Genomic DNA, 144179 nt, shown 5'->3' on the forward strand with positions numbered 1-144179 from the left:
GACTTCACTTCTCCTGTTTTTAACAAGCATAATTTCAACACAGTCCTTGAATCATATCAACTTGATCTTTTTGTTTAGACTAATTCACTTATTCTGTCTCTCTTTCATACCTTTTCCAGTCAACATTTGCTATTATAGGTTATTGTACCAGGGGAACATGTGTGGGTCAAATGTGACCCTTACTCATATTTGATAGTCCCTAACTAATGTGAATAGTCACATTAATTTCAGTGGAACTTCACATGGAGTACCCTTCCTAAACACAAGAGTATCCCCGTTTGGCTCTCAATGATACTTACAACAGTAGTCGGGTCTCAACAGTCTCCACTCAAAGTCCAGTGGGCCCACTGTAGAATGACAAGACCCGGAAACTCTCGTTGGGCCACTGGTCTGACATTTGAAACATTAAAAGCATTTGACAACTAGTACATGTTAGAGTGCACTGTGGTGAGGTTTGCAAAAGAGCAACTTCCAGCTGAGGTAAGCCTACCAAAGTTCTTACTGGCTCAGCCATTAAGTTCCCTTTTTCATTTACCTGGAGAAGCTGCTACTTATGGTATTACAAGAGCTGGGTGAATAATGGATTTTTTCAGTTTGCTGGCAATTAAAAAAAAATAAAAAAAGTTTTGTTTAGTGTTGACCTGAAAATGAAATTTTACATTTTTGGTGAATCAAAAAGATGATATTTCAAGTTGGGTAGAATTAAACATTTCATTCAACTGATGATTTTTTTGTTTCAATTTTAGGCATTTTAATTAAAGCAAAGGACTAAACTCTTTAAACACCTGGAGGAGGAGAGGCAGTGCCACCCTCCTTATAACTTTTAGCTCAGTGGGAGGGCATTCAGTTGGGACATTGTAGATGAGGTTCAATTCCCCACTCTGCCTGATGTGGAGAAGGGATTTGCACTTGGGTCTCCTACATTGTAGAAAAGTACCCTAATCACTGGGGACTGGGATTTTCTGGTGATGGGGAAGGGGAAGCTCTCAGTCTCTCCTGTTGAAGCTGTTACACTTTGTATAAATAATTAAACAGTCATTGGAGCATGAACTTGAGCCTGGGTATCCCACAATGTAGGTGAGTGCCCTAACTACCAGGCCATACAATCATTCATACTCTCTTTCCCTGGCTCAGTGACTATACATTATGGGAGATATGATTGAGGTCTATAAAATCATGACTAGTGTAGAGAAAGTAGATAAGGAAATATTGTTTATTCTCATAACACAAGAACTAGGGAGTCACCAAATGAAATTAATAGGTAGCAGGTTTAAAACAAATAAAAGGAAGTATTCCTTCACACAACGCACAGTCAACCTGTGGAACTCCTTGCCAGAGGATGTTTTGAAGGCCAAGACCATAACAGGATTCAAAAAAGAACTAGATAAATTAATAGAGGATAGGTCCATCAATGGCTATTAGCCAGGATGGGCAGGAATGGTGACCCTAGCCTCTGTTTGCCAGAAGCTGGGAATGAGCGACAGGGGATGGATCACTTGATGATTACACTGCTCTACAGCCAAAATGCTTCTGAAATAAATGTAGTCAAACTTTACTAATTCTGGGTCACTGAGAACGAAAATGATGCTTAAAATTGTTGATTGGCTCTAGTTTTCAAGATATGCTATTGGGTCAGTATATACGACCCTTGACTTGGGAATGGCGGAGGATAAGTGAGTTATAAAGGGAAGGGATCTCAATTTAAACCAGAAATGACTAAAATACATCTTTGACTGGATCTATGAATAAATCTATGACTGGGTTTGGACAGTACTTGCTTTTTAGGCAAAACAATGAATGATGCAATCTGAAGCTGGTATTGCATCATACATGATATGAATTGCATCATGTTATTCCTAGAAGTCATGGATGATGCAATCATAACGAAGCTTACATCACTCTGCTGAACAAATTGCCCTATATCAGCTCTAGAAATCATACAGTGTCATGCTCTCTTATTTGTCAGTGTTTGATTTTGCAAAGGGACACATTTCTGTTTAGCCAAAGTGAGCAGAGATGCCTCGTACTTGTGTGAACAGGGCAGATAACTTCTGCTATGTTTGTGGTGAAGTGACTTTTGCATCACAAAAGCGCAGTATAACCACTATGGTTAAGAAAGCCTATCACCTTTATTTTGGCTGCAAAATTGGAGATCAGGACAAGAGGTGGGCCCCACACATATGCTGCAACACTTGTGCAACAAATCTTCACCAGTGGTTGAACAGGAAAAGGAAATATATGTCTTTTGCAGTGCCAATGATTTGGAGAGAGCCAACAGATCATAGCAGCAATTGTTACTTCTGCATGGTGCCTCCAGTTGGGAAAGGTGTGTCAAAGAAGAAAAAGTGGACTGTGCATTATCCAAACATTCCATCAGCTATACGCCCAGTACCCCACGGAAAAGGACTGCCGGTTCCTGATGCACCAGAATCATTTTCACTTGAGTCAGACGAGGAAGAGGATGAAACTTCTGGTTCCTGAACCATCAATGTCACAGGACCCACATTTTCTCCCATCCTCCTCCTCTGAACCACACCTCATAACACAAGGTGAACTGAATGACCTTGTCAGGGATTTGGAACTACCCAAGAGTAAGGCAGAGCTGTTGGGCTCCAGACTACAGCAGTAGAATCTCCTGGCAGGTGATGTTAGGGTTTCCATGTTCCGTGACCATCAAAAGGATCTTGTCCCATTCTTCTTCATGGAAAGTGATCTTGTAGCCTACAACAACATCGATGGTGTGATGGCAGCCCTCAACATCGTTCATGATCCAGATGAGTGGACACTGTTCATTGATTAATCGAAGACGAGTCTTAAAGCTGTTTTACTGCATAATGGCAATGTTTTGCCATCAATTCCAGTTGGTCATGCAGTCCATATGAAGGAAACCTATGACAACATGAAACAACTTTTGAGGTGCATAAACTATGACGAACATCAGTGGCAGATTTTTGGCGATTTGAAGGTTATTGCTCTCTTGCTTGGTTTGCAGACTGGATACACGAAGTACTGCTGTTTTCTCTGCGAAAGGGATAGTCGTGCAAGAGATTCCCACTACATCAAGAAAGATTGGCCACTCCGACAGTCATTGGAGCCTGGAGGAAAAGTGTTCAGCATCCACCATTTGCTGAATCAAGGAAGATTTTGTTATCAGCCTTACACATCAAGCTGGGTCTGATGAAGAACTTTGTCAAGGCCATTGACAAAACACAAGCAGCTTTCAAGTACCTCCGTGGAAAATTTCCAAGGTTAAGTCAAGCTAAGATAAAGGAAGGTGTCTTTGTTGGTCTTCAGATTCGTGAACTTCTTCGAGATGATGCATTTGACTCTGCATTGTGTGGCAAGGAAAAGACGGCATGGAAAGCCTTCCAGTTAGTGGCAATAAATTTTCTCGGAAACAACAAGGCAGACAACTACAGGTTGTTGGTGGAAAACCTCCTCAAGGCATACAAAAGCCTTGGTTGCAACATGTCACTAAAGATACATTTTTTGCACTCTCATCTAGATTTTTTCCCACTGAACTGCGGAGCAGTGAGCGACGAGCACGGCGAGCGATTTCACCAGGACATTGCAACAATGGAGAAACGCTATCCTAGGGCAAATGGAGCCCATCAATGCTTGCAGACTATTGCTGGACAGTGACCAGAGATGCTCCATTTAATGAATACAAGAGACAAGCCAAGAAGCGCCGAGTAAACACTGAATAGGACTAAACTATGTACAGAATAGTTTTTTGCCTTTTGTTTCATAATAAATTTTATTTATATAACCCTTTTGCTGATTTTTAAAGTGTTACATAAACAGGACAGGTGAAATAAATATTATCATGTAAAGCAACCATAAACACATGAAAAGACCTAGGTTTACAATTTATGATTAAAACTCTACTATCTACACAATATACATAGACATAAAATGTAAAAACTTAAATATCTTAGAAACAGTAGCCAATCAGTTGTTTTAATTGTCATATTTGAATTCAGCACATCAAAATACATAATAAATAGCACATTTTATCTCTAAAGCAGACGACTTCTCAAAAATTGTAGACCAGTGAACTTGTTCTCTTCATTCCCTTTGAGGCACCTGGCACTGGCCACTGTTGGAAGACAGGATATTGGGCTACATGGACCTTTGGTCTGATCCAGTAGGGCCATTCTTAGGTTCTTATGAATGACAATGAACTGCCACTGTGAATGACAATGAATAGCCATTAAGCCAGGGACAGAGGGGTAAATACAAGTGCAGTGAAATTCCCATTGTGGTCTCCCACCTGTGATTTTGTGCATACAGGAAATCCACCCACTGTATGGATGGATCTGGTAATCACAGGTAACCTACTCTGCATATTTTCTCATAAATAATAGATACAACAGCTATGAGGAAATTGTACAGGGCTACATTACAACAATCACCATACAGGGACTTCTAAGTTGTGGGTTGTTGAACTGACACTCTGATGATAATGTTTTTAAATGAGATATTGTGGTCTAGAATTCAAAATAATTTGGCTAGGTAATCAAAAATTGATATACCTCTTGCTGGTAGCCCACTCATGGAATGCAGAAATGCTGTGATATTTTTGTGAGGAAGAAGATACATCTCTACAATGATCAGTAGCTAAGTTGATAAATAGGCATTGATATGGCAATGGTAGTTGTATATATTGCAGTGGGGCCAATGGCAGAAGTGTTGTTGTCACCAATGTCCTAGTCTGGGGGAAAGGTACAGGTTGCTCTGGCTGAGCAACAATCAAGGAAATAGTGTAGACCCGATGGTCATGGCCTTCTGAGTCACCTGACAGCTCTAAAACACAGCAGTCAGGCAGGGATGATAGGCTAAGTGGGATTAAAGACATCCCCTTCCCCAGGTCAATCATAAGCATGGAGTGGGGACAGTGAAGCCTTACCACAAACACTAACTACCTCAGCAACTTATTTATGTAGGACAGGCTGGCTGAGCTCTCCCAGCCTCATTATCTTCTTGTCTCCTCCACAAAGACTGCACTTTGGGGGGTTATTGCAGCCCCAGCTGTCTCTGTGATCCCCTGCATGGGTGAAACAGAGGAGCAGGATCTAGAAACATGACCAGAAAGGTGCAATTCAAAGAAACTCCCATAGCACACTATGATAGACTAGAACTCTGTGAAGGGGCATATATGGTACCCTCTGATATTTTCCTCGATTTGTAGTAATTTTAATTGCTGCTAGACCCACATGCCAGCTGACCATAGAAAAGTCAAAAGGAACATTTTCTTGTTTTGGTGTTCTTGAGGAAATAGTAACTGGCAATGGGCCATAGTTTGCAGATCTAAATTCCAAGTTTTTTAGTTACAGCATGATTTCAAGCATATTACTTCTAGCATCCACTACTCACAAGGGAATAGTCTGGTACAGACAGCAGTACAGATTGCTAAGAGAATTCTAAAATAGAAAGAACCTATATCAGCTTTGTTGAGCTATCGGGCAACCTCTATGTTTGTTCAATAAATAAACCCAGCTCAGTTGCTTATGGGTTGACAGGTCAGAAAAACACTGTCCTGCTTAAAGGATGGGAGGCTCATGGGTTCCAAATATAAGAGTTCTTGGGCTTTCATTAACTGTTGGAATGAAGCCCAAAAGTTTACATAAGCTTAAACCAGGTGAACTACTCCAGATAAAACTGGATGAGGAAACATATTAGCTATCATCAGGTGATGTTACTGGATACAGCTGAACCCTGAAGTATGACATGGGTGAGACTGATAAAGGTACTTGGTGCAGAAGAAACTGGTGGCTAGATTCAAACCCAGTGACACATGTGACCATAGAAGCAAGGGTGCTTACAACATGAGTGAAGAGAGAGAATCCTAAGCCTAATTAATAGCAGTCTACATTCTGGGGATTTCATAATCTAAAACCCTCCACAAGACTAGAAGATGACAAGATCTGGATGAATAGTCAGTTGCTCATTTGGATCTGTAATTTGTTGTTAAATATTAATTCTTGTTAAATATGGTTTATACATGCAAGCGAAGAGGGAATAGGGAAGAAAATATATAGATATTCTGCTGTTTCTTTAAATCACTAGCAGGAAACCAGGTAGGAGGGGACAGGAAAGGTTCTAAGCAGAAGTTCTACAATGAAGCAATGAGACAGGCAGAGAGAGACAGAAACTTTAGTCATAATACTACTTTTCTTATTCTAATAATGTTCCATGTTCAGTGTTAGAAGCAAATGATTCTTTCTATGAGTTCTTATCATTGTTACATGACTGTTTCACTCTTTGCAGGATGTTACATGTATTGGTACCAACTAATATTTTACCCTCAAGGTCAGATTCTGCCTCCCTTATTTACTATGAGTAATACCTTGCTCCAAGAGGAGTCTAATTGATTCCAACCTAACTATATGAAACGACATAAAATACTAGTCAGTATGAGTAAGGGTAGCAAAACCTGGCCCTATGAAGTTTGTAAAGAAAAAGATTCTGGCTTTGTTAATTTATAGTGACAGTTCAACTCAGTTGTAGATAAATAAAAATGTAATCAGGAGACATCTTAAAATAAAATATTACTCAATATTTGAAAAACAAATTAGAAACAGCAAGTTTGGTGAAAGTAAATATCATAAATCAAAAAACAGTGAATGAATAAGAACCTTCCTCTGAGTCTGCATGTTGAAAAAGAAGCATCATTAAAAATCATCAGGATGTATATTGGTGCAGGGCAGAGGCTACAGTTCATCAGAAAACTGCAATGCTTTTGCGAGGGGAACTGCTGTTGTTTATAGTAATCCAGGAGGGAATAAAGTCTTTTTTAGTAATTTTTGCTAAATTTTGAATGTGTATTTATTTTCAGTTCTATATTTACCTAATTAAAATGTAGTTCATTGGTGGGAGGTCAGATGGGACTCATATAAATACTGATCAAGAAAACAATATCCTTTTTAGGAAGCATTTTTTGGAAAAATCCAGTTGGGGTCAGAATCTTTTCAAAGCATCATGTCAGTTTCCTAAACTCTTTTACTTGTTACTAGTCAGATTGTCAATAAACCTGTAGCATATCTACCGAAAGGGTTTTCTGTCTTTATTTTATTTTTTTAAGTATAAGAAATATCTTGCAAGAGCTAAGAATGCTATCCCTAATGGATTTATAGATTGCAGGTTAATGACACATTATGCAATGTGTAACATACAGTAGTGTTTACCCAAAGCATTTATCCTGCCAATTTTTTTAAATCCTCTTCCTTTCGCATACTACAGACAACTTCTTATTCAGTATAATGGCAGCTTGAGCCTTAGTCTCTGGAGAATATCTGGAAGACATTTTAGCGTCTAATTCTTCAAGTACCTCATTAGGGTGATGAAAAGCACATGATGAAGGGGCAGTGCCATGTTCGAAGAGCTAGGGGTTCCTGTTGTCTTGAATTATTAACTAGTCATATTCAGTGGCCTGCTACTGTCTGGCTGCCTACAGCAGGTGGTACCCCACTGCCTTTCACTTGGAAAGCATCTGCTTGCTCTGAGCCTCCCCAGAGCTTGCTACAGTCATTTGTTCGATTTAAGACAGACACTGTCATTATTCTGTGCAGCACTTCACAGAAATATTTCCTACTAAATGCTTGAACCATCTAAGCAGCACCAGGCAGGCTTCAGGCTTCATTAATAATGCATCCATGCTTATCAATAGATTTAGACAACTACTATTTAGAAGCTTCTTCAGAAGGAGTGGTTTTTTTCACACCAGTTAGCTTCATTCTGTCAGTTCCTTGATGTAGACATTACATCCAACTGAGTTCTGAAAGCCAGAGGTGCTAAAATTGTATTTGAGCTGCTCCCTTGCTTTGGAGCACTGTTTGACTGATGTAACTCCTAAGATTATCCCCTCTGTTGCACTCTTCTTTTGTATTTCTTTTTAATTTAGACTATAAAGGAAATTTGCAGTTATCTTGCCTGAAAGTTCATTGCAGCATTGGCTTTACATTCCCAACAATTTAAGCTTCCACCAGCATCTCCCTGGACTCAATTAATTAATAAGATAGAAAATAAAATAATAATTCATAAATATATTTGCACAGTAGTGGCCATCCCCCTTACCACCAAAGCACTCAGGGAGTAAGTTACTGTGTTGCAAAATAAAACCAGAGTACATAGAAAAATAACAAAATGCTGCCCAGTTCAAATACAAACAAATGAAGGGTCCAAATTAATATAGGGATAGAAAAGGAAAGTGATAAATATATTGCCAACAACTGTCATTTAAAAAAAACCACTCTGGAATATACATGTTCTGGTTATAGAGCAAGCTGCGTTTAGACCCCCTTTAGTCTCTCAAAAGTGTACACCCCTCTGGTGACTGGTTTTGTGATCTTCACACCTCTCTGGGTGGAACTACACAGTCCTACCTCAGTTAGACTGGGCCTCTACTCTCCAGCTCCCTGTTTCTCAGCAGTGTTAACCCCACATGCCCAACTGCATTTGGCACTTGTAAACCCTTTTCTTCCAGGAGCCTGTGACCAGAGAGCTGGTTAAAGTGATTCAAAAAGAAGCTTCTTCAAAACAAAGCATTATTTATTTACTCAAAGGTACATAGCATGCAGAGCAAAGGGATAAAACAATAAAGGCCTACACACATGGGTATTACCTACCCCATAATTTTTTCTTGAAAGCTTTTGTAAGATCCCTTCAGACAAGTTGCCAGTTTGCCACCATTTCTGGGTTGGGAGAATCAGTCTGCTTACTGCCGTTTCTGTCTCTATCTACTCTGCTCTAGCTGCTGCTGACAACCCACTCAACCTTCTTCCCCACATCCGTTTCTAGGCCTGGGATGGTTTTGTATCCCCTTGATCTTAGGCTTAGGTCTGGGAAGGGTAAACCTTGCTATGCTGGTTGGAGCCAGGCAGGTATATTCCCCAATTCATAGCCCTCTCCATTGTTCCCATAATGAGCCTGAAGTACCTCCCATTGTTTTATTTCCTCTTTTCCCCCCTTAACCAACTGCCTTTGATTTAACTCTATGCAATCAGGCAGGATTATATCAAATCATTAAACAGAGATGCATATGATATACATAAGAAATAATGTACACAACTCCCTCATTCTCTACAATGTAGACGCTTTCATTTTTTATTCCAAATATAGGGAGGGATAAAATGTAATGGAATTCAGGGGAAAATACAAATTAAGGGCCTAGTGCTGCTCCCAATAACTTTTATGATGCATGATCAGCTCTTAAAATAACTGGATCATATTTCTTTACTGTACTTGGGGCACAATCCAATTCTTATTAAAGTCAATGAGAGTCTTTCCATTGATTTCAGTGGCAAATGTTTAGGCATGTGAGGACTGGAGAACTATATTGCCAGTTGAGCCTTGAACTAATGGATAAGGGCTTGAGCTGGCATCCACTGAAGTCATTGGCAAATTCTCATTGTCCTCAGTGGGGCAAGATATGGGCCTAATGAAAGGAACAATAGTCAAGTCAGTTTTGTTAGCGTAAGCACTGCAAGTGAGCCTGAGGCACAGATGAAGCTGCTGCTGTGCATACAGTAGAGGTTTCCTTTTCAAATATCTGCCAAGAGCAGTACATGCAGCACAACTGTGCAATGCCCCAAGGACAGAATTATAACATGGGAAACAAAGACATTGTTTTTTTTTAAAAGAGAGAATATTTTATCCCAATTGTTATATGTAAATATCAGATCTACTGTGGAAAAGGCAGGAACTTATTTCAACCATGACTTATCAGGTTCCTCTAAATTTAGTTGTATAAAAAATTAAACTTTTCATGATCAAAGTTTTTAAAGTGAATTTAGCACTCATGAAAGTTGATAGATTGACAGCCTTGAAGAAGTCTGATAGCCTGAATTTACCTACAGAACAAGTCCAGAACAGGAATGGGAGTACATGCTTTCCCACCACACCCTATCAATATACTTTAACCTTGTTCTGGAAGGGCGACTCTTGGAGTGAAAAGGGAGTTCAGGAGCTTTACTGAGACTGCAAACAAGGTTCTGCTATGTGCCAGTAGTAACAGTAGTTGTGATTTGGACACTCATGCATCAGCAACTTCAGCATGGCCACTAACTCATTAACAATGTTTTAAAAATTGTGATTTTATCATGACTGTTTGGAAAGGTGTGTGTGTTGGGGGAGGGGGGTCTTCTGTTCTTGCTGGGGAGAGGAAGGAAATGTGAGATGTTCAAAAGCCAGCAGTTAAAACAGGTAAAAACGTATAACTGACCACATGGACACTATTTACCCATAGGTTATATAAATGACCTTTTACAAAACACTTTCAAGTTATAACTGTTTCTGTTTTGGTGACATCAGAATCTACAAGAGCAAATCATAGCTCTGTAATTCAAAAGCATGGGGAGGATAGCAACTACTGTGGGACCATCACCGTGAAAAAAAATGGTTAATATTTGTAATGTATATTGCTATAAAATGCTAGGCGTTATTTAACAATAATTAATTAGGAATGGGTTAGTTTGAAGGAGAGTTGTGCAGGTGCCAGAAGTCAAAGCACTTGTGTTCACTTGTCCCACGGGAAGAAATCCCCCCTACTACAATTACCTCTATTCATTGGAGCTAAAATTCATCTGTGGTGTGAAGGACAAGCTCAAGACCATCCACATCATTTAAGCCTACCACTAGGGATATGCAGGGTGTTTAGGTAGAAAGGCTACACAGCAGAGAAAGTCTCAGCTCTGGTATTACGCCAGTGTGGATGGGCAAGGAAGTGAATATGGGATCCCCTTATCCACTTCGTCCTTATCTTCATGGCACTCCATGGCCTAAGTCCAGGATGTCTTAGGGTATGTCTTCACTGGAGCTGGGAGTGACGCTCCCAGCCCAGATAGACAGACTCCCACTATTGGGGCTTGAGCTAGTGCACTAAAAATAGCAGTATAGACACTGCAGCTTGGGCTGGATCCCAGACTCTCAAACTTAGGAGGTCAGGTGGGCTTGAGAGCCTGACTCCAGCCCAAGCAGCAAAGTCTACACTGTTATTTTTAGCCTGCTAGCTTGAACCCTGCTAGTACAGGTCTGTCTAAGCAGGCTTGGAGGCTTACTCCCAGTTGCAGTGTTGACATACCCTAAAAGACAGACACTCTAAAGTTCCAGGATGAAGACTTTGGTCAGCAGATGTGCTCCTCTGGCACAGTGGAACTCTCAACAATAAAAGTTAACTTTGTGCAGGAGACAGAACTTTCTCTGGGGGCGGTCTGAGACTGTGGCATTCCTCCAGAAACTAAGAACCATCACAACCCTCACAACTTTCCACGCCAAGCACAAGGCACATTTCTTTGACCTCGTTTTCTCAACAGAAACCGAAAGCAACATATATATATATATAGAAATGTGATATCAGTTTTATAGGTAGGTAGGTAGATTTCAAAACCAAAAAACCTACCAAAACAAGACAGGATTAGAGAACAAACAATATGTGACAGATGTGTAGTCAGATTACTTAATGAACTACTGAAAGGTACTCACATACTACAGTGTTGTTAAGTACATTATAAGAACCTATATAGAATAGAAGAGAAGAAAAGAGAAGTGCAGGAACAGTGGCCATGGGGCAGTGCTATAGCTCCATGCCTTGGCCCTGCGTTGGGGAATTTCACCTCCCCAGCCCATCCACACTTCTCTGGTATATAGCCCGATTACACTTTTGCTCTGGGTAAAGTGATTTCACCCTGAGGCAGTTCTGCTTTTTCTTCTTTCCTTCAAATGAGGATTACATCTAATATCTCTTGCTCTCTTGTTTCTTGCGCAGTTAAGAAAAAAGAATCCAATAAAATAAAACTATTTTAATAATTTTTAAAGAGGTTTTAAATGATATACACTTTATCAAGGTCGATGAAAAGGATACCAGTGTCAGAGGGCAACAGGTTGCTAATAAATACAATAGTTGAGGAAAGTACTATTCTTGTCATGGAAAATATGTATTCTGAGAGAAATAATACTTGTATAATTCATTTTTGAAAGCTATGGAGACTTCTTGGATGAGGAATGTAGTTATTAAAGGTAAAAGTACACAATATGTTGTAATGAAATGTTTGTGCTACATGCTTCATTAAATGGTTTGTGAGCCATTTGGGAAATTCCATTTCTCCCCCACCAAGAAACAATGTTTATACATGGTAGTATCACTAGAGGGAGCGCATAGAGCAATACTGGAAAAGAAAACATATAGTCTTGGTGACTTTAAGCCTAGAAGTGAAAACACAGCTCAAAACAAATACATTTAAGACTAACTGCTGGGATAGCAGGTTTTAGTTATTCTTTTAGTACAAGAAGTGGGGTTCACAGGATTTGTTGATTTTGTACCTGAGCAGTTAGTACTATAAAAAATAAGTTAAAATAAGAACTTTCAAGTGCCTTCTGAATGACAGGATTGTAAAACACTGACAGTTTTGTATACATCTATGTCCATTGGGAAAAAAATTGCTGTCACATGAGACGCTGAAAAGCTTAAAAATTCAGAGGGCACAGCAGGGAGTCTTCCAGAAGAATTCAAAGAACTGATAGGTGTTTGGATATGTTGATTATTTGATCTACAATATTTAAAGAGAGAAAATACAGAATTTAAAAACAAAAAACAAAACAAAACAAAATTTCACATGAACTCCAAAAGGACTATGGGCATGGGACCTAAAAGAAATATGACATATTCATGAACATTCATCAGTGCATCATTTGGATAACACATTCTGCCTTTATATTAGGGCAATATCTTGAAATAGTATCATTTACTGTGCATGCTTTACAGTTTAAGTTCACTATAATCCATTCTCTGTGTCAGATGTTCAGTCCACTGCAAAAGCTACATTGAAGACAAAAGAACTGATTCATATCACCCCCACTCCCAAAATAAAACAAGCTAGAAAGCTGTTAAAGTATTTCATCTTCTAAAAAAGAATTTACGAGCATGCTGAAGGTTATAGACCCAACAGTGTGTACATATAAAGAAAGCTGAAGCAGTGATAGCACTGCAGAAAATTACAGAAATAATGCTTTATATGAATCGCAGGAAACCTTTGTTTATCACATACTGTAGCCTATTAACTCTAATGTTTTTTCCTATAACTAGAATTTCAATTAGCTGATTTGAATATTGTAGTATAAAATAAAGATTAAAGTTTTTAAATGAATTCTTTTATTTTTATTGTCATAGAATTTTATTAGTTTTCTTAATGTAATTACAATAATAAATAATTATCTAGGGCCAAATCCTCATTCCTTCTCAAGTTTTACTCAGTCCTTACTCAAGTAAACTTTCACCAAAGTCAGTGGAAATTTGCTTAAGTAATGTCTGAGAGTGACTGCGGGTACAATTGTGTCCATGGGACACACATTCATAGGGGATGTGCATCTCTGTTGTTTGGTTGTGGGGGGGATGGGGGAGTCCACATGCATCCACAGCAACCTATCCTCTCTCCCTCCTCCCAGCAGATGGCATTCTGCGGGTCTGGGGATCCAAACATTGGGAGGACAACTAGTGGGTGGCTGGAAGGAATAGGTAATGCCAGATCAGGGCTGAGGGGGAATGTACATCCTCCTCCTCCGATGCAGAGATCAGGATGAGAAGATAACACAGCCCCAGGTCGTGGGGTTCCTGAGGCGATCATCAACTTTAGAACCCCTGGCAGTGAAGTTCCTTGAAGTCAAACTTCCAGGGAGCAAGTGTCCGGCAGGGGCACATTAAAGGCAAATTCCCCCAAGATCTATAGTGATCTGCATCTCTGAGGAGCTGGTCTGTCAGCCTGTTTCTCAGAGGTTGCAGGGGGAAAATTCAACGACACTTCTCCCCTTTCCTCCCCTTTTCAATGGAATGACTGGCAATAAATCTCCATTAGGAAACCCTCACAGATATTTCCCCCACTTCAGCACCCTTCTCTTTTAGCATGCATAGCTGTATCATACTTTCTGGTACAACATTTGCTACCAGCAAAGACAATTGAGTATCAAGGTCATTATTGGGCCCTGCTCCTGCTCCCAGACATGGCAAGAGGAATTTTGTGATTGGCTGTCATGGTAGTGGGATTGGGCTCTTTATTGCTAATTTTACATGCCCATGTTATGTACAGTAAATAATGTGCTTTATTAAATCTAATAAATGCAGAGCAGTGTGAATTTCAGAAGTGATACATTTTACTAGGAACTGATAGTGATCTCTTGGGTGCATATAAACCAAGCAGCATTTGGAAAATATCTGTTTTCCTTTTCCTTTAGCTCCTTTGAAATGGCAGCTGGAAGTTTTAGATGTGCAACGTTATTAATGGTCTATAACATTTTTCTGAGTCAAGAGGTCAACTATAAAAGGGATTTTCCCCAGTATAATATATTAATCCCACCCCCACATTCAGAATGTTGTCTGAATCTAATATTCCCAAAATCTGAAAGCAGACTATGTATATGCATATTAAGCAGACCAAGGTCCTGATTCTGCAATGAGATGCACATAGATCCTTGTCTTCATGTGGAAGTGTACTGATGTTAGTGCAGATCTGCAGTGGTTCAGGTTCTGCTTGAATGCATATCATTGCTGGATGAAGGCCAGAGAGTCTATATTTTAAAAGATCTGACAGTCCTTAAGGTTCTTATAATGCTCACCACCTTCACTTTTCGTGTATATTTTCCTTCCCTCGGGCTAAGATGCATATCTCAGTCTTCGTATGGTTTCTGAAAGGGCATAGCATGGTTATTTCATTAGTAAAGAGTACCTCTGCTGAACATACATGCTGAAACAGGGAAATGTTCCAAGATAAATAAAGGCTCACAGATTGTGCCTTAGAGGTAGATTAAACAAAGTCCTTAAGAAGATCTTGAACCAGTGTTCAGAGGTGTTTAATGCTGTAGCCCACATACGCAATCAATAGACCACCTCATGACAGGGAAACCATGGGAGATGCTGAAAGCTATTGAACACTGTGAGTTGTCAGTGTGGATCAGGACACAGCTACTTAGCAAAAGGGTTTCCATAATTACCATGCGTAAGGGGAAATCAGTTTTTAATAGTCCTCAGACACACACCTTTCCCTGTGGGATGGGGGTGATTTACAGTTAGTGGAATGGACTATAATAATAAGCAATAATAATTCAAAGCTAAAATAAAAATATTGTAGCTTTAAATATAATCATAATATAGTAAATATATAACTATATTACATAAAATAATACCTTAAAAGAATATTAAGGTTGTGAAGACAAACATTCAGAAGTTGGGAAATAAGGCTTAAGGGTGACCATGCAATCTTAATTCAGCCTCCTTGCATGTATGCATTATGAGAGAGTCTTTAATTACATAATCACAATATTTTTCCACAGGACCCCTGCATCATTCAATGAATGGGTAATTATTCAATATTTCTTTTTACCCTCCTCATTCATTGTGTGGCTTGCTGCACTTACAGAAAACATTCAGAAACTGGCACCCTTTTCTATACTTTTTGCAGATGATGGAGTGCTCATGGAGGAGAGCAAAGAAGAAGTAGAAGATGATTTAGAGCAGGGGAAGGCAAACTTTTTGGCTCGAGGGCCACATCTGGGTATGAAAATTGTATGGCGGGCCATGAATGCTCATGAAATTGGGGGTTGGGGTGTGGGGGGTGAGGGTTCCGACTGGAGGTGCAGGCTCTGGGGTAGGGCCAATAATGAGGAGTTCAGGGTGCGGGGGGGGCTCTGGGCTGGGACAGGGGGTTGGGATGCAGGGGGGTGAGAGCTCCGGCTAGGGTGCGGGCTCTGGGGTGGGGCACAGGAGGGGGCAGAGGGGCAGGCTCTGGGCGGCGCTTACCTCAAACAGCTCCCGGAAGCAGCGGCATGTCCCCCATCTAGCTCCTACACAAAGGGGCAGCCAGGCAGCTCTGCGTGCTGCCCTGTCCATTGGCGCCGCCCCTGCAGCTCTCATTGGCCTCAGTTCCAGGCCAATGGGGGCTGCAGGGTTGGGGCGGGGGCAGTGTGCGGAGCCCCCTGGTTGCCCCTATGCATAGGAGCCAGAGGGGGACATGCCGCTGCTTCTGGGAGCCACGTGGAGCCATGGCATGCGCAGAGTGGGGCAAGCCCTCGACCCCACTCCCTGGCTGGAGTACTGGAGCAGGGCAAACCACGGAGCGGCAAATTTTTTGCTTGGGACAGCAAAAAACCTAGAGCCGACCCTGATAATATCCCATGACCTCTGACTGAGTTACTGAAGTCTTCAAATCTTGATTTGAAGACTTCAAGTTACAAAGAATCCACTATTTCCTCTAGTAGTTCAAATCAGTAAGTGACCTGTCCCCCACACTGTAGAGGAAGGTGAAAGCTCCCCAGGGTCTCTGCCAATCTGACCTGGTGGAAAATTCCTTCCCGATCCCAAATGTGGTGATCAGTTAGACCCTGAGCATGTGAACGACACCCACCAACCACACACATGGGAAATAATTCTCTGTAGTAACTTAGGCCTTGGCTACACTTACCCGGTAGTTCGGCGGCGAGCGATCGAACTTCTGGGTTCAACTTATCGCGTCTAGTCTGGACGCGATAAGTCGAACCCGGAAGTGCTCGCCGTCGACTGCGGTACTCCAGCTCGGCGAGAGGAGTACCGCGGAGTCGACGGGGGAGCCTGCCTGCCGAGTGTGGACCAAGGTAAGTTCGAACTAAGGTACTTCGAACTTCAGCTACGTTATTCACGTAGCTGAAGTTGCGTACCTTAGTTCGAATTAGGGGGGTAGTGTAGACCTGGCCTTAGAGTCTTCTAGTGTCCCATCTCCAGCCATTGGAGAGATTTGCCAACACCAGTCATGGATGGGCCACATGACACTGTAGGCAATCTCATCATACCATCCCTTCATCAAGCTCAGTCTTGAATCAAGTTAGGTTTTTTTGCCCCCACTGCTCCTCTGGGAAGGAGATTCCAGAACTTCAGTCTTCCGATGGTGAGAAACCTTCATCTAATTTAAAATCTAAACATATTGATGGCCAGTTTGTATCAATTTGTTCTTGTGCCAACATTGGCCCTTAACTTAAATAATTTTTCTCCCTCCCTTGTGTTTTTCCCTCTGATTCATAGAGAGCAATCATATCTCCCTTCAGCCTTTGTTTTGTTAGGCTAAATAAGCCAAGCTCCTTAAGTCTCCTCTCAAAACACAGGTACTCCATTCCTCTGATAATCCTCATAGGCATTCTCTGTACTTGCTCCAGTTGGAATTTATCTTTTTTTAAACATGGGAGCCCAGAATTGCACACAGTATTGCAGATGAGGTTTCACCAGTGCCTTGTACAATGGTAATAATACTTCCCTAGTTCTACTGGAAATACTGAGCCTGATGCTTCCTAGGATTCCTTGTCTTTTTCATGGCTGCATAAACAACCAATACGTCCTGGCCTTTCTATTCCTCCGTCACTTCCAACTGAGAAGTCCCCAGCTTATAGAAAAATTCTTGCTGTTAGTCCCTGAGTGCATGACCTTACACTTTGCACTATTACATTTCATCCCATTTCCATTACTCCAGTTTTCAAGGTCATCCAAATCACCTTGGATGATATTCTATTCCTCCTTCATGTTGGCCATTTTGTGTCATCAGCACATTTTATTAATACACTCCCACTTTTTATGCTAAGGTCATTAATGAAAACATTAAATAAGATTGGTCCAAGACTGATCCTTGAGGAATTCCCTTTAACCAGTTCCCTACTCATCTTTTGTTTCTCTTATTAACTCCATTGTCTCCTATTTAACTAATAATTTTCTATGGGGAACTGTACCAAATGCTTTATTGAAATCTAGGTAGATTAGATCTGCATTTCCTTTGTCTAGAAAATTGGTTACCTTCCCAAAGAAAGAGATGAGGCTGCACTGGCATGATCACCTTTTGTAAAACCATGTTGTATTTTATCCCAACTACCATTTACCGCTATATCTTTAATTACTCTCTTTCAAATTTGTTTTAAGATCTCACATACAATTGAGGTCAAACTAATGGGCCTATAGTTTCCCAGATCACTCTTTTTTCCTTACTTAAATATAAGGCTGTCCCATCATCATCTGCTGTGGTGCCTCCATCCATCACTGGCGTCTCCTCCTCATCTTCCATCTACTGCTGCTGGGCCTTTCCCCCACCCTGACCAGGTGGCATGGTGTCCATTGGCATGGGTGGTGGGGCCCTCTGCCATTGTGGCAGCCTCCAAGCTGTATGGGAAGGTTGTCTTCTTCCTGCCTCTGGAGGCCACCACCCATCTCAGTGGGGGCCATTTTGTCCCCCTCAAGCCTTTGAGGGACCTGGATGCAAGGGTGGTACTGACCTCCATCCCACCCTTCCTCCCCCACACTGTCCTTCTGCTCCCCTAGTCCACCTTGGAGAAATTGGTCTTTATGATCCACCCTCTCCTGCTGGGCTGTAAGGACCTCACCTTCCATCAAATGCTTTCCTTCTGCCAGCAAGTCACCCCTCAGCTGCCAGCAGCAGTGAATGAATAGGAGCTTAGAAGGATCCTTCATGGTGCCATATCAAAGCTCCCTTTACTGGGTCCACTACTCATCAGGAGAGGCTTGGTGCTTCCTCTGAGGGACTTCATGGCATGTCCAAAGGGACTGTCCCTTGCCCTGGCAAGGAAGGGTGCTGGGTGCCCCCAAGACTCAGGTGGGCATGGACCTGCCATCACAGTTGAGTCTGTGGACCTCTCAGGCCCTGCTGTGCCATGTGATGAGCTGTGCCAGTTCCTGGAGGACTTGCAAGGCTCCAAAAGGAAGATGCAGCTCAGTCTCCAGCAGCTGGAGGATTTGAATCGAGGACCTTGTTGGTGGAGAGAAAAGGACCAAGGGACAATGTTCCTCAGCCTATTAATGGATCTGCAACTTCCATGATTCCTTTGTCACCTGTGGGATTGACCACTAGTTGCTGTTTGGTTCCAAAGGGGTGGGCAGTGTCACCAGTGGCCACAAGACTCCTCAGCACCCCCGGTGAGACCATCACATCTCTGAACATCAGGAGTTGTAGGGTGCAGGTGCCATGTACTCTCCTTCCTTGGTGGGGGAGGGAAGAGAACTCTGATCTTTGTGCATGAGACTCACACTGATCCAGTGTGCGGATAGAGTGTACTTCAGCCACCTCGGTGAGTTCATGGGCAGGGTGGCCACTCTGCTCTCCCAGGACCAATGGACAAAGATGCTGTGGGTTGTTGAGGTTGTGCCTGGTTACATACTGCACTTCCAGGTCTGTGCTGAGGGGGCTGATCCTCACTCTTGTTAACATCTCTGCCTCAATATCGATAGATACAGTTCTATTGGCTGACATCTATCTTCTTTGGCACCTTGGATCCTCGCAAGTGCTTGGTCCTGGGCAGGAACTTTAACACTATACTGGATGAGTGGGACCACATCAGGAGAGAGAACTTCCAGGCCACTGCAGATGTCCTCAGGGAAATCGTTGGCCATCATTCCCCTTGTGGCTGTCTGGAGGGACCACCACCTGGACAATTCTACCACCTTTAGGATATGAGGGGGATACAGGGAATTCTGCAGAGAAACCTATGAATGGTTAAGCTTATGCTGAAGCTTGTTTATTAATATGCCAGTTACTCATAAAGCCAAACCCCTGAAAGGGGTAAGTTTGTAATATACATGCAGTGTATGTACATTCTGTTTGGAGCAGTCTCTAAGTGCTGGGAAATATTTCTTAAATGCAAATTTTTAAATGAGGGACGAAGAAAAAAGAGGGAGCTAAAGATCGAGGGATCTGAAAATAAATGGCATATTTAGGATGAGCATTTTAGATGTGGGCCAGGCAAATCTTTTTTTTTTTTTTTTTTTTTGCTGATTAATTTCCATTTTGGGCTCAGCGAACAAGGAATAAGGTACTGTATGGAGAATTTAGCATCCAGTACTCAAACTCTACTATTGTTTGTTTTTCAAAAGCAAGTTTAAAAGATAACTATTTTGGAAAGCTGTAGAAGTCTAGTTAGAATTGTATCTATTTATTTAGTGGTGGACCTTTCACCAAAACCCCAGATCCCAACATCCCTGAAATTTTGGACCTGGATCTCAGTATTACATCTCAGTCATATCTTCAGTTTAATAAAGTGTGTGCGCTCGTCTATATAAAGTTGTTTACTTGCAGTTGATTATCCTTTTAATTATTTCAGAAGGAATTTGTTTTATATTCGTTGGCTGACTCTATTACAATATTTCTGAAAACTTGTACATGGAATGTGACTGACATTATGTGTTAGTATCCAGTTTGGTTAAGGAATGGGTATCTACAACTCATGCCATGTTTACATACCACAAAAGATCTAGAGATGATTGTGACTGACCCTTTTGGCCCAGAAGCCAAAACACATGAGGTAAGATTGTATTTTGTTCTGTATCATGTATTGAACAGGCTTCCCTGACTAATCAGGAGAAGTTTAAAATAAACCTGAAATCTGACTATGTTCTTCTTCCTTCCCTTCTTTCTGTTACTGTGACATGATGCAACATATTCCTTGCACTTTTCTAGATGGACCTTTTTTCACTGATCATACTCAGAGGCCAGAATCCATAAGGCTCTAAATGGATTCATCGACAGAAAATATGTAAGGCAGCAGAATATAAACCTGTTGGCAACGTGACATCCTAGCATCACTCTTCATTATATAGGCCAAGGTGGACAGAGGAAATTTATCCTGGTAAAACATTAAAAACATCAAGAATAAATTGATTTAAATCACAGCAACATGCAATGAAACTGAATGTCTTTTGAGAGCCCTAGGATGGAAGAAAGATACATCTGGTGAATCACAATTTAGGTATCAGTGAACATGAGCTGCCAAGTTATATATTTATATACAGTCTAGTGTCTAAACTCTATTATAGGAACAGCGCTTACCGTATGTTTCTTTAAAAATGTATCAAGTCCCTGTTAAAAAGCAATAATGCAGACTGAGGTCTATAAAACTACAGAAACTAATTCGATAGTGAACGTGAATTAGTGTTTGAATATTTTTCAGAGTTACCTTTGAAATTGGATATATTACAAAAGCAGAACCTTTTGCACTTCTGTAATTATAAGTGTTAGTGTTTCTAAAAAAAATAATTTTTCTCAGGAGTTCATAATGCAAATCCACATTTGTTAATTGATCTGAAACTTGGTTCGTTGTATAATGTAAATTTTTATCAGTACTGGAGTTCATTTAAATTGGTGCAGCCTACGTCTTTTCAATTAAGAGAGGCAAGAATAAAGAATGGTATCCTGAGGTACGTTTCAATGGCTCTTGCAATCATTTAGCTAAAAAAAGTTCCTTTTCAATTTTTTTTGGGGTGCTTAATCCACATTGCTAAATAATTGCTTTTGATATTTAAAGGTTGTAACAAGGTAGCTGCCCTGTGGGCTGGAGAGTCTGGGCCTAAGCCAACCCTGATTACTGAATGAGGAGGGGTGGGAGGGGGACAATTAGGCAACACACAGTGCAACTTGGATGCTAAAGCCCACTGAGCAGGAGGCGCCTGAGTGATGGTGGTGGAGGGACCCTGACAGTTTGGGACAGAATGTCAGAGCCCTAGTGATGGACTGAGATGGACGGTGATGGAAGAAGAGCCCTGGAGGGTAAGAGAAAATATCAGAGCTAAGTATTGGGTCTGTGAGTTGTTATAAACTGATTCTGGTACTAAACTACTCCTGTCTGGGGTACTGTTAACCAGAGAAAGCCTTTGTGAGTTCTTAAAGCCTCCTGAAGAGAGGGAAAGCAGAAGTTCGGGGAGGGGGGTCTGCAGAGACCCCCTGGGCCAGGAGTCATGCTCAGTAAGCAGCAGTTGTGTTTAAAGATGAACTAAAAAGATCCTGAAAATAAAATGTTCTGAACTGACTTACTCCTGTCCCCACTTAAATAAATGGCAACACTCCCATTGACTTGTTATGCAGCACCAGGATGTAAATACACACACAGAACTAAAGGCAGAATTTATGTCAATGATATATAAACACAATGGTATTTACAGACAGTTCTGTAGGTACTAAGAATGTCATCATCACACTTGCAAGGGAAAGGATGTAAGATTAGGGGGGAAAGTCCAGGTACTCTACGCTAAAGTCCACAATCCCAGCAGCAGGCCCCCAGCAGGCCTGGTTTGTCATTCCTAAAATCCCAGCATTTGAGGTCTGCCTTGTGAGGTGCTCTCATATTTCTCAGATGGAATTACATGTACATTTCTACCTCACTATAAAGCAAGCTCTGAAAATGTTTATTAATAACTTGTTAAATGGTTTGTTTGTGATTGTTTGACATTTTGTTAACCAATCATAATTTATAATGAATTACAAGTAATTGTCATTTAGATTTTTTAAACTGGTAGTTCAGCAATTTTTTCACCGTACAGAAGGAATCGTCCCTGGCCTGTACCACTCTGAATCCAAAGTGTGTGTGGGGGGGACCTAGAGTGCTCTTCTAGGGCTGCATGAAGAGGACAGAAGGGGCTCATGCTCCCCCCAGTTGATCATGTCCTGATTTCATGATGGGCCATCTGGTTAGCAGTCCACTCCACATGTAAGGGTGCCCAGGAGGATTGGAATGTGGGGACCGGCACCAGGCATCCCACTTCTGAAGGGAGAGTACCACTTCATCTCCCCCCTCAGAGCATTCGGGCAAGGGTTGCTAGGAGATGTTAAAAGAGAGTGGACAGACTTATAGTTGTTCTGACCAGGTCATTTCCCTCTGATCACACTGGGATAATTTGATATCTTACTACAGCACATATAGAAATAAACCAACTCTCCACAAGCTGATTAAGATCTCTCTTCATCCACTCCACCCTCAAAAGTAAGCCCGTAAACCAGGAAGTTGTCCCAGTAATTTGTTGGGGAGATCTTAGTGCATGCTGGCATTGGCAATGAATAGCTTGGCTCTTATGCCACTAATCAGTCGCTGATGGCATTTATTTCCTGCAAGGGAAATTCTCAGGCTAAATGGCTTTAAATTATGAGTAGGCAGCATTGTCTCCCAATTTAGTAATTTGGTGTTAGGCCAGGACAATAAAATGTATCCATACAAACTGCCAACGGTTGGTCTGGGGCCCACTCTAGACTTCTCTACTAAGCCTTCTGGCCAGGCCTTGGCAGGCTTTGGCTTGGGCACTGGCCAAACAGAACTACTCTTAACAGGGATCTCCTGACTCCCAATCAGAATAAAGGGCAACCTGTGGTAAGGAGACCAGCAATTGTTGCCTCTTAAGCAAGAACTAGTTTCAGGTTTTTATTTTTTTATTCTTGAATGATTTTATGTATCCCAGAAGTCATGGCTTCCATGCCATTCAGTTCAACTAACGTAAGCATATTCTTTTTACAATGTCTTTCACAAGTGATAGACTTTAGACGCAGAGCTCTTCCGACTGGGGACAAAGGTAAGGTCATGCTGAATGAATGGGACAAAATGGAAATCTTGAGACACTTCTGTTTGGCATTAGGAAACTTTGAATTCAGAGAGGTGGAACAGAGAGAATCAGGCAGGCCAGGGAGATTTCTATTATTTTTTCTTTATTGTTAATCTATCATGTTTTTTAACACCTATGCAGAAGCATTAGGCAACCTGAGAGCATTTAAAGCTGCAGTCAATAAAAATATCACTCAGCAGCACAATGTAAAAAGAAAAGTTCACATCCCATCCAGTAAGTGCAACACAAACCCCCATTTCCACTCCACCCCAAACCTCTTACCTTCAGCTCTTCCCCAAAGTCCTTTTCTTTTAAAAATGATATGGGGACTTATATGAATTAATTCAGCAATGGGAGAGTTGAGCAACAAACCCAGGGGTAAAAGGAAACCTTGCTTGGAGCAGTAATAACAAGTCAATACCTTTTCTTTAAAGAACATTAGAACAAGAGAGCAGGATTTTAGGTTATCATGGGGACATGTCTTTATCGATGCATTAAATCCACATCGAACTGCTCTTAAATTGTTAACATAAGAATCAGAACTTTTGCGGTTCCATGGAACCTTACATCTCTTTGTGGTGTTTTCATCATTGCTACTGCTGTCCTAAAAGCATTTGCCTTGACATTCCCTGCTGCTGGTGCCACCACACACTCTGAGGCAATAGGGCATACTCTGGGCCTTCAGATGCTAAAATGTGAAAAATCAATTCAATCCCCAGAAGACAGAATCATTAGTGCAGAAGGTGACTAAACACTAGCAGTTGTTCTATGGCACCAAAGTCTTGAAAGAGGATTCTACACACACAGAAACAGGAACAAATGGGCTTACTTTGGAATAACATTCTGTACAGCATCTGCTCTGGGGCTCTGTGCCCTCCTGTATATAATGATTATTCTTCATTGGCAAATTAAGAGTTTCCCTCCAAACTTTCATTGGTTAATATGCATGTAACAACACTGTTAATTTGCACTTTGTCTAGCCTATTATTTTCCTGTCTTGACTTCGCTCTAATTTTTATCCCCCTACATATTTATATTCAGCAAAATTAAAGATAATTTAAACTATAGGTTGTTTCATAGTCTTACTGTGACTTGAAAAGTTTGCTAATATATAATTATGAATACATAAACACATATATACATTTTATATATTACCACAGATCTGTACAACTTGGGATCTAATCCTGTAGCACCTACACAAAAATCCCATTGATGTTTATGAGAGCTTTACCTGAGTTAGGACTGCAGTATTTAGGCCCTTATGTGACATCTCAGACTCCTATCTTGCCTTGATTATATGACCTATTGTGATTTCCCATTATATTTATTCACTAATAATAATAATAATAATAATGTATTTATTCAACTTCTAGAGCACTATACACTGGCTCCCTCACCCTCTACAATAATAGGATCAATAAAAAGACTCCTTAAATTATTAAGGCAAACCAACATAACAGTCAGAGAAGTATATCCTTCAATTTACAAATATAAGACAAACAACATAACTAGCGAAATAATGTTCACTTTGATGATGCTGTGATTCTAGGACAACTGTATAAACAGAACGTGAGAATTCATCAGTGTGATATATCTTGGCACTGGCTCTTTTCCTCAATTTATTCTTCCCTGGCTGTCTTTCTCCAAAGAAATATTTTTCCTTTTGGTATTATGCAAACTTGTAGCCAAATGGCTGTGGCTCCTTAAATATTCTCATTGTTTCTGCAAATTTTGTGACAATTCACATTCAGAAACAAATGTGTCACATGGTCATAAATAAATGTATCTGATCCAAATTGTAAAACCACCAAAAATATGGAATTTGGAGTCTAAGGATGTGTATATAGTAAGGGTTTGGATTCACAAATCCTAAGATACCTGGCTCTTCCATTGATTTACTGTACATCAGTACATTTCTTTCTAAAAGATGTGCTGTAGTTCAAACACAAGATGTTGGGCTAGATGCGGAAATCCCTGGGTGAAACTATGGTCTGTGTTATACAGGAGGTCACACTAGATTATTAGAATAGTTCCTTCAGACTTTAACATGTATTTGTATCTTGCAGGGGTGTTATTGGTCCTAACTAATTAACATTTGTAAAGGGTTTTAAGATCCTTGAATAAAAGCTGCTATGTACTGTCAATACTAAGTATTTTATCTATACTTTATACAATGTCATGGCACTGAAATCTAAGGAAAATGTTTATTCTTTCATCATTGTATGTTGTAAATAAATGGTCTGACAACAGTATCTGGATATATCTTGACAGTAAATAAATGTCTTACCTATATTCCAAACTTGCGGGAACCACTATAATGATTTAGAGGAGGGCTTGGTATGCAATGTACAAACTATGTTCAATTGTTAGTCATGAATTGTAGTTACACTACACAATTCAGACCTGTGTTTGTATATTTCCAACTTCATAAAAAAACTTCTCTCATCCTCCCTTTTATAACCTCCTTTATCTTTCTTGCTTGGTTATCTTATCACAGTCTTTTTTTTTTCTTCATCTCTAATCCTTTGTCTCTTTTCTTCAATTCACTTACTACACATTAACCTGCATAGTTGGCTTACAAGTACAGCTGATCTATCCTGGGGGTTTTGCAGTATGTGGTCACCATCAACATATTTTCTACCTGCCTTAATCCTTTATACCACAGTGAGGAAGATATAGCAAATTGGAAGGCTTTTAGTATAAGAAATTGGCAAATCATATTAACAATCTCCAATAGATTAAGAATGTTAAAATGTATACTTTAATCATAGTAATAATTATGTATTTATTGGGGGGAAAGGATGGTCTAGCGGTTAAAGCACAGGAGTGGGAGTTAAGAAATGCAAGCTCTGTGCCTGGTCCTGATACAGGCATCTAGTGTCACCCTGTTCCTCAGTTTACCCACTTGTAAAAAGAGATTAATAATATTGACCTCCTTGGGTGCTGATTAATTCAGTTAATGTTTGTAAAGAGCTTTGAAATCCTCAGTTACAAGGTGCTATAGAAGGGGAAAGTATTATTAGATGTACTATTTTAATACAGACATCTGTGGTCGAATAGCTATCAAACTAGTACGCTGGCAGAAAGAAAAAAAGACAGAGGAGAGGAAATAAGAGGGGTAGAAGACTGGGCTAAAATGGAATGTTCGAGCTTAAGTGTGACCAAGGCCAACAGATTTTTGTTTGTCTGTAGAAATTAAGTCTTCAGAATCTCATATTCACTGCCCATTTGCAGCCTGAATGAACAATTTACACTATCATCTTTGTTGTACACAGTTAAAAACTAAACGTGTTAGTTTTTATGGTGGAGATTCTTGGCTGCTGTAATTCCATGATGTCAGTGATGTAATATCAAGAATGAATTTGGCCTTGTAGGCTTGGAGAGTGCTGATACTGGGTAGTCAGAGGTTCTTCCCATGTAGATATTTCCTAATAATTTGTATTCTGCTTTATAAATCAGTTAAAACAATTAAAAAGAAAAGAGTGACATGTCACTCTATTAACATGTCTGACACCATCATTCATCTATACTGTCCTTTCACTGACAACAACAAAACAAAAGAAAAAGAAAAAAATGACATGGCTGTTGTGGGAATGTCAAAAGTTGGTATTTTTATCGGTCTATAACTTGAAAGCAATCCTTGTCAGAGTGATGATAAAGGTATCATAGAAATGATGCTTTTTATCTGCCTGACACCTGAATCAATAATCCACAAAACAAATCATTATACAGGTATTTCCAAAAATGAGCACCAAAACGAGCCAGTCTGTCTACAAGTTACATTCGTCTTTGACAGAGTAAGTTGTACTGTTTCTGCAGGCACTCACTGCCAAAGCCTCTCTCTCTCTCGGCTGTTATAACATTGACCCCACTTAGAGGGCAGAACTGAAGATGTTGTACAAATAGAAACTCTGAAGTTGGTAGCCTTTCCCAGGGTGTGAGCTGACTTAATGGGCGTCTTTCCTTTCTCTTGGGAGCAACCACTCTCTCCATCACTAGGACAAGTGACCTGTAGGAGAGGCATCCAAGGCTAGAAGCTGTATTTTGTTATAAATGCCAGCTCAGATCATAACATGTTACTGTGACTCATAGTGTTAATGACCAAAGCCTTCGATTTAAGGTGGGGGGGGGGGGTGAACAACAACAACAACAAAGGGAATGTACCAGGCTAAACACAAGCTCCATGAATCTTACACTGTATCTTCCAGGAGTGCACGGCATATTTTATTTTAAAAACTGTTCCTTTTCTTTTCGTACCTTTCAAGGAATTATTAGAGTTTGCATCTAATATTCCTATTTAAATATTTATCAAGCCATTCATTTAATTAACAAATGAGGCTTACCCTATAGTATCAGCATACATTTAAAACATATTAGTGTAAATTATCATTCTTTGCACCAAGGCAGGGCAGCTTTAAACTGCACTGGGGGTTCTCTAGGTATTCTTCAGCTTGCACTTTTTGGGTGGTGTTAACCCACTTCATCTTCCTACTGCAGGCAGAAGCTTGTAATTATTTTGTGTCACCACAAATATCCCCTCCTCTTTGGGCCTTTTGTCTTGGAAACCATGGAATTAATCCTCATGCCTCTGAAGTCCTGGCAGTGGGGAAAGTGGCTCCTGTAAGGACCACTGTGGACCTGGAAAAGGGAAATGGCTCCTCCACTTCAGGTTTCAATGGACCTGAAAGGGGAACTACACAGTCCCGTCCAAAAAAGTGGGGGAGCAAAGGTTGGGGAGGAGGGTGTAATTTTCAGAAGAAATGAGAAAGGCGCAGACATATTAGGAGGGGAGATGCAGAGAGAATTGAGAGGATTAGAAAAGAAAAATTGGGAGGGATGCAATTAGGAGGAAAATAGAGAAGAAGGCAAGAATGAAAGATGGGGAGTGATAATGAAGAATATATTTTGGGATAATTATTGACAAATAAGACATATAGAAAGAAAAACAAAATGAAAAGAAGGTAGAATCAGGAAAGGGAGAAGTGTCCTGAAGGGAAAGTAAAGATAAAAAAGAAGGAAGAGAGAAAAATGGAACAATTAAAATATCATGTTAAGTAAAAAAAAAAAACCCTCCTGATGGTAAATTTTAAAATAAGAAAGAAAACAGTAACGTTTGAGAAAGAAAATACAAGTGGAGTGAAGGAAAAGAGAAAAACAAGAGCTAAGGCAAGTGTTAAATTACAGGAGCTTACTGTACTGACTCCTGTGTATACATATTTTGATATGACTACGGCAGGGGCTCAAACACAATCCCGAAGACCATAAGCAAAACTCCTATTGACCTCAATTTGCATTTTGTGTGAATAAACATTGAGGGATCAGACCCTGTATAAGATACTACAAATTATCTTAACATGTAAATGTATCTGACAGGGAGCAAGGTAAAGATTACCATGTTTAACGTGAACATAATGACTTATTATTTGCTATTCTTGTACATTTAAGATATTTAGTGTTTCTCCTGGTTTACTTGACATTTGACATTTTCAGAAACAATTTACTGTATCTATTTCAAGATACAGATTAAGTTAAACTGGAGTTAAGACTAAGAATATATATGAATAATTTAAGTATAAAAAGATTACAAGGATGATGTAATGATCACCCAAACAAGGAATAGTTATAGAGTTAGTTGGAAAATAGGATTTCCTTCCCCCACAGAAAATTTAAAAATTTCACTTTTGTTGAAATTGTCACCAGAAAATTTTGACTTTTCATTGCAGACATGAAAAAAAAAATGGTTTTCAGCAAAAGTGTTTTTGTAGAAAACTCAAAATATTCTGCAGAACAGACTTTTTTTTGCAGGAAAATTTTGTTTAATTGAAACCCAATTTTCTGTTCAAAAACAGTTTTGATACAATGTTTTCAATAGGCCCTAATTATATGACTCCCTATCCAGGCAGGGGCCACCATTTTAGCTGAGGGTACTATAATAGCACTCCTACTAGGACCAAAATGAGGTGGTAGACATTTTGAGTAGGCATCTCTGCTCAAAGGGGTTGTGGCTTCAGTCCCCTGGAGAATAGGAGAATGAAAGAATGCAGTGTTGTAGACATGTTGGTCCCAGAATAGTAGAGAGACAAGGTAGATGAGGTTATATCTTTCATTGCACCAACTTCTTCTGAAGAACTCTGTGTAAGCTCAAAAGCTTCTCTCTCTCTCTCTTCAACAGAAGTTGGTCCAGTAAAGAGATATAACCTCATCCACCTTGTCTCTCTAATTTTGAAAGAAGGCAGCTTTCCTGCAGCAGAACATTATTTACCAGTTCCTGCTGGAGAAATTTTTATTTATGAAGAAAAGTGGCAGACATTAGGTATCCCAGCCCCATTTCCCAGCTTCGTTGCGAGATTCCTTCCCCTAAGCCCACTCCCAATTTCAGTTTATCAGGGAACCGGACCCTCTATGAAAAGAATATGTGCACTTGACTTCTGCTACAAAAAGGTGCCAGCCATTAGCTTAGCTGCCTTCCCTCTAACCTGAATCAGGGTCCCAGGTAGTTAACAGTTCCCTTCCTATCAGCAGCTGGAAATATCCACTTCCCAATCAGAGAGGGGAACCCCATCATCCCTGAGAAACTCAGGTTCCAAATATGATACTTTGGTGGGTAATTACCAATCCTTCCTATTCCAGATGCTTCATGCATCTTCTGGCATTGGCATCCCATGAAGACCTGGCAGCTCCTCACCAAACTCCCCTGTGCAGCATTTCACACCACTTTAGGGGGAAGGGATAGCTCAGTGGTTTGAGCATTAGTCTCCTAAACCCAGGGTTGTGAGTTCAATCCTTGAGGGGGCCATTTAGGGATCTGGGGCAAAGAAACAAAACCAAAAACTGTCAGGGACAGTACTTAGTCTGGTTAGTGAAGGCAGAGGACTAGATTTGATGACCTTTCAAGGTCCCTTCCAGTTCTATGAGATAGGTATATTTCCATATATTATTCTTTATTATTACAGTCACCCACACACAACTACTTTTGTGACACAAAAGCCTGGAGTTAGATCATCAGGTAACATAAGAATGGCCCTACGGGCTCAGACCAAATGTCCCTCTAGCCCAGTATCCTGTCTTCTGATATTGGTCAGTGCCAGGTGCCCCAGAGAACAAGTAATCATCAAGTGATCCATCCCCTGTTGCTCATTGCTAGCCTCTGGAAAACAGAGGCTAGGGACACCATTCCTGCCCATCCTGGCTAATAGCCATTGATGGATATATCATCCATGAATTTATCTAGTTCTTTTTTTTTTTTTAATAGAGATATCCCATCTCCTAGAACTGGAAGGGACCTTGAAAGGTCATCGAGTCCATCCCCCTGCCTTCACTAGCAGGACCAAGTACTGATTTTTGCCCCAGATCCCCAAGTGGCTCCCTCAAGGATTGAACTCACAACCTTGGGTTTAGCAGGCCAATGCTCAAACCACTGAGCTATCCCTCCCCCCTAAACTGGTGTGAAATGCTGCACAGGGGAGTTTGGTGAGGAGCTGCCAGGTCTTCATGGGATGCCTGTTATGGTCTTGGCCTTCACAGCCAAGAGAGGTAGTATAAATCGTCACAGTTCCAGTGAAACCATGGCAGCTACAGAGATTCACATCATCTGAAGATCTGGCCCTATCTTGCGTATTGATTAAAGGACCCGAAGCCGATTTTCTCCCCTTCACTGACTCTGTGGGGCTTCTCTGCCTCAGCTTCCCAATCACAAAATAGAGATATTAACACCTACCAGCATTCATCTACATCAAGTGTGTTTTAAGGACTAATAAATTAATATTTCTAAACTGGTGTGAAGAGGAATAAAGTTTGTGTAAATCCAAGTATTTGGATGATGATTATTATTATCATTATTATTAATCCTAGCTTTTTCTTCCTCTTCTGAGAAATGTTGGGATATGTCCTGAGTGGACATTGCCTGAACGATAGTTACTTGGTGCGGGAGAATTCTTTGCAAGAGACACCTTTACTTTTTCTTTCTTCTGTGTGTATTTGACGGTTTTGCTTAATCATGTGTCTTGATTCTGGTTTTGTGAAAGACACACCCCTTTTTTGTGTGTGGCACAGGCTTATTGCTCAGGAAACTTCCTTTATATTGCACGTTGTCAGAATGCTCCCCTGCAGTGTTAAATAAGCATGTTTTAATACCCATTTGTACAAGTAGTGAATTTAGTAATGTAGATGGGCCTTAAAGTGTGTGTTTAGGACTTCTATTTGGAGTTTCATATTTTGGTTGTAGCCTCCTTTCTTGTCTTAAACACACTTATTATTGCCTGCTCGGCCCTGGTGACCACTATGTGATTCTCACAAGACCTTAAAAAAGGAATTAGCTTAGAGCAATGGGGCTTAATAATTAAAAATATTTTAGTAACACAACACTTACAGGTTTCAGAGTAGCAGCCGTGTTAGTCTGTATCCGCAAAAAGTCTGTAGTCCACGAAAGCTTATGCTCTAATAAATTTGTTAGTCTCTAAGGTGCCACAAGTACTCCTGTTCTTCTTTTTACAACACTTACACTGCACCATATTCTTCTGAAAGAAAGTATTTTCAAGATTAAAATAAATTTCTACTATAACCCCCAATTCAGAAAAGTACTTAAATACATGCTTAGCGTTAAGTATACATTTACATGCTCTGCTGAATCAGGGCCATAAAAGAGTAACAATATTCAATTTTTTAAAAAAGGTAGTTTGGGCTACATTTATTTAAAAGACTGAAAACTCTCTAAGCAGAAGGATTGAGATTTTGAAGTTCTTAAGCTTCACAGTCCTAGACTGTTTTCAGTAGCTCTCATTAATTGTACTGTCTTCTTTTTTAGGACTTAGACTCAGACTTCTGTACATATTCACAATTGCACAGAATTGCTGAGCTGTAGTTAATAGCTGCTAGGGCAATCAGCCAAGTATCTTATCTAACTCCTTCCTATGCCAGTGATATTAGACTCCTGTTTATTGTGCTTTTATCTGTTTGTCTTTTAAGATAAATGAATTTAAATTATGCTGTTCTCTTTTCCTACTTAGACTTCCTTCATTCTGTTTCCATCCTATATGACTTCCTCCTGGAGCCCATTTTCTTTTCAATGAGAGTGTCATAAATAAAAGTAGATGGGAAAATGGAACACCTCTAGTAAAGCATGTTATGGCTAGAACACTGTAGATGAGAAGGGCTTAGATTTCCCAGCATTAGACGTTATGAATCAAAATTGATCTTTTACATTTTTATTTATTTTAAACAACAAACTTTTTTTAGTTTGCTTTAAAAAAATTACTGGTAAAGTTCTTTGTTTACTTGAACTGTACACTATTAAAGGCACTGCAAAAAAAATCTAGACTAATCATCAGAGTAAGTCTAAACAGACGCATTCATCTGCCATAAACAAGTTTATATACAAGTCTTGGAAATAGTTCCACATGCTGTACAACAGTGCCAAATAATAAACTATTGAAGCACCATAGTTTAGTCCAATTATATTGTCATGAATATAAACTGCTATGTTTAATGGCTCATTCCACTGCTCTCTTAATGTGTGAGAATGGAAATTTCCTACCATTGGATCTACATGGTGCAGTGGATTACTGAACAGACATTCCACTGCTGTAAACTTGGCTTTTCACAATAAGTACGTTTGGCTTCACAACAGAGAAGGAAACAAGGCTGAAGCAAATTCATGTAAAAATTTGAACAGAAATTAATGCAAGATATTTTGAAATATTCATTCAGCTCTGGTAGTCGTATTTACCTTTACTTGCAATGTAATGTCTTTCTTTCATTTTTTTAAATCCAAATGTTAATGAAGGATCGTTGGGTGGAAATCAATTGAAATGTTTATGAGGACAGAAAAGGCAAGATATTGCACATCAACATAGTGGAGAGTTAGAGGGCATAAAGATTCTCTCTCTGTCCATACCTGTTACTTGAAGATATCAAGTGTGTATCTGGAATCAAGCATCACAGTAATTGCTCTTCTCCAGAGTCAGCAGGAACTAAATTCAGCAGTGACATCTGTAGAATATAGAATATGGATCAGACCTTGTTAACTTTGCATTTGACATGAGTGCCATGTTGAAAAAATGCAGGAGCATAAACTCTCCAGATGATAAAGAATGCCATCAACTCTCTTTCCCCAAATAACTCGATGGCATCTCCTTCCAGGCATGATGATGAATCAGTAGCTGCCACAACTGTTTCAGTGAAGAGTTCCAGTATTTCAGTGCTATCCAATAAGAATGGAAGCAAGCAGGCAAAAGGAAGTGACAGGTCTATGCCCAGGACTTCACACTCTTTTTGGGGAAGGAATGTCCACTTTTCTCCCTACTAAGTTACTGGGTTTTGTTTATACTCATTCTTTGTATTAATTTGTTCTTATTCTAAATGATTTCATCCATTTTGTTGTACATGATATCACTATATAAATACTGGTAGTATATACATGTTTACTATCTTATATGGATGTGTTACAGTTCATATAAGAGTAACAAATCTGTACCTTGAAGCAATATATTTGTAATCATTTTATATGTTGTATTATAAGAACTTATCCTCTTAAATTGTCTAATAGATATTTATTATTTTAAGAAGACAGCAACAAGCACCAATTTCCACCAGCAAAAGTTAAAAATTAGACAGATCTTTTTATTTATATATATTAACAACATAAAGTAGAAAATAGTTCTTTTAAGAATTCATTACTACAGTAGTCCAAAGAGCCATCTGCTATGTATCTGAGAAATAAATATAAAATTTCATATTGGTGATGTTTTATTATTTAGTTAAATTTTTATATTGATAGTAAATGACAGTAGTTAAAATAACTAATTATATTTCAATTATAAGAATCCCTCTGCTACGCTTCCCATATGGAATATTGAAAACATTTGTGTTAATTATGCCAAATTTTGAAAAGTAGCATCTATTTTTGTGCAAGGAATGTCCCCTCAACTCTCCTTAAGCTCAATGGGAGATGAGGGCACTTTGAGGTATACAAGGCAGAGACCCAGTAAGTGCAATTGGTTCTAAAAAGCAGACATTCTCAGCTAATGCAACTGTCTTTTGTTCACTTTATCATATGGAAGAAAGGTAAAACTTTGTATTAAACATGCACAAAACATAGAGGATAGTAGTTAGGCTGGTTTATGACCAAACATCTATGCAAACCCACTTCTGGCAATGCATGCTTCATAACTGTGGACACAGTTAGAAGCAAGCAAAGAACTGGTGTTCCAGAAAATGATGTATCCTAGTCAGTACTTGGGAACTGCTCTAGCAAGCATATCTCCAGGAAAGAAGGTTCACCACAGACTTTCCCTTGATTTTAAAGCTTAATATGAAACATTTATATGCACATAGCACCTAGTCAGAAGACGTGGGAAGGCACTATCACATTGGCTGTATTTCTTTCTTAAATAATAGATTTAGGCTCTCCCTTCACCCCCGGAAATGAATTTTGCACTCAGCTCTTTTTGTTCTTTTTTAATTGTCTTGCTGTTCTTAAACTATCTTGAATACTCCTATTAACACCCATCAAATTTTCGTGTGCTGAATGGGGTTCCAATTTTTAGAAAACTGAAATATGTAGTCAGAGCAGGTTAATCTGACCTAATCAGTTCAAGAACCCCTTTTTATAAAGTGTTTGGGTTAGCTGAATACCAATTTACCCCTCACATCTCTCTAACACCCAACTATATGTATAAATGACACACAGACTAACCTGCTATAATTGTAGATATACAATACACAATATCAGCTGAATTATGGACCATAGTTTCCCAAAATCTTTCTGTAGAAGTGAGGAAAAATATTGTGCGACCCTTAAATCACTACTGCAAACTGTTGCCAGTTCTGTAGTAAATTCACTGGTGTCTTATATGGAAGTGTATATATCATACCTACAGTATATCTGTATATAGTTATATAAATCTATAGCTATAATATCTATCTTTGTATGTATTTTTAAATTGACTTGTCTGTGCATATATCCTTGGGTAGTGCATTTTATCAATTTAAATAAATAAATAAATCTCTACACTGAAATAGCAGCACATACCAAGTTTTATGTATATAGCATTGATAAAATGTCCAATCCAAAGGCAAAACTCCCTTTGATTTAAATGGCAACTCAGTTGAGTCCAATATCTATTATTTTATATTCACAAAATTAGTACCACAAATGTAAACTACGTGGAAATTTGATTTTTAAATTTTAATAACTTCATTTTTTTAATGTTTGTTTTACATGTCGGCCTGGATACTTATTCTCCATTCAGACCAAGACCTGGAAAGATTTCAGCTTGGAAAGTATGTCCATTTTTGTTCATGTAAAATCAGTCTTCATATCTTCTTAAAGTAAAAAAAGTTAATTCTTTTAATTCTCACATAACTCAAAAGTAGGTGAACAGATTTTGCTTAGACTTTCCAAAGAAATCCATCACTTGGGCTGGGTTCAAGCAATGAACATTTCTGAAGATATCTTCCACAAAGTTTATAACATTTGAAAGTTCTAATGGAATGCTGAATGCAACCTTACAGTAAGATTAGCCTCCGAAAAGTGACCATAGAAATAGCCTTGTGCAGTTACAGGATTGTTGTACTCTTAATGACAGGCACTGCTAACTCTTAAATCTGGCATTTCTTAAGGGATTGACTTCGCATTCTTACTGTACTTTCAATTTGGGTTTTTTTTGTTTTTGTTTTTGATTTAATCATATATATTTTAATGGGCATTGTGAAAGATGATAACCAATTGGTTAGTTCAATGGTCCTTGACATGTAGTCCATGGAGCCATGTCAGTCTTCAAGAAGCGACACTTCTTGCTAAATGTTGCCCAGTCCTGAGCCATTTTAGGGTTTCTGGAGGCTTTTATGGCCAACTAAACTTTAAATAAATCTTGAGTACCTCTCTGTACAACCTGAAGTGGTCACAGAGGACAAACACAGGAGGAGAGTGCCAGACCTGGAGAGATTTTCCCTCAGGCCCAAAATAAAGGGACACTTGGCAATAATAAATCTCAAGTCCTTCACCAGAGAGAGAAAATGAAGGGATAGTGACAGATAGGAAACAGCTAGCCAGATCACCTTAAAGCAAGTTCATTTTAATTTTGTCTACTTACTACTATATATATATATCCATCCAAGTACTATAGTTGCAGCATAAGAGGATTAGGGTTTGGAAGTGGGGAGGAGCAGTATTTGTGGAAAGGGTCTCTGCTTGAAGAAGTGCTCCATGATATGAAAAAAACTCCTACGGAATCACTAGGCTAGTTGTGGTTAGACTGTACTGTATTCAAGGTTTCAAGTCCAAAGAGCATCACTTTCCTTACAATATTACATTCAAAAGCGTGAGCAGGTGTTATCACAGTTTGCCCTTGATGCAACTTGCAGAGTGGATATAGAGTCTACTCAGATTAAGACACATGTCTTTAGCCTATTTCTTCCTTCTCTTTCAAATTTGTATATGTATGAAATGGCAACAAATATTGCAGTTTTTTGTCTATTTCCTAGTTAACACATTACAGACATTGGGCACCTTTTGGATGCTAAACTTTCTGTATGAGCTGTTGGGGAATCAGCACTCTCGCTAGTGTTCCACCTTTGCCTTTGGAAATCTGTAAGAGTTCTTGCTGATCTGCTGTCAGCTGCCCCAGAAAGAGCCCTCAGTATAATCAGCAAAAATGAAACCAGTAGTCTTAGCCACCATTTTACAAAGAGAAACAAAAAAAGATTTTGTTAAAGACTGGATTCCTTTCCTGGTTAAGCAATCCGAAGTCTGTTCACTGTGATAGTGGGAACCAAAAGGGTTGTACTTCTGAGTTAACCCAGGCCATAAAAATTGGATTTCTAAAAAAAATGGGAAGTTAATTACAAGATTGTTCCCAGCCCTGATTGACTGCACAAGGGGAGAGAGGTTGCAAAGAACCTTCCCACTGTTTTTTACACCCCATACAGAGGCCAGATATGTTAAAAACTTTTATTTGAAAAGCTCTAGTAATCCTATGCTTTGGGCCAGAGAGCTGAAATTTAGCAACGGATGGCCTTTGTGTCAAGAATGTTGCCATCTCTGTGAAAATCCACCCAAATTTGGCCAAGTTATAAGCCATTGAAAATAATCACACTTTGCACATGCCTAATAGACTTCTTAGATTTTAACTGCTGAATTTCTCAAATTCCATCCACCCTGAACATGTTCCAGTGTAGGGTTGAGTAGGACTTTCACTGCAATTGCAGCTCTGGACTGCATCAGGCTGTGCTGACCTCCAGCTGGGCCTGGGCCACATGGAGGATGCTGCTGCTGCTGCTTGATTTGAATGCAGAGGGGATAAGACCTGGACCTTTCATGGATATTGGAGGGCAGGGGGAGTAAACTGGGCAAAGAGCCTGAGGGGAAACTGGGGCTGGCAATTGGGGGACAGAGACTGGAATTGGAAGTTGATTTGGGGAAGACTGGGAACCAGGGGCTGGGGAGGGCAAGGTTTATAGGTTAATAGATTTTAAGGTCAGAAGTAGCCATTAGATCATCTCACCTAACCTTAGCTGAAACTGGCTTGGCAATGATTCTGGGAGGAAAATGGGAGTTGGTGGGGGGGAGGAGGGAAGGCAGGAATGGAAATCAGACAAGAAGCCAGTGGGGGAATCTGGGACTGGTTGGGCAAAGAGACTGGGCCTGGGAACCAGTGCAGCAAGGGGACAAGAAAGTGAAGGGAGAGAAGGCAAATCTGAGGTAGACTGAGGATGCTGGGGGAGAACTGAGACTGGCTGGGCAAAGGGAATGAGACAAAGAGCAGGAGGGAGGAGGAGGAGGAAAGAGACTGGAGACGGACTGCAGGGAGGGAAAGTGGGACTGGGAGGCAGTGGGATGGGAAACATAGGTGGAAAATACAAGAGAGATGGATTGGACAAGGAACCAGGAGTTGGGAAACCGGGAGTAATTGGGCAAGGATACTGTGGCTGCAAATGGAGGAGAGGAAGCCTAGGACTAGGAGTGAGGAGGAGCAGGTTGGAGGGGATGGGGCAGAAGTTGTCAAGTTGTGGGGGGAAGGACAGTAGAATCTGTGACCACTAGAGCACACTCCCATCCAGAGCCTGGAATGAAGTGTCACCATTCCTTTGCTGTCAGCAAATATCCATGAAACTCACTAGCAAAGTGTCTCATCCCCCTCTAATGCTGGTTCACACAGAGGATGACAGCCTGTTATTGCTATCAGTTACAACTCAGTTTGCTTAAGTGGCAGAACTCGGTGTGGTGAATCTAACGATTGCAAACCTGCTGATGAGCCATGTGGGTGTCAATATGATGCCACATGATGGAATTTCTGTTTTCTCAGTTTGCTTTTTTAAAAACCTAGGTTGTGAAAGAGCACATGAGAAAAGGGTACTATCCATTTAAGGGACAGGCTGGGAGCCTGTAACCTGGGGATAATCACCAAGGCCCTGCCGCACCTTTGGGGCTGAGTGATATGAAACAGCAACAGGAAGCAGTGCAGAATGAAGAGAAAGTAGAAGTCAGGCAGGCTTTAGTGAATGGCAGTTGCTCCCTGAGGTATCTGGAGACAAGCCCAATTCAAAGTATAAATTTTGGAGCCCTGAACCTTGGGCCAAACGAAATGGTTGTAATGATTCCTGGACTGAGGAACAGTTAGTGGTAATGCTTACTGAGCTGAAGTTTATTGAAGGAACATGACATTTACTTAATGTATTCTGGCTTCTTCTTGCTCTGGGCTGTTAAACCAGAATTGATTGCTGCTCTGTTTAGGGAAATCACAGTTGGAGCACTCTTGTAGCACCACATTGGTCTGAAAGGGGGTACTCAGGGCTTGTCCACACCTTTACATGAGGAAATTACATAGACACACACACACACACACACACACACACACACACTGCTGTTAGAAGAACATTATTATGTGGAGCTAGTAGTATTGCAGGCAGGGTAGGCTGTGCCTTCCCAAACAGACTAGCATGGCCCCACCCACACTCCACCCCCAGGCCAGGCCTCCTCCTGCGGTTCCCAGTGCTCTGCCTTGGCTGGCCAGCCTACCTCCCACACAGAGTCAGGGCGTCTGGTATTGGGGCCGCACTGCCTGGAGCACTAGGACCAGCCACCTGGAGCACTAGGACCAGCCATCCGGACACCCAGCGCACCGGGGCCAAGAGTGCTGCCACCGAGCGCACCGAGGCTGGAGCCTCGTCCCCTAGCCACCCAGCACTGGGGCCGGGGCTGCGGTGGGGGTGGTCTGGGCTCCTGAGGGGGAGGGAGGGCAGATGGGGGGCAGATAGGGAGGGGCAAGGCCTTGGGCACAAGTGGAGGGGCCAGGGGCTGGCCTCCCGCAACAGCCAAGTCACGGGTTGCCCATGCATCTATACTTAAGTTTGCCAAATGTTTCACTATTACTAAGTTCACCAAGTGAGGCTCTCAGAAGCTAGAAAATGGCAGAATTAAGGTTGCCTGTACAACCTTATTTGACACTCTTCTACATATTGATTATAGTACAGTATTTCATTACACGATCACATAATATCTTTTTCCCATAGGGCCCCTGCCTCATTCAGTGCACAGGATGCATGGGGATGAATCAAGGTTGTGTAATGAGGAAGACAACTGTGGAGCCTCTCCTTTATCTGTTGCAGAAGTTGGAAGGTGTGCATAGTGAATGAGGCAGGAGGTTGCAGCAAGAGAGGGTCTCATGGTTAAGACAACTGAACAGTGCCCTGGATAACTGGATTCTATCCCTGCCTCTGCCACAGAGTTCCTGGGTGATGCTAGAGAAGTCACTTAAACCAAACTTTTCAAAGATGGCCACTACTGGTATGCACCTCATTTTCTGGATTCCCAATGTGAGACACCAGATCTTTTTTACAGAAGTGCTGATCACTCCCAGCTGCAACTGAAATCAATGGGAGCTGTGCTTTGAATGTAACAAAAATGGTAACTACTATGAAAAATCAAGTTCTAAGTGTCTCAATCTGGGCACCCAAAATTAATGGACAGATGACAATTTTGGTCTTAATCTCTCTCTACCTCCTTTCTCTCCCCCCCCCCCCATCTATAAAAAGGGAATAATAACCCCTAATCTGACAAGAGGTGTTGCAAAGATAAATTCACAATGTCTGTGAAGCACTCTGACATTATGTAAGAGCACCATAGAAATGCCTGTGAAGAAATTAATAATTCTGTCTTCATAGCAAGGTTTGAAATGCATGCAGTAAATAAAGCCTATGACCACACATTGAACAGTGAGGATAAAACTAAATATTGAATTGCTGCTCATTAATTAAGCACCATTCATTCTGTGCACTGGATGAGGCAGGGGCCCCATAAGAAAAAAATAGTGTGTGGTAATTAAAGACAGTAACATAACGCATACACACAAGGGGACTGAATCAAGGTTACTTTTGGCACTTTGGAGTGCTTGACTCTGCAACCTTAATGTCTCTCTAACATAGGGTTTTGGTTTTGGTTTTGTTAATAGATATATTGCATCAACTGACACGACATATCAAAGAAGTAATGGACAAAAGTTAAGTAGAAGCATTTCTTTATAGCCACAGATTTCAGGAGCAATAATTTCATATTTAGCTTTATTAACACCCCCATCTAACTTTATCATAAGACTCTTGCATACTTTTCTAGTTAAAATATAGTTCACTGAATACAAAAAAGAATACTCCCTTCTAATTTAAAAAAAGGGGAGAGAAGGTTATTTGTTTGTAGGAACATAACCGACCTATATGTTAGTATAGAGTGTCTGTCAGAGGTTTCTATGAGTTGTACTAACAACGTATAAATAAAGCATTAATTAACATAGTTGTTGGAACTGATTTACCGCCTTTGAAGTCATTATGCTTAACTTAAATGGAAACCAGATCAAAACTACTATGGTTCATTGTATAGATAATGTAAAATCTGAAATCATGGTAACACCTGCTGAATCCAATGTAGGATAGGGATTGCCATGCTCTCACCAATGGACAGAAGCCAGTAATTCCATGATTTACCATTATTCTATCATGAGGATACAAGTATTTGCAGGAATGATGTTATGGTTTTAGAAATGCTTGTTTGAATTATAATCCCCAGAAGACACCAGTCAAAAGTAGCACTTCTGGGAATCTTATTACCACCTCACTAATAATGCACAAGCATATGTGAGTAATTGTCATACACATGGATAGTGTGTATTGTAATGACTGTCTCAATCTGATATTAATTCTCAATTTGATATGCAATTTCCTGTAAACATGTCTTCATGGAAATACTTTTAGTATTAAATAGTAAGAAAAACAGGAATAATCTGAATTTCTCTTTATACAGTATTTGCTTATAAAATGTTAAGGAAATATGTGGCAAAGAACAACACTGACATCTAGTGGGCATATTAAGCATACTTACACATTGGCGAGGATATACAGAACGAGTGTATACAATGTTTACTTTACAGAATGCAGTGATACTGTACAGTGATTTTTCTGATAATAGTTGTCATTAATATTTTGAGGAATCTTGACTTTTTTGACAGGTGATTGCTTAGTCAACTTTTCCATTGGTATGTTTCCCTTCATAGGGGCTTTTTATCCTCAAGGATCTAGAATTTTCATTACAACAAAAACAGAGCAAACCAAATTGTTAGCAAGACTTGAAGAAAATGTCTCTCAGTTGCATGAGTATGCAAGTGTGTGAAAGATGTAGAATGCACACAAAAAACAACAAAAATAAAATTACCACTCTAGCTTTTTTGGTTTCTGAAATGGGGTAAAATCCTGCACTCCTTACTGAAGTTATTGTAAACTGCTCAGCTGTCGACCTTACTCACTGAAACCTCTGACAATGTTAGGTAGTACAGAAATTGGTCCCTGAGAAAAAAAGACAATGTCTCCTTTGCTTTGTTCCCCAGCACAAATCATGTTTCCCTGGATTCCTAGTCTTCCCTAGGACAACAATCAATAAATAAGACATGAGGCAACACATCAAACAACGAGGATAAAAAGAAGTATCAAATAACTACTCATTAAGTGATCATTGTCCATTCTGTTTACTGACTGATGCAGGGATCCGAGAGGAAAAAAATGTGATCATGCTATTAAAGACTATCATAAAGCAAGGGGGCCAAAGTGAGGTTGTAGAGGAAGCCTTTATTCTGTATTTCCTTTGGAGTGCTTGACTTTGCAAGGGCATGTCTATAGTAAGAACATAGGAATGGCCATATTGGGTCAGACCAAAGGTCCATCTAGCCCAGCATCCTGTCTTCTGACACTAGCCAGGTGCCCCTGAGGGAATGAACAGAACACTTAATCATCAAGTGTTCCATCCCATCACCCATTCCCAGCTTCTGGCAAACAGAGTCTAGGGACACCATCCCTGTCCATCCTGGCTAATAGCTGTTGATGGTCCTATCCTCCATTAATTTATCTAATTCTTTTTTGAACCCCGTTATAGTCTTGGTCTTCACAACATTCTCTGGCAAGAAGTTCCACAGGTTGACTGTGCACTGTGTAAAAAAAATACTTCCCTTTGTTTGTTTTAAACCTGCTGCCTATTAATTTCATTTGGTGGCCCCTAGTTCTTGTGTTATGAGAAGGAATAAATAATACTTATTTACTTTCTCCACACCCGTCATGAATTTATAGATCTCTATCATATCGCCCCTTAGTCATCTTTTTTCCAAGCTGAAAAGTCCCAGTCTTATTAATCCCTTCTCATACAGCAGCCTTTCCATACCCCTAATTATTTTTGTTGCCCTTTTCCGAACCTTTTCCAATTCCAATCTATCTTTTTTGAGATGGGATGACTACATCTGCATGCAGTATTCAAGATGTGGGCATACCATGGATTTATATAGAGGCAATATGATATTTTCTCTCTTATTATCTATCCCTTTCTTAATGATTCCCAACATTCTGTTCACTTTTTTGACTGCCGCTGCACATTGAGTGGATGTTTTCAGAGAAATAGCCACAACAACTCGAGATCTCTTTCTTGAGTGGTAACAGCTAATTTATATGTATAGTTGGGATTATGTTTTCCAATATGCATTACTTTGCATTTATCAACATTAAATTTCATCTGCCATTTTGTTGCCGAGTCACCCAGTTTTGAGAGATCCTTTTGTAGCTCTTTGCAGTCTACCTGGGACTTAACTATCTTGAGTAGTTTTGTATTATCTGCACATTTTGCCACCTCACTGTTTACCCCCTTTTCCAGATCATTTATGAATATGCTAAATAGGACTGGTTCTAGTACAGACCCCGGGGGACACCACTATTTACCTCTCTCCATTCTGAAAATTGACCATTTATTCCTCCCCTTTGTTTCCTATCTTTTACCAGTTACCAATCCATGAGAGAACCTTCCCTCTTGTCCTATGACTGCTTACTTTGCTTAAGAACCTTTGTTGAGGGACATTGTAAAAGGTCTTTCTGAAAATCTAAATACACTATATCACTGGATCTGCCTTGTCCACATGCTTGTTGACCCCCTCAAAGAATTCTAATAGATTGGTGAGACGTGATTTCCCTTTACAAAAACCATGTTGACTATTCCCCAACAAATTATGTTCATCTATGTGTCTGACAATTTTGTTCTTTACTATAGTTTCAACCAGTTTTCCTGGTACTGAAGTCAGGTTTACCGGCCTGAAATTGCCAGGTTCACCTTTGGAGCCCCTTTTAAAAATTGGTGTGACAATAGCTATCCTCCAGTCATTTGGTATAGAAGCTGATTTAAATGATAGGTTACAAACTACAATTAGTAGTCATGCAATTTCACATTTGAGTTCCTTCAGAACCCTTGGATGAATACCACCTCGTCCTGGTGACTTATTCCTGTGTAGTCTATCAATTTGTTCCAAAACCTCTTCTAATGACACCTCAATCTGGGACAGTTCTTCAGATTTGTCACCTAAAAAGAATGACTCAAATTCAGGAATCTCCGTCACATCCTCAACCATGAAGACCGAGGCAAAGAATTCATTTAGCTTTTCCTCAATGGCATTATCATCCTTGAATGCTCCTTTAGCATCTCAATCGTCCAGTGGCTCCACTCGTTGTTTAGCAGGCTTCCTGCTTCTGATTTACTTTAAAAAAAATTGCTATTACTTTTTGAGTCTTTGCCTAGCTGTTCTTCAGATTCTTTTTTTGGCCTTCCGAATTATATTTTTACACTTCATTTGCCAGAGTCTATGCTCCTTTCTATTTTCCTCACTAGGATTTAACTTCCACTCTTTAAAGGATGCCTTTTTGCCTCTCACTGCTTCTTTAACTTCATTGTTTAGCCATTGTGGCTCTTTTTTGGTTCTTACTATGTTTTTTAATTTGGGGGATACATTTAAGTTGAGCCTCTATTATGGTGTCTTTAAAAAGTTTTCATGCAGCTTGCAGGAATTTTACTTTTGGTGCTGTAACTTTTAACCTCCTCATTTTTGTGTAGTTCCCCTTTCTGAAATTAAATGCTACAGTGCTGGGCCACTATGGTGTTTTCCCTGCCAGAGGGATGTTAAATTTAATTATATTATGGTCACTATTACCAACCGGTCCAGCTATATTCACCTCTTGGACCTGAGCCTGTGCTCCACTTAGGACTAAATCAAGAATTGCCTCTCCTCTTGTGAGTTCCAGGACTAGCTGCTCCAAGAAGTAGTCATTTAAAGTGTCAAGAAACTTTATCTCTGCATCCCGTCCTGAGGTGACATATACCCAGTCAATATGGGGATAGTTGAAATCCCCCATTATTATTGAGTTTTTTATTTTAATAGCCTCTCTAATCTCCCTGAGCATTTCACAGTCAAGTGGTCAGTAATATATCCCAACTGCTATATTCTTATTATTCGAGCATACAATTACTATCCACAGAGATTCTATGGTACAGTTTGGTTCATTTAAGATTTTTACTTTATGTGAAAGAAAGCATAGAATCAAATATAGTGCCACTCCCCCATCAGCACAAACTGTTCTGTCCTTCCAATATATTTTGCACCCTGGTATTACTATGTCCCATTGATTATCCTCATTCCACCAAGTTTCTGTGATGCCTATTATATCAATATCCTCATTTAATACAAGACATTTAGTTCACCCATCTTATTATATAGACTTCTAGCATTGGTATATAAGCACTTTAAAAACTTGTCACTTTTTAGCCATCTCCCATTATATGATGTAATTGAATGGGACTTTTTTTCATTTGGCTGTTTCTCATCAGATCCTACCTGTATTTTATCTTCCATACTCTCCTGCTTATTAGGACATAGAGAACTCCATTAGTAGATCCTCCCCTAAGGGATGTCTCTGTCCGAACGACATGCTCCTCCGCACCTATCAGCTTTCCACAGGTTTTTCTATCACTGTAATAAATCTACCCCCTCAAGAATTCTTCCATTGACCTAGTAGTGTCTACCTCAGGGGTTAGGCCTGCTTAACTACATCAAAGGGGTGTGAATTTTTCACACTCGAGTGACGTAGGTAGGTCAACCTACATTTTAGGTGCAGCTGTGTAGCACCATGATGTAGACTCTTCCTACATTGACAGAAAGGATTTTTCTGTTGATGTAGTTAATCCACCTCTTCAAGAGGTGGTAGCTAGGTCAATGGACAAATTCTTCCGTTGACATACCACTGCCTGTACCAGGGGTTAGGTTGACCCAACTATGGCACTTGTGACATTAAATTTTTCACAGCCCTGAGCAATGTAGCTAGGTCAATCTAATGTTTAAATATAGACCAGGCCTTAATAACAGTGATGCATTAGGCAATATTAAATAGAGGAAGAGCTAGTAGCACAATCTATCTTTGAAGAAGAATAGGATGCACAATGTGACCAAGTTACCTTTGTTGTAGAAACTGACATGTTGAAGTTTTGAATCTTTTATTATTTTAATTGTGCAAACTTAACCTTTCACTAAATAATTGTTTTATTAAACTGTGGCCCTATTTGCATTACTTTTTTTAAAAAAGTAAGGACTAATACATATACACAGTAAATGCCCCAGAAGAGAGAAATGTTATAGGGAATGGATAAGTGAAATTTCATTCAGTATAATCCATTAATTAGTTAGGGAATCAACTCGTACTGGAGGTATTACATATGGGGACAGACTTTCAAATTTAAACTTATGCAATTGTTTACATACATCTACTTTATAAGTGCAAAAACCTGGTATTTGCTCCCATATCAGGTATTTATGCATTGACATTGTTAATAAGACTTCTCGGTGTTTTTTTTTTACTCCAGAACACAGCCCAGGAGGTCTACAAGGCCTTGCAGTTTTTATGGAGGTATGCAAATGATGAAAGATATGCATTAAGATTTTAGTCAAAATGTAATGATTTGTACATATTTACAAATTATTTGCCCTATTCTAAAAGCTGGGCAAAATATGAAAAGTCAGATAATGTATGAGTAATATTACAAAATTCATTAAATGAACCATCTAATATTTTGACCAGCATAAGCATTTAGACAGAGCTGCTCACAGTGAGCAATGCAACTTTCTGTCTGCAAAACTGCTTTTCTTTACTGTAAAATAACACACATTTCTGATGGATCACCCAGGGGTGAAAGTGAGCCGGTACGGACCAGGGCCAGTACTCCGTACCGGTAAGAACCCGCACCGGCCCATACCCAGCCCACATTAAAGCGCGGCAGCGGCAGTGCTTTAACATTGCTGCCCTTTCCCCCCATCGGTGGCCCTGCTGGTAGGGTCCATACCGGCAGCGCTGCCGACAGGGGAGGCAAAAGGGGCAGGGACATTAAAGCACTGCTTTGCTGCTTTGGTCCTTTGCCGCAGCAGCGCTTTAATGTTGCTACGCTCACCACCACCCCCGTTCGCGGGGCCGCTGACGGGGGGGGCGCAGCAACATTAAAGCACTGCTGAGGCAAAGGACCCTGCAGCACTTTAACGTCCCTGCCCCTTTTGCCCCCCCTCCCAGCCGCTGAGAGGTGGGGGGAGGCAAAGGGAGCAGCTGCCCTGGGGCTGGCAATTTAAAAGGGCCCGGGGCGTCCGGAGCGCCGGGCCCTTTAAATCAACACGGGAGCCCTGGGCAGTGCGGGCCAAGGACTGGCTGGGGGATGCTGACCCTCCCTGCCTCACCTCTTCCAGGGGTCAGAGCCACCCCCCAATACCAGTAAGTGTCCTCAGTTACTTTCACCACTGGGATTACCAAAAATTTTTGCACTCCAGGAAAGCCACTGAAAAGACTTCCAAATATTTGGTGATTTTCCTATGGAGATTCTTACCACTACCAAGGAAATCATTTATATATAGTCATTTGAATACCCTGGTAACTGGGTACTGGGGACAAATGCCTCAAGAAGAAGGCATCAAAATTGAAATCAGAGATGGCTACAAGAATGGAATCTGCCCCCTCTTCCAGAGAAATTATGCTGGGTAGCAGTAGTTCATGTGTTGGTCAGAGGAAATTATATACATGAAATAAAAAAGAGCTATGCAAAACATCACACAGGCCAAACCCATCAATAAAGGAAAGAACCCTCTGAACTGAACACAGGGTCCTGGTACCACAGGGTATGGGTTTTTGTTTTTGTTTACAATACTTCTATATTCTTGAATGTCTATGTGCCCTTCCCAGACCTATGCAAGAATCTATTTATAACTGTGGGACAGCAGGTTTGGTTCCATCATGACACAGTCTCTGTTACTGAGAAAGTTTCTATCTGCTTGCTCAGGTGTAAGTGAGCAACTGACATATCTCTGAGAAAGAAAACCCTGTAATGAGAAACAAGAACTGTAACTCTTGAAGAGGAGAAAGAGATCCCTAATCACATAAGCACTCATATGCCAAATGTGTGACTAACTCAGGAAAATTAGTGTGCACACAAAAATTGTGCATTGGTACAGATTCGTACAATTTCTAATGCATATCCTGTAAAGTAATAGTAGATATTATTCTGAATCTTCCTCCCCCCCCAATTTTTCATCCTTTAAATCTTATTCTCCCTTTGAGTTTGCCATTGTTTTACACCAGTGCCTATAAAAGCTCAGTTCTCCTCTCAGCCATTTTACATCAATGTAAACCTACCAACTTCAGCTCCCATTTTATACCAGTGTAAATGAGACGAGAATCAGATCCAACATTTTTAACAGTGCAAAGCTAACTGAAATCTGCCACTTCTCTGTGTAGGGGCTTGTACAGCAATTCTTGACTTATTGATTGTGAACCCTGTATTAAGACTGAAACAGAAAACTGATTTAGTCTTATGACACTCCTCTTGAAAGAGAAGTATTATCCTCATTTTACAAATTGGAAACAGACATAGGGCAGTGAAAGACCAAACTTTCCAAAGTGTCCACTAATTTTGGTGCATGAATTTTTCAGGATCTTACATGAGAAAATATAGGCATGATTTTCAGAAATGCCATGTGCCAACAATGCCAGTTGAAGATCTCTCAATTACGGAAGCAACCAAAACTAGTGACCACTTTTGAAAAGTTTGACCTAAATGATTTGTCCAAGGTGATACAGGAGGTCTGCTGAAGTGCTAGAGTAGAATCCAAATCTTCTGATTACCAGTGCTGTGATTTAGCTAAAATATTCTGCACTGAAGTAAATAAATTATGCATCCTTCTTCCCTGCACCCATCCAATTGTATATCCCAACAGAAATAATAAAAATAAATAATAATAATTATATAAACATTACGATATCAACAGACAGCTTTCTGTGTCTTCTGCCTCCTCCCCTTTGCTTTATCCTGGAGCCCGGCATCAGTCAGCACTTCAAAGCCACAGTCACTTATCAGCAATCAGACACAAAAGCGTCCATAGCATCTTCTTGTCCATGGATAGGCAAGTTTGAAACATGCGTCATTTATTTTGGAGAGTCGATACAAGGAGCCAAGAATCACAGTGTATTTCTAAATTTGGCAGCAGATTATCAGCAGCTCTGAATGTTAGGCTATTATACTCTCTTGGCAACATGTAAAGAATCACTTTAGAGGAGAACAGTGTAACGTTACATGTAAAAATTGTAAGGACGTCTGTGTAATAATAAGAAAAAAGTTGAGCTAGTGTATTAGATCATAGCCATAGTGGTATTGATATGGTTGGAGTGGTTGCCTTGTTTCGCGATAACAAACATCTATTTATATACAATGGCATATACAGACCTGACAGTATCTGCACAACCCAGGGAGGGAGAAAAAAAATAAATACTCTGCATCCCTCCCAGTTTACAAACCATGAGTGGTCTTGCTTTCTGTTTTATGAGTTGTAAAAGAATCGCAAATTCATGTGGTGGGGGTGGGGCTGAGGGGTTTGGAGTGTGGGAGGGAGCTCAGGGCTGGGGCACAATTTACCAGAAATGTGCCCTTTTTTTTTTTTTTTTTTGCAAGAGTAGATTCTTTTTCTAACATATATAAGGCTGTATGTGTAAATGTCCCTGCATGTTCAAGACAGAGACCTGAGGCCAGATACACAGTTGGTATAAATCAGCATAGCTCAACTATGGTCAAAGGAACTACATTGATTTATACCAGCTGAAGAGCTGCCTCTGCTGTCAAGAAGATTGCCAATTTTATCATCATTGAACATGCTAGATCCTGAAGAGGGTGATAGTTATATACCACAGAGATAAATGCATTACTCTGATTGATGTATAGTGTTACGTTGGAGGTTGGATGGCTCCCAGGGAGTGTGTCTGATCTATGAACAGTCACAAACCTGCCTTCCATTCAGGCTAAATGAGGGAGCAGTTAAAAGTCCCTTCATTTAGTGATAGCTGAAACAATAGAAGCCACCTCTGAAATCACGGACCAGCATGGCAAGGCTGGAGTAGGAGCGGAACATTTTTCCTGCAAACACATGGGTTGTGTATTGATCAGTGGAACTGTGCCCATGAATCAGAAGTATAAAAGCCAGCAGGAAAGGAAGCAGGGAACTAGAAAGACAATAAGAAAAGCACTGGTAATGTGGCCCTGAGAGAAAGCTAAGAGACAGCTTTTGGGGCAGAGTGCTATCTGGGAAGAGGCTTGGAACGATGAGGTCTCCTGTTTGATTCCCACGGTGTTCATCGAAACAGGATCTTGTAAATAAACAGGTTTGTGACAAAGGAAGATTAATCAGTTTCTCCTCCTAATAGAAACCAGCCACATTCAAGGGCCTGAATATTGGCTAACCACTTAGGATAAATAAGGATAGCAATACTTTTTTCTTTTTTTAAATGCTTTGATTTTTGTGCTATATGAATCATATGAACTTCTACTGACTGCAGCAGGACTACTCGCAAGCCTGGAGTTATGCATGTGCTTAAGTACTTTACTGAATCAAAATATAAGAACATTATGTCCAGGAAGATTTTGTTCTGTGTACTAAGCACTCAAAATAGCCATTTCCCCCATGTATTAATGTGCTTTATTAATGTAGATTTTCAAATAATTTGAAAGTAAAGTTTTAGTTGGCATTTCCCTTGATTTTAGTTCCCCCTTCACTACATGAAAAATAATAGGACCTGGACCACCCCTTTTTATAGTGGTTTGAGCTCTGTGCTCACTTAATTTAAATTAGTTTGCAAGGTAAGTAGCTCTAATTGCAAAAGGATGCCAACATTGTGTCTATAATACAACCCCATTTAACTGACATAGGTTAAGTAAAGCTCCTTTTTTTTCCCCCCAGAGTTTTCAAAACGTCCAGCTAGCATCTCTTTTTTCCTAAGGTTAGAATCTGGAATGCATCCCTATCAAAGCTGTTTGGCTGGTGGCCATAGCTGACTGGCTGGCATGCATCTCTTTAAATCGCTCTCTGATTTTGCTCCAAGCACTTTCCACCCATTTCCTGAACAGTACATAAATGCATCTGCTCTGAGAAAGGTCATCTGACAGCTGCTTGAAGAACCTAGAATGGGGGAAAGGATTAGACTCAGAAAACTTCAGAAAGAGGAGATTGCTGAAGGCCCACTCTCTGCCCAGAAGGTGCAGGAAGTCTAAGGCCTCTTGAGGAAAGGAGGAGCCACAAGGAAGGAGAAAACTGCCAATCAGATTCAGCTCTGCCCAAGGTTTGCATTAACCTCTCATTCAACCACAATCAACAAACTATCCCTGTTCAGCAAAGCACTGGAACTTGTTCTTAATGTTAGGTGCGTGTTTAAGTCCAACTGACTTTAGTGGGACTTTGCTGAATGGAGATGGATTTAAGTACATGCACAAGTGCTTTAATGAACTATGACCATAGTTCACAATAGGAACCGATTAAAAAAATCTCCCATGAAAAACTAACAAAATTCAAAGCAAAAAGTTTCATTTTGTTTCAAACTAAAATGTTTGTTTTCAAAGATAATTCAGTTTTTGGTTGTCAGATTTTTTTTCCACCTCCTCTTCTGTCCCCCTTTTTTTTTTTACCCCTCCTCCCCTTTTCCCTTACAAGAAAAGATAGTGAAAGTAGAAAAGGAGAATTTTTCGGAAGTGACCGATAGATGAAGTGTCTCATTTATTCTAAGGCCTCTTTATAGTGCTCTGGCAGAATAAATGGAGATAAAATCAGTATAAGTTTGCAGAGAGCTGTAAAAAAGCTTTAGTGTAAATTAGAATCAAGCACAGGGAGTTTACTGGGACTCTATATGGGGCCTATATTAACTTCTGGATTAGCCCAGAATCCACACATGTAAATCACTTCATGACTGAAGTCAGACCACCATGCAGTTTGTTTACAAATAGAATATTTTATATTTAAGCAGACCCTTTCTAAAAGGAAATAGATGCTGGCAGAAATTATTGACAACACCTTCTAGGAGGATATGACTAAAGAACACACATTGGTCATTTTCCTACAGTATCTAATCACTAGATGTTAATATTGTTCCCTATGATCATCAGTGATACACAGATTCTAAACTTGGAATCCACAAAAAAAGTTAAAAGTTGATAGGAGCATCAGATAATGTATTATAAAGTAATGAACTCTGTCAAATTCTACCTCAACTATTTGCTATGAAACTAAAGACTAATATATATTGTAGAGGATACTGTATAAGCCAGCTATTTGTTTATAGGAATTTTTTAAAATGTCAAAATAAGTTTTCCAGTTCTTTTTAAAAACAAAAAATGTTCATTTTAAGCCATGACAGCTAAAATAGAAATGTCTCTAGCACAAGCTTAGCTTTCTAGCCTGAAGGCAAAATATAAAATTGTTGTTAAATTGGAGTGGACCAGAAACTGGATGGTAAAACTCATCCATGAAACTTCTGCTAATAACAAACATTTGTCCTGTGACATGTACTGTAAGTAACAGCACATGACAAGGTGTGTGTTACAGTGTTATAATAGCAGGATGAAGGAGCATTTTGGGGCATGAGGCTGAAGACCAAATTACTCTGGTCCCCAAGATATGCAGCTGTTACACCATAAATTTGAGCTGCTTTTATTATTTTAAACAATATTTTAAAACTAGGAAACAATTAGGAAAGATTTTTTGCAATATTTCCATGATTTAAAAGGTCACTTAGTTGATCCTTTAAAATATTTCCTCTACCTTTTCTATATTCAGTCAAATGTACCTGACTATACTTCTTAGCAGACCTTTAAATCCATGGCAGCTTTCAGTGAACTTGCTGTTTGAACCTAAACTGTTATACTACTATTATTTGAAATATATGGCAGTATAAAGAAAAAATGTCTTACAAGTGGTTTTTTTTAAAATAAACATTTTTATTTCAGAATAGGCTTTTTCCCTAAGTCCCATTAACTTCAAAGGCCTCATCCTGTATGCCCTGTGCAAGGAATTCAAAACTGGGTCCATAATGTTCTATCTACTAAATAGCTATGGGTAAAAAGGTTTGGGTAAAGTATGAGCCAACTTAAATCTTCCTCTAAAGTGTGAGCCAAGCATGAACCTTTTTTGAAGTTCAACATCCTTGCACTTCTTGCTTTCATATAAGTCTGAAGTTCCTACTATTGTGGGAAAGACTGTGCATCTCCATATTAAACCAAGAAATAGAGTAATGAGGGTTTTGTGAGACAACCAGATCTTTGGAGATTTTTCAGCCCAATTTTCAGAACAAAGAGAATGGATTGGATTATATAAGCTTCAGACGGATGCCGAAAAGGGATGGGTCCATTTGTAGGGATATGAAAATTGTGACAGGAAAGCCAGCTGTGATTGGATGCTTACCTGATGAGCCCTCTGAAGTTCACCTATCACTGTTCCCACATCAGCACCCCATAGTTTAGAATGAAGCGGTCACTTTTCTCAGAGCCATAACACCTTTTATGCTCCTGAATTCTATCTTGTATTTATATTGTTAACCACCCCCCCACACACACACACACAACACACGTTTTAGGAAATCACGTTTTTCCTTCATTTTCTCCATAGTTTTTTTCATAGGTGAAGCACTAATATAATGCCAGGTTTCAGAGTAGCAGCTGTGTTAGTCTGTATCCGCAAAAAGAACAGGAGTACTTGTGGCACCTTAGAGACTAACAAATTTATTAGAGCATAAGCTTTCGTGGACTACAGCCCACTTCTTCGGATGCACGAAAGCTTATGCTCTAATAAATTTGTTAGTCTCTAAGGTGCCACAAGTACTCCTGTTCTTTTCACTAATATAATACAAGTTAATGTGACTAATGAGTTGCAAGTAATATCACCATGTAAATTTACAGAACAAACTCTCATTGTTTCTTTTTTCCTGTTCATTTTACAAGTAAAAATAAAAAGATACCATGTTTCATGGACCTGTTGACCTCTCCTTGTTCCCACGAAGTGTTCTGATGCCAGACCATGTTGCTATGTGAATGCTATTTTGCCTTTCTCTGGGACATGGTAGTCTACAGAGCGCTCTCACAGGAGCATCATTAGTGGTAGCTGTTTTAAACTATTTACTCTCTATGGTTTACCATGTTTTATTTTTTAGGACTCTTCTGCTTTGGCTCCATACAATTTCAGAAGCACTATGATCTTTTGGGGCTTACAAAACATGAGTGCCTTGCAAAAATCTAGGCAATTTGCCAGAAACTTTAAGCTTTGTTGAACTATGCTAAAAGGTTAAACATTTCACACAGTTTTAATTCTCCCTTCCCCCACTTTGCCTTGTATTTCATGTCTTCTTGTCAAGCAATGAAATAACTAATAATGGACCAGATGGAACTATTTCAACTATTACACAGTGATGATGGTATTGCTGGAAATCTGAATTAAGTGTTAGTCTTGATCATTGCCCCACGTTAAAAGGCCTCTACAGACATCTAATCTGTTCAATCATCTTTCATACCTTCTGATATAAAATTTTCTTCACTGAGAAAACCTCTGGTACAAAAGTTGCTTGCAGTCAGTTGGTTGTTTATTTTTCTACTTACCAAACAGATTTGTCCAAAAACAACTTTGTACCTCCCTGGAAACTGGAATGGGAGTGGAGGGGAGAATCTACTTGTACCAAAGAGCAGCTTTGCTAATGTTCCATGAATGGAAAAATGCCCTTTTTTTTTTAAACTCTCCAAAAACATTGATTTGTGCATCATTCAGTAGAGGGTCAGTTCCACAGTTATGTCAGATCTCCCTCTCACTATATGTCAGGGAAGGCCAGTTATGTAAGAGTGCAGAAAAAATAAATAAATACAGCTTGATGAAAAGCCCCAGGCAATATTGTGCCATTGATTTTTAAGCTTAAAAAAAATAAAATCGATAGCACAATATGGTCCCCTCTATGAAGTGCTCTGAATGATCTATTGCAACAGACAACTTCTCTAATTGGAGCTAGTGACTGGGAGAACCATTGTGACTGACTGAGTTTTGCAAATTAGCCAATAACGAACGAATACATTAGAACAAGACAGGCATATATATAACAAAATATACTCTGTTCATTTGTTTTGACAAGTGTCATTTAGTTTAATTTATTTATGATTGCACTTAAAAATGCATTCAAATGTACTCTAGTATATTCTGTTAAAAATGTAGTGTTAATGTGAGGCATCTCTCATGGCCCCATTGCTGATAAATCTTTACTGAGAAGAGATCAACCTATTTTGTGCAAATTATTAATCCATAAACTTTATAAGTACAGATTCACAGGTTCCACTCTATTACATAAAATTACGCTAGTAACTTAACACACAGATTCAGGCTAGGATTTTCAAAGGAGTCTAAGGAAGTTAGGGACCCAAAACATTTCAGGATGTGATGTGGGTGATAAAAATGTTCCAAAGAACCCAATGTTTCCTCTTTTAAAGGTAAAGAATAAGAGCAAAGCAAAGGGTATGATCAGTAATAGCTCTTTCATTGTGTATCATTCCTTAGAACGATCCATTACTTTTTAACCCTTCAGAGCTAGTAGTAGTCACTCTGAGCTTTTGTGTTGGTGGGAACTTCAAGTGAGCATCCTGACCTCAAAGTGCCCAAATTTTGTTTGTGGGAATAAATGTTAGTAATAAAATTAAGGCGAGTGCAACCACCTTCCTCTTTGTTGTGACCCAAAGAGAAAACACGCCATAGGGTTTCATGCTGCCTGAAAAAAAAGGGATCAAGATGGAGCCTCACATTCTTGCTGAGATCTGTTATTTTGGTGGGACATCTCTATAAGAAAGATTAGGGTGGCCACAGGCCACCCTGCAGCATCCTGTGGACCATGCTTGGCCTATTGGATCACATTGTGGTTACCTCCAACATAAACCAAAAAGCGGAATTCCCTACATCTGCCAAAGCATGTCCTGATGATGAACAGAGAAGTAAAATAGGAACTGCAGTACTGCCCAAAACAGCTATACAATGAAAAATTATAGGGGAAGTAGACACCCATACTCTGAAGTATGGTTTTCATTGATGTTCCTGCATCAAGTACATTATTCTCAGTAAATTTTATATTTCCCTGGTCCTCTTATTATGCATCACATGGAGCATCTCTGGACAGCCAGCAGTGAACAATTACTAAATGAGTAGTCTCATTGACTTCAGTAAGGACTGCTCATTCAAGTAATCACTGACCAGAGTGGCAGAGTCTGATTTTTTGATTCCTGAAATTTCAGTAACTTCAGCTTTCTGAATTATTGGTACCCTTCCCTTCCCCATAATTATTCCATTTTATTTTTCCTACTGCTAGTACAAAGTGCATGTTTCTTCTCTAGGTTTGGGGCCCACTCACATGAATATTTTTACCCATGTGCCCAGTTCCATTGGTATGTTTTCCAAAGCTCTGCTAAATTTCATAGACTTCTGAATTCAGAACACCTGGTGAAAATTTCAGGGCTTTCAGGAACATTTTTAGTTTTCTTTCATTTTGTAACAGAACTATTTAAATTTATTTTATGAACTAGGGCCCTTATTCTACACCTTTCCTTATATGGGAATTCCCCTGAATAGCAATGAGAACTGTGGAATTGGGTTCTGGATATTTATTGTGAACTATTGTCTTAGAGTGTGGAAGTTAGAGATGGAAATACCTCCTCATACTAGGTTAGTTAGGGTGTAATTCAACTCCCAGTGATTTTGACTGGAGCTAGGTAAGACCCTCTAGTTTAGGATTATTCCTGACCATATTTCCTTTCCCCCCACAGCCCCCCCACCATGCCACTTTGTTCAATCTAGTTTCCAATGTCTCAAACCATAGAGTGCCTGTCTTTCATTTAATGGGTACCATATTGTAAAGTAATTGTTTTGTGTTCCAATTAGAATCATAGAATCATAGAATATCAGAGTTGGAAGGGACCTCAAGAGGTCATCTAGTCCAACCCCCTGCTCAAAGCAGGACCAATTCCCAGCTAAATCATCCCAGCCAGGGCTTTGTCAAGCCGGGCCTTAAAAACCTCCAAGGAAGGTTGGAGGTTCCAACCTAATCTTCAATACACAGGATCAGCATCACATCTTCACTTGCAGCCCAAGTGGAACAGCTAATTTGGGGAAAATACAAAGCTCACAAACATTTCTGAGATTGGGGCAATCCCTTAGCATTGCATGAAACACTCAAGAAAACACACTTATGCCCAGATCCTGAAAGGTACAGGTGATGGGTGCTATACAAAACCTTAAGACAAATAGATAATGTAAAATTGTCAATATTTTGAGGTATCTTTTGTTTTAGTGCAAACATTTTAGTACCAAAATCTTTAAGCCTACTTGTTTGTTTAATATTGACAAATGTGATAACAACTGAAACAATGTGATATTTTATCACTTACGTGTACAGTCATTCTAAATTTCTTATTGTCTTACTGTATAAAATGGTCACATTTTGGTGAGATGCTAAATCCCTATGCAAGACATCTGATTATATATGTATATTGCCGGGAATAGTAATCATAAATATTATATGGCTCGGTGTCTGAAAATAATAATTTGAAGTAAATACATCTGAAGCAGTAGGTTTCAGAATAACTGTATAGAGTCCAGTTAAATACATTATGTACAACAGAATTATGTGGTATATATTTTATCATTGCATTTGCAACTTCCGTTTATACAAATGGGTACATTTCACTGAGAAAATAATAGAGCAGCTTTAAACTGTATCAAAAATCCTGATTGTTCTTGCAGATCATTTTATTCAGGCTTCATCACAGAAAAGAGATGCTTATTATATGCTTCCAGAAATTAAAATTACTAATGGAATACTGCAGAGCAGGCATATAAATACTTGCACTAAAGCCTTCTTGTTTAATATTGCATTGGAGGGGATTTAGCCATTTGTCTGAGAGGCTTAACTGCTGTATAAACTCCATCTTCTTAAAGCAGTTGGAGGTTCTGCACAAATGTAAAAGGCTGAGCATGTCTGCTAATCAACACCATTTAGTCACTTGACAGTTATTGGACATGACCATCAAACTGCATTATAGCTGATTAATGCTTTCGGGTAAAGCCACTAAATTCATAAGATAGACAAATAATTTGCCTAAATAGCTTGTACTACACACTCAGGGCTAAATTCTACCCTCATTTACGCTTAGTGTCCCCACTGAGGTCAATATGGTAGCACAATTGTAAACAAGCCCGGGTTGCCAACTTTCTCACCGAACAAAACCGAACATCCCTGCCCCACCCTGTCTGAGACCCCGCCCTGCTCACTCCATTCCCCCTTCCTCCGTCGCTTGCTCTCCCCCACCCTCACTCACTCGCTCATTTTCACCAGGCTGGGGAGGGTCCCTTTTTGACCGGGTTTTCAGTTGAAAATGGGAGAGCTGGCAACCTTACTGGAGAGTACTGACTGTACTCAGTGCTAAGATTTCTTTAACATTAGCAGCCAAATTCAGCATTGATTTTTACTACTTATAGTCCCAGTGAAGTCCAGGGAGAAGAGGTGAAAAGTTTCACACAATGGCAAACCATCCTGTGTAGTGGAAAATACCTCCTTAGCTGTCTCCCTTAGCTGGAAGGGTGGTGACTCTGATATATGGTCATCATCCTGCAACTTCAAAAAGAGAAACCCTGTAAGTCAAGCCAATGTGGATACTGAGAATAGGGCTCAAAGAACACCAGAACCAAAAACTGTACATTCAAAAGACATTTACTCAATTAAAATTACAAAGCAAAATTACAAAGTCTTACAGAAAGAAAAAGTACCACTGAACACACAACATTTCAACTCCATAGAGCTGAAAGTTGTCTTTTAAAAAAATCATGTCATTTTGTGTTTCACTTTGCAGCATGCTCTGTTACTATACACAACTCCTCTTTCCCCTGGTTGATGAATCTGAGCTCACATCTCTTGATCTTCCTGCTATAGAGGAAACTGGGATTTATTTCTCCCATCAAATGGTTTCCTCACTTGTATTTCTCCATTCCTTTCCCTGTTGGCATTTTGGGGGAATTTGGAATGTTTTTGCTCTCTGCTCAGTTGTATAATGGGTGTAAAAATACTATACTTTAAGGAAATATAAATATGATGTGATCTTGAATGTTTAACTCATTTTAACAGAGTAAAATCTAAAGTTAACTGAAAAAAAAGTCTTCACTGAAAGTGGTATTTCCCAATACTTCATTGAACAGAATAGGAAAATGACATCTCGGCATAAGCAAAACAGTAAATTTCTTCAGATTTACTATTTGTAAAACTTTTCAAAATACATCTAATATCTGCAGCATTAGCTTCTTCTTAGCAATCAGGATATTTGCTTGTCAAAAAAAAAAAAAAAATCTTACAATCCTCAGTAAGTGAAGTGAAGGATATTGAGGCAGTACAGGAAGTGTTACTAGACAGACTCAGTCGCCTGATTCTCCACTTCCCCAGCAAGCACTTTTGTGCAATCTAGCATGTCCCTTTTAGCACAAAACACCCCATTCAAAATCTTTAAAGCCATTAGCTTATCCTCCTTCAAGTCTCTCCCCAAAACTCAACTTTTCCATAATGCATACAATAGACTGCTGTTAGCAAGTGGCAAGTGGTGAGTAATGGGTACTATTCCTGACTTGCGAAGAATTCTGTACTTTCTATTATTTTGTTGATCATGTCTCCCTCCTCCTCCCCCTGGCCATATGTTTGCTTCATCCACCCGTTATGTCTTGTCTTTAATACTGCAAGTTCTTTGGCGCTGGGACTGTTATTTTCTGTATACCTGCACCAAATCTGTGGGGCCCAACCTAGTCGGTCTGTAGACACTACCACAATATAAACAACTACAGTAGCAAACAGCATTGGAATATCGTTAAAGATTGGTTTAGACAGCTCATAGCTCTTAGGAGATTAAAATCCATCATGACCATGTAATTAGTCCTTTTACAATAAATTTTTAAAAAATGTATTGGTTTCATAGAATCATTGTATGTTAATTTAACAGTGGTAGCCACTAAAGTCTTTACAATTTGCCTTTTGAAGTAGGCAACTGTACCATAGGAATGCCTATATTCAACTAAGGAAATTATTAATATTGCTGCCACATTAATTACTTGTAAAGATGATAGTAAAAGTTTTAATAATAATCAACCTTTCTTGTGGTTTCGTGCTGATTTTAATAGTAAGATAAGAACAATTATATGATTTAAGCCATTTAAGGATTGATTTCAATATCTTAGGATCCCAGAGTCATACCCAATATGCACTAAAATTTGCTCAACTAATCGGTGAGTTTATCTTGAGATGTTAGGGTTGTATGTTGGTTTCTCTGGGCTCTCTGCACAAATGGACTGTTAGACATTTATAGTAGTTGGTGCCTGGCACACAAATATCCAACTTGAACCGCACACACAAAATTAGGCATATAATTCCTCCATGCAGTTTTGTGAGCTTCTCAGCTTTGAAAAAAGAAATAGTCTCTTAATCTGTATTACTGTAAAAACTAGAATAATTTTACAGCTAGGCTCTATATAGTACAAACAATTAATAATTATTTATTTCTGTGCATTACACCCTGGTTGCTGTATAAGTCATAGCTGCAATTTTACTATAATATGAGGTGGAGTTCCTGAAGAATGTTGCTTCATGGGCAGCATGAATTCCCACTCTTATCATTCACAGCCTACATTTATATTTTCTTCTCAGAGGAGTGAATGCCCATGACTATTGTTAAAGCTTTAAAAGCTGTGTTTTCACTTGAAAAGCAATTTCTGAGCATTGCGTAAACACAGTCAGGTTTTTTCAAGCAGAATCAACAACTAAACTTTTCTAGCCTCTCACAATGCCTGTATATCTCAAGGTGCTTTGCAATTATTTTACAATTAAAAAAATAAATCAACCTTCTAGAGCTAATAACTAATCAAAATAAGTTAAAGGCTAGTAAAACTAATATATATAAACCTTGTACCAGGCAGCAACAAGGGCCAGGTTCAATATGAAGGGGTTCCTCTTAACACCACAAAACAGAACCAACTCAAGCCTCCACCCAGTAATCTGGGAAAATTTAATTTACCACCACCCTTAGGTGCCTCTGAGAGGCAATGCTTCCTCTCTCTCAAGTACTGAGTGTGTGTACAATAAATAAAAATTGTATTAAAAGGGAAAAGGGGACCCAACATTAGATTTGGGGGGGCACATGTGACCAGAGGGAAACACCCCTCCACCCCCCGCCCCAGTGCTTAGGGCAGTGTCCTTTGCCTCCATTTCTCACCTTGAAGCATGAAAGTCCAACAAATAAATGTACATCAACATACCACTCCCTCTGCCTCTATTGCAGCCCACTCATAGATGGCGAAGTTAGCCAACTTAGTTACAAAGACTGTTCAGGGGTGTGTTTGTGGAAGTTCACCAGTCACTCTGCAGGGGGTGGAGGGAGGGCTTTGAGCAATGCTTGTGCTGCTGCTGCTGCTGCCGCCATCTCTGCAACCAGCTCACAACTGCCGCTGTCTCTCTGCCGCTGCTGGCTGCCACTGCCTCTCCACCATGTCACATTCTGAGGTTCCACCACTTAACCCAGCTCTTAGTGATTTCAGCAGATAGCGGGGAACCTCGCTACCAGTGCAGTTTCTGTGTGGTCTTTTGTAGCAACACTGTCCCCACACAAGGTCTAAGGCTTAGCCCCTAGACCTGGTCAGCCGTGATGTCAGCTCTAGGAATCACCAACCAGTAACAAAAACTCTCATTGAGTCTAATCAACACTGTCTTTAAACACTGGAGAGAAGCCAGTCAAATGGCATAGAAAACAACTCTCCTCAACCCACTCTCCTCTTCACTGGGATTTAGCCTCCCTAACCCCTGCTTAGCAAGTGAGGTTCAGTTGAGGGTGACCCTCTCAAATCAGGACAGGCTAAGCACAGTTCTGCTGCCCATTACTCATACAATAAGGATAACACTTCATTACCCCTGCATTCAAATAATAGAGTGATTTGCAACCCAAAACTAGCCAAAGCAGCTCCATTTGCTGTGTACCTAGGCAGAGTAGGTGTGGCTATGCAAACACGGTTTGCTCCTGAAGTCTTTTTCCCCAGCTCTTCATTAGGCATCTGGGAAGAGTTCAAGACCACCTTGCTTACATATATTAAATTCAAACTTAAACAAGGAGAAGTTAAGCAACTTTCTTGTATCCATGAATTCCCAGAAAGCAGGTGCATAAGAATAACCACCATATTGATATTTTGGCATTGAGATGTAGAGACGCCCTCCTGATCTTAGACAGCAGCAAGTGAGATAAATGAGTCACCAATTCAGTGAGGTAATTTGGCCCTTGTTTATGAAGAACTTTATAAATTGGCATAAACATAAGCACAGTCTGGCAACTGGTCAAAGATGGGGATTACATAATCATGCCTTCTCACACTAATGAAAATTTTACCGGATGTATTTTGTACTATCAGCAGCCTATTAATCAAGGAAGATGCAAAAACAAATCTTGAAGAGTGGTTTCAGGAATTCATTCCTCAGAGGAATGAGCCCACACTGATAGCCAGGATTTTGTGACTAACAGAAACCCACAGAAGTCTGTGGCTGGTAGTCCAACTATTTTCAGGTATCAGTGCTGAAGGATAGCTGTCAGCTATCAGACATGCAAAAATGGGAAGAGAAAATTGTTCTCAAAACAAGGACCTTTCTACACCGAGCAATAACACAGTTCCATTATCTCAGACAATATAAAGAAAATTGCCATGAATACATGCAAGATTTGTTTGACATTAGAGGACAGCACATACTGTGGCAAATTGCCAGCACTATTATGATGGGTCCCGCGCTCTCTCCTCGGGGATTCAGGGCGCCGTTTCTCATCCCTGAACTGGGGTATCAACTGTCCCACTAGTGTTCCAGAGAAGGGGAGTGGAAAGGGAGGGACCCGGGCCCACCCTCTACTCCAGGTCCCAGCCCAGGGGCCCTAGGGATAGCGGCGAACCACTTGAACTAGAGATTCCTTCCCCTGAGCTACTTCCCTCTCTAGCCCTTCAGCTTGTGGGGGCTTCCTGCTCTCTCTCCGCTTGGGCCAAGTTTCTCCCCACCCCTTGTTTCTGTAGAGTCCCTCTGCTCTGCACAAGCCAGGTTTCCCTTTACCTAGGGTTTTGGTCTTCTGGCCCGCCACAGCACTTCTCCAAACTGCTCTCTGCTCCAACACCAAACCACTCTGCTTCAACTCCTTCAAACTGCTCTCCACTACAACACCAAACCACTCTGCTTCAACTCTTTCCCCTGTCTGATTGAAGCAGGGGGGTTTTATCAGGTGACTGGCTCTAAATGGCTTCAGTGCTCTAATTAATCTATAGCAACCTCTCTTCCCTCTACAGGGATTAAGGCTCTTATCATCCTGGGGCTTACATATCTCACCCGGCCCTGTCCCTGTTATTTCATTAGTTGTCCCCCAGAATCACTTGGCTTCCAGGTCCCATGGATCCTCTCATTAGGCTTGGGGGAGGTCCTTTAGCAGTGAGTGGGCAGAGCCTGCCCACTTCCTGGATCCCAACAGGATCACTGTCCTGCTGCCCTCAGGCTATGCTATATCACAGATGCCACAGGATTTCTTGTTATTTTTGCTGAAACAGAGTAACACAGCTACCCCTCTTAAACTGTATTTAAAGTTGTCCCAAAATTCAAAAAAGTATCACAATCATAAATCCATTTCAAAAACAAACAAACAAAAAAATCACTCTTCTGCTGCCCTCTGGCCATGCTGTATCACAATACAAACAAGCCAGTTTATCAGATTAGAAGCTGCATTTTTGACCTTGTCCATATGGTTCCTATTAGATCAGCTATGCTGGCCTTAGTGTGCTAAGCGACTAAGAACAAACTCTTGTTTATATTAGGAGTCAAATCCACAGTCCTGACACTGATAGTGAAAGGAATTACTATTTATCTGTGAGTGTAGGCCATTTTCTTCTACTCCTCCATGTCATGAACATAATTGGCTAATTTTCAAAGTGATGAAAGGGACCTTAAAACTAATCAGTCATCAATATGACTCCCAGGATTTAACCATGGGGTTTCCTTTAGATATGTTGCCTTCTGTAATCAGTATTAGTCACATAGCCTGGGTTAAAGGGCACAGACTCAGGCTTTTCTCATCTGCTACTAGGAACAGGCTTATTCTGTGATGTTCCAATGATAAATTTACAGCTTCTAGAGTACTTTTTCTTTAAATAAGATTAAAAATAAGATCAGACAGTTTCCTTGATTCAACCTTGTTTTTACTGCAACAATTGTATTGTGATGATTGTAGATATTTCTAAATAGTGAGAGCATAAGGCAGCTTGCAGGTAGGATAGTAACTATATAGGATGAAAACATCTATCTATAAAATATATTGCTCTAACTCGGTCACTGTCATGTTATGGCTCTTCTGAATTTCCTTTGGCACAACATTCTAGTTACCCATTGTCTGACATAATCTGGTTCTTTCAGGTGATGAGCTCCCATTGCTGTTCTGAAGCTTAGATCTTCCATGTGTACTCTAACTACAAGCTCTCTTTCAAGGGGAGGGTGGGGGGGAAAGACTTCTGGGCCTAGAAGCAGAAGGACCGTAATTCTCTGAGAAAGGCTGTTGCAATGGTCTCAATAGCCTGACCAGAAGCAGCGAAGATGAAAACTCTCACAAGAATCTGTGTTTGTGAAATTTCCAGCCCAATTTTACAGACCTTAGAAGTTCAAATAGTTCAGTTTTAAGCATCTAAATTTTTGGTTACCTATCCAAACTGAACTCTCAGGCAAATGGAGCTTTACCCATCATTAATACTAATGCTAATAGTAGTTTAGAAGCCATGTAGAGGGTTAGCAACTTTCCCTGTTTTTATGAAATACAGAGGAACCTGCTTATGGTGAATATGGTTACAGTGAAATTTAATGGACAGTGAAGCGGAGTAAGTGCCCTTAATTGTTTTAATACAGTAATGTACTTTTATTCCTCTTCCAATCAAGCTTCACTTCACTATATTCAAGTTTCCACCGTGTCGCTTCCATTGTAATGAAGAAATCATCATTTAAAACATAGGTAGTAAATGCTGCATTAGAAGCAGATTACAAGCAGAAGGTGAGGAAGAATAAGCTTGCTTCTATACCATCAGGAGGAAGGGGTATAAAGTGGAAACCCTAGTACCTGTTCTTGGTGCCATTTCTCTCCGTGAAAAAGAGAAGCCACACTGATCTTGATATGGGAGTTCCCCATTGAAAGTGAACATATGAGCTTTCAGAGAGCACCCTACAATCACAGTGGATGAGGAAAAGCCCCATCTGAAGCAGGCTGGTGATGGGAATCTTTTGTCAGGAAGGACCTCTCTAGTCATGATGAAACTGCTTATAATGAAAGTTTTTAAATGTAGAAACACACTTCACTATGATCAGACCCTGAGTCCAATGCCAGGAAGAGTAGCTGGGCCAGGCACTGGGCAGAATCATGGGGGTGAGGGAAAAAAGAACAAGAAAGAGGTGGTAGTGCTGCTCTATACAACTGTTAGCTCATTGGTTAAGACACATACCTGGGATGTAGGAGACCAAGGTTCAGTTTCCCCCTATGCCTAATGTGGAGCAGGGATTTGAATTTGGGTCTCCCACATTACAGAACATTACCCTAACTACTGGGCTATGGGATATTTTCATGCAGAGCTCCCTCAATCTCTCCTGTCGAAGATGTTCCACTGTACATAATTAAAGAGACATTGGAGTAGAGACATACATAAACTCTGGTTTCCCCACCACAAAGGTGAGTGCCCTAACCACCAGGCTATAGAGCAGGGGGTCGGCAACCTCTGGCACGCGGCTCTTACCCTGGCAGGCCGGGCCAGTTTGTTTACCTGCCGCATCAGCAGGTTCGGCCGATCGTGGCTCCCACTGGCCGGAGTTCGCCGTCCCAGGCCAATGGGGGCTGCGGGAAGTGGTGCGGGCCGAGGGATGTGCTGGCTGCAGCTTCCCACCACCCCCATTGGCCTGGAGTGGCGGACCGCAGCCAGTGGGAGCCACGATTGGCCGAACCTGCCGATGCAGCAGGTAAACAAACTGGCCCGGCCCGCCAGGGTGCTTACCCTGGTGAGCCACGTGCCAGAGGTTGCCGACCCCTGCTATAGAGTCATTCTTACTTACTATCTATGGCCCAATTACTATTTAACTATTTTATACAAACTGGAAGAGCTTCAGTGGGAGAGACAGAGAGCCTCCACGCCAGCCTATTCCATAGGCCAGGGCACTCTGCTGCAATGTGGTTGACCCAAGTACAAATTCTTGCTCCATATCAGGTGGGGTGGGGTGGGGTAAATTGAACCCAGGTCTCCTGCATCCCAGGTGAGTATCCTAACCAAACAACTGGATTAAAAGTTAAGATGGGCATTACCAGGCAGCTCCTCCCATTGACACCCTTTTGTGAATCTAACCCTTCATTTCCTTTTCTCTTACGTGAAAAAGGACCCAGAAACAAAACAAGACATTTTGTTCAGGACTGAACAAAATCTTTCATTTAACATGAAACAACATTTTTGTCGACTTCTGATTTGCCAAAAAATTTTTGAATGTTCAGATTAGGTTCTTATTAACTGAATTATTTTTCATTTTTCCAAACTGCTAGCATATTGAAAAATCTATTATTCCCCCTTCTCTACTGTATTTTGTTTGCTGCAAGTGCATACCCTTGCAGGTTTTCCTGATAGATGCCCTCTCTTACTTTTGAGAGCATGCATTCCAACTCCTCCCTCTCCTAATAAGGACAGAGAAAGGAGTGATTTGCTAAACCTACAAGTGAGAGAGTGTGTTATTTTTAGGACATCTACTAGAATGATGAAGACACGAATAAGAAAGATGCTGTAACTGGGCAAATGGGAATTTGTTGCACATGCTATGGCAATGCCCAGTAGTGCACTCCTAAAAAGAACCTGAATAAATATATAATCTTGGACAGTGATTTCTTCAGTGACCTGAACGGCTCTCTGTTCTGAGGTGGAGGTAGTATCACAAACATACAGAAAAGAGACGATAGGGAAAAGATTGTTGCTAAAAAAAAAACCAAGCCAAATAACTATCCACATTGTGTTACAAAATATGGAAATTTGCAAGAGGGTTAAATACTGCAGCTGGGAACTGACAAGCTCAGATTCATTTTTCATTTAAATGAAAAACAGGAAAGCTGCAAGTAGACACCATACATTTTAGTGGTGTATGATTAAATCATTACCATTAAATTATTGCTATTAAGACGTTATACTGCACAATCTATTTTGTTAGTAGGGACACAACTCTAAAATATGTATATGTGCTGGAGAATATGTATGTGTTTATTGCTATTTTGTGGCTTAATATTACCATATTTATCCTCTCTTTTTTCCTTCATCATCTTCCTTTTAGTATTTGAGTTCGAACACATCTTTGGTAAGGACAAATTAATTCATTTCATAATTGTTCACACACATCACTAGGAATCTAAATTTGACAGACAAGCCATTGTGATTAATTTGCTTTTGTTTTAATGTTTCGCCACTAGAACATCATGCACACAATCTTCATTACCCTTTTGGATGTTCCAAGTTCTATCTTTAGCCAGGTCAGATAAAACATGATGTTATCTTTATCTTCAAAGCATCACACCCTACTTCAGAAGCTTCTTCAGCAGGAGTGATTTAAAATATTTTATTTGGGCTTCAGAGGTATTCTGAAGTATTCTGTCCAGAAAAAAAAAAAGACAGAATGTTACTCAACTATGTGTACTAATAAATAGCAGACAGCAACTGGAACATAATTACTCAGGACTTGATTCCGCAAGATACTTAACCACATGCATAATTTTAAGCAAGAGTCATACTGAACTGAACAGAACTACTCCCATGTTGAAAGTTAGACATGTAGTAAGTATATTGTATAATCGGGTCTTGGAATCAAATTCTCCTGTTTGCTAAATTCATTTCCACAATTTAAGTCGTGCAAAGTCAACTTCAGCTGACCAGAGATTCCCCCTGGAGAATTCCCCCTATTGCTCTAACTTCTAGCAGGGCTGAGCAGGCATGGATTAGGGAGCTGTTGCTAGTTCCCTGCGGCTAACCACTGCCCTCTATATTTGAGTGCATCTTGGAAGCAGTGGAAAATCAGGGCCTCAGTATTTAGGAACCAATCCAATGCCTAAGTCAATGAATGGGAATAATTTGGGGGAGTTCGATCAGGCCTTTCACGTGCAGTAGAAGTTAATGAGGCACTTAAAATGGAGGGGACAGTTGGAGGCCTGTCCACACTAAAGCTCTCAGTGCAGTCCTAGTGTTAGCAATGGTGGGAAATGTTCAGAAAATGTGCCTAGTTTAGACAAAGCTAAAGAAAGAATCTTGCAGAGAAACAGGACCTTTTGCTGGAACTCTGGGGAAAAAAAATGCATCCAACTTCTGTGAGGTATAAAATTCACTCAGCCCTTACCATCTAATATCCCCATCCAAGAGTTTACATATTTCTAAATAAATTAGAAAGAGATGCAGTAATCTGAATGTGTGTCTAACTCATTACTCCCTTAATAAGCACTTAGTGGAGAGCAGTGGAATGCAAAACTTTCCTAACTGATTGGAAACAGTGATAAAATAAAGACAGGTTTCAGAGCAGCAGCCATGTTAGTCTGTATCCGCAAAAAGAACAGGAGTACTTGTGGCACCTTAGAGACTAACACATTTATTAGAGCATAAGCTTTCGTGGGCTACAGCCCATATGCATATGCATCCGAAGAAGTGGGCTGTAGCCCACGAAAGCTTATGCTCTAATAAATGTGTTAGTCTCTAAGGTGCTACAAGTACTCCTGTTCTTTTTTTGATAAAATAAAATGCTTCAAAAACCATGAAATGTTTCTTCCCCTGAATTTAACTTGCTGTAGATCTCCAAATTGTTCAGCATGAAGTGCAATTCTCAACTGAAGGCTGGCGCTGTTCTCTTATCTTATGGAAATGTTCCTAGTATCCACATGGATGGTAAAGAGTAGAATATTAGGGGCCCAGATCAGCCATGTAGATCTGAAGCATAATTTTCTCCTAAAACTGTCTAAGCTATGAATTATTTTTCTTTATGTGCAAGGCTACATCTCTCTCTAGCTAATTTTCTTGCTGGCTTTCTGGCCATTCCTGTTCTTACTGCATTTCTGGAGTATCAGAACTGTTTTGAGCATGGAAGCTTCCTCACCCATTACTTTCACCTCTGAAGGATTTTTATAAAATGTAAGGGGCTCTGTTCCTGTACAGTTGTATATCCTCAGTGTGGTGAGGATAGCACAGTTATCAGCATTATGACGGTAGATAACAACAGCCCTGGTGACTTTAGTTTTAGAATGAAGATGTCGCAGTTTGAAGAGCTGACTGTCCATGTGATACTCAATCCCAATTCCAGAAGAAAGGCAGTCACAAATAAGAATCAAGGTTACAGCAAGATAGATGGAAAAAAGGGTTGGGGCAATAACACAGCCCTGCTTAACACCAGTATGGATGGTGAACAGGGCCGTCTCCAACCCATTACAGAGGATGGTGGCAGTTATCCCATCCTGAAGTAGCCTGAGAACACAAATGAACTTCAATGGACAACCAAACCTAGACAGCATCTCCATAATGCTTCATGACTGATGGAATCAAAGGACTTAGTTAGGCCAATAAATGCCATAAACAATGGCATGGCTGGTGTTGTTCTCTACACTTCTCTTGAATCTGTAGTGCAACAAAAATCATGTCGGCGGTACTCCAAGATGGTCTGAAACCACATTGGGATTCCAGAAGGATGTCTTCAGCAAAATGGAGGAGACTGTTCAAAAGGATGCAAGCAAGAATCTTCCCAGCAATGGAGAGGAGGGCAATACCTTGGTAATTCCCTCACATTGACTTGTCCTCTTTCTTAAAAATGGTCACAATATTGACATTCTTTAGGTCAAGTGGAATTTCCTCATTAACTCAAATTCTAACAAGAAGTTCATGACTTTTTGCACGAGTACTATTCTCTCTCTCTCTCTATCTCTCACACACACACACACACACACACACACCTAATATGCTGCCAATACGCTACGAGTTTGAACAGACTACACTAGAATCTAGTCAATTTTTTAAAAATATACATTGTGTTCCCATATAATTTTTTACTTTCCAAAACTCTCCATGTTCATAACTTGTCTTTTAACTCGGTCATGTGCATACTGCAATAAACATTGTGATATGTAAGTATCCCTCACTGGAGAAGTTGTAGTTAACTCGGTCATGTGCATACTGCAATAAACATTGTGATATGTAAGTATCCCTCACTGGAGAAGTTGTAGTGACTGAACTTTGGCATTTTAAATTTTAATGTTCCCCTATCAAACCAGAATCGAGGAGGGAAAAAAATCAGAGAAAATAGAACCAAATATATCAAATCCCCACCAGCATAGAGCCTGGCAACCCTATTCCAGGACAGAAGCTTTACTCATAGCACAAGGAATTGTATCATTCACAAACTCCAAAAAGATCAAAGATTTAACATAAGATCAGGAAGCACAAACATTTATTCTTTTCTTTAGTATTTTTTTTTATACTGTAGCCTTAAAGAGTAATCCCCAAGTGCTGTGTAAAGAAACCCTGATATCCTAACCTCACACATCGGTTGATTATTATGGATCTGGTATGTAAAGAAGCAAGCACATGGGAGGATATATTCCCCAAGCTTCTTTTATTCATCTCCAAGCTAATGCTGAAAGAGCCCCAGGAAATCTAGAGAATGCCTGGGGGAAAGATACCTATAGAAATGCCCTAAAGGTACCTATAGAGATGCCTCAGATAATTTTTGGTATGCACCTGTATTCAGTTAATAGTTTGGGATGTTAACACGAACATATTTATTTATACATATGAATATGTCCATTCATCTGAAAAATATGAACTCAGCAAAAGAATCCCAATGTATCTGTTAACACAGAAACTATTTATACCACATGAGAATGCCATTATGTTGTGCTTTTGGCAAACATAGTATTTCCCTTTAAAAGTTCACAATCAATTTTTAAAAGGAAAAACCTTGTTTATCTTGCTCCTGGTCCCACCACTGGTCTTCACTACAGGGGAAAGTCGACCTAAGTTACACTACTCCAGTTACATGAATAACGTAGCTGGAGTCGATGTAGCTTAGGTCGACTTACCCCAGTGTCTTCACTGAGCTGCCTCAACAGGAGACACTCTCTGATCAACTTCCCTTACTCTTCTCAGATAGCTGGAGTACCGGGGTTGACCGGAGAGCATTCTGCTGTTGATTTAGCGGGTCTTCACTAGACCCACTAAAATCAATTCCCGCTGCATCGATTGAAGCAGCATCGATCGCCCTGTAGTGAAGACCAGCCCTGACTGGAAAAATCAACCCTCGCTAAAGGTTAGAGAAGGCCAGAGTGTCCATCTGACCAATAGGATTTGTGGTTCTTCTGTTTACACGGATTGTATAAGGACTCCTTTACTACAGGCCTATTTGACAATATAGGCACCTAAATTAGGATACTGAATTTTGTATTCATATGTTCTGATTGGCTCTTAAGTACTCACATGTGGAATCGTGTACTCTAACTTAGACAATCAAGTATGGAAATTGTGCTTCAAAAATCTAGAACTGAGGAGACCTCAGAGTAAAGTACAAGAATGTGAGGTCCCTGTAATTTCAATCTATTTATGGATACATGTGTGCCGTAGTTCATCTACCACCACATCTAAATATCACTGCCAAAAACACCTCTGAATACTGTTGCCATCATTGACTGCATATCCAGCTGCTTCCATTTCTCCTGAGGGCACATCTGCTGTTCCTCACTCTCACAGTCTTCCCAAATCATTTCACTACTGCACTCATCTTCCGTCTCAGTATCCATAGTCTGCTAGTTCCCTAGTCATCTCAGGCCAATACCCAAAATAAAGCACCATGGACCATTGTGGTCCCAAGGTGAATAGTCTCTGATTTAACCTTTTAATAACAAAAAGGTTAAACTGACAAGAGGCTGTCAAAAGATTGTTCCTAGGTGGAAGGATGGGCCTAGAGGAGCTAGGAGATAAAATAACTTACAGCAAACCTTAAAAGGAAAATATTAACCACCACAATAGCTGCAGGCAAGTCATGCAAACAAGTGCCATACAAGTGGCAAATCCTGTCCTTTCCTCTGCAGCTGCCCTGGGTGTCCCTTGACAGCAGAACAAGTATGGTTCTGCTGTCCCATTGTGGGGGAGAATTTAAAGGAACTGTGCAGAGGGTGTGCTACATCCTTGGGGGGTGCTCCTTGCATGACAGTGTGCAGGTGCTGATTGGGGTGGGCTTAGTAAGAAGATGAAGCCAGGCCTGAGGATCCATTCCCATCCTTCAGTCCCTGCAAAGAGTGCATCAGAGCTGCAGTGGGAGCCATGGAGCTCCATAGCCACTCGGCAAACGGTCAGTGTCCTCTCCTCAATATGCTGCCAGCACCTGGCCCATCTGCCTTGGCTGGCTCTGGTCTAAGGATATGGAAATAAAAGGCATAAATCCTCTTTTGCAATACAAAATTAGATTAGCAATAAAAAGCATCAGGTAAAAAACATCTCATTGCTGACATTCAGTTAATCTACAGCTGTGGCCTAAGGGAGTTGCCTTCAGTACAAAAACAGCTCAGTTCTTCAGTTTTTCAGCATATTTTTCCTCCTAAGGGCACCATTGATTACATTGCAAATACTTTATAACCATTAACATAAACCAGCACAGAGCAGCTGAAATGACAGTTCTCTCTCATTCTTCTAATTTTGTTTACTGGGTTAGGAAACATGTGCCTCTAGCTCTTAAAGGCGGATTCATATGGCACTTCAAAACACATAGCCCAGCCGTCATTAATGCTGCATCTTACAGCTTAATTTCACGTATCACTTGCAGAGGTCTAATTCAGCACCAAGTCACTGCAAAAGGTAGGTTCTTGGCCTAGGAAAATTCTCAGCAAACCCTAGCTATCTGGTTAATGCTACCTCTAGCTTTTATGTGTACCATGGGAACAGTTTGGCTTCTACTGGCCTCAGGTCTCAAACTCCTCACTTCAGGAACATAAGAACGGCCGTACTGGGTCAGATTAAAGGTAGGGTTACCATACGTCCGGATTTTCCCGGACATGTCCGGCTTTTGGGGGCTCAAATCCCCGTCCGGGGGGAAATCCCCAAAAGCCGGGCATGTCCGGGAAAATCGGGAGGGCTCGGTGGTGCTCAGTCGGGGCCGGCGGTGCGGGGCCGGGGGCATGGTGCCGGGCCGGGAACCAGGGGCGCAGTGCCGGGCCAGGGTCACAGTGCCGGGCCGGGCGCGCGGTGCCGGGCCGGGAGCCGGGCCCGCGGGGCCGGGGAGCCGGTCAGCCGGGCCCGCGGGGAGCCGGTCAGCCGGGGAGCCGAGCCCGCGGGGAGCCGGGCCCGCGGGGAGCCGGTCAGCCGGGCCGGCGGGGAGCCGGTCAGCAGGGGAGCCGAGCCCGCGGGGAGCCGGGCCGGCGGGGAGCCGGTCAGCTGGGCCGGCGGGGAGCCGGGCCGGCGGGGAGCCGGTCAGCCGGGCCGGCGGGGAGCCAGGGAGCCGGGCCCGCGGGGAGCCGGTCAGCCGGGCCGACGGGGAGCCGGGCCCGCGGGGAGCCAGGGAGCCGGTCAGCCGGGCCGGCGGGGAGCCGGTCAGCCGGGCCGGCGGGGAGCCGGGCCTGCGGGGAGCCAGGGAGCCGGGCCCGCGGGGAGCCAGGGAGCCGAGGGGTGCGCCGGGCCGCCGGGGGCCGGCAGTGCTGGGCGGGCCGGGGGTGGTCGGCCGGGGCCGGCACCCCAGGGCCCGAGCCGACCCAGGCTGGAAACGCCGGGGGCCAGCCTGGGCCGCGCCTCCTCCCCCCACACACCCCTTACCTGCTTCAGGCTTCCCGCGAATCAAATATTCGCGGGAAGCAGGGGAGGGGGCGGAGACTTTGGGGAGGGGGTGGGGCTGGGGGCGGGGCCGGGGGGCGTGGAGTGTCCTCCATTTGGAGACACAAAATATGGTAACCCTATTAAAGGTCCATCTAGCCCAGTATCCTGTCTTCCGACAGTGACCAATGCCAGGTTCCCCAGAGGGAATGAACAGAACAGGTAATCATCAAGTGATCCATCCTCCATCGCCCATTCCCAGCTTCTGGCAAACAGGTCTCCCACATTTCCCCTATGTCATAAATGGTAAGAATTACTTCAAACTAATGTCTGTAGGGAGTTTTCCAAGTCCCTTACAGTGTTACATAAATCCTACCTGCTTTCTTTTCTTCTAAGCTCGTACTTGTTTCATAATCCTCCTTCCACTCCGTCCCATCACTTTCTCTCCTGATTCCTTCCTGCAACTCTGTAAGGCAAATCCCCCAAATGACTTGTTCAGTTACTCTGCTCTTTTTTCAAGTATCTCTCACTAGTGGTCCTTGGCTCCTTTTTATATGCTAGCAGGTGCACCCTGTGTTGCAATCTATTTCCTCTTCTTTCCAGTGTCTCCCCCTAAATATACCAGTTTTATTGGGCTATTACATTTTACATGCCCCCCCCCACTGTAAATGTGAGGCCTACTATTATCTCCAGTGCCACATGGGACAGGGCACGATCTGCTTTGTGATGAGAGTTCTGTCATGACAACAGCTTGAGCCCCAGCTGCCTACTTCTAAGCATACACATCTGCCCACCTGCACTCACTATAGCTGTTCTCTGTCTAATTGCTTGCCAGCCTGCCTGTCTGCCTCTCCAAACCAGACCCAGATATTGGGGGACTACTGCTACGGCTCTGCAAGAACATACTAAATGTCTTGCTCCTACTCCCTGAGGAAAACAGTTCCCTGACAGTTGGGGATGGTTATATATATATATAGAGAGAGAGAGAGAACAGCTATAGTGAGTGCAGGTGGGCAGATGTGTATATATATATATATACACACACACACAAATACATACACACATACATACACACACACACACACACACCCCTCCCTACTTCTATTCAGCTCTGGCAGTGTAAATGTAACGTACTCCCATTTTAAGCCCCTTTACATGGACAGAATGGTGTAAAGGGGGCTTACTTGGGCAGCTATGGGAGGATGTGGTTTTTATTTTGAGCAGACTTTAGAGGTCTTACTTTTTTTAAAAAAAAGTTGTTCATGGTGGGGGGACTGATCAACCCATCCACTGACTGATGATCAGGACCCACTGATGATCAGGACACAGACTGTTTGGTGCATTTCCCCGTTTGTCAAGTTTCTTTCCCCTCCATCCCCCACAGCCCAGTGACAGCTCACATTTTTTGTCTGCTGCCTATACTACATTGTCTCCTCTGCAGTTCATTTTTCTCCCTGGTTATGTTTTTTCCTTCAGCCAGGGGGCAAATGAGCAGTGACCTTTGTAGCTGGCACCAGTGCCTCTCTTGTGGATAGTCCTGAGACAGCCTTTGTGCAAGAGGCAACCAAGTCCCTCCCTTGGGGAGGATGTTCACCTCTTCATAGCAAGCCTAGTCCACTCTCAGTGAATTAGACTTGGTTGTATTCAGTGATTCATCAATTAAGTTCATTTCTAGAAGAAACCATGGTTTAATACTGTTCACCTCTGAAGCTTGGTTTGTACTAAGGAGAGAGAACTGCTTTGGATAAAATAAGAATCCCTTCCAACCCTTCACCGTAAACTCAAACTGAACCTTTTAAGAACCAAAAATATATATATATTTTTATTTTTCATTATATTTTTCCTCTGTGCTCATCTCTGAATTTCTAGGTTCCAGCAGACATGTAACAGTGGAAATACCAAACAACAGGAGTGGAGCTGGTCAAATAATTTGTTGTAAATACTCACTGTGAATTTGGGGATATTTATTTTTCCATTGTTCAGCCAGGTCCAAACAGGTTGACGGTTACTCTGATTTTATTTCTGGCCAAACGGGAAGAAATTATATTCTGATTTTTAAGACTCAGGAGCACTGGAGAGTTGAGATTTGCCTTTCCAGGTACTTACCATAAAACCTGTGAACCAATCACCTTAAGTCCCCAGTCTTGCAAATATGTACGTACATATATAATCCCAGCCAGTTTACACATACCCTTCAGACATATCTTTGCAATAGGACTACTTATGCTTAAAGTTATGCATGTGTGTAAGTGCATGATTACGGCCTCAGACTCGCTTGATTTTAATTTGGTTTTAAAGGTGTAAGTTTATATAGGGTTACCATATTTTGTGCCTCCAAATGGAGGACACTCCACTGGGGCCCGGCCCCGCCCCAGCCCCGCCCCAACTCCGCCCCCTCCCCAAAGTCTCCGCCCCCTCCCCTGCTTCCCGCGAACATTTCATTCGCGGGAAGCCTGAAGCAGGTAAGGTGGAGTGTGGGGGGAGGAGGCGCGGCCCAGGCTGGCCCCCCGGCAGCTCCATCCTGGGTCGGCTCGGGCCCTGGGGTGCCGGCCCCGGCCGACCACCCCCGGCCCGCCCAGCACTGCCGGCCACCGGCGGCCCGGCGCACCCCCCGGCTCGCGGCCCAGCGGACCCCCCGGCTCGCGGCCCCGCGGACCCCGCGGCCCAGCGGACCTCCCGGCCCCGCGGGCCCAGCCCGGCTCCCGGCCCTGCGGGCCCCACGGCCCAACGGACCCCCCGGCTCCCGGCCCCGCGGCCCAGCGGACCCCCCGGCCCAGCAGACCCCCCGGCTCCCGGCCCCGCGGGCCCGGCTCCCGGCCCCGCGGCCCAGCGGACCCCCCGCGGGCCCGGCCCGGCTCCCGGCCCCGCGGCCCAGCGGACCCCCCGCGGCCCCGCGGGCCCGGCCCAGCTCCCGGCCCCGCGGCCCAGCGGACCCCCCGGCTCCCGGCCCCGCGGACCCCCCGGCTCCCGGCCCCGCGGACCCCGCAGCCCAGCGGACCCCCCGGCCCTGCGGCCCAGCGGACCCCCCGGCTCGCGGCCCAGCGGACGCTCCCGGCCCCGGCCGAGCCCTCCCGATTTTCCTGGACATGCCCGGCTTTTGGGGATTTCCCCCCGGACGGGGATTTGAGCCCCCAAAAGACGGACATATCCGGGAAAATCCGGACGTATGGTAACCCTAGTTTATAGACAGTGAAATTCAAACAAAAAAGCAGAACTGAACTTGCCCAAACCTTCCAGTACTCAAGATTCATTTAATCATATTTCATTTAAAATTTAGTGCAGCATAATATTAAAACTTGCATTTAGAATCCAAGTCACTCAAATAGAAGGGCCTTATCTGGCAGTGTGCTAGGTACCTTCAATCCCATTGATTTCAGTGTTTTCTATGTGCTGCAGACCCTTTTTATTCCAAGGTTAATTTTGACTGTATCAAGTGGAAAACGGGTCACAGTGACATGCAGTGTTAGAGCTGTCCAACTTTATGGGGACTAATTCTGCGAATTATCTTTGCATTACTTTCTCTCTGTTTCTTCTCTTTCTTTGCGGTGTCAATCTAAGCAATCAGGACATGATGAATTCAGCAGCTATCACACCAAATGATTACTGTGATTTTGTGCAGATGACACTTTCCAAAAACTGATTTTGCTGATATGTGTAGGAATGCCAGTTCAGTCCTTGTAAAGGAGAGTGATGAATGGCATGTACGTCTGGAGTGTATGGTGCTGGCTTCCTGTCACAGAAATGCCACACTCCCCAGTGCTAGTACTGTGATAAGCCTGACTATGTTTAGCAGCTTTTGCCAGCAGGCTGTATATCAGAAGAACCAAAGCTGCCATTTAACACATTGGGTGTTCTGTCAGCACAAAATGCTTAAACCATTAATTGGTCTTGCACAGACTGTTAATGTTAGAGCCAAACATAAATCTAAGTGAGTGAAAAAAGTTATAAACTGACTCCAAACTAAATAATGGGTTGTACTGAGGGAACCTAAAGACATGAATCTCACTGTAGTCTTCTGGTAATGAGAAATGGAGGCCTGTATTTTTACAACTGTTTTAAAGCCTTGTGGGATTTTCAGTCTCCAAGCTGTTGGAACCGAAGTGTATCAGAATGAAGAACTCTGTAAACAAAGTATTTTTTTAAAACCACTGTGTTATTTCTATGGAGAAGCTGTCCCAGAAGGGCAAGTAAACATCATACTACCACTCAGTCTTAAAGAAATTGGAAGAAAGGGGATAGTGGAAAAACAAAAGAAACCCAGAGTAGTTCCTTTGCTTAAAGTTTCTAATTCGGGAATGCAGACAGGACTATTTTTTATGTATTGCGTACTGGATAACAATATGAAAGGATTTAATTCTTGTAAAACTAAACTGGTTCTTTATTGAGAATTTTTTTTGTTTGTTTACAGAGATGCTGCAACTGTAGCCAGCATTCTAGCCTTGTGCACACAGACTGATGCCCTCCTGCGAGCTCTGGTCCTAACCCCAAGTTCCATACAGGTTGCTACAGTACAGTCTGGGGGTCCAATAGGGCCACAGAGACATCAGTAGTCAGATTTCCAGAGGTGATGATCATTCACATTCTATTGCTATGCTCAGCACCTTTAAAAACAAAGTTACAGGTGTGTTCCTTGGATGCCTTCACCCTATTAGGATGTAGCAGACTGCCCATCCATTACATCAGACTCATCCCACAGACTGGTGGGGGACCTACCCCACCCTGCCCCCTTTTTGGTTGTGGGGATAGGGACCTGAAGCTCTACGTGTGAGAGGGAGCAGGAGTGAGCAGTCCTGCCAGCAGCACAGAGACTCATATGTAAGAGGCCCACACATAGCTGAACATGGATGGAAGGAAGTATTTTGCTCATCCTGGGCTGCCACCCTGCACAGAGGCCACTTTCAGTCTGAGGAATGCCTCTGGCACTAGGAGAAACTGTCAGAATAGAAACACCCACTATGTATTTGTCAGATATAACACCCACCTCTTGTCAAAAAGATTTACAAAATATTTGGCAAAAATACAGAGTGCCCTCTTGGAAGCATTTCTGGAAAGTGTTTGAAATCCAGAACCCTCCAATCCAGCCCCTTTGAATTTGCTGAAGATGTTCCTCACATACGTTTGCAAAGAAAGAACTAGAAAACATTACCGTTGTAATAGGTATCTGAAAATGAGAGTAAGGTTTTCAATAGCGCTCAGCATTAGTTTGACCTCTCTCTGCTCTCACGGAAGGGAGGACGAGTTTTACCATTGACTTCAATGGGATCAGAGTTAGGCCGATGCAGAGCTCTTTTGAATATTCAAGTACAAACAACCTTAGTTGTGTTTTCTCCTACTTCATTTTCTGTTAATTACTATTCTGGACTGTGAAATTTTTCTTTTACTTTATTACCCACATGCTCATGGCTTCAGATTAAATTTGCATGGTAGGTGCGCGTCAACCTGAGACTATTGATGTTACCTTATTGCTATTTCTATTTCATATTTTGCTTTTTGACAAAGCCCCCAAACTGCGAGTCTCTCTGAGTTTTCCCCATTGACTACTGATGATATTAAGTGGACTGTTCAGCAGCTGTGCCCTACTACCTATTGATTAGTTTATCACATGGCTGTTAATAGGTTGTATTGATATTTTGGATTCATTTCATACTGATTTTGTCAATTTTTCCCATTTTCATGCTCAGGTTCTTTCTTGTTTGAGGAATGGATGCAATTAGTTCAGCTCTTAAAAGCCTCGTTCTCTTATTTGTGATTTAGCCAATGGCTTTATTTATCCAGGCTCCTTCCCATTTCTAATCTCTCTGGTTTTCAAGTGCTCCATCCTATCATCAGGTAGATCCATGGTATGATTCCAGTATTGCCTGTGGACTTTTGAGTGCAAGCAGATCAATAGCAAACAAACAGTCTCCAAATTATGTTCTGTTAGAATTATGGATCTCTCTCAATAAATCTGATTTGGGGTGATTTCCAGATCTGCATTGCTCAAACACATGGTCATTGTTCAAGGAATACATTTTTCTACATATCTAAAAATTCTGGGCCAGATCTTCTGCTGGTGTAAATTTGTGAAACATCTTTGAACTTGATAAATTTATGCAGATATATGTAAACCAAGACTCTGGTCCTTTATTGTTAATGAGGAAGGATCCCAAAAACCCATTTATTTTAGTCCAGGCTATACTTCATGTTAGATGCTTATTGGAGAGCAGTACAGAGGTCTGTTGAAAATATTTGGCCCTACACTATAGAAGATTGGAAATATTCCAGAAGTTGTACATCGTCCAAAAGCTGAACTATTTAATGATCATTGTAGGAACTGTATGTTCAAGAATTGTTGATACGTTTCTAACTTCCTGTTCTTGATTTATTTCTGTTGGCTTTGGATAATTCTGAAGATTAATTCTACATTTGCTACTGAAACATACAATCGCAGAAATGTAGGACTGGAAGGGACCTTGATAGGTCATCTAATCCAGTCCCCTGCACTGAGGGAGGACTAAGTATTATCTAGACCAGTGGTTCTCAAACTTTTTTTTTGCGGACCACGTGAAAATTGATGAGGGTCTCAGCGGACCACTTAATGGTCTTTTGAAATGTTGTTTGTACCATTAGCTAACTACTGTAAAGTGCTTTGGATAAAAGTGCTGTATAAAAAAACCACAATAATAAACAATGTTTTTTGTTCTACAAATAAAAGCACACAACTCATATTTTAATATCAGTAGTCTTACCTTTCTAATGCAATGGATATGCCCTCTCCCCCCCGCCGCGGCAGCCCCCGAGCTGGGGCTGGGAAGAGGGGGTCTCTCCATCTCCCCTGCCGCAGCAGCCCCTGAATTGGGGCTAGGAAGAAGGGGGGGGGTCTCTCCCTGACCACAGCAGCCATAGCGCTGAGGTTGGGAAGGAGGGCCATTTCTCCCTGGCAGCCGCAGCCCTGGAGCTGGAGAAATTCACCTCTCTCTTTGGCCACTGCAGCCCTTCACGCACCTTAGAGGGAACTATCCACGGACCACCTGAATGGAGCTTGCGGACCACAGTTTGAGAACCTCTGATCTAGACTGTCTCTGACAGGTGTTTGTTCACCCTGTTCTTAAAACCCTCCAATGACAGAGATTCCACATCCTCCCTAGCCAGTTTCCAATGCTTAACTACCCTTACAATTAGGAAGTTTTCCTTAACGTCTAACTTAAATCTTCCTTGCTACAATTTAAACCAATTACTTCTTGTCCTGTCCTCAGTGGTTAAGGATAACAATTTATCACCCGTAATAATAGCCTTTTACATACTTGAAGACTGTTATCATCACGTCCCACCTCAGTCTTCTCTTCTCCAGACTAAACAAATCCAATTTTTTCCAATCTTTCCTCATAGGTCATGTTTTCTAGACTTTTAATTATATTTGTTGCTGTCCTCTGGACTTTCTCCTGTTTGACCACATCTTTCCCAAAGCATAGTGCCCAGAACTAGACACAATACTCCGGCTGAGGTCTTATCAGCACAGAGTAGAGTGTAAGAATTACTTCTCATGCCTTGCTTACAACACTCCTGCTAATACATCCCAGAATGGATGTTCACTTTTTTGCAATAGTATTACATTGTTGACTCATATTTAGTTTGTGATCCATATAACCCCCAGATCCTTTTCTGCAGTACTCCTTCCTAGGCAGTCATTTCCCATTTTTTATTTGTGCAGTTCATTATTCCTTGCTAAGCGTAGTACTTTGCATTTTTCCTTACTGAATTTCTTCCTATTTCAGACCATTTCTCCAGTTGGTCAAGGTCATTTTGAATTCTAATCCTGTCCTCCAAAGCACTTGCAAACCCTCCCAGCTTGGTATCAGCCACAAACTTTATAAGTGTACTCTGTGTGGTTCTGTTTTCAACTGGCTGAGCTATTACTTGTCCCACATACTCAATTTGTTACTCTTGGGAACTAAGCCTAAGGCCTTATCTACACGGCAAACCAGGATGTGAATCTACAGTGCACCAGATTGCCATGCAGTAACGTCACACGTGGATGCTGCTACAGCACAATGAAATTCCCAGAGTCCAGTTTAGCATAGTTATTATAAGTAACCACATGTTCCTTTCACTGTTGCCCTCCTAGCCTCTCTCCAGTTACTGCCAATTATTTGATATGTGGATGTATGTCTTTTCTTAAATTAGACTGCAAATTCTTCAGGGACAATACAGCATCTAGCACACTGAGACTAGTCCTAACTGAAATCTCTGGGAACAACTTTATTTGAATTACAGCGAAATGAAAAAAAAAATCAATTTTGTTTTGCAGTTCATCATGAACTGTGTAAGAAGATAATCCCAGTTTCTGTGTATCAAGCAAGGTGTCTTGTATCTATTTCTTGAAATGTGGTTCACTGGGAGGTAATATTTATATGCTAGACTGTTTTGATTCAGGTTCAGCTGGAACCAACGCCACGTCTGTTCTTTGTTTACACAGCGGGACTGTATCAGGAGGATGGAGAGGGGATCCAGGCAGGCCGGCCAAATGACTGGCTGAGGATTACAGAAATAACAGAACAATTTGCTGCAAAAGAGGAAAGGTCTCATAAAAAGCAGATTTCAGAACTGCAAATATGAGGCAGTATGCTAAGCTAAAGCTTGGCAGACTCACTCTCTGGCTATAGCTTCCTTATTTGGAAAAAAAAACAGTGATGCTAAAAACAACCACACACACAAAGAGAAGGAGGGTGTTTTTTGACAGTACTTAGACCCAGATAAGCAAAGGCAGATGACATATGTTATTAATTGGAGGACCACAACCTTGATAGTCTGATAACTGCTTATTCAAATGGAAAAAAGTTAGGATTTATTGAATGATGTTGCTGGTCAATTTTTAATACATTGTGATGTTTAATAGCATAACAAGGGGCTCTCGAACTTAATTTTTTTTTGCACCTCCTATATTCGAAGTACCAAGGCTGCAAAGGAGTTAGGAACTAGAGAATCTATTTTGATAACAAAAACCTCACCCACGAGCAAGGAAAGGGGCAACACCACATAGCAATCAACTATACACGAAACTGCACTTTGCTGAAAAAGGTTGTGCTTTGTTCTTGAAAAATATACTGAGTGTCCTAGCATAGTGTTCATCGTATATCACTGTGGGGAACTATCTGCCATTTGATGCAATCTGGGCTACTGCAGGAATATTTCCCATCGTGCACTCCCATTGCATATTGTGAGGAGGGGGAAGGTAAAGGAATGACAGTGCAGCTCCACAGCCCTCACTACTTAGGGGTGTAGCTACTGTAAATGCCATAGGCTAGACATAGGCCCCACTTCAGCAAAGTGCTAACGCCTGCAGTCAATCAGGCATAAGCATGTGCTTAAGTGCTTTTTTGAATAGGGATGGACATCATCACATGGCTTACATTAACCATGTGATAAAATGCTTTACCGGATTGGGGCTTGAGTCATTACTCTGGACTACGTACACATTTATTTAATTTTAAAAGAATGAGAAATCCCAGCTGAATAGAATCAAACCCATAACCAGCCCAAAAATCAGTATGAAGTGTGGTAAAGGGGGCTCTTTTATTACCATGCTAGTATTTACAATATATATCATTGCAAAAAGTTCTGGTACTGAGTGCCAGGGTCTACTTCACACTAAATATGTTCCATTGACAGACCTTTTGTGCCTATTTCTCTGAGAATAGCTGGTCTTCATTAAAGTGGGCTGCACTCTCATTTCTACGTTAGGAGGCAGGGCATGTTTTTCATTGTATAAACATTTCTCTCTTCCCACAAAAATCTCTGTAAAAGAACCCTCATGGCCAGGATGTTAATACTAACAGCGCAAATACACCACTGAAAAACAATGAAATCCATGCTTTACTGATCAACTGTTGCATGTTGTTTTTCTTTATACATGATTTACTTGTACATATTGTAGGTTAACTTCTGTCCTATTCCAAACCATATGTTAAGCAACTTAATGTAACCTGATTGTGTCATGTCACTGGAATAATGATATGATACATATTGTAAGGTTTAAGTAACAGTCTGGTAAAGGTCTTAAGCTTAAAATATATTTCGGTTTAGCAAGGATTTAGGAAAGCATCAGTATAGTGAACAAATCAGAACTTGTATTTTGTGTCACACTGACTTTAAAATGTCCATCCATTCATCCCCACTGGCATAGAGAGGTGCACACTGCATCTCTGCAGGCTGCACAGCAAGAGCAATTCATTCCTGGGAGAGGACAGCTTTAAACCAACTCACTGGCACCAGGGCCCTCCAACAGGGTCTATACCAGCAGAAGCTGTTGCAGACCATAGATGAATTTGGCCCAGTGTCCTTTGCATTATAGGTTATTTTTTCAGACATAGGCATCTAAAAAATGTGCGCACAAGCTCAAATAGATAATTGTATACACCACAGATGCACTTGCATCCTCAAAGCGCCGCATATTTTGCGGGCACATTTTGAGTTCCTGTGTTTGAAAATGAGATCCTATGTGTCTCAGGCAGGCGTTAGTTGTAAATACTTTGTCGGGTGGCCAAAGAGAGAAGAGAAAACATAGTAGCTCTGCTGTTGGCTGTATGATACTCCTCTAAAATGTGAGTTGGAATTGAATATCAAAACTTCCCTGAAAATCTTGGTGATATTGTAGGACAAATGTCTCAGCAGCTTCTGCAAGACTCCTAGGATGTAGGCTGTTGGAGTATCTTAATTAGGACTATAACTTTATGAAAATATCTGAGGATGATCCACATCAGGGCTTGTACTATTGCTAGCATGGTTAGCAACAATGATAATCCTAAAAAGAGATAAAAGGCATCTTGTGGTCTCATATCACGATACATTGCAAAGAGCCAGTCCAGCATAGTGCTGCTTAACAACGCAATACAAAACAAGTTAGTTGCACAATGTGCTGTTAATTATCTCCTGCCTTGTTCTCATGAAATGGCAAGAACAGACTCTTTTGCTCTGTAAATGGCTGTTCTGAGTTATTAATCTTTGCACAGTACAAAAGGTTCTGACTTAAGTCCAAAACAAATTGCAAAAGCCAGCTACAAAGGTCCAATGCAATGGGGGGGGGATAAGGCTTCCATGCTCACATTGAAGTGCTGTAATTAAATCCCCAGATACACTGAAAATGGTTTTAAAAATGGACTTTAACGGGTGAGTTAAGCAAAGAATTTTTTTTTTTTAAATCACAGCGTGGTATGGCTAAAAAGCTTGATAAAAACGGTAACAAGTGAAGCTGCATCAGATTCTCAATATTTGCTACACAGAATGTTGCACATAAATGCCATCACCCATACTCTCCTATACCAGGCATTTAATTGGTTCTAATGCAGGGGTTATTGGGCTCCTTGCCATGTAACATGTTAACCCCCTGCATTAGAGCCTGGCAGTTATCATGTTACCCATAATGCAGGGTGGCTCTCCTCAGCCTATCCACCAGGGCCAGCTGTCTCTGAGCCCTAGCACTCTCCCACCCCACTAGAGGGACAGAGTGTGCAGCAGGGTGGGGACCTTATCACATGAGCCCAAGGCCCATCACTTTTTTTTGTAATCCATATTCAGTTGCTAGTCAAAATTTGCAGTGACTGATGTAGTTCACTGACTGGAGCAGCCTCAGATCTTAGTATTTCATTAGTTTATTAGTGGAGCATGTTTCAGCAATATGGTTTTCTTTTTTACTCTCGAGTTTATTTTTTTCCAAATGCTAGTCTCTCTTTTGATTTATGCTTTGACACAAAGCATTTATAATCAAATGATTGTTTTGCTTAATATCCTTAAATACATGTTTTTATTTCTTCAGACTTATAGAGAATTTTAGTATTCATTTGACCTGCTCCTCATTCACCAACATTATTCACCTGCTTCTAGCATGGATTTGTTTTTAAAATGCAGCTGAACTCTTCTGCTCGACACATTTTAATGCATCATCCATCTTGATCTGTGACCCTTAGTAAACTCTCTGACCTCGTGCTATTAGCACTTATTCTAAATACTGTTTGACCTCAAAACATTGACACTGGAAGTTTACCAAAGAGATGCATCTGAGTTTTGATCCTGGACCTATTACAAAAACTTGAGTTGGACTGGACCAAACCTGCAGAACTGAAAAATCCTAAAATTTAAAGTTGTTCCAATCTTGTAAAATTGGCATTTATGTGCAACATTCTGTGTAGCAAATATTGAGAATCTGATGCAGCTTCACTTGTTACCGTTTTTATCAAGCTTTTTAGCCATACCACGCTGTGATTTAAAAAAATCATACAACCTGCCTCAGAAAAATCCTCTTTTACCTCTGGGAACTGTTCATTTTAATTCTCTTAACCACAAAAAAATGGAAACTGGCCACAAGTTGCAATGAATGAATACCACCACCTCAGTTAGGTACTAAGGGCGATCCTACTTAACTCACTGTGGCTTGATGGTGCTGCGATGAAAGCGAAAAACTCCCTGGTCCTCTACCAATTGGCCGGCGGGAGAAGAAATTCCTTCCTGCCCCCCATATCAGGTGATTGACTAGACCCACAACATCTGTAGGCCAGGCTCCTATTTCTAGTTTGGGTGGGTAGGGTGGGTGCTTGAATGGAGCTGAAAGAGGCTCCACATGGCCACTGCACTGGGCTAAATCCTGAGAGCTAGGGAACGCTGGCCAATCAGCACCTCTCCCCCACTGGCCAGTAAGTGCCAGAGACTCTCAGTTACATACAGAAACTGCACTGAAAATCATGTTAATCGAGGTTGCAAATTCAAGCACATGAAAGTTGCAGAGAAATGCCAGATTTACAGTTACCTATGCAATCTTAATTCTGTACCCTTACTCGAATGCATTATACCCGTCTTATTACAGATCACATACTATTTTTCTCACAGTACCTGCTTCTTTTTAGAGCCCAGGATGAATACACAAGGGGGCAGAATTAATATTGCTTAGGCAACTTTGATTCCGGCATTCCTTAACTTTTGAATACTTGACTTTGAAACCTAAACAACATTTAACATTGTGACTTTTTGTGTGTTACCAACATAAGTCAAGAGTATCTCCAGTGAAGTCAAAGTTACACCGATGTAAAAGCAATGTAAGTGAAACCAGAATCAGACATCCAACATATCCTGCATATACAGTACATCCAACATAGCCTAGCAGATAGTTCTATGACTCCTTATCTCCATAACACTCCTGTAAGGTAAAGGAAAAATAACCCCATTTTACAGATGGGGAACTGAGGCACAGAGATCCTGGCTTATCCAAGTTCATACAGGACATTTGTGACCGAGCCAAAAGTTGAACCCAGGCCTCCCACCCCCAAGTCCCAGTCTAGTGTCTTAGACATAAGACCATCCTTCCTCTACACATGTCAAATCACATCCCACATATGGCAAACAAAAAAGAATACCTCTGTCCCTCACTGCCCCCAGATGTATTGTCACATCAGTAGGAAACCCAAACAGACACATTTCATTTTTTATAGTTCTTTCTCAGAATAAACAAATTAACAACAATGTACAAAGCTTTTGAAAAGGCTTCCTGAAATGGAAACTGCTATTGGCGGGATAAATATTTCCCCACAGCCATCCACAAACACTCAGCACCCTTACTAGATTTTTATTTACTGCCGTTTTACTTTCGTTTGTGGTTATTAATCCGATCATTTGACTGGATCCTCTGGGATGCAAATAAAGAATCAGGTAATAGCCTCAGGATGCTGTGGCTTATGGCTCCATTCTGAAAGGTGCTGAGAACACTAATTTCTGACTTACTTCATTCTTGCAGTACCAGGTGATTAGATTGCTTTGAATCTGTATTTAAATGGACAATTTGTGGGAACCTTACTGTATTGACAACAGAACAGTTTTTTCCAGCTACAGATCATGTAAAAGACGATCATCATCATATTACTAGTAAGTGATATTAGCTGAAATAGTTGGAGAATCTCTTCATCCCTGGTTAGTATTTTACTTTTCACAATATGAGCTTTCCTAGTTCAGGCATAGGGTGGGGTTGCTCAAAGAGTTGCAGTGCTTAGTACTCCATTACCAACAGCTGCTTGTAGGAGCTGTCAAATTGCTTGTCTGGGATATAGGGAATATTTGTGAAGAGGGATACCATAATCCTACTTTGTTTCTTTCTGAGTTGGATACATGTTCTATCACTGTTATTTTTTTTCTTCAGCATAAGAGGGTTATTAGAGGAATTCATTCTATACATTACAGTCTAAAGAGAGATGTAGGTTGCTACTGGAAGGAAATAATTTATTGAAGAAGTCTCCACAATGATCTATGTAGTCCTAAAAGATATTCAATTTGCCTACAGAACAAAGGTACCTGATTCAGAGCACATGAACCCAAAGGAAGTAAATTATTGTTTTTAAAAAAATAAACACAAAGGGTTATCATAATGAGAAAAGAGCACTACATTGGCAAAACTCAAAGTACCCATTCTTTAGAGCTGCTGAAACATACAATGAATGGTGAATAAAGTAACACAGACACTGCCATTTCTGCCAAACGCTGAAGAACAAGTTGTAATGTGTTAGATAAACATATTGAAACTTCAAGGAAAGCAGTGATTAAACCACCAAGAAGATAATTATTCTAATGCTTTGGAATGGAAAAATCAAAAACAAAAATCACAGTTTAAAAATGGTGCTGCATTTGCTTGCTTGTTCATAGATGCCCTGTTGTCAATGAGATTTAGAAATATGAAAGAAACACAAACACATTTCCCTCACTAAAGACATAACAATACATGACATCGCTTTCCTCTGGAAAAGAACTGAATCATTTCCATGTAAGTTATTGAAAACATACATAAGAAGAAAGAGGCCTCATCACACCAAAGACATAACTGAAAAAGCATGACATGACCTTAAGCAAAATGTTAATTAAAACCAATCCACATTTCTTCCCAAGCCCCTAGCAATGTCCTTTTGTCTGACTTTTTAGATCAATTTGAGGCACCTCTCCCTTTTGACTCCACCACTTGGAAAGTTTTTTGTTTATATAACTCAGCACATGAAATTATCTTTTAGTTTTTTGTTCTATTTGCTTAAAATTCAGTATCATTTTGTGACACATTTACAAAATGGTGGAGACTAAGGAAAAAAATGTCTGGGTACAAACATATGTATTACATATAACATATTGCACATATTTATGCAAAGCAGCAAGTTTGCTGAGTACCCACTGTGTGTACTATTAATCAACTTAGTGCACATATTGGTTTCTGTTTGACCTTTTTTGCATGGAGGTCTCAGCTTTCACCCATTTGAAAGTTTGACCCTTTATTTGTAATATACAGAAATAATGTTATGCTTATTTTCCAATAATTTAGAGAAAGTGCACTAGAAATTTCAATTTCTAATTCAATTCCCTTACTTTCTCTCTCTGAGAGTGCATTGCCTTTTTTTCCCTTTCAGAAGTTGAAAGAACAACATACCCCTGAAGGCAGAGCCAGGGAAAATGAGACTCATTTCACTCTTACATTCTTCCAACACCACGGGTTCAACAGACAGGAGATTACCACCATATGAAGTACAAAATTACACAGTCCATTTGATCCCTCTTCCACCACTCTCCCAGACAACTTTCCAGTATCTGATTTTACGGACATTTCTAAATGAAAAGCTAGCAGTAAATCATGAAAGATGGACACTAGACACAGCTTTTCCTTCTTTTCTGTGAGACTGAACTGTTGAGATTATACAATATATTTAGCCTTTAGTAAATCCCACAAATATTTAGCCATGAATTCCCTACATTTGGATAAATTGTCCATGCAAAGAACTACAGGCAGAGGACACTAGAGGATTTGTGGTTAACCTGAGATATTCACTATTTATAGTCAAAACCACCTAAATAGTCTTACTGGGATTATCTTCTGGTGCAGTGTTCTGGAGAGTAGCATTGTGTGTGAGGATGACAGTTTCCAGGATATCACATAAGAATACAGGGCTATTCTGGTAAGCCACCCTAAACTCAGGTATTAGAGCCAGGTGTAGGTGATTATAGCTGACTCATAATGACAGGTGGAACTCATTCACTCAAATGAGGCTAGAGGGGCTCTGAAGTCTCTCTTCATGGGAGAGAAATCTATGGGAGAGAAATCTAGGGACTAGGATAAAGGAGGTAATGTAAAGGAAAAGCTAAGCTTAGAAAGAAAGTTTAGAGTATGATTTATAGTCTGTATTTTGAGTTACCTGTCAAGGAAGGCTATAAATCTAGATTACATATAGTCTGTATGGCAGGAAATTCCACTTGCTTACATCATGTAGTAGGATCATCCTATTTCTGCTCAGGGGAGTACATTTTTTTCCAATCATCTATATGTTCCCATTAATGTAGGTACATAAATAAAAAATGGCCTGATTTGCAGAGGTGTGGAGCACCCACAACTGAAGTCAATGGGAGCTGGGGCTGCTGAATACCTCTGAAAGTCAGCTCACTTTTTGGCAGCCATGTTGTTAAGGAGAACAATAATCTGTAACATTGTGACTTATTTAAGAAAATGTTTTAAATCTCAATGATTTCACCCAGGGTACATGAAAGTGGTCAGATTTCCATCCATTTTGCACATCGTTACAAGCAAAGCTTGCATCAAAAACGGGACCACTAGACTCAACTTTTGGCTGAACTCTAATGAGATTTTGGCATTTTTCTTGTCACACCATCTTCCTCCCTGAATCTTCTCATCCGGTGACTTGGCCTTGCAAGGGGAGATAGGAGCTAGACACATCATCCTCTGGTAGAAGCACAGTCTCTCTCTCCCAGAAAGGTAAAGAGGAGATAAAATGATTGGGGATTAAAATTTGAAATGAAGTTTTATTTTAAGATCTTCAACACAATAGACATAATTTACCAAACAAATTATTAGTATTCACATATGCTGTAAACTTGCTTTAAAGTCCAGCAGATTTTCGAACACAAACACAAAAAATCTGCAGAATTAGGCAACATTTCCCATAAATTATTAAGGGACTCTAATCACATGCTAATCATTTTACAATAGTACTGTACATAGAAGACCCATTCTGCACATGCAAAGTGCCCTGGAAAACAATTTAATTTTCAGACACAAAACTTGTGCTACTGAGTTAAAAAAGCCAAACTAACTTTTGAGGCATGAACTGAGACAACATGACATATGGTAATTTATACGTGATGTAAAAGGCTTTTTATCTGCTGAAATAAACCACTAAACTACAACTAATCCAAAAAATTACATTCTGCAGATTGAAGTATTCGGCAGAGAGATGCCAGACTGTACAGGAAAGTAACCCAAGAATCAGCAAACAACAGCTAAATCTCTGTTACACATCTGATGAGTTGAGCCTCTGCATAACATCCAGTTTTGTCCAAAACCACCCACTGAACAATGAGAACAATGTCACTGTGGAAACTTAAAAATGATTCCCCCCCCCCCCCCTCCCGAAACATTGATTTGACAGGTTTCAGAGTGGTAGCCGTGTTAGTCTTTATAAGCAAAAAGAACGAGGAGTACTTGTTGCACCTTAGAGACTAACAAATGTATTTGGGCATAAACTTTGGTGGGCTAAAACCTACCTCATTGGATGCATGCAGTGGAAAATACAGTAGGAAGATATGTATACACAGACAACATGAAAAAATGGGTGTTGCCATATCGACTATAATGAGACTAATCAATTAAGGTGGGCTATTATCAGCAGGAAAAAAAACGTTTGTAGTGATAATCAGGATGGCCCATTTCCAACAGTTGACAAGAAGATGTGAGTAACAGTAGGGGGAAAATTAGCATGGGGAAATAGTTTTTACTTTGTGTAATGACCCATCCACTCCCAGTCTTTATTCAAACCTAATTTAATGGTGTCCAGTTTGCAAATTAATTCCAATTCTGCAGTTTCTCGTTGGAGTCTGTTTTTGAAGTTTTTTTGTTGGAGAATTGTGACTTTTAGGTCTGTAATTGAGTGACCAAGGAGGTTGAAGTATTAAAACTGGACACCATTAAATTAGGCTTGAATAACTTGAACTTACCCCTGTACACTTTCTTATCATCATCTCTCTGTGTTCAACTCAGGCTGTTTCCTCCTTCTCCTGGACACCAGCAGATGGAAAATTGGGAGCATAGGAGAGTTGCCCTGCTCCCAGTTCTGATGCCCAGCATGATAGCTGCCTCTGGTAGCCTAGAAGAACAATTGCAGGAAGTGTTCTGGAGTATGCTCACTCCATACTGAACCTTCAGAGAGTTTTCCTGTCAAACTCTAACATGTACCTATTAAGCATGTGATGGTGATTATTAAAGGCCTATAATTCAGACAAATTTTAGGTGATTTGCTCAGGGACAGTAAAAGACACATCCCTGACCCCAGGCACTACAGCAGGGTTCGGCAACGTTCGGCACGCGGCTCGCCAGGATAAGCACCCTGGCGGGCCGGGCCAGTTTATTTACCTGCTGATGCGGCAGGTTCGGCCGATCGCGGCCCCCACTCGCCGCGGTTTGCCGTCCCGGGCTAAGGGGGGTGGCGGGAAGCCGCAGCCAGCACATCCCTCGGCCCGCATGCTTACCCTGGCGAGCTGCATGCTGAACGTTGCCGACCTCTGCACTACAGCATCTCAACAATTCATAAGAATTTTTATAATTGGAAAAACAATGCTTTTTTCCCCCTAGCCTTGCTATCAGAAACAGCTAAGCCATTTTTAGAGAAACTTTTTAAAAAAAAATCAGTCAAAGGCAGATATCCATTATGGAAAATTTCAGCCCGAATGATTGAAGCTTGGGAAAACTATAAGCTACTGGAAACAAAGTCTTGTAATGGAATGTGTTAGGGAACTTTAACTGTAGGCAGTTCTGCCATCTCCACCTATAGCAACAGTTTTCCCCACCAGAAATGCTCTCTTGTTATGTGGCTACGATGCTATATTCTGCAAATGGCTAATGCAGGCATTTCTCGATTAAATATTATTTAATGTCTCACAGCAAACTCTGTTCAGGTCTGTTATTGTAAGAAAATCGTGGATTCTGAATTATGCTAAAATCAGCAGATTTGTTACAGGGCACATTTTAAACTGTCTTTAGTAACTTACACACAGCCCGAGTGGGCCCCCAGATATTTAACTAGCCACATAATACTTTGTTTAGCTGGAATTTCTGCAAGGAAATGCTTCCTTCAGAAACTTTAAGCATCAAAAGTCGTACTGAAGTCCCCCCTCCCCTCTTTGCAACAGATTTGGGGAGAGTGAAGCATTTCTCTTGGACACTGAGTATAATTATAACTAATAATCCCCTTCTCCTTGGAGCAACAGTCATTGACTTCCCTTCATTTTAGGGTGGTTGGCTGACACAATTCAAATATAATTACTCGTTTTGCATGATAAACTCCAGCCATGTGAGCAAATATGTCTCGTTTTCAAGTTTGGCTAGACAGCAGCTGTAATAAAGACCTTTCAACGACTGCTTCAGCCCACTGCCTTTGGATCTTTCCTAGACAACAAAACTGCCTTCTCTTACTCTCGGACTTTTTCATACATCCTTATTAAATAAACACCCAATCCCCTAAAAACCTATAAACTTAATCAACTGGCTGCCAATCACAATGTTTCTGCTGTCAGTACTACATGATGCACGACGATAGGATTTAAATGTTAAGGTTGATGGTGGCTTTTAAATTAAGATTTATTAGACAAACTGAATTGTCCCAGCCATTCTAAATGCAAGAATGGTGCATAGCTCTTACTATGTAACTATAGTTTTTCCCCCATGTATGATTTCCTGAACTCTGATGGGTTGTGGATAATCTCATTGGAATAATCATCAGTAGGCTCAAAGAGAGAAATTGGGGGCCCCAGTACGTTTGCACCTCCTCCCATTTCACCCCCATCTCACTCCAGTTACTGATTTTTTGGGAAAAACCTGAACTCAGACCCCACCCCTTTCTCCCACCTTGTCAGCCCTGATCATCAGACCACCCATTTAAATAATGCTTTACTCCACGAGCAGTTTCATTTAAACCAATGTGGAGTTCGTTACTACTCAGCACTAGTAAAAAGTACAGAATTGGGCCCGTTATGCTTACATCTCAATAAGATCTCAATATGGGAATCCTGGTACTATAACTGGTATATGGCCAGCTCTTAGTAGCCAGTCAGAGTGCAGATGTTTGAAAAACTGATAGATTGCAACGCTCGATACTCTGGCTCCTACAAGGAGTGGGTCAAGGAACTAAGGGGGTTAATGTCTCCTCCACCTATCTCTCCTATATTCTGACAGGTGCTGAGCACCTGGAAGTTTACTTCCACATAAATGGGGGAGGGGAGGTTCAGCACTTTTCAGTATTTGCAATGTCTGAGTCAAAACCAAGACATGCCGAAATGTGTGAAATTAAAACTAAAATCTAAGAAAAAGTTTGATTTGAAGTTTAGTTGTCAGGAAGGATTATGTTTCAGAGTGGATAAAATGGGACAAAACGGTTTATCCATCAGCACTTAAGAGACTGGGAAATTCCCAGTGGGAGTGCAATAGCAGTTCCAAGCACAGAGTGGAAGAAGAATCAGGCTCTTAGACAGGCACAATTATTATATTCACACTTCTGCAGAAGGCAACATGTTCCCAGCAAAGTGTGTAAGCTATAGTTACTGTAAGTCTGGCTTTCATACACCACGGATTATTAATGGACTAGTGTTTAACAGAAAGGGCCAAATTCATTACTGCTGTAACACCACTGAAGTCAATGAACTTACATTGGGGATAAATATGCTGCAGAGTGCTTACAGAGCCAGATAATCCACTAATATCTAATCATGGTGTTTCGAACTGAGGCTGGCTGGCTGTGTCAGTGTAACCCAAACCATAAAATTAATTAGAACAGGAGGTTGCGAGCTCTGGATTCAGGGTGGGTTTTTTGTTTGTTTGTTCATTTTTGTGTGCTTTTTTTTTTTTAAATACAAAACCAAACAGCATAGCAGAAAATTCTCCCTGGTTACTTATTTAAACAGGAAACAACTCAGGAGAAGTTGTACAACAATATGGTAGAGAATTCTCCCGTTGCCTATTTAAACAGGGCACTCAGAAGAAGCTGCACAATGTTTTTAATCAGTAAGGCTGCAGCATTGAGAGAAAGCATCGTGGAAATAGAAAAAGGAAAATAGGGTGTATTTGCATAAATCACTTGAAATTAGGCCCTTGTTGCAGCATCTGGTATACGCATATGCATTGGATGTCAGCTGAGTTACATTTTTTTCAAGGTGACATTGGTGCTTCTCTTACCAAATTTGATACAACTGACAAGTGTTTTCATGTAAGGGGGATATATACCTCCCATCACCTTGTCAAGCTGAGTGAAGGCAAACTCCAACATATTCCCTCTCAAGTGTTGAGGTGGTTCGGAGTCATTAAAAGCCATAAAAGTTAGACTGCAGCAATGTGCTATGCATACTGTATGAACTCAGCCAAGGCTGTCCTCCTTGAAGCAGGTGAAGGCTCCAGTTCCCAGCCCTCTCAACTCTAACTCAGACGGAGGTCCAGAACCTGGCTGAGCTTGAGATTTTTTTAAAAAATATATATATGCCTGTGTAATTTCGTGAGAACTGTAAATATCACTTCGGCCAGTCTCCCTGCTTTCTCATTAGACAAATATCTAACAGCTCTTTCATTCACCCAGAGTTTTCCCAAACATCTGACAGTGATTAGCACTACCCTACTGTCAGCTATTCCTACAGCTCACTCCATAATGACATTGAGTTTCCTACTAACAATGGTAAACAACTTTAAACAAAACCTGTTTCTTACACAACACCCCTCTCCTTCCCCAGCCCCAACTTTCACATCAAAGGGTGTAATTTATCTTGGCTATAATTAAAAAAAGGCCTCAGAGGATGTGAAAGCAGATTCAGAGAGCAATTAGATTCTGGTAGATTATTATAAAGCAATTTGATTAAGAAAAAGAAAAATAAGCCATGTGATTCAAAATGTGTAGTAGTGAGGTGTTACCGCTAGTCTTTGCTGCCATTGTAAAATCATGCTGGGCTAGAACTTTTGGCTTGATACCAAGTCACATAATGCTCAGGCACTGTGCTGATGAATGTGCTATAAAGTTCTAGACAGACAGATAGCGTTACACCATTTCGATATGCGTAAAGATATCTACATTCTAAGGAGCAGTTCCCAGCCCGTGTAAATAGTTACCGTGCCACTGACCAAGTTTATTTCCCCTAAGAGTTTATTTTTCTTGAAGTGGCCATTCATGAGATTTTTGTTCTATGAAAGAGACAACACTATAAAATTGCTGTTTATTACTATTAAATGTAGGAGAGCTGAGAGGTAGGAATGTCTTGTGGTTAAGGCACTAAATTGGGACTTTAGTGATGCGGGTTCAGTTGCCAGTTGTGTTGCAGACTTCCAGGGAGACCTTGAACTAATTATATAATCTTTCCCTGACACTGTCCCCCCATCTGTAAAATGAAGATAGAAATATTTCCTCTCTCACATCCTTGTCTGATTATAATATAAAAAAAGTAATCACGATTAATCGCACTCTTCAACAATAACACTGCTCTACAGCCAAAATGCTTCTGAAAGCAATGTAGTCAAACTTTACTAATTCTGGGTCACTGAGAACGAAAATGATGCTTAAAATTGTTGATTGGCTCTAGTTTTCAAGATATGCTATTGGGTCAGTGTATACCCTTGACTTGGGAATGGCGGAGGATAAGTGAGTTATAAAGGGAAGGGTTCTCAATTTAAATCAGAAAAGACTAAAATACATCTTTGACTGGATCTATGAATAAATCTATGACTGGGTTTGGACAGTACTTGCTTTTTAGGCAAAACAATGAATGATGCAATCTGAAGCTGGTATTGCGTCATACATGATATGAATTGCATCATGTTATTCCTAGAAGTCATGGATGATGCAATCATAATGAAGCTTACATCACTCTGCTGAACAAATTGCCCTATATCAGCTCTAGAAATCATACAGTGTCGTGCTCTCTTATTTGTCAGTGTTTGATTTTGCAAAGGGACACATTTCTGTTTAGCCAAAGTGAGCAGAGATGCCTCGTACTTGTGTGAACAGTGCAGATAACTTCTGCTATGTTTGTGGTGAAGTGACTTTTGCATCACAAAAGCGCAGTATAACCACTATGGTTAAAAAAGCCTATCACCTTTATTTTGGCTGCAAAATTGGAGATCAGGACAAGAGGTGGGCCCACACATATGCTACAACACTTGTGCAACAAATCTTCACCAGTGGTTGAACAGGAAAAGGAAATCTATGCCTTTTGCAGTGCCAATGATTTGGAGAGAGCCAACAGATCATACCAGCAATTGTTACTTCTTCATGGTGCCTCCAGTTGGGAAAGGTGTGTCAAAGAAGAAAAAGTGGACTGTGCATTATCCAAACATTCCATCAGCTATACGCCCAGTACCCCACGGAGAAGGACTGCCAGTTCCTGATGCACCAGAATCATTCTCACTTGAGTCAGACGAGGAAGAGGAAGAGGATGAAACTTCTGGTCCTGAACCATGTCACACCCACATTGTCTCCCATCCTCCTCCTCTGAACCACACCTCATAACACAAGGTGAACTGAATGACCTTGTCGGGGATTTGGAACTACCCAAGAGTAAGGCAGAGCTGTTGGGCTCCAGACTACAGCAGTGGAATCTCTTGGCAGGTGATATTAGGGCTTCCATGTTCCGTGACCGTCAAAAGGATCTTGTCCCATTCTTCTTCATGGAAGGTGATCTTGTAGCCTGCAACAACATCGATGGTGTGATGGCAGCCCTCAACATTGTTCACGATCCAGATGAGTGGAGACTGTTCATTGATTCATCGAAGACGAGTCTTAAAGCTGTTTTACTGCATAATGGCAATGTTTTGCCATCAATTCCAGTTGGTCATGCAGTCCATATGAAGGAAACCTATGACAACATGAAACAACTTTTGAGGTGCATAAACTATGACCAACATCAGTGGCAGCTTTGTGGCGATTTGAAGGTTGTTGCTCTCTTGCTTGGTCTGCAGACTGGATACACAAAGTACTGCTGTTTTCTCTGCGAATGGGATAGTCGTGCAAGAGATTCCCACTACATCAAGAAAGATTGGCCACTTTGACAGTCATTGGAGCCTGGGAGGAAAAGTGTTCAGCATCCACCACTTGTTGAATCAAGGAAGATTTTGTTACCACCCTTACACATCAAGCTAGGTCTGATGAAGAACTTTGTCAAGGCCATTGACAAAACACAAGCAGCTTTCAAGTACCTCCGTGGAAAATTTCCAAGGTTAAGTCAAGCTAAGATAAAGGAAGGTGTCTTTGTTGGTCCTCAGATTCGTGAACTTCTTCGAGATGATGCATTTGACCATGCACTGCGTGGCAAGGAAAAGACGGCATGGAAAGCCTTCCAGTTAGTGGCAATAAATTTTCTCGGAAACAACAAGGCAGACAACTACAGGTTGTTGGTGGAAAACCTCCTCAAGGCATACAAAAGCCTTGGTTGCAACATGTCACTAAAGATACATTTTTTGCACACTCATCTAAATTTTTTTCCACCGAACTGCGGAGCAGTGAGCGACAAGCACAGCGAGCAATTTCACCAGGACATTGCAACAATGGAGAAACGCTATCAGGGCAAATGGAGCCCATCAATGCTTGCAGACTATTGCTGGACAGTGACAAGAGATACTCCATTTAATGAATACAAGAGACAAGACAAGAAGCACCAAGTAGACACTGAATAGGACTAAACTATGTATAGAATAGTTTTTTGCCTTTTGTTTCATAATAAATTTTATTTATATAACCCTTTTGCTGATTTTTAAAGTGTTACATAAACAGGACAGATGAAATACTATCAAGTAAAGCAACCATAAACACATGAAAAGACCTAGGTTTACAATTTATGATTAAAACTCTATCTACACAATATACATAGACATAAAATGTAAAAACTTAAATATTTTAGAAACAGTAGCCAATCAGTTGTTTTAATTGTCATATTTGAATTCAGCCCATCAAAATACATAATAAATAGCACATTTTATCTCTGAAGCAGACGACTTCTCAAAAATTGTAGACCAGTGTTATAAGCTCTTCAGGGCAGGAATTGTCTCTTACTATATGCTTGCCTGGTGCCTAGCACAATGAGGCCCTGATCACAGTTGGGGCCTGTAGAAACACTGTAATAGAAAACACTAAATAATACCAAGATTAATAATGTAAGAATATGCTAGAGCTGAGAATCGTATAACGCAATCAAAAGCCAGGAGGTTCCAAAAGTTAAAGATTTTACGAAAACGTTACCTCAGCCAAATTGCAAAGCTTTGTAGTGCAGATTACATACCAAAGAATGATTTATTAAGGTTTGCATTTAACAAGGCAAATGGAAGTAGCAAATACTCTATTTACATAATCTTGTTAAGTTAATGTTGTGGATAGTAGAAACCTTTATTGCTGGATTTTTCTAATTTTTGAATGCTTGGTCTTGTGACATTAATATTGCACAAACACTAACTCGTGTAGTTAATTTCCCTGATTGCTTTTAAGGAAGAGAAGAAAATGTGGGCAAAATTGCTTTCAAGATGCCTTAGTGCTTTTAAATTGCTTTAGCAGCATAAATTTAAAGGGACACAATCAATTTGAAATCTAGTTAATTTGTAAAACAATGAGCTAAAAGTAGTTTTAGCTATTATACCTGCTCCTGAGTGCTCTTCTAATTTTTTAGTTTTAGAAACATTTTCCTGTTTTAAAAAAATGTTTTCCTTTCCTTTGCTGATGTGTGAAAGACCCACACAAACAGGTGAAATAGAAAGTCTACACAGAGAAACAGTAAAACTGATTATGCACAAAGTACAGTCAAATGCATAAGCAAACAGACTGGAAAACACAGATTTTTTTTTAAATGCTATGAGTTCATTCAATTGTAGTAATCTTAGATGTTACTTGTAACAATAGTAATTTAAAAAAAAATTCAGAAGCGTGATTGTATAAGTTGATCATGTCCTTTAAGTTAGATACACTAAATTTAGGAGGGCTTAACTAAAATAGGTCTTAATAAATACATATGTAAAATGTATCTGTATATCTCAGATGGCCTTACCTAATGGTGTTCTTATCTATTAATGTCCAATATGCTAAATTATTCTACTATGTCTGGGCAAAACCATCAGCCTTAAAAATAATGAACTAATCTTTCTAAAATGTAAATTAATTTTTATTCTCAGATTAGGACTGTAAAACAAGCCAAGTTTGAGATTTATAACAGCAGTTTTGTTTGAGTTATGTAAGCACAAAAATTTCAGTTGGAGTACATGGAGAATATACATGTCCCATACACCTGTAATTCAAACAGCTGAATTGATTTTGCTCAAATTTTCCAAAAAACTAGACCATTGGGCTAAGACTAGGTATCACAAATATTAAACAAGAATTTATCTGAGAAACTTAGAAGCAATGAATCAGTGAGTTAAAATGGAAACTGTAGCTAAACCTTAACTTCAGCATTTTCAACTAGCCAAAGTTATACCAGGAGTTTTTATGATGCTTTAGAATGGAAAGGCTACAAACATTATTTCTTACACCATTACTCCATTTTCTGGATGAAGTCATGATACTCAATCCCTTTTTGCTGGTGTATATTTCTTCCCCTTATGTTTTTTCCAATCAGGACAGTTTAGGATCATTTTGACATACATAAATTCTTAACAGAGGGTAAGGGCCATGACCAGAGGTCAGTAAAACTGGGTAATTCCCTATACCTCATTAAAATCTTCTGGGCCAATAACAGTATTGAAATGGACTGGACTAATATGTATAAGGATATTTAAATCCTTGCGGGGACCGATTATAGTAAAATAATCTACAAATTCCTTTCTAGAACAGGAAATAATGTCCCCAAAGCAGTATGCATTAGATACAAAGGACATAATCTATTAAATATCTCGCCAAGTGCAAAAACTTGACTGTCAAGACTATGTATATCATTAAGGCTCTAGTCCTCCAAAGCAATCTACTATGCCTTGCACACATGCAGAGACCCACTGAAAACAATAGAACTCTGCCTGGGTGCAGGAATCTGTTTTAGTGGGTTACAAGCGGGACTGGGTCCTTTGTCAGAACAGATTGCTTCTGCTGGAGTGGAAGGTGTACAATAGCATACAAGTACAATTTGGGCCATGTCTACTCTTCAGCTGCTAAAGCAGCACTCCAGCTGTGCTGCTATAGCACCAGAGTGTAGATGCTTCCTACAGCGACGGAAGTAGGTTTTCTGTGAATGTACTTAGTCCATCTCTCTGAAAGGCAGCAGCTGGGTCAACAGAAGAATTAGTCTGTCGACTGAGTTGTGCTTATACCAGGGCTTAGATCGACCTAATTATGTCTCACAGGGTACAACATTTTTTACAGCCCTAAGTGACGTAGCTTGGTTGGTCTGATTTTTAAGTGTAGACCAGGCCTCAGTCTCCACACAGATGAAAGATGATTGATGTGGATAATAAAGTAAATGGGGTATAGTGTCTTGGTGTGCTTGGGGAGGATAAGGAGCTGTGTGTGCTGTGATCTTTGATAGGCAGCCAGTGAAGCAGATTTCATTTATAAGAAGGCACAGCACCACTCCCAGTCCTCATACTCTATCACTATGCCATCCAAATTTTTGTTTTAATCCAGCTCCAAAATAACAGTCATTTTATCAGCCAGACCATCATAGTAGGATTCTTTTCATTCACAGCATTATAGAGATACTGAAAAGTATCCTGAAAAGATAGCAATACATGAATCAATGTCACATGAACACAATAGAATGAACTTACCATGGCATGCAGCAGTCCTTCCATGTTGCATCAAAAGTGAGGAATCTCTTAGAAGAATAGGCTCATGTGCCAAGGTATAAATTATCCTAATTCTTAGACTATGAAAATGAAGAAATGAACTATCATATGTACCAGCTTGTTGAACATTGGTTCAATATGACTCACTTTACAAAAAAAATGCTATTCACTCTGTAAAAGGACAACATATTAACAAGGTTTCACAACCATCAATAACCTAATCCCATCCTATTCATATATTCTTGTTTATTCCATCAAAAACAGTCCTGAAACTCTGAACTGATTTCTGCTTTTGCCTTGATCAGACTGGGTGTTAGGATTGGGACTAGTTCTTTATGGACATTTATCAGTTAACCAATTGTGACTCTCAGTGTCCTACAGCTATAAAAACAAGTATCAGGTACTGATAGCAATCATGACAACAGAATGTGCATGGGAGTTGGAGAAAAGGACCTATTCAGTGGGAGGATCTGGAAAAGGAGGTAGGAAGCAGGCAACAGGAGAGAAAGGGTAGGAGGGCATCTGGGACGAAGGCTGAGGTGGAAGGAAGTAGGCTAACAGTGAGAGGCAATTTTAAGAATCCACTAACAGACCAAATTTTGGGAATCAGAGATGTCTGAATACAAAACTAGAAAAAAAAATCACCAAATGAATGTATAATCAAGACTGCTTCAGGACTCTTCCCATGTCTATCCATATTTTCATAGTCAACTCTGAAACTGGATTTAGACATTTTATTAAATATTTTTTGTTTGAAATACTTGTTTAATACTAGAGCTGAGCAAATAACACACAATAAATAATTTATTCAATGAATGCAGCCTGCTTTTCTGTTTGCTAATTGTCTGCAAGCAACTTATGACTGTATTGAATTTGTTTGTTCTATGAAATTATTTGCCAAATAATTTGTATCAATAATTCTTGATCTGTAGACTGTCAACAGCTAACTATGATGGTTTCAAATTTGAGCTGTGCAAGTTACATTAGTCCAATTCACATGGTATTGTTCTGATTTCCTAATTAGATGAGTGTAACTTTTAGTCAGTTTTCTAGTGCTTGAGTGCTCAGAAATACTTATGATTTCAAAATTCTCTTTCCACAATTATTCTCTAATATGAACTTAAGATTTGCTCTGTCCATGAACATTCCTGTAAGTTCATTTTCTGAAATACACCTCTACCCCAATATAACGTGACCCGATATAACACAAATTCAGATATAATGTGGTAAAGCAGTGCTCCGGGGGTGGGGGGGGGGTGGGGGCTGGGCTGTGCACTCCGGTAGAAAAAGCAAATGAAATAGGGGTGCAAACACAGCCAAAATACATTTGATTCTTTATTCGAGAGAATGTTTTCAAAAACACTTTGATTTTATTCTGTGCTGCCAATTCTATTAGGAGTCTTATGATATTTGTTGTGCTTCTTAAAGTTGCAGCTCTTGGAATCAAATGAATACCAGAGAACTTTAGGTTCATTAAAAAAAAAATCTGATCTTCATGGTTGTAGAGAAGTTTGAAAATGTCATCTAACTGTATGTGAAAGTTTCAAAACATTATTATTTAAACCTCTCATGATTTTGAGGACATGACTCATGTTTTTTGAATGACTGGGCTCGTCAATACTGTGTATTGAATCAGTTGTATCTCATACTCATTTAAAAGGAATGTGTGTAAGCAACGACTAAATCCATCTTTAAATGGTGTAGGAACAGGAACCAATTAGAGCCATCATCAGTTATTTGCTATCCAACAGGACCCACTCAGTTCAAAGCAAGAGAAAAGGGTGTGGAGTAGATAAACCAAAAGATAAGGAAACATTAGAAAACTAAGGCGCTCCTCCCCAAATGAACAATGAATGTGGATTTATCAAAACAAAACACAGACTATTTTCCAAAAGTCAGACATACAAATTAAAACAGCCCAGTCATCTTATGCAATTGGCACTTAAACAGCAAAAAACCCCTCCAGATGTCCCTGACCTGGCCTGTGTGAGAGAGAGAGATAATCTTTACATAAGAAAGAACAACCATCTCCATCCAAAGAGATAGACAGGCTTTTCACCTGCATCTGATGTGCCGGTGCTCATGTTGCACATAATTGTTTCTTGAACAGAAATATTTATTGTGTCCAATGCACAGTAGTGGGGGTTGGGTAATCAGAGTCTGCATTTCTCCTTAACTTCTCACGTTTACTAGAGTATTGAGTTGGAGCATGTTTCACGATGATGCCCTTTGATTGGATTCCTGTTGTAGACTCCAAGATGCCGTGCAATTGATCAGCTATATTTCTTGGTCTTCTGAAATATTTGTCTTTTGGGGATCAAAATTAATTATTCCATTCCTGGCAGGTGAGGAACTAGACTGTCCCATACACCGCCACTAAACAGTTTGCAGTAGTGTTCACATGCCAGTTTTTAGGGTCTGAAAGTGCCAGCATCACACTGACCAGCTCGGAGAGTGTTAAGGAGACTACCACAGCATGATAACCCCTTCCATAGGCTAAATCCATCTCTCATTTACACCACTGCAATTTGTCTTCTGTGTTCTAAACCTTTAAACAGTGAGACGTCTCCATTCCAAACTGAAGCAGGAATTGTCACTCAGATGCAGTGTGCTACAATGCCGACACAACCACGCTGTGGGGAATGGGATTCTCTAGAACAAATTATTCTTAATACATTATGTTATACAAGACAAATGAGGCAGCAGTAGGGAAGAGGGACAGTGGTGGTGTTACATTTGGACTGTAAACAAGTATCCATGTTGTAGCCAAATGTCAGGTGTAAATCCCTCAAAGTAGCAAAATTCTAACCTCCTGTCAATGGAGCTCCACCCATTTATACCACCAATTGTTTTAGCCTGGAGTTATAACCACACTGCTATATGATGAACTTACATTAACACAGTTTTTCCCCCTCATCCTTAGTAAGTACAATAAAACACTTAAAATATGGCATTTATTTTTAACAGGAAAATACTTTTGATTATTAACTAAGTGCCCTTTATAACAAGCAGAGAGTAATGTTATCTGTCACAGTGGCCTTCAAAATAAGAGCACAGCAAGGACGAGACGCAAAAGTTAATCAGCCACTGATTAAGCTAAAGGAAGATGATCTGCTTGTAACGGAAACAATTAAAGGAGAACCAGAATTGCTATGCAAATAATGTTACATCATTGTACTACAGCAAAAACAGTCTTGAGTAACAAAATCCCAGCTGAATCCCCCTTCGTAAGCTGACTACTGTAGGCCTTAACTTTACTTCATAATACTGAAGAGTGTTTTTCTTTCCCTAAAGTTTAGGTTATGATATTTTTTATTGAGAAGCAGAGTGGCCTAGTAGCTAAGGCACTGACAGGACTGAGAATCAGGAGACTGGGTTCTCTTCCCAGCTCTGCTATTTCCTGTGAGGTTGGGTGAGTCACTTGTCTCTCTGTTTCCCTTCCCACCCTTTTTCTGTCTTATCTATTTAAACTGCACGTTCTTCAGGGCAGTGACTGTATGCTTGAACAACACCGTGACTGTATGCTTGAACAACACCTAACACAACAGGGCACCACTCTCATTTGGACTTCTAGCCACTGCTGTAATAAAAATACCTTTTGCAAATGATTGTTTTTTGTAAATTGTATCTTACAATAAATTCAAATCGCACAGGAAATAAAAATGAATATATAAAACAGCTATGGGAAAACATTCAGGAGACTTGGGAATAGCCTGTAATCCCCACTTTCTAAACACAGTGAGAAAGGTGGATTGATTTACTATTCCAGAGCTGCAGAGCACCATCTGTGCATCCACAACAGCCTGCTGCCTCCCAGTTGTTGGCCAGGAGTTCAGCCTTGGACAGGATACTTTTCTGACCCTCTTGTAGAAGTATGTTGCATGAGCACATTTTAAAAAAGGGGGAGGGGGGGCAGAGTAGACTTGGGAAGTGTGATGGAGTCTGGGTGGAAGAATTACTATAGTAAGAAAACCTTTTATTTATTTTTTTAAACAATCAGATTCAGAACAGTATTTAAGTACCATAAAGTGATTGTGGCAGATTTATAATCAATAGTCCAGAACATGATGTGAAACTTTTTAAAATTTTAGTTAGCTAGAGTTTTTTTTTCATTCTAATATTATGCTTCCATGCCCTTCCTGTCCATCCATCCTTTAACACATTAATACCTCCCCTCCCCCCAAGATAAAACCAAGGAAAGAGAGTTAGAGATATGAGTTGCCATATTGAGCTTGAAAAATTATTCTGGGCTATCAGCCAGATATGATGCCCTTGATCCCTTGATGCTTCAATATTTGGCTTAAAAAAAAAAAAAAAAAAAAAAAAAAAAGCAGACAGCACTGCGTGAGCTACATGAAATCAAACACAGACAAATCATTTCAAATATTACACACTGGCATCTAATGCTGGAACACTTAACACTGCTAGTTAGGTCTGGGACTACATAGTGATGGCAGGGAAAACTGTGTACGTGCATTGTGGGAGTTCCTCTTTGATGGCTGCTGAGATGTGATTCTCTGTTTGTCTGAGACTGTGAGCAGTAAACGATGTAAACATGAGCTTACCTGCCTAGGAAGTGAACAAGTGAAGTGTTGCTTCAGGAAACACCAATGTGTTCATCATCTAATCCATTTTAAACAACTGGTTTGGAACAATGACGGATGGGGAAGGGAGGAGTTAGCTCCATTGGAGAAATTATATCTCGAAAAACTAAATTTGATTTCAATATTATAACCAGTTATATAAAATTATCATTGTCCCAATGCCTGCTCCAACATCACCAATAAAAATACTCAGCATTAACTTGTTAGTTAATCCTTACTGCAAGAAGACACAATGGAATTGTGGAATCATCTTCCTTCCCAATCCTCTGTTCAGTGATTTTGCTCTGACTCCAGCAAACTTCAAAGGAAATTTTAATATCCATATATAGTTATGTTTAGGAATACACTTTTCTGAAATACAAACAAGACCTCAGTCCCAAATGGTATAATTATGTCTTAATTTGAAAAGACGTTGAGAGCGGCCACAACTGCAGCGATGGTCGCAGCGGGCTCCATGCTCGGAGTACAGTGGCGTCCGCGCTGTCAATGACTGGAAAAGCGCGCGAACTGTTTTCCCGCCGGCGCTTTCAGGGAGGGAGGGCGGGAGTGATGGACGGATGACGACAGTTTCCCAAAAGCACCCTCGACTCATTTTGTTACCCAGAAGGCATTGCCGGCTACACCCAGAATTCCAATGGGCAGAGGGGACTGCGGGAACTGTGGGATAGCTGACCACAGTGCACCGCTTCGAATGTCGACGCTTTCTCCGTTAGTGTGGACGCACAAAGTCGAATTACTGTCCTTAGTGTGGACACACACGTTCGACTTTGCAATATCGATTACAAAAATTCGATGCAAGTAAAATCGAACTACTCTCGTAGTGTAGACAAGGCCTGAGATTTGAGGATATATAAATGACAAAATACTTCTCATGTCACTCCAAATGACATGGCCTTATGACTATTGGACCTTTTTGAAATAGCTGGGACATGCCACTCCATGACCCAAAGCTTTATACCTGTGCAAAATGCTGTCACATATCACACACCCCTACCTTCCCTTTTGCAGATGTTTCTGGAAGAGTGGGCTTTGACATCATACTTTTTTGGTTACCGAATACATGTTGTCAAACTTCAAGCTCATTTATTTTGTTGTCATTTCTAAAAATTTAAACATATCTGAAGAATTTTTTTTTAAATTTGGCTTTTGAATTAAGGAACTGGGAATAAGGAACCAACTTCAGCCTCGTCAGCAACACTAGCCTATCCAAAGGATAAAAAAGTGGCTTGGAAGGAGCAGGATCATGACTATATTCCCATCCCTTGTGCAATCATCAGGAAAGGTGGCTGGCTTCAGGGAGGAGAGCAGGATTGTGTAGATCTACATCCCCTTCCATGCCCAAGAACTCTCAAGCCACGAAGCTGCTGTGGCACATTTCCTGGAGCTTTTGCTGGGGACTAATATAGACCGTGCTCCAACATTCAGTTGTGACTTTGAGATATAATCAAGTCCTTTCTATTAGTACAGTACTGTCGGCCAATGGGTAGAATTGCCAGCCAAGGAAGATGAATAATAATGCAGCAGAGTTTCAGCCCCTTTCTGCTGGGTTTTCATGTGTTGAATCCAGAAAGCCAGATAAAATGAAGCTACTCAGAACAGTCCCAACTGCTACAGACCATTCTAGCTTCTTAACCACCTGGGAGGAGAAAAGACACATCGATCCCCCAGGTAGCCACAACCACAGCCACTTCCCCTCTATTTTTATATCCCCACCTAGTGCACTGGGGATTGTGAGCGCTCTTCCACCTTATCACATTCACTTTGAAAATGCATACTATATGTCATCATTATGATTAATAATAATACAGGTACCCAAGAGCTGACCTGAACTATTAATATTGGTCAGTGGATCAACTTTCTAATAAATCCAGGTAACTGACTCCTCTTTTTTAACTATCTTTAAAGGGGTCCCAGACTCGATCCTTCTATTGCAGTGCACATGAGAACAAAACCAAAGAACTATGAAGAATCTGTGCGTGCTAGAGACATTATCCAGATTACAAACCATTCATGTTTACAGAGCTGTCTCCATGTAACTTCTTTCTCAGTGAATCAGACACAAGTGTTTTCATAACCTAAACTTGATCTGCCCTTCATGCAGTTCTAAAGCTGCTGCTGCAGATAAAGTATAAGATTTAATGACTGCTCACTAGAGTCTGGGAACAGAATGCATTGCTCTGCAGATTCTAGATTACACACATGCTGAGTCCAGACATTCAACACTGTCTTTTACAGTCAGTGAGTGGTATCTATGGCACAGTACATACTTTAAAACAAAAAAAAACCAGTAGCCTAAACAGAAGTATGATCAGATCATTGAGCCCAGACTGTTCTGAATAGTGAATGACTCAGTTTTTACACTGTTGTAATTGGGATAAAGAATCTAGCTCACTTATTTTCAATAATCTTATTTGAAGTACAGTAGCTCCCAGAGGCCTCACTGAGATTGTGACCTCATTGTGCTGGGTGCTGTACTAACACTCAGGCCTGATCTACACTAGAAAAGTAGGTCGTCATAACTACATCATTTGTAGTGTGAAAAATCCACACCCCGGAGCGGCGTAGTTAAACTGACTTAAATCCCCAAGTAGACAGTGCTAGGTCAACAGAAGAATTCTTCCATCTATCTGGCTACCACCTCTCAGGGAGGTGGATTATCTATGCCAACAGCAGGGCCGGCTCCAGGCACCAGCTTACCAAGCAGGTGCTTGGGGCGGCCACTTCGGAGAGGGGCGGCACCTCCAGCTGTTTGGCGGCAATTCAGCGGACGGTCCCTCATTCCTGCTCGGAGCAAAGGACCTCCCGCCGAATTGCCACCGCAGATCACGATAGCAGCTTTTTTTGTTTGTTTGTTTGTTTGGCTGCTTGAGGCGGCCAAAACCCTGGAGCCGGCCCTGGCCAACAGGAGAATCCCTCCCGTTGGCGTGGATAGTGTCTACACTGAAGCACTACAGCGGTGCAGCTGTGGTGTTTTACATGTAGACAAGCCCACAGTAAAAGACAGTCCCTGCCCTCAAGAGCTTACAATCTAAGTCCCCAATCCTGCACAGACTAGTGCACATGCTTGCATTTCTACCCTATGAGTAGTGTCACATGATTGCAATTTGCTACACACACAAATTTAGTGGGAAGATTAAGATTTCTTTAGGAGTTCTCTGTGAAGAGCACTTACAGGATCCGCTCCTTAAGGCAACTATAAATAATAATATCGAACTCCATGGTGCTTTTTTCTGTAGCTCTCAAATCACTTTGCAAAGGGAGGCAGTAACATTATCCCCATTTTACAGATAAGGAAAGAGGCACAGAGAGGTGCAGTTAAGGTGACCAGACAGCAAGTATAAAAAAAATCAGGACGGGGTGGGTGGGTAATAGGAGACTATATAAGAAAAAGACCCCAAAATCGGGACTGTCCCTATAAAATCAGGACATCTGGTCACCCTAGCTGCAGTGACTTGAAAGCTAGTGACATGCAGCACGCTAGTGGCAGAGGTGGGACTTGAACACATCATTCAAAACTAAACTGTAAAAAATATTTAAATCTGAGGCATGCAGTGATAAAAAGGAAAGGGGACATGGTTTTGTCTGCTGGGGGGTATTTAGTTGCCAGTATAAAATGGTAGTAAACACTATAAGCCTTAGACATTGGAAAGAAATTTGGAGGAAAATGTGAATGTAAGTTAAATCATTTCAACTCAGAAACCCACCACATTTATAGTAGCTCTGCCAGTTTACCTCACTCCTAACCTACAGCATTCCTCGTATGACATTGAATTGGCCATTGTAGCAATCTAAACAAAACATTCTTCCAGTCTCCTTCCTCAGCTCCAGCACCCCATAATTCATAACGCCATAGCTGGGAGCTCTAGAAAGGGAAACAATACATCCTTAATTCTGTCTTGTTTAATTTGGCTATTTAAATGGGCAACAGTTTTAAAAATTTGGTACTTATTGAAATATTCCATGATATGGATTGACCCTTATCTCTAAAATGTCTTGATTTATATAGAAGGATGTAAACCTATCAGAGAAAAAATGTTTAAAGAGATAAATTTGGAATTCATTTAAAATACGTATTAAATCAAATTAGTATAGTCCCTGGCTGGCCATTCAATCTACATAAGGCCTGACTGGCTGATTTGAATATGGTGGTTGGCCCCCCGTCGTTTTTAAAGAGCCTTCCAAGGAAGTGAGAGCCTGACCACTTACCAGGGCCCTTTTAGCATTCCTACCAACCCTACTCTCCATATATGTTGGAAATATTATGTGACCGAAGTAGGCTGCTGAATTTTTTTGATGAGCGGAAGGGTCAGCTAGCTGGTCACCATTTGAAGTCAGGAAGGAACTTTTCTCCCAGTGCTAGATTGGCCCATGCTTTGGTGGTTTTTGCATGCCTCTCAGAACCCAAGAGGGTTGGTTGGGGCTTATAGTTTAGTTTGTCATGACTGAAGCAGGTGTCCAGTGCAGAGTTGTTCAGTTAGCGTGGACCAGGAGTTGAGCCCAATGAACTAATGGGAAGATCAAAGGCCTATGCAGTGAAGAGTGAGGATGAACCTTAATCTCTTCTATGGTATGTGGTTCCACCAGGCTGACCCTCAAAACTCGTGAGTAAAGGGGTCAGGGGATCTTGGCAGCTAGGTCCAGATTCCAGGTGAAGGCTTGCATCTTTCCTCCCAGTTGAATTGGACTAACCCTTTAATTTTTGTCCTTAAAGTTTAATAAAGTTATAGCTATAGTTTAAAGCCAAAATCTTTTCTGTGTCTCATTTCACCTCTGGTCTCAGGGTCAATGTAGCTATGCAATTTTTTCAAAATTTCTCCAGATAAATTCCTTTATATTTACTACAAACTTTGTCACAGACTAACTTCAGGTGAGGTTTGAGCAAAATGAAATTAATCATCTATTTGTTGTTCATAATCTTGAGGGATGTTAATACCATATTTGTTCCACAGGCCTGAGGTCAGAGCTGCAAGATGTTACTCTATCCTAATTAATTCCCCAGATACTATTTTTTGTTTAAATGGACTCTACATAGTTTAGAAGAATGTTTTGCGTCATTATCTCCTTGATAAATTAAGTCTTAGTCAAACACTGTTTTCCAACTGGGACTTCACAATACACAAGATTTATGGTTATATTTTTGGATCATTTCTTAAGTTTTCCAACACTATGATGATTAGAGGTCGTATTTCTACAATGTGCCTCCCATCCTCTCATGATCATTGGTACCAGACATTCACTTTTCATGTGGTAATGAAATATCATCAGCCAGATGCTAAAACCGTGTAGCTGCAATGAAGTCAATGGAGATATGCTAATTTACAGCTACTTAGAATCTGACCTATTATTATAACTGCTGTTCTTCATAGCATTTAGTGAAAAAGGATAATACTTGCCCCCATTGCAAAGGTGTTTTGTGGCTCAACTACAACAAGATTGTGAAGCTTTTTGGAATTTGTGGATGAAAGAAACCACACAATGGGACAATTATTAATTTGTATTTGTGACGGGTTGGGTCACAGAAATCCCCTTGGGAACTGCCACTTGATGTTCTGGGACTACCTCTGAGCCCGTTTTCCCTGGCAACTTGGGACTTCAGTGCCCTGCCTGGTCGTGCCAGACACACTAGCCTGCTACAAACAGACCCAGGTCTGAACCACATCCCCCAAAAGCTGCAGGCTTAACTGAGAACAGCTGAAGAAGTGCTCCTGTCTCCAACATCCAGATACCCAGTTCCCAATGTGATCCAACCCCCAAATAAATCCATTTTACTCTGTATAAAGATTATACAGGGTAAACTCAAATTGTTTGCCCTCTATAACACTGATAGAGAGATATGCACAGCTATTTTCTCCCCCAGGAATTAATACTTACTCTGGGTTAATTAATAAGTAAAAGTGATTTTATTAAATATAAAAAGTAGGATTTAAGTGGTTCCTAGTAAGAACAGACAGAACAAAGTGAATTACCAAGGAAAATAAAATAAAACACGCAAGTCTAAGCCTAATAGAGTGAGAAGCTAAATGCAGGTAAATCTCACCCTCAGAGATGTTCCAATAAGCTTCTTCTACAGACTAGAATCCCTCCTAGTCTGGGTCCAGAAATCACTCACATCCCTGTAGTTACTACTGTCCTTTGTTCCAGTTTCTTTCAGGCATCTCTTTGGGGTGGAGAGCCCGCTGAAGACAAAATGGAGGGATTTCCAGGGGCTTATATAGTCTCTCTCTTGTGGGTGGAAACCCCTATCTCCTCATCAGATCTGTCTTCCCTCATCCCCCTGCCAGCCTCAGTCTTCTTCCACCCCACCTTCCAGTCTCTATTTTCCAATCTTCAGGCCAGCCTACAATCTTCATCTTTCCCACCAGACCTGTTGTCCCAATCTATTTCCCATGCTCCTGCTCACTCTGGCTCTTGTCCTCACTGCATTCAAATCAGGCAGCTTCCTCCTCCATGCCACCAGGGCCCAGCAGGGCAGTAAGTGAGAGCACAGGAGAGACAGTCTCCCTACTCTCAGTTCAGGTGCCCAGATAGAGACCTGGCACAGCCTGCACCAGCCCAGGAAAAGTCCAGCTCAGCCCTGGCCTAGACCATACCTAGTGTAGACAGAATCTTCAGGGAATTTAGATGCTAAAAATATCAGAAATTTCCTCTGAGCAAATGCAAACTGATTTTTTCAAAGGCTTATAATTTGGCAAAATTTGAGTGGATTTTCATAGGCACATCCCTGACACAAAGACCATCCCTTTGTTAAATTTCAATTCCCTGCTCCAAAGCATAAGGGCGGCAGAGATTTTCAAAGAAAAGGTTGCCAGAATTTTTTAACATGTTCAGAACGATGTATTTTTCCCTAGCCACATTGTTGGAAACAACTGAACTATTGTGGCTGAAATTTTCCAAATAAAATAAATAAATAAATAAAGCTTGAGACAGATACCCAGTATGGAAAATTTCAGCCCAAACAGTTAAAGTTTGACAGAGTTATAAGCAACTGAAAACAGGATCCTATAATGGGAAATGCTGACATTATCCTTTATGCCTTCATATATATGTGCAAAGTGGCTAAATTATAGTTGCGGGAACTATAACTTACATTTCCTGACATTGCGCATTTAAAATCCCAGTCAAATTATTATATTGCAGTTTTTTGCATTTAGTTTACTAATTTAAAAAAAAATCTCAATCCTAGCTAAACTACTTTTTAAAACAGATTTTATTATCCCAAAAATGTTGTGAAATATCAGAAATTAGAGAATGAAACGACTCATTATTGTTCCTACCACTGCATGAGCACTCCTTGCCACATATTGTCCTGTGCTTTCTCCAGTCTAGTCCAAGATTAAGTGAGAAGTTATGAATTCATAAAGGAAACAGTGCTAATAAAGAGAATTTAGGAAGACATTGATGACAGCTCTGCTTTCTGCAACTTTCCTAACACAGGCAATAAAGACAGCACTGGTAGAATTCACTAGTTCTCTTAATGGCATTTAGAACAGGGAAGTAAACTATTTAGAGATAGAGATGGAGAGATTCACAAATGTTTAACCATTTTATCAGAGAGACATGATGGGTGAAATAATACCTTTCATTGGACCAACTTCTGTCGGTGAGAGAGACAAGCTTTCAAACAATACACAACTCATTTTCAGGTCTGGAAAAGGTACTCAGAGTATCACAGCTATTTACCATCGAAAGTCAATCGAATCTGGGCTTCTAAGCTCTTTAGGTGCTTTTGAAAATTTCCCCCAAAGTTGTTATATTTTGTATAACCTTGTGCTTCTCATCTAAAGGTTTTTTCTTAATCTATATAGTAATTTTATTGTATTCATTTTAATGTCCATTTGTTTCAGTGGAATTGTACTAAGACCACTGCCTCTCATGTCGGCCAGTGTTGTCTCATTGTTCCCTTGTACTCCCCAATTTCTTCCCCTGAGTCTGTCTATATCCATCTGTTGTCACTGGTCTTACACTTAGATTGCAAGATCATTGGTACAGGGACCATCTTTTTGTTCTCTGTTTATACAGCACCCTGCGCAATGGGTCCTTGTCCATGACTTGGGCTTCCAGGTGCCATGATAATAAAAATAACTATGATGAAGGACAGCAGCTAAGGATCTGGACCCTGCTGTCCGGTACAGTAATTACACATTAGTTGGAGTACACAAACTAATCTGAATCATATTGAAGTTTTAATTCATATTCTGTGAATGAAAACTAATTTTTAACAAGGAACAGGTTAAAATGTTGGAAACAATCACTCAGGCTACACTTCATTGTGTTCATATTATCATCATGAGATAATGCAATTCTCTTCCAAAAATAAACTTGGAGTTGTTGCTTCCACTTGCCACTACAGAAACAAAGGCTTTAGTCTGCACTAACCGGAATGACATATGATGTAGAAAATCATACCCCACATTGCCCCAGCCTGGAAGATAAGATACAGTATTGTATGAACAGAAAGCATATAATCTGCAGTTGTAGAAATTATTAGCTACTCCATTTGTCTGTTCCTTTGGGGGAATCTATAGTGTATATCATTTGTCTTATGATTTGAGGGGTTCCAAGCTTATATTAGATAGGAGACAACTCATCAGTCAGTCCCTCACCCTAACTTCACCTAAAGATAAAGATAGGCACCCAGGCACTTTTGAAAATCCTAATAGGTGCACAACTCTCATTGAAATAAATGGGAGTTAGGTTCCTGGATGCTTTTGAAAATCTCACTAAGCATCCATGCACATCTTTAAGCACCTAAGTATCTTAAAATTCTGGCCCAAAGTCTACTGGCTTTATATTTAGAGTTGCGTCTTAACCAAAAAACTCTTTTTTTCTATCATACTCAGAGTTTGGAGGGGACCTGAACTCCAAACCTAGACCCGGATGCCAATTTATAAAAGTAGCCCCTCTATCCTTACAATAGAACTAATCCATCCCACAGATTAAAACATCCTGATCTTTGTAGTGTTCAAATTGAGATCTGGTTCTAGATTTTGCAGCTTGAACCCATCTCTGTATGATTTGTAACAATAAGTCACAGCATACGAGTACATGTTTCCTCACAGAAAACAGTCAGCTGCTCCTTTAAGGAGTTCTGCTCCTTCCCAGCAAAAAAAAACAAAATCATTTCTAGTAAGACATGAAATATTACACATCAGACAACCATCATCTCTTTTATTGTATGCAAGCAGGTATCTTACTACTCTCAAATAGTGTGGCTTCACTGTATCTAGGTTCAGGCTTCAATACATTAGTGTCAGGTTTGTCTGGAATAATTTACTATTATATGAAGTCACAAAGGATTTCAGAGGTTATGAAGCAGAAAAAAGAAGCAGCGTTACTTTAAGATTTTGACAGAATTTATCACCTTTCTTCAGTGTAAGGTCCTGGCAGAATGAATTCTTAGCACTTACTGAGATGGAGTTAAAGTTTTATTTGTATCTTAGAAGTAGTGTATGTTTAACGTGCTGTTAAGACTGAATTCAAATTGTTTTTCTGTTTAATGGCTAAAGATGGGAAGCCTGTAATATTAGGTTACCCTTTTTGACCCAAGCCACTAGTCAAACTTTAGGGACCTGGGGATGTTCCAGTTGGAAGTAGAAATTGATGGTGTCGTCTGGTATTTTCTTGATGCAATATTGTTTATTTACAAAGAATGTCAAGAGTCCTATTTCTGTGAATGCAGGAGGAACCAGAAGTAAACGCAGTGGTTTCTTAACTTACAGGCCCATGCTTCCAGCCAGCACCCTTGACCCAGAACCTCTCTCTAGGCTTCTCCCAGGTTGCACCATGCTTACAGTCTGCTGCTTCGCTTTTTTGTCTATACTATCCATCTCTGTTTTTTGTCTGCACCTCAGCTTGCTTTATATTTATTTATTAAACACACACACACACACACGGTCAGAACAATACCCATTTAAACCCTCCACCCACATGTTACTTTCTGGGCAAACCCTAATAGACCTTGTTTTAAGGGTGACCCTTTAGCTCTCTCTTACCGCAATCTTAAGCGAAGGGGAGGTTCACATATCAATTTCAGTGAGGTTTTACCTTAACCCATAAGAAGGTTTAATCCAGCTCATAACAATTTAATTGCACCATTTGGAAGAGCTGTTTCATTGTTGGCCCCTTCTGAAAGGGCCATCAATCCATCCTTGCAAGTAGGTGTCAGTACTAAAAAAGGAAGGAAAAGGAAAATAGATAAAGTGCATAATTTAAAAATTGAGAAAAAGATAGGGGAGGATAGGAACATTACAACACGAGAGATGTGGACAGGATGGCCAAAATTCATTTTGTATGTTTATTAGATGTATAGAAATGCTAAAAAAGGGAAATCTATACATTCTAGATGGCCACTGACCTACTTTAAAAATAAATTGTTAATATCTTAAATGCACCAGACAATTTAACATAACAGACTGCCATTAATTCAGGCATCTAAACAGCTCATCCTCTCCAAATCCAACAATTTCCCACAGCTATTTTCTAATGCCTGGGATAAGAGATGAGTTTTGCAGTATTACCTGAGAGTTATCAGATTTAGGCTATTTTGGACCAAGAAGAAAGTGAATTCAAAAGCCAAAAAATTACTGTAACGAGGCCTTCGCTTGCCATTGCAACAAATCAGCCAGAGACCCCTTCTGAGTGTAATCACCAGTGCTTTTCATTTTCAGTGTCAGCTCCCACCACCTTCTATTTACAGTCTGCTCCAAACCAGCAACCTGGAGGACAGCTAGCTTCTCCAGCCAGCATGGATGCACAGCCTTTGACTCCTCTCTTTCCTTTCTCTTCCTTCCTGCCAGCCTGATATAGCCCCCTATATCAGCTTGCAATTAGGTGTGGCATACTCAGCCAGCCCCAATTAATGCTTCTTTATTGGAGCTGGGCTAACAGGGGCCTGGTTCAGGACCGCCTGGCCAGCACCCTGTTACAATTACTTGGGAACATTTCCATCCACTGAATAGAGCTGTCAATGTGTCTACGGGAGGGGGCAATATTTTAAGGTATTCAGAGGGAAGGAACTGAGATTGCTATTCAATTTTAGTCAGGGGGAGTCCTGGCTCAGGAAAGCACCAGCCAGCAGTAAGCCCATGAAAGTGTTGGGGAAATGGGAAATAGACATCATATTTTATTCCACTTATGATATAAATTTGTTCTCCAAGAAATACTATACATACTGGCACACACCTCCCTGGCTTTTTGCAAAACTGCAGTGCCAGCATCTTAATTAAAAACATCGATTTAGTGATTATGTCCCCTAACATCTACTTAGTGATACAGTCTCCTATTTCAAAATTCTCTCTCTCTCTCTCAAATTGCTTCTTACAACTTTTACTATTAACACTGGACGATTACTCCATACCCCATCACCTAGATTCTGCATCTCCACCTATATAGTTTATACCTCTTTACATTATTTGCAGCTGTTAAGCCTGGTTCAGATATTTTTAAGTGTGTTATGATTTCCCCCTCCCCAAATTCTTTTTCTGTGTTGTGAACTGGTCTCCACTAAAGGATATGTTTCTGTTTAGTCATTTACCTCTTGTACTAACCTTTTGGAAACTGCACTGCCAAAATCATTTATCATCTCACTTGATTATCCCGTAAATCCATTTGGATTCTTGTTTTTTCGCCTATTAGGCATACCCACACACGGAAAACCACACTTTGCCTACTACCGAGTGTTCTGGCCCCTCACTTGTTATCTATTCGATCCCTGAATTTTTCTGAAAGCAATGCACAAAGATAGCGGTGACTTCAGAATATGCCTTATAAAGACAGGTTCAGGGAATTGAACCTAAATAAATGTTCAAACAAGAATACGATTACTCTGTATAAATACAGGGGCTCAGATTCTCTCTCAGGTACATACATATACATTTCATTGCCTTCATTACTCTTAAAATGCTTTTTGTTGTTGTTGTTCTTAAAGATTAAAAGTGTAAGAGAAAGAAAGACTCTACACCAGACTTACGCCAGACTCTAGAACAAAAGGACTACACGCTTTATGTTAGTAAAAAAGACAAATTAAACTAGAAATTAGAAGAAACATGCTAGTGATACAGATGATGAAGAAGGCTGCCTGCCTAAAGCAGGGTGAGGAGGTTGGCCGATGGAGTCTCCTGTGACTGTGGGGCCTATTTCCATTCCTCCATCCGTTCACATATCCGGGCAGAGTTCCTCTGGGCAGCATCCACTGACTCCCTTGACGCCTTCGAGGAGCAGTGGGCGCTGTCCAGGGTTCTCTGCTCGGGGTCCCCATCTGGTTCCCTTCCTTTGACCACACTCCTGCCCCTATTATTTCATTAGTTGTCCCCCGTAATCATTTGGTTTCCAGGTCCTGTGGGTCCCCCCCATAGGCTGGGGGGGGGGATCCTTTAGCAGTGGGCGGGCGAAGCCCACTTCCTGGATCCCAATAGGTAATTCACATCAAAATTAGATAGGTAAGTGAAAAGTATGGTGACTCATGACTCTTTCTTCCCTTTTGCTGAAAGCCACATTTCTTTTCTGTGATGGGGTCGGGAGAATGGTTAAAAGCAGTCTATGTGTATATCCAAATTTCAGGTGCAACAGACAATACTTAACTAAAAACTCCATAAGACATGTTCAAAAAGTAAGAAAAGTAAATGAAAAGAGCAGAACAATATAAAACAGACTATTTACATACTCAATCACCACCAGAGTAAACCACACTAACTGTTCTGACAACCAGAGGGGAATATATAAGACCTTAGATTCAATCCAATGATTGTATCCACACCTATGGGTGGAGCTAATTCTATAAATGGTCTCTCCTCCATTTTATTCTTCCCCCCTCACCCCTCCGCAAAGAGAAAGAAAAGGGAATGAAAAAAAAAAGGTATGGGGGAGGAAATAGCTGGGGAAAGATTATGTTTCTATCTGTTCTTGAATTAAAAAAGAACCATAGGCAAGAGAAAATTAATCACATCTTTACTACTTAAAGTTTTCTGAGACAGAAGGGTATTTCAAACCTCTGTCGGAGACCTCTTCCTTAGCTATTTTTTAATCTGTTTCACTAGTATTCTCCCATATCATACTTTTGATTATCAACATCACTAACCGCTACATGGGTACAGTATAATATTGAATGATCTAATTAAATTCAGAAAAAAATGTTTATATTTTTCATTATGTTCTCTAAGAATTCAAGCAGCCTGTCAAATAGGATCTCTCTCTCTCTCTCTCTCTCTCTGATCCTGAGCTTTCCTTTGGTTACATGGTTCTAAGTGTTTTGTAAATTTACCTTCTATTAATATTCAAAATCTAGCTCTCAATTGACTTAATGATCTATTGTTCCCAGACCCTCCTTTATTCTACTCTCAAATACAGGAGCTATGTGAAGGTCATTCATATTCCTTCTAGTACACTCTGTAGTGTGCTATCAAAATAGCAGGTGTTATGCATGGTACACTAATACAGAATTAGTCACTGAACAAAGACAAAGCAACCAAAAGCAGTAAGGAATTTCAGTGACCATTAAGGGAAAAGCAGATTGTGCATTTTCCGATTTCACATGCATTTTCTGACTTCAAGTGCTTCTACAAAGATCAAATCATTTTCCAGCAGCTAGAATGACCCTCATCTAGCCTAAACATAAGCAATAGATTCAGAAGAGCAAAAAGTAATGGCCATATAAAGCCAATACTAAAAAATGAACATGTTTTTGGTTTACCTAAGGATACCTTTGTCATGTAACCAAAAAGCCAAACACTTTTCCTTTGAGAGAAGACCGTTTGCAGTGCTTGAGGGATGACAGTGTCCAGCGAATAACCTAGCTATTGAAATTGCAACACTGCTGTTCCCCTCTGACACATCCTTTGGATGGTACCTGTAGCAAAAAGTCAGCAGTATTTTTTTATTTAAATTGTGTCACAATTGCAAGTGCTGCACACATACAGACATTATCATTTTCATCAATAATAGACCCACAGACCTTTGACTCCAAAAATACACTCTACCTCTTGACCTAAAGGCGAATCTGCTCTCGATCAGATGTATTAAAGCTTTTTCTTCTCTGTGCATCAGTCACACTCTCTTAGCTAGTCCATTACATATAGAAACCTGGTACCTCCTCCGTTCATTTTTAAATATCACTCAAATGCCTTTTCCTATGCTGACCTCAAAGCAATTGTCAAATGTGTGGAGCAGCATACCCAGTAGTATGGGATGCCCTTTAAAATAAGCTTCTGCAATGGGATATTGAGATTCCTGTCATTGTTTTACCAAGAGGCACACAGTGGCCGCTGAACCTGAGAATTACAGGGAAATTAAGAAAAGTTATTTGGAACAAAGAAGAGTATTGAAAAGAGCAGGTAGGAATCATCTAGGAGGAATCTAAGCAGAGGAGATGTCTTGAGCAATAGAATAATGCTTTTGCATTTACATAGCACATTCCAATATCTGAAGTGCTTTACAAACACTGAGTTACTTCACAATTAGAGCTGAATGAGTCATTCATAAGGAATAATTTATTCAGTGGGCTTAGCCTGTTTTCCTGCTCAAAGCATGTCCACAATCTGATCATGATCTTTTTATGAATCTGTATTAAAATTTTCTTCTTTTTTGGATTTATCACAAATGCTTGATATTTCAAATTCAAGTTGTGGTAGGACAGTCATGTGGCACGGTTCTCTGTTCCCAAATAGATGAGTACATCTAACAAATACTTGAATGTTCAAGTTGAAGAAAAAAATAATAATTTAGACTGCAAACTCTTCAGCTGTCTTGTCTTTCATCCACTCAGGGCCCACATAAATAGTTACAAAGATGTTCCAGGATGAAAAGATTTATTACTGTAGTACCCGGGAGCCTAGTCATGGACCATTCTGCTAGGTGCTGCACAAACACAGAACAAAAAGACAGTCCTGGTCCGAAGGAGCTTACAATCTAAATTTAAGACAAGAGAACAGATGGAAACAGATAGACAAAGAAGTTAAAGTGAACAATGAGACAATACCAGTTAGCATGATAGACAGTGGGCTTTGCACACCAACAACCTAACCATTGTCAAGTTTTCTGTAAGCAATGTATGTACCTTTCTCAACTATTCTAGTCTTAGTGTAAAGGTGAATAGAATGAGCTGAACTTTCAGAACTGAAATCTCCCACTATGTAACACATTTGCAGTGACTACACGCTGGTTTTCTTCTTGCTTAGGACACCTAACAAATCACCCACCCCCGGATGGCAATTCTTATAATTTTGAGCAACATTTTGCTAAATTACCTTCAAACTAATTAACAGATGGCATTAGCCTCTCTATGTGCCCTGTAGCCATTCATTATCCTATTTTAGCACAAGCCAGAATCTGCTGCTGCACTAGTTTCCTACCTAACTCTGTGATGGATGCTGGGGAAGAGGTTTGAGCCTCTGATGTTCCTCTGAGGCTTTGAATCCCTGCTGAAAAGTTTAGGCTGCCACCAAGTTTGAATCAAGAAAAACACGCTGAAGACTGGCAGGATTGTTATAGATGCTTTCTGTCACACGGTGAGGGAATTACTTTTGTCGAGGCCCTGTTGCTTGGTGCAGAGTTCTGAAAACTATGTTGAAAAGTGGGTTTCATGACATTTATCAACTGTAAATTGTAATTCAAAATAAAAGATTGCAATTAAAGTAGCTATTACAACATCTCTTGCTGCTGCTAATCCTGGTGTTTCTAGCAACTGGCATCATTTGTGATACAAGCAGCAGCTTTGGAGCTCAGGGTCAGAGGTTGCATAGCAGTCAGAAGAGATTTAATATTTGAACATTTAGTATAGTGACACTGGTATAAGACTGGTATAATGGAGTGGAGAATCAACACCTTAATATTTAATCTAACATTCAACATTTAAATATGGACACTGAGATAGTTTCTGGCTCTGAACATCTACACTGCTGGGGTCACAGATCTCACTTTTCACATTAATGGCCAATGTGAGCATCAGACTCATTCAAGTGCCAGTAACCACCCCAACTTTGGATCAGATTTACTGTCTAGGCTCCTCTAGTTTCTTCTGGAGGAACATGGGCTACACAGCCTCAGTGGCAGAGTTTTCCCTACCTGCAAACCCCACTAAGCTGAGGATGTGGAACTGAACAGCACAGTCCACAAAATGTATAAGGTTGGCCATGGATTGGATGGGACCAGGGCAGGAGATGAATTGTTAGTTTATCTCCTAGTGAATTGCTGTAAACAGGGCTCCTGGGTTTTAAAGTTCCCCATGCCTGATGGAATCCCTTAGAAAAACACGGCAGTGTTATTACTGCCTGGCCTCCCCTGTGTTGAATCTCTCTCCTGAGGTTTTTGCCCTGCAGGCCTAGAGGGGTACAGCCAACCCTTTATTTTGAAACATAATTTATATGTGGTGTAGCTGTCACCTGATTTACACTGATGTAAATAAGATCAGAATCAGGCCCCATCAATGCAGGGCAAACACTGAATGGAAAAGATCTGCACTATCTGCTCTCACAGAATGAGCTCTCCAGGACTTGCAGAGAGTTCTCAATAAGTGTGTCCTTGTCTTTAGAACTCACTCCACCAGAGCCTGGGTTTGAAAGCCAGTGGCACAAAATGCTTTTATCTAAGTTCACTGCTGGTTAATATTTTGCATGTTTGTTGGGTGCCAGCAATTTAATGGTTGCTATATCTCTAGCCCCAGCAGTAAAACCTTGTTGCTACACCCTGAAAGTGACTTCTATGTTTATTTTTTGTTAGTGACTACATGCCATAGCAATAGGCAGCCAAAAATTTTCAGTAAAATAAATAAATGACATACTTTATATCTGAAGCTAATGTGTTTTCTCAACGTTTATGTAAGCCACAGTATAAAAAGTCATTTTACTTTGTGGTGGTTGTCATGAAAAATATGTAGTAAATAGAAAACCACAGTGTACCCTTGTATTGTAATACACACACATACAGAACAAAGATATACAAAAATATTTCATATTGTAGATTCTATTGAAAAATCCTCTAAGGGCTAAAGCCTCACTCAGTATAAATTAGTGTAGTCCAATTTACTTAAGTGGCACTATCCTGATTTACACCAGCATTGTAACTGGCCATAAGTTTCCACTCAATATTTTTGATGTTAGCATAATCCCCTGATGGCAATATGGTGACATGGCTCCTTGTCTTCATAGAGATGCTCAGAGAAAAACAAAAAATGAAGCGGGACCCTTAAATTATATCTGGGCTGGCTCCAGCATGGGCTGTCATTCAGGGAGCCAAGTTTAGATGCCATTCTTAGTTCTGAATGTCCAGGCCAGCAGGCACTGGTAGCACTGTATAGGTATCTCCGGCTCTAGAGGAAGTGAGCACCTTGCATGATGTTGTGTCAACACCCTGTAGCTAGTACAAAGAGTGGCACAAATAGAATGAACCACATCCATCTCTAAACCACAGAAGATGGGCACATTATGGGCTCACAAAGGAATGAGAAGGAAAGATGGAAATGTACTGTGGGGTGAGTAAGGAGTATGGGGTAAAGGAGTGAAAGGGAAAGAGATGGTGCCACAGTAAGCAGGTAGATTGGAGATGTAGGTAAGGATGAGTGATTTATGCCTTATAGATGATGGAGGGATCATGGGGGGAATTGGAGATAGTGGCGGAATTCAAAAAGTGATTGGGCAAGAAAAATCATTTCAGTGGCCACATTCTGATGGGTGAGCTCTAAGCAGTGAGAAGGCCTGTGAGGGGGAGGTTGCATTAAAAAAAAAAAAAAAAAGATGGGGAGACAAACAAGGAATAGATGAAAAGTTCTTTAAAATGTTTTGGAGTTTGCCTAAGAAAGGAGTGAGTAAGGATTTGGCCCAGGGAGCAACTGAAGCAGCTGTTAGATTGATGTTGCTCTGTTTCTGTTGGGAAGGCAGCAACACGCTTATGACACATCAGAAGACTACAACATGAAGAAAAATTAATTTGCTGTAGTATCCTTCCTACTCTTTCTGTAACTTTTCTATTTTAAAAAGGAGTCAGATTTATTTTGTGAACTGTTCTCAGCCTTTTTAATGTCCTGAAATGCATCTAGACCCACAAAAGGTGCTCCCTGGGCTACCCAATTTGAGCCCCTTGAATTGTGCAGGACTTGCACAAGTCTCCTAAACTGTTTTTGAACATCAGTCACCACCGTTAGGAGTCTATTCCTGCACCCAGTTGCTCTTACTGCCTAAATGTTTCCCTTCCTTCAGGTCATTGTTCCTTGTCCAAAAAAAAATAGAATTTATCATAGTTCTCCACATCACGTAAGTGGTATTTCTGTTAAACTGTTGGGTTCTCTTTATTCTTCCTTCCTCCTCCCCCTCAGAACTGGACAGGAGGCAGTAACAGTTGTCTTTGGATGCTATTGGTTAAAACTGTATCATGGAATTCATTTACATTCCTGCCATGACTGCTCTTGGGCTTGCTCCTACGATGGGCTGAGAGCCACCAGGAGGTGATTAGTTCCTCCAAGTGACAGGAAGTTGGAAAGACTCAGCATCCTTTACCAGAGGGGCTATGGATCCTCTGGATATCTTTAAATAATATATTTAAAAACCACTGCTATAATTAACTGCTTAATTTATTTAAAATCACGCAAGGGGGAAAGCTGTAGACACTCATTTATAATGTTTCTTTTCTAGAATATGCAGAAATGTCACGCAAACAGAAGTGAGTGTGCCAGAGAGGAGCTGACCATGCGTATTGTGACTAGGCAAGTATTGGTCAGCAGAAGAAAAATCAAACAAAAAAACCCATTTCTATGCACTTAGCAAAATTATCCGGCTAGTTTTGTGTGAAAACGTCAACAATAATCTGCTCTTTTCAGCTTGAGTCTGTGATTTTAAACAGTTTAAAGTCAGATAGTCCGTAGGTGAATTTAGAATATTGTCGTTGCTGAGGTGAGAAAATATCACATTTCTTTCATAAGTTTTGTCTGTCACTTCTTGAGGATAGAACAGGAGAAAAATGAGTACACTCCATTCCTTTCCTAACATCCAGCATCTAAGATACTCAACCCTTTTGGAAACCTGAAGGCATATTAACGTCAACAGTAGGACTAATTTATTGAGGTTTCCCTCATCTGAGGAAGACTACAATGTTACTATTTGAAGCTGCTAAAAGGGGATAATAATACTTCCTTTCCCCCATGCTGTTTTAACTATTTAGATTATAAATTCTTTGGCCGGGGACTGTCTCTCAGTATGTGTTTGTACAGTGTTTACCAGAATGGGCCCCCTATGTGAGTGTTACCATAATAACTTGAAAACTAAGTAGTAAAATAATAATGACCACATTTAATGAGATAATCAGGCACTGGACAGAATAGGAGACAGGATTTGGTACCCAAAGAAATTCCTTCTTGAAGTAGAATCAAGATTTTTTTCCACAAGTATTTAGTAATGCAGCCAGAGTATTAAATGAAGGAGTGGGGCGATAAAATTTGAGTAAAGGCAAAAAAAAAAAAAAAAAAAAGAAGAAGAAGAGAAGAGAAAAGAGTTTTATCTGTGCAGTGATGTTACTTTCTTGGTGCTTTTTTCTCTCTCTAATGGATAATCCTTCCAACCTTTTCTGAATCAATCAAATGACATGTGAGATGATGCAGAAGGATCAACAGAGGCACACACACAGGCTATGTCTACACTATACCGTTCACTATGAGTGAATTGACTGCTAATGAACTAGAATTTGCTAACACGTCTGAATGCTCCATATTTTGGAATAAATGGTTGTAGATAGAGCCGATTAGTATGTACAAAGGTGTTATTTAACTAGATATAATCAGCAATCAAATAAGAGTTAAATAAAACCTCTAATGTAGATATACCCATAAGTACACATACCTGTGTGTACTTTGTGCATTGTGTTTTGCATTTTCTAGCCAAAAGACTTATATTTTTGGTAGAATCATATACAGTTGTCTTACTGAAATACAGCTTCAAATACAACTAGTAATAAGAATCAAATAAGTGGAAACGGATAGCACCTGCTCTTGTGCTTGCTGACACACATAAAACACGCTTATTGAAATGGCTTGTTAGAAAGTCAGTAATTCAAATCATCAAATTAAAAACATCTCATGAAGAATGAACATGATGCTGAAGAAGAGATGGCATCAGTCACATTAGTAGAATCGTAGTTAGAGCGAAGCATCCATATGCTTCAGTAAGTTTCACCTATACACTGGAGAGCAGAATAAGGACTGTACAGTTCATAATGTCTCTTTCCATTCGTCCGACATGTGCTGCAATTTAAATAAGGAAATAAAACTCAGTTGTTACAATAAAAATAAGTTATCACAGTTGTTCTCTGATTGAAAAAAGTAACATATGGGACCAAGTTCAGCTGTCAATTGTACCAATGCAATTCCACGGAAGGCAATAAAGTCACACTTGTGAGGGCCCTGCAGGGTTTGGTTGGGGGCGGGGGCTCTTGAATGCACTAAAAAGTGCCAATCTCTTTCTGCTCCTTTATGCCTATTTCTCCCTCCAATAGGTCTGTGAAATGGGTCTGCTCTTGCTCCCACTTAAATCAAATGGAACATTGTCAAAAATATTAATGAAAACAGGATGGGGCCCGATATACAAGTCTTTTTCCATTTCAGCAGCTCATCTCCCAAGCAAGCACTTTTTTCTTCACATTCCCAATTTAATCAACAATTGTGTATCCAAGCTTCATAGCACCATCCAGTTAAATAATATAATCCCTACAGGAAGCATTGTGTATATGAATACAACATCCACTCCAGTCTGGAGATATTTAAATATTAAATGGTCTGACTTTTTCTTCCTAAATTGTGTAACTGGAGGTCAGTCAGAAAACACGTTTGATTTCTCAAAAAAAATTTCCCCTCATCATCATCTGGGTCCATTTACTATTGTATAGCACACTGGGTCAATGCAGTGAAGGCAATGGGACTTCCTTAGGTGTTCATAGTGCCTGAATAATTGGTGCCCTGCAGCAGCTCACATTCCAGGGAATGTTGAGAGCGATACATAAGGCATTCCTGTGCCCTGTCATTTCCTGGCTGCCACAAAGCCCAGGGGCCAAGACAGCCAGGGCACAAGCTAAGCCAGCTCCCAGCATGTCCTAACCTTCATTGGGTGCTGAACCAGTGCCAGGATAATGGAAGCACAAACTATCCCCCCTTGGTTCCCTGCACCAGCCTCTGCATCAGTACACAGGGTGGCTCAGGCCCATGCTTTTTACAGCCAAAGAAAAAGTCACAATGATAGTCTTTCTGAACAGACCCTGTTAATAGCTCCTTAGGGCCTGGAGCATCAGCAAGTAGTCTGTGGCCTCCCCAGTTTCTCTATCCCTCTCTTCTGCTCTGTCCAAAATGGAGTAATGAAACTATCATCGTCATCCAAAAGTTGAGCTTTGTCACTAACCAGGTCATACCTTCTTCTCTGGCTAAAGAGACGACTGTTGATGTAGTACATTTGTGATTCATAACATTTACATTAAAAGTTTTTAAATATCTGCACAAGAGTACCAGATTTTTTAGACAAAGGAAACGCAGTGGATCTAAATTACCTCGATTTCAGTAAGGCATTTGATACGGTTCCACATGGGGAATTATTAGCTAAATTGGAAAAGATGGGGATCAATATGAAAATTGAAAGGTGGATAAGGAACTGGTTAAAGGGGAGACTACAATGGGTCATACTGAAAGGTGAACTGTCAGGCTGGAAGGAGGTTACTAGTGGAGTTCCTCAGGGATTGGTTTTTGGACCAATCTTATTTAATCTTTTCATTACTGAACTTGGCACAAAAAGTGGGAATGTGCTAATAAAGTTTGCAGATGACACAAAACTGGGAGGTATTGCTAATACAGAGAAGGACCGGGATATCATACAGGAAGATCTGGATGACCTTGTAAACTGGAGTAATAATAATAGGATGAAATTTAATAGTGAAAAGTGCAAGGTCATGCATTTAGGGATTAATAACAAGAATTTTGGTTATAAATTGGGGACACATCGGTTGGAAGTAACAGAGGAGGAGAAGGACCTCGGAGTATTGGTTGATCACAGGATGACTATGAGCCGCCAATTTGATATGGCCGTGAAAAAAGCTGATGTGGTCTTGGGATGCATCAGGCGAGGTATTTCCAGGAAAGATAAGGAGGTGTTAGTACGTTATACAAGGCACTGGTGAGACCTCATCTGGAATAGTGTGTGCAGTTCTGGCCTCCCATCTTTAAGAAGGATGAATTCAAACTGGAACAGGTACAGAGAAGGGCTACTAGGACGATCCAAGGAATGGAAAACCTGTCTTATGAAAGGAGATGCAAAGAGCTTGGCTTGCTTAGCCTAACCAAAAGAAGGCTGAGGGGAGATATGATTGCTCTTTATAAATATATCAGAGGGATAAATATCAGGGAGGGAGAGGAATTATTTAAGCTTAGTACCAATGTGGACACAAGAACAAATGGATATAAAATGGTCATTAGGAAGTTTAGACTTGAAATTAGACAAAGGTTTCTATCCATTAGAGGAGTGAAGTTCTGGAACAGCCTTCCAAGGGGAGTAGTGGGGGCAAAAGACATATCTGGCTTCAAGACTACGCTTGATAAATTTATGGAGGGGATGGTATGATGGGATAGCCTAATTTTGGCAATGAATTGATCTTTGATTATTAGCAGGTAAATATGCCCAATGGTCTGTGATGGGATGTTAGATGGGATGGGATCTGAGTTACTACAGAGAATTCTTTCCTGGGTGCTGGCTGGTGAGTCTTGCCCACATGCTCAGGGTTTAACTGATCGCCATATTTGGAGTCGGGAAGGAATTTTCCTCCAGGGCAGATTGGCAGAGGCCACTTGCTGGAGGATTCTCTGCACCTTCAGGTCTTTAAACCACGATTTGAGGACTTCAATAACTCAGGCATAGGTTGGGGGGTTTGTTACAGGAGAGGGTGAGTGAGATTCTGTGGCCTGCGTTGTGCAGGTCGGACTAGATGATCATAATGGTCCCTTCTGACCTTAAAGTCTATGAGTCTTTGAGATCTACTCTGTAATTCTAGTAATCTATGAGTAGTAATTAGCCAGTAAGAAACATCAATAATAGAAGATTTCAACAATTAGAGAAAGTAAGTTACCATTTCTTCTCGTTCTCCCCACATCATGACATATCTGGATGTGTCTTTTTTCCTGTAACCTCTTCAGGTTCAAAAAGACTGTCTTCCTTTGTTCCTTCATGTCAAAAAAGTTAGGTCTCAAGGTCACCCCCTTGCAGTGAGGGCAGGTATCTTCCTTAACTCATACATCACACCCTGGGAATCCACAATTCTGCACTCCAGTTCTGGGATACAGCGTACAACCCTCCAACCGAGCCTCTTAGCAAGCCCATACACTCCCAGGGGACATAAAGCGGTCCAAAGAAAAGAAAAACACTTCTGCCATCCTCAAGAACTCAGGCTCCCTCGTGTAAGGGAGAGGCACGTCTCAGCTCCCACTCTTTTGTGAAGCTAAACACAGGCTTAGTCCTGGGATTTAAAAACAAAAACAAAAAAACAGGCCAAGTCATCATGGTCCTGAGAGGGCCGAGACAGGCAGCATTCTCAAGCTATCCATCAGTTAGTGCTACAGTCTGAAAGCCCGATCTCTGCTTGCTTCCAAATGCCACCCCAACTGTACTGAATTCCTCCCTTTCAAGGGCCAGCTCCCAGGCCTGACAAGCCTCAGAGGTGTGGCAGGTGGGGGCAGATTGCGACCACAGGAGTTCTTTAACCTCTGCTTGGCATAGGTGCAGGAACTAGGGGTACAGGGGGTGCTGCAACATCCCCAGGTTTTACACGGGGCTCTGCTCCCAGCCCTGCACCCATGGCCCCAGTCGCCAGCCCCACGCCTGTGGCCCTACTCCTGGCCCCAGCTCTAGGGGGCAGCAGGGGGCACAGACAGTGGTAAGGGGGGGTGCAGCACCCCCACTATTAAAAGTGTTCCAATGCCACTGCCCACCATACTCATGCAGCAACAGTCACATCATCAGTGCTTAATAAATAATAACCAGAATAGTAGCCCAGGGATCCCCTAAACATTCTCTACTCATATGGGTGTCTCAAATTTAGTTTCCAGAAACTTTTCCAATCAATTTCAAATGCCATCTAAAGGTTCCATTTCCACATTACCCTCTTTTATTGTTGCTTTTACAGTAAGTTTCCAACTTCTTCAGTTCTTTAAACATTAGAACTTTTTCCTCAATTAAGGACACTATATCAGCCTTTGCATGCTAGGATTTCACTTTTTAAAGTTCTGGCTGTAAACTCTCAAGATTTTACAGTTCCCACAAGTTTCAGTGTAAGAGCATCAATCTTTACTACATTCTTGACTTAGCAATTCTTATTGTTAACAATAAACTTCTTGACAGGGAGATTTCTCTTCTTTCGATCCTATGAAAGCAAAAAAAATAGACCTAGACCCGGATGACTAAGCTCTTGAGTAGACTCATTCTCCCATAATACATTCTCCACCTGCATCATATCAAGTAATTTTTATTTCCCCTTGGCTGGGTTTTGTGGATACTTATTTCTGAATAATAATCATCGAAATTTACTCTTCCTGCCAAAACAAAGGCACTTGAACAAGGGATGCTAAATTCAAAGTACTCCTCACAAAGCTCCATGTCAGCAATCCAGTGGAGAGAGGAAAGAACCAGACACAAAGCTGATACAGCTCCAAGGCACAGATTCATTCACTCACCATCTTTTAGTTCTTTTTCCCACACTGTGCCATTGCATTTTCAAAATGTTGTTAATATTAAAGCAACTTTTTAAAAGTTAAAATACTAAAATGATTGTTGTAAAATGATGGTTTTAAGGATTATATCTGCTATAAAAAAGGTAATGTGGAAATGGAATTATTGATTGCTATTTCAGTAAAGAATTAACTTTATTCGTGCAAAATAAGTTCTTACAGAAAATGACTGTTGACCTTTTTTAAATTAAAAAAACCCTCAATAATTATTCTGCATTTTTATTCATGGGCCAAGCATCAGAATAATTCAGGAGAGAAGCCTTGCATCTCCATACAGCATATTAGAGTCTGCCATCCTCTTACTTTATGTTTTTTCCTTCTATTATCTTCCTCTCTCTCCCCACCTGCAATACCCTCATGTTTCCAGATCCTGCTTATGTTCAATCCATTGCCCGCTTCACTGGATGACGTGCCAAAAGGCTTTCTCTTCTCACATTTCTCAACAAAAGGGGATGCTCTCCTGGGGTCGTATAAGCACAACTGCAAATGGGGACATTTCAGGAAATAATAAAGCTCATGAGTTAAGTGATCCCAGATTCAGAGGGAAGTGAGTCTCAACTGCAGGGTGAGAGGACAGGCCAATACTATGGTAGCTTAATTCCGGCAGATGTGCTAGTTATTCTGGGTGCATATTCATCCTTGTGAGCCATTTTCATTTTCCTGATACTGCCTTTCTGATGTTCTCAATTGCAATTTACTTTCAGAATCCACCATGTGTCATGTTGCCTTCTTTAGACTCCATGCGGGGTTTACCTTCTAACCTTCTTTCTAATCTCATTACTTCCTAGGATTCAGTAGTCTAATTTATAAGATGTTATATTTTTGGACTGGACTAGTTACCTGGTCCAGTCTGTGACCTCTGTGGGAAAAAACTCTTGTACAAAAGGAATTTTTGAAATAATCCTATTTACACATTTTAAATGACTGCAGCTTTCCTGTCTCCAATAATACTCCCCAAAACTCACACAGTTACTGCAGTCTGTGGGTTTGGACTCTATCCTTTCCCAAGTATGTAGGTGTTCATGTTGCGTCTTATACCATAATTATTTGATTTTATTCAGAGTTAAATCTCAGCGTGCTCACCTTAGTCAATTAGCACTTTGTGACAGAAAGCTGTTCTAATGACTCTTTACTGAACAGATTTTTAAAGACCTTAAAGAAATGCAAGCAATACATAAGCAACTAAACATTCAAATTGGCTTCAGTTCTCTAAGAAAAATATTTTTCTACTAAAGAAAATATAAAACAAGTTTGTAGCAAAGATGAGTTCGACATACAGAATTTTGATCTTGATCACAAAGAATATTTAAGCAATTATAAAGAATAGTTAGCATGCAACTGAGCTGATGTAGGAAGTGTTAGGCGTCTGTACTAGTACTTCAGATCTTCTAAACATTTTCTGTAGCCTTTTCTCTATGTTAACTGCTTTCCAATAGAAATAACACACACTAGTGAATAAAACATGATTTGAGTCCATTATAAATACTGAGCTCCTTTTGCACAATCAGGTTTTTCTAGACACATACAATGTACTTAATGTACCCCTGTAATGTCTAGCCCGTGTCACAAGACACTCACAGAAATTACCAGGTTTTCTGTCTTCAGGGGAACAATATACCCACAGCTTGACTGATACAACTCAGGATCAGTTCCTTTATAACATCACAGCACTAAGGGTACGTCTTCACTACCTACCGGATCGGCGGGTAGTAATCGATCTATTGGGAATCGATTTACCGTGTCTCGTCTAGATGCAATAAATCAATCCGCGAACGTGCTCCCCGTCGACTCCGGAACTCCACCAGAACGAGAGGCAGAAGCAGAATCGACAGGGGAGCCGCGGCCGTCGATCCCGCGCCGTGAGGACCCAAGGTAAATCAATCTAAGATACGTCGACTTCAGCTACGCTATTCTCGTAGCTGAAGTTGCGTATCTTAGATCTATCCCCCCCCCAGTATAGACCAGCCCTAAGATGTAGTGAAAATTATTATAAGTTTATGATCAAAGATAAAGATTTAAGAGATAGTGTGTAAGGATAATGGAAAAAGAAATGCTTACATATAAAACTAAAATATATAACATGTTTCTTAGAGTCTAAACTTAACTTTAATGGCTACAATCTTTGTCTAAAGTAGGTTCTCACCTAAAGCAATCTCTCAGCATCGCCAACCAATATGGCTAGGGCACCTCCTGGTTGCTCTGGGGATTAGCTCTTTCCAGATCTGATACCCCTTCTGCTGCTCATTCATATGCCTTGTTGTTTCTCTCTCTCTCTGCGACTCAGGGTGCTCTCTTCCTGGCTTGGTCCTCTGGTCAGGTCACGATAGTCCTCCCCTTCCAAGGTATCATAGTCTCTCCATACTCACTGTCTCTAGCAGTCTTCCCATCCACTGTCCGGAGTGTGCCACTTTCCCACTGGCTGGCAGGTGAACCCAAGCCCACCCTCTACTCCGAGTTCCAACTCAGGGACCCTCTAACCAGCAGCTGAGAATTGCACCGTATTGAACATTGCTGCTGTTTCCCTGAGCCTTTTCCTACACCCTCTTGGGTAGATCTCCCTCTCCAGGAAGCAACTATAGGCTCCCACACTGCAGCCCCTTGCTGCTGCCAGCTTCCTGGTTTTATACTAGCCAAATCTGTACCTTCTCAGCTGGGCTCAATCTTCATTTAGGGGATTAGTTAGGCCATCTATCTAGTTGATTGGCCCCTAAGCCTTATTAACTCCTTCTAGGCTAGTATGATGAACACCCCATCACAAATACATATGCACATTTTTTTACATATTTTTCAAACATACATCATATAATGATTGGGAGGATCAGTGTGATCCTCACTTTCATTTAAGATCTCACATGACATTCATGGTAGATAAATACTCTGACAGCAATATGTCGGATGTACGGAGTTTGTCAGGCCTGTTGGGAACTACTGTACAGAACAGTGAACCCTTTGCCAGTTGGCACTGATGCATTCTTAGGGTCACATACCAGAATACAAATAAATAATTTGTGCAAGCCACTTTAGTATATCTGTCACATACCCCAATGAAGCACAGTCTTGTTCAGTATCCTTAAGAATGAGCATCTATAAAGAATCCTAAAGCATATTACAATTTCATATTTTCAAAGATAGGGTCTTTGCCTGAAAGTCAATGAGACTGAGTCAGAGACTCCTACGTCACTGAATCATTTTTGAAAATATTATTCCAAGTGTCCCATAGGAATCTGTCCTGGGTCTGGTACTATTCAGTATTTTCATTAATGACTTGAATGGAGAATATGCTTATAAAATTTGCAGATGACACCAAGCTGGGATGGGTTGTTAGCACTGTGGAGGACAGAATTAGAATTCAAAATGAACTTGACAAATTGGAGAACTGGTTTGAAATCAACAAGATTAAATTCAACATAGACAAGTGAAAAGTACTTCACTTAGAAGGAAAAATCAAATGGGGAACGTACAATGACAAAATGGGGAACAACTGGTTAGGTGGCAGAATTGCTGAAAATGATCTGGGGATTTACAGTGGATCACAAATTCAATATGAGTCAACGATGTGATGCAGTTGCAAAAAAGGCTAATATCATCCTGGGGTGTATTAACTGGAGTGTCCTATGTAAGACCTGGGAGGTAATTGTCCCTCTCTAGTTGGCAATGGTGGGCCTCAACTGCAGTACAGTGTCCAATTCTAAGACAAATGTGGACAAACTGGAGAGAGTCTAGCGGAGAGGAACAAAAATGATAAAAGGTTTAGAAAATCTGACCCAAGAGAAAACTTTTAAAAAACTGGGTATGTTTAGTCTTGAGAAAAGAACACTGTCCAGAGACCTGATCAGTCTTCAAATACGTTAAGGGCTATGATCAATTGTTCTCCATGTCCACTGAAGGTAGAACAACATGCAATGGATTTAATCTGTAACAAAAAGGTTAGATATTAGGAAAAAATTCTAAACTGTCAGGGTAGTTAAGCTCTGGAATAGGCTACCAAGAGAGGTTGTGGAATCCCCAACATTCGAGTTTAAGAATAGATTGGACAAACACGTGTCAGGGATGATGTAGGTTTACTTGATCCTAACTCAGCACAGGGAGCTGGACCTGATGACTTCTCAAGGTCTCTTCCAGCCCTACATTTCTATGATCACTGTATTGAAGATGATTTTGTTCTCATATCTCCTCTTTGCCAGTTTACATACCCATTTTCTCACTATACCCTCCCACTATCATCTTCAATATCTGCACCAGCAGCAGACACATTCAAGCCATCTTAGAACAAACGCCCCACAAGCATGATTTCACCTTTTATTTCTTTCCATGTGACATTCAGCCAGCTTACTGGTGCCTAAGTCTTCATTTCATGAGCCTATAATTGTTCTTCTGATCTTTTCAAGGTAGTTGAGAATTTTCTGGAAAATGTCAATTCATCAGGACCAAAGCTGTTCATGGGAAAAGGTCTGCTTCAATTAATTTCTCATTTGAAAAAAAAAATCAGAAATTTTTTTTTTGAAATTGTCAAACATCCTATTTTGCAAATGTCAAAATGAGAAATTCTTTTTTTTTAGTTCAAAATGACTTTTTTCATTTTGAAATTTAAACTAAGAGTAAAAAAATGTAAAACATCAAAATCAAAATGAAACATTGTGATTGACTGAAACTGAGTTGGGCTTTTTTTGTTTATTTTGGTTGGTTGGTTTGGTATTTGGTTTTTTAGTTTGTTGGTTTGAAATAATTTAAGATTTCAACTTGTTATCTTGATCCAGGAATGGAAAATTTTTCAAAATCTCAAAAATTTTCCAAAGATGGGGAAACAGTTTTCCACGTCGCTCTGTGATCTTCTTGCATCACATGCTTATGTTATTTTTATTACCCATGCAATAGCGAAAACTACTAATTGTTAAGACTAGTAAAGGAATACTCATTTAGCCTTTTGAATTCCATAAGAGATTTTCAAAATGATTTGTGTGGAGATTCCACTGACAAATCTCATCGGGATTAATGGGACCTGAAAACTGACTCCCTACATGCTATCCTGAAAATTTACCTGTAAGTGTCTTTAGCCACTAAACAAAATATAGAATTTTGAAAAGAACAAAAAAGCTTGGCCCATTATCAATAGACTGCTTCCATAGTATTCAGCACGCCACTTCTGGTACCATATTCTCCTGGCACAGACAATAAAAAGAACAAAAGCTGCAAAACTTGAATCCATTGTCCTGACCAAGATGTAAGAGGGTTTAAAACTGGAAGTAGAACAGAGATAACACAATCACTTTTTATAACTTTAAAATTGTATCACTTGACCCATAAAGAACAAACAGGAAGATCAAGGTTTTCAGTGTTGCTGTCATAAAGATAGTTTAACTAGTAAATGTTCTGACCTCTTTGAATGTATGTCCTTTTTGTCAATTTCACTTTGGTATAATGAGTTTAATATCAATTTTCCCCCTATAAACCTGCAAAGGTCTCTGAGGCTGGGACTGTTTACATTACAACTTGTTTGCTTTTTTAAATATTGATAAAACATGGGTAAATACTCTTGTGTAATTTATAGCCAAAAGTCCTGTCCCCAGGAATGTTTATGCTGAGTATGCTATTAAAGGGGTTAATCTTTCATATAAGGAGCATGATTATAACTCATATTTCACTGGAAGGGAAATGTATGGTTTAACTTTATGGAAGCAAAAAACAGAAAGCTGACACTGGAGTTGAGAAAAGTTAAAAAATGTGAACTGCAACATGACTTTATTGCAAAGCAAACAATAGAAAGGCCTCAGAGGGATAAAAATGGCATTATTGAAGGAAATACTGGATACCTTTCCAATGAACTAAGGCATATTAAAATGTATATATTAAAAACACATCACTGTTGGAAAATTTCAGAACGTTGAAAGTTAATGATGGAAAATTTAGGGTTGTTTTTTTTAATTAATACCAAACACCACTGGCTAGAATAGTAGTGAAAACAACAAGGATCAGATGTGAAGAGCATTTCAATAGCATTTAAAACTGCATGTGGCATTCATTCCCACTTCTTAAAATACACTGTAAAGTTCTCAACAGTTAGTAGATTTTTAGAGACACCTAGAACAGTTTTGTAAACTGATTTACTGAAGGAGGATGTTGTTGCAAAAGGAAAAAAATAGTAACTATAATAGCAACAATAATAATATGTAGTGCTTTTCAGCTATAGATCTCAAAGTGCTTTATAATTATCCCCATTTTATAGATGGGGAAACTGGGGCATAGAACAGTGGAGAGACTTAAGAACAGAAATTTGCAATCAAAGATTTTCTGAATTCATTTGCTTCTTCAGCTGATGGTGTTTATTCTCTATTACTGTTGCAGATGTTGAGTTTCTTTACTTTACACAGGATAAAATTTTGCAGTGAATCAGTTGACAGTCTGGAAGCCATTCTTTTCTAACTTCTTTCTTCTCCTGATAAAATGCAGAATGAGAAGCAAGTCGGACCATTAGATAAGATCAGCCAAAGTTGCCAGAAAGACACTACCAAAAATTGTTTTGAAGTGCCAAGCGCTTTTCCCCAGTTCTTTTCAGGAAGTCTCTTTTTGCCTCAGAAAAGGATCTGACACACATCTCAAGCTAGAAGTAGTCAGAAAATGTTATTTCCCCCCCAGGAAATTTTGGTTTTTCATCAAAAAAGTGAAAACCAGTGTTTTGATGAACATCAACATTTTCTGCAGAAAGCAGCCACTTTTTGAGAAAATAAATTGTTTTGTTGAAAACCAAAAAATAAAATTGATACAAAATTTAAACCAGCCCTACTCAGAGTTCTTTACTCGCTGTCTTTGCAAAATAAAAAGTAAAATCAATTCACCTTTATTGAAGGTCTGAATATTTCATCTGGAAGTATTGGATTAGTAACTGCTTTCGATATCTTGGCATACATAACAATTGTCTCTTTTTGCTCCCTTAATGTGACTGAAATGATAACTCTTTATTTCTGCTGCTTTTGGAAGTTACCATAAAAGTAGGATTTTATTGCTTGAAGAAGGATCAAAAGAAAAGAGACCATAAGAAAGAAGGTTGTACTTCAAATATTCAATTATTAATAAGATTTTGTAAGTGATTTATAATTAAACTGTAGGCATTACTTAGAGATATAGGTTGTATTAGCAACTGCAGAAACACTCTTTGATTGGCTTGCAGCATTCATGTACAGCTTACTGATTTTTGATCTGGAGTTCACCAGTTGCTCAAGACAGCTGAAAATGATCATAGTTTTTTCAAAGGACATTAACTCATCCGAAGAAGTGGGCTGTAGTCCACGAAAGCTTATGCTCTAATAAATTTGTTAGTCTCTAAGGTGCCACAAGTACTCCTGTTCTTCTTTTAACTCATCATTGACAATGGAAAGATTCAAAACAGTAATTGTATATAAACTTTAAAAAAATAGACTAAAGAAATTAGATCAGTGCTGGAGATGGAAGAAAAATTATTCATAAATACTTGGATAAATTAGAAATCAAAATTTCAATTAGTCGTATCTGCCCCCATTTTGTATTCACTTCTCATGAATCTTCAGACAAACAAAGTTTTGTTCATGTCACTGTTAGCAGAAAATGAATGTCAGGCTCATAGCTAAAAGCTGTATGTGATTAAACTAAATTAATTTAACGTGAAAGTATCATAACAACCATCTCAACTAAGGTCCATAAATTAAACAAAGGAGCCATGTAACAGCAACAGCAGAAGTAGCATAGTTCAGGAATCATGGCTGTTATTATTAAAGTTGCCCGACACTTTCCATTATAAGACCCTGTTTTCAGTTGCTTATAACTTTGCCAAATTTTAACTTTAGGCAAACACCAGACATCAAAAATTTCAGCCAAAACGGTTCCGTTGTTTCCAGGAATAAGGCTAGGGGGGAAAAACTACACTGTTTTATCTGTGTTAAAAAATTCTGACTACTTTTACTTTCAGAAACCCCATGTTTTGGAACAAGGACTTGAAATTTCATAGGGGATGATCTTGATGCCAGGGATGTGCCTTTTTGCCATCCCCAGGAAAATCCACCCAAACTTGGTCAAGATATAAGCCTTTGAAGAAGTCAGAATTCACACATGCTCAGTAGAAACTTTTAGCACAAAGCTCTAACATTTCCCAGAGATTACATCCAACATTGGGCATGCTCCAGCTCATGGATGAGCAGAAATTTCCCTGCAAAAGCAATTCTAGAGTGCTGTGGGCCTGGCCAATGCTGGGAACTGGAACAGAGAACACGGATCCTGTCTTTCTGGTGCTCGCAGTGATGCCCCTGCTAAGCCCAGGTAGTGTGGAGAAAGTAATTATCTGATTCAACTGAAGAAGGGAAAAGAGCTGAGCCCTGGGGTGGAGGAACAGATTTGGGCAAGGAGTCTGGGCTGGGAGAGTGAGAAGCTGGTATGGGGAGAGGGAATCTGGGACTAGTGTTGGGATGGTGCAGAGACTGAGACCTGGAGCTGGGGGCAGAGACTGGGAAATCAGAGGGGTTGTGGGAAAGAAGTGGGAGGTGAGAAGAGACAGATTTGACAGGGAGTCACAGTGCGATCAGAGAACTGGAACTGGCTGGGCAAAGTGATTGGGAATGGGAGTGAGGAAGGTGACCAGGATGTGAGGGACAAGGAGACTGAAACTGGAATGAGAAGCCTGAGAGGTGGAGATTGGGACTAGCTGGGTGAGCAGAAGGGGACTGGGATGATTTGCTAACTTTTGAGTGGCTTGATTTTGAAACCTTAACAATGGGTCGGGAGTGGGGGGAGACAAGACTGGAACAAGGACAGGGTGGAGGGGAAGAGGCAGAATAGAGCAAGCTTGGGGGAAGTGGGCAGAAGCGTCTATGCCTACTAGAGCACACTACCCTGCAGAGCCTGGTATGGAACCCAGAATTCCTGGATCTCGTCATTCCTCCACTGTCAGCAACCATCTGTGAAACCCACTGGCAAAACATCCCATCCCCCTCTAGTGTTAGTCCATGTAGAGGGTGATAACCTACTACTGCTGTCAGTTACTCCCTTAGCTCAAGTGGCAGGGATCTGTGCAGTGTACCTAAAGATTTCAAACTTGCTGATGACCCATCTCAGTTGTCAATATGATTCTACATGATGGAATTTCTGTTTTCTCAGTTTGCTATTTAAAAAAAAATCTAGGAAATTACACACAAGACCATTGTTAAATTTGAAACAAAAATTAAGCCACTCAAAAGTTAGGAAATACTATTTTTTTCTTAACTCAACTCTAATTCTGGTATGTGATCATGTAATTAAAGACTTATAATGCATACACAGGGGAGCTGAATTAAGGTTGTACAGGCAATCTTAATTCTAGAATTTCCTAACTTTTTGTGGCTTAACTTTGAAACCTTAATATTCTTTTAAAGTGATCCTTTTGTGTGTAATTATATGTATAGAGTTCTGAAAGCCCTTGATTCTCCCAAAACTGATTCCTCCTTAATAATCACATCAACATAGATTGGCCTGTTAAACACAGCAAACTACAAATGCTCAAGGGAATACAGATAGATTTCCCACTACTGATCATATGAGCTCTAAAATATTTAGGATGACAAATACATACAATGAATAATGGGGCCACTTCCATCCCCTCACCATCTGCAAATCTTATATGTAAGGTTTTGTAGATAATAAATACACATAAGTATAAAGATGCAGATGGATACAACTGTTGTTTATATCATATAATCAAATGAAACCAAACAAAAAAGGTAGTTCTGATATATATGCCCATTCCTGAGGGCTGAGAGTAGTACTATCTATGAGTCTATGCTTACACACACACCTGTTAACTAATTGAAGGCAAAAGGCAGTCTGGTTCTGCATTGAAATAAGGCGGTCACTGACACATTTTCTACTGTGAGCAGCTTAGTCCTCTAGATTATCCTCCTCCATGTTCTTTTCTTTCCTACCACAACCTTCATATTTCTCTTTCTGTTTCCCCTCAGAAGTAACCGGTACGGTGATTGCATCATTTTCATCTTGTTCCTCAGAAGAAAAATCATGACATATGTCATCCACAGACATTTGTGGATCTATTGACCTCACCTCCGTGATCCCGCAATTAGACAATAACCGGTGTGTCACATCCTATGTATTCAAAAGTATCCCTCATTTACCTCAGTTCCTGGTTGAGGAGTTAAGTGGCAGCACTTCAGGGATTGGGTCTTCCTGTATGTTTGTACAACTGTGCATATGTTTGGTCCTTAGTTCCACCTCACAGAGACTTCTCTCCAATTATTCCATTTGGGGGACAGTTTATGAGCACATGCACACACACAGGGACCACCTGAGGAGCAAATCTTGCGGATGCTCAGGGCCATCTGCAAAGAGGGCTTCTGCCTTCACACCGGCTCCGTCTCTGGCAGCCCACACACACACACACACACACAAAATATAGCAGTCCAGCTGCAGCAGACTCATGCCTGTTACAGCTTCTGCAGTCAATGTCTGTTCCTGTGACCACTTTAAGAGAGCTCCCTACTACAAAGGAAAGGCCATGAAAGTGTATTACAGCTTCTGTGTGGATAAAGAGGGTCCAAAAGAAGGTGTGGCCCCCATTCCATACAGGAAAGTGTGTCTTCCATGAGGGATGAGCTATGATCAAGCCCACTGATAAGGATTCATCCATAAGCATCACTTTAAAAATATTTCCTTGTAGGCAAAAATCTTATTTTCCCTAACAAGAGTTAGTGAGTTATCTTTGCTTTTTACAGCACTTTTCTTCCCCAGCAGTTTGCGATAATAAAAACATGAGTGATTTGAGCCCTAACACTTTCAGGCACCAACAACTTAATTATTTAACGATTCCTGGACTGCTGATATTTCCAGCCTGTGGACGTAGTTACAAGCTTCAACCTTGGGAGTTGTATTACTGAAAATAGATTATTAAATAATGAAATATAGGCTTCGAAAAGCCTCTGAGATGTTTACCTTCAGGAATAAGACCAGCATTAAGAGATTTCTAATAAAATATTGAATGAATTAAGGGACTTCCTTTTTCTGTATGCTGAGGTTACATTTAAATCCCCTTGCTGCATAGCAGCCTTAGGCAACACAACCTTTCTTGACGTTCTGTTGCCTTGAAAAGGATGAAGAAGTCAGGCTTCGCTGCATGAAAGACAGACAGGACTCTTCCTTCCACTCCTGACTTTTTCCTCTAGGCTCCCTGGTTGAGTAAGGGTATGGTGATTGAACTGAAAACCCTGGAAAGAATTTGCCTGACTTTCATTGCTTTTAGTGGCTGTGTGTTTTCTTGCATTGAAGCTGCAGTAGAGTTAACTTTTGTTTGTGCAGCCTGTGCCGGAAACAGCCTAAAGCTGGGTCAGGCCAGGCAGGTCTTTGTAAGAGCAAAAGGTCCTGACCACCAGTGGGCACAAAGAGAGACTAGAGGCCTTGGGGGTCATTGGCTAATTTGAACAACATTGGGGGAAGTCAGAAAAAAAATATGCTGCAAAGCTGAGCATGAGAACATATGAGAGCTGGTCAAACAGTACGTGGGGGGGAGGGGAGGAATTCTTCAAACATTTTTATAGAATTTGCTTTTTAATTTTCCTTTGAAATTTCAACCTTTTTGAAGTTTTCCAATGACAGAAAGACATAAGAAACATGTGATCTGACTCTGTGATCCCTTAGCACTACCACACAGATCCTTTAACCAGCTGACTTCATCAAATCATGATTCAAATGTCCAAGCCCTGAAGGATGCTGACTTCTAACATCTTGTTGCCACCTAAGCTTCTGTTGGTCTTCCAAAGCCACTCTCTTCCAAGCAGGGGCTGCCAGCATCTGCCTTTGGAATTACCTCAGATCCCCTTGATAGTCATATCCTGAGACCTAAGGCAGGCACTGGCTGATGTAGCTGTGTGATGAGACAAAAAGCCATTTCCCACGCTGGGATGATATGTCAGCAAATTACGGCATCTCATAAGAGGGGAGGATAAAGTAACAGTTCTTCTTGGTCTATCTAGCAGCTCTAGGAGAGCTGCTCTGGGCCAGGCCTGCTCAGACTTACACGAAGAGATGGAGAAATAATACAAAAACCCACTCAACTATTTTGGTGTAGAAAAATGCCAAGTCCTGAGTGCTGTTCTTTGTGGGCCATATTCTTGGTTCTGAACAAGTATTTGGATACCCGTGAAAAGGTTCACCAATCCCAAGAGTTACACAAACGTTAGTGGAATTAATATTTTCCTGAAAGTTCTTATTGGAATGTGTTACTGCTACTTTTATTCACCATTCTCTTATTTTGAAACATTCAGTCATCCACCAGCAAGCAGAAAAAATAATAAGGGCTGCACTGTGCCTTGGTCTTACCAGAGCAGGGAAGTAAGACCCCCAAGACACATTGCTCAGCCTAACTAGATCTGGTGGGAAACACAAGACCCGCTCCCTAAATACTTCCCACTTCAAGCAAGCAGGAAGGAAGGATGCAGAGAGAGCAGAGACATGACTCTGCCTCATCACACCACACACACTCTTGTCAGAGTACAGGAAGGGAAGTAAACTGCATCCTTTCAAAGCCTGCAGTAACTTACTGTGCACACACACATATACACACACACACACACGTGCTTCCCAAAGGAACAAGATGGAAGCAAAGGAGGAGTTATGTGGAAAGAAGAGTGAATAACCGATGAGGAGAGAGAACAGGTTTATTAATACAAATAAATAATAGCAAATTTGAACTAACAGCAACACAATCTTCGTTGCAGAGAGACAACTTCTGCCCTCAGATAGGCATATGTAACTCCTGTGAGGTCAATCCATACTATGTCAAAGGGCAGAATTTGCTCCATCATATCTTGTCATGTCATGGCATCTCTAGGTATCTTACTACAGATAATTTAGGGTCCACTTGGGGAAAGTGAATACTCAAAGTGGGGTCACCTAGGAAAGATGTCATGGTTACTGGGCAAGCTACATCTTAGACCCTTTTTTGTGCCTCTCCAATGCCCTACGTCAGGTGACAGGCCTAGTTTCCTGCACCTCGCTCTGGGTGGAACCATGCAGTCCAACCACTCTGAGATTGGGTCTCTGGGTGGCAGCCCTCCTTGCTTCCCAATCATGCTAACCTGACAGGCCCAACTGAGTTTGGTACCTGTAAGTCTTTTTC

At 40.5% G+C, this 144179-nt stretch overlaps 1 long non-coding RNA gene across 1 annotated transcript; it reads right to left on the minus strand.

Moving 5' to 3' along the window:
• Window positions 1–13099: 13099 nt before the first annotated feature.
• LOC135983649 (uncharacterized) lies at window positions 13100–89886 on the minus strand. Its single transcript, XR_010601365.1, has 3 exons — window positions 89792–89886; window positions 33264–33358; window positions 13100–14673 (listed from the first exon to the last, which is right to left on the minus strand). It is a non-coding gene; the product is annotated as an uncharacterized LOC135983649 (long non-coding RNA).
• Between the last annotated feature and the right edge of the window lie 54293 nt (window positions 89887–144179).

This window comes from Chrysemys picta, chromosome 5, assembly GCF_011386835.1.
Source record: "Chrysemys picta bellii isolate R12L10 chromosome 5, ASM1138683v2, whole genome shotgun sequence".
Taxonomy (NCBI): domain Eukaryota; kingdom Metazoa; phylum Chordata; order Testudines; family Emydidae; genus Chrysemys; species Chrysemys picta.